Below are 144,179 nucleotides of genomic sequence, written 5' to 3' on the forward strand. Positions count from 1 at the left end.
AAGTAATTCAGATTTAATTTGAAGCTTCCTTTCTGTGGTAAAATGGCTGCTGTCATTTCTCTACCAGTTTTTTACCAGCCACCTTATGTAATGTAATCAATTAAAATGTTATCAGTTTAGTGGATTTTTTTTTTTTTTTTTTTGGTGATCTAGAGACATAGTTAAGCATCTCTTGTAAATGGAAAAATTGTCAGTGAGGTTAGTAAAACTGCTGAGAAAAAAAGTTAAGAGTCCTGCTGAAGTAATTTGGGACAGAAGATCACGAGAAATCTCAAGTATATCTGAAAAACAGTAGGAAGAAGTTGAAGGTCTCTCTTCCAGGGCTACTAAACTCTTGAATATCTTGAAGTATTTCTGACCTTGAGATGAGTACTATACTTATTACTACCTCATTATATTCTATCTTCCACACAAAAAAATACATCTGCTGACATAAAATGTATCAAAGGTATTTCCTAGTGACACTTCAGTGGGAGTTTTATTTGCACAAATTAGATGAATTTTGTGTAGTTTAAAAAAAAAATTTCTCTAGTATTTGATGTTGTTCCCTAGTCTGGAGCTAGTTAGAGATCATAATTTTGCTGTCCATCCATTGATATATTTAATATTTCTAATGTTATTTACTGTGTTCAGGTACCAGGTGAGGTCCCTGGGTTTCTCTGGTGCCTGACACAGTCAATCCCAGCCAGCTTCAACAGCACCACCTCAGGATGTTGCCAACAGCCATGGGTGAACACCTCAGGGAGAGCATGGAGATTCCCTAGCTGAAACAGGGCAGGGTGTAAGGAGTAAGGGGCAGTGGAGAGATGGCTGTCAGGGTCTGGCCCCAGCCCCGTCTGCCAATCTCTTACACTGCTAGGAGGAAGGAGATGGAGACATATCAGGAATAGAGGGGTGAGATTGGGCCTAGAAATATGGCAGATGAGGAAATATGTTTTAATGTTGTATTTTTTTTTTCATTACCCAAAACTGTGTTAATTGGCAGTAAGTTATTTTTTCCCAGGTTCAGCATGGGAAATGGATAAGTGATCTCCCTGTCTTTACCATGGCCTACACAAGCTTTTCCACCTTATTTTCTCCTTTCCTATCAAGGAGGAAGGAAATTAAGAGCAACAGAATGGATGCCTAGCCCTAGCCAAAGTCAACACACCAACCCTCCTTTTGAGGCATATGCAGAAAGCAAATAATCTATTTTCAAGGCCAAGTAGATAGTGCTCTTATATGTTTGGTGGTCCAGCCACATAGTCACTCTGATAGTCTTTCATTTTACTTGGTCTTTCTTCTACTGGGCGGTCCAAAACTGGATTCAATTTCTGGATGTGTTCTTTTAAGTGTCTGTTGTTATCACAGCAAGACATACATTTATTTTAACATATTACTTCTTACTGTGAAATAAAACATCATTTTTGCAAAAGATTTTGCATCTGAATATTCATTGTCACAAAAGAAATGGAGGTAGAGAAAACTCAAAATAGCACTTGCAGTTGGATAGCCAGACAAAAAGGGAGTGAAGTCATGAAAAAAGAAGTTAATTATGAAGGTCACAAATGACTACTGAAATTAACTGTTATCACAGAATCACACAATTGTGGGGATTGGAAGAAACCTTCTGGTGATCAGTGAGTTTGACCTCATATAAAAGAAGGTTCATTACAAGGTTGCACACAAAAGTGTTCGGTTGAGTCTTGAATATTTCCAGAGAATGAGATTCCACACTCTGTTCCAGTGTTCTGTCTGCCTTACAGTAAAGAATTTCTTCCTCATACTTTAATGGAAGTTCATCTGTTTCAGTTTTTGACCATTATCCCTTGTCCTTTCATTAGAGAACACTGAAGAGTGCCTGGCACCATTCATTTGACTCCCATACTTTAGATATTTATAAACAGTTATGAGATCCCCTCACAATCTTCTTCCTTGTATGTATAATAGTAGCATAGTGGAACTTTGTAACTTCACATTTGTCCTTAGCTTTTAATGAGACTTAGGCTATTAAATTAGCTTTCAAGAAGCCATTCAAAGTGAATACAACAATTGAAGAGCTATAGATCTAAGCAATATCTCTAGCAGCTTTTGAATTACCAAACTAAATTTAACCATTAAAAAAATAGGCAATAATTTAGTTTCAGCCATTGGATCTTCCCATGCACATATCTGGCTAAGCTTGAAGTGAAAACAGTGAAAAACAAACAAACAAACAAACAAACAAACAAACAAACAAAAAAACCACAAAACTTTGGATTTTTTTTTCTTCTTTCTGTAGGCAAACAGAGTACCATAGTACCTAGAAGCTGCAGGAGAAACAAGTTCATAAAATTTTTTTGTGTAACGCTGTCAGCATATCATTTCAGATGTTTACAGTCCTTAATTTAAGGACACTGATTAGCTGACACAATAAAATTCCTGGTACTTTCAAGAAAAATAAGTGATGTTTAGACAAAACAAAACAAAACCAAAGAAAATAAAACAAACAAAAAAAAAGCAATGTATTTATATTTTTTGGGGGGGGAGTGGGGGAGAGGGGGGGGAACAAATTGAAATTTTATATCCCATAGCAAAAGAACCCAAACAGATCAGCTGTCAGAAAATTTTAAAGGAAACAATAAACCTTTTCAAAGGGATTTCTTAGCTGCTTGTACTACTTGTACATATCTATAGCGGACCAGTAGATCAGTTTCCCCGTGCACTTTTCATATTTATTTTTAATCAAAAGTTAGATAAGGAAGAGCAGAAGAGGGGAATTTTGATCTTAGTGAACTGCTATCTAGTAGTAGGTGCATAATCTAATTCCCTACAGGAGGAAGAAACCTCTCTTAGAATGAAAAGTTTCCCCTTTTTGTAAGAAGTGGATAATTCCTGCAAATATTTTTTCAATGTTTTCATACTTGAAACAGTTTATTAAAAATAGATTGGAAAAAACTGGAGATTGTTAATCATTAAAGAATGATTACTTGCTGAAACTTAAAAGCATTAAAAATACTTCTCTTGATTCTGCTATTTTACTGTCATCTCTCCCTAGCTTATGTCATATACTTCAGCTTTTGTGCAAAGATACTTGAGATCTGTTTTCCAAAACTTTTGTCTCATTCAACAGAATGTAATCTTCTCAATTAAAATAAATAAATGAATAAATAAATAAATAAATCCATGTTTATTTTAACAAAACTGCACAAAAGATTAAAAGTTATACTGCCTCTTTGACAGGAAGGAATGCATATATATGTATGTATACGGGGATGCCCACCTGACATCTGTGCGTGATATATGTTGCCAGCAAAAGTCCCTTAATCTTTGCCTATACAGCACTGATAATGTCACTGTGCAGCATCGGCTTAACATTTGGAATTAGGATTATAGAAGAAATTTTAGTTATTGTTTGAATTTGCAGTAAATCTATATTCTTCATTAGAAAAATGAATGTCTATTTGAAAGGGCTTGACTAATTGCTCAAGGCTGTTTAAGGTGTTGGTTGATTTTATTCCTGTATTCCTAGTATGTATCTTCCATGTTTTTGCAAGTTTGGTACAAGGCAGATTTCTAATAACTTCCTCTTCCTTTCAAGAGAAAATAAATTAAAAAAAAAAAAAAAAAAAAATTCCTTTTTTTTTTTTTTTTTAATGCACTGTTAAGTACTTTAATAACTTTCCTCTAACTTCTATTTTTTTTTTTTACATTGACTTTTATTAAAAGCAAACAAAAAATGTCTATGTAGCACTTTTTTATGTTTGTCTTTATTGTTTTAGATTTTGATTCTTTCTTTCTTGTTTCTTTCTCTAAGGTTAAAAAGAGTCTTTCACAACTGAGTAAGATTTTCTTAGTAACTGGCAGTATTATGATACAGATTTTGAAAATGAATTTAGCAAAATTAATTAAATTCAAAAATCTGGGCTTTACTTTCAGAAATTCAGTGAAATCCATTCAAATAACTTGGAAGAACCAAAAGGTCATGCTGCTGTCAGGGGACTGTCTTTGTAGAGGACTCAGATCTTCTGCATTACTTTCTTTACTGTGACTTTGTATTTTCCTCATCGGCTTGCAGCTTAAAGTTTGAATAATTGTTTGTGAACTCTTTGTGCAAGAAGTAAACCTTCTGTTTCTAAACCATGTACACATGCACAACATGATCTTTTTTTTTTCCTTTTCTTTTTACTATACTGAACAGGCATTTTCACTGAGCTGTTTAGATCATGCAGATATAAACTGCAAGTTGTCATATTCAACCAAGCAGCTGTTTTGGAAAAGAAGACACAAGCACTGATACTAATGTAATGTATCTTGTAATAATCTTCTGCATTTCTCTATTTTCTAATTTTTATTTGGTGTACTGTATAAAAGTATACTTGTTACACAGCATTATTTAATGTGTCTTTTCAAATGCAAAGGATAAGAAGACAAATATTTTTACAATACTACAACTGGAAAGCTTAAAATTGATGAGAAACTCTCACATCTGTAGGGAGAAGGAGGGTGTAGGGGCAGTAGAGAGTGAGAATATCTTACTTCAGTTTCATCTTGGAGAGGTCCAATGTTTAGTGAAAGAAAGGAAAGTGGAGATTTGTGAAAGGAGGCACAGAGACTGGAAGAGTACCACTCACTTTAGAGAAAGTAGACTTGGGTTAATGGCCAAAGAAAGGGAAAAAATAAAAAGCCCTTTGTAGTGGCCTACCCTTTGTAGTAGCCATTCTACACCTTTGTAGTGGTCAGAAGACACTGATGTGGCAGACATTAACTTGGAATTTGAGGGTACAGAGAAGAATTCAAAGTGGAGTGAAGAGTGGAGAATTTAAATTGTTCTATTTCCTTTCTACTTAATGCATGCTCCAGTCAGTTCCACTACCTCTCTTTGGGATGGCTGGTATAACTCAGAAAATTGCTTTACCTTCTGCAAAGCAAAACAGTAGGATTAATGTTAAGAAAGCATTTTTAGGAAGCTATACTATAGCCATTCAGGGTTGGTAACTTGCTCTCTCAGAGAGAGACAAAAATGAAGGTGAAGAAGAATTAAATATTGGACTGAATGACGAAAAGCCTAGCAGACCGAGAGTCAAAGCAGGAAAACAATTTTCCAATATATTACTTCACCTGTCTGGTAACTTTCTGGTAAACTGTGTTTTGTAACATATTTTTCCTCTTTTTTTGGCTTTTTTGTTTTTTGTTTTGTTTTGTTTTGTTTTGCTTTGGATCAATGTACAGCAGTTCTGTTGTGACTAGATATTTCTAGGGTAAAACAGAAAGAGTGAGAGAAGGTGCCAGTAAGAGTGCAAATATTTTTACTTTTGGCTAGAGGTAGAGAGATTCTGCTTTATTAAATATATGAAAAATTAGCATCAATTTTTATTTTCTTTAAGTTCTAGAATATGTTTCCCAAGGGATTTTAAACACCCTAGAGTGTGCTGATAGTTTGGAAAAGAAAATGAATACTGCCAGCAGTCTTTCCAGCTTGAAGACAATTTTAAGAAGTATTGCTGTCCTAACAGAAAACTTACTATTTCTTCAGAGAGAGAAATGATGAATTTCGGTAAGTTATGTTCCACTCGTATAATTCTACCTTTCATCAAAATAATGAAAGTTTTGATTGTGAGATAAGTAAAATATTCTTTTGATCTTCTATAACAATGTAACAAGGTTTAAATATCACTTTTCTCTTATAACACATGATCATTAATGCCACTTTAATATTAAAGCCTTATTCTCATGTGAATGGTAGCCTAACATGATACTATACAAACCCATGCAATCAACAACTAATGGCTGGTGGTGTATGCTGGTGCCTAAGTCTCCTTAGCATTCTGAAATTACAAAACTAGGTTGACAAATAGGTACTAACTGACTATCTTATCTCAGTTATTGTAATGGCATTAAAGCTTTTCTTAACTAAACTCTCAGTCCACAAAGGTATTCTGAGATAAATATTAAGAATAGTTAATGGTTCTAACGCAAACTCATTCATCATCTAAGTGAGAGAAAGCCATCTTTTCTTCCAGTCATTCAATCAGTTTGAAATTTAACCTCACAAGTAAAATAGAATAACATTTTTCATGGGCTAAGAATATATGATTGGTGTGAAATTTTAGTTTCAAGGAGCCAATAAACTGAAGGCCTTCTAGATTTTATGCTGCCATAAAAAATACAAATAAAAAAATGAGTTTTTATAGATCATGTAAATTGTAAAATGAATTTAATTTTTTAAGGAACAGTTCTTTAAATTAGTATAAGACTTAGGAGTCTGTAGGAGCCTAGTTGCCAGTGTGTTTGTTTCTTTTGGTTGATTCGCTTTTTAAGCTAAATTACTCCGAAGATTTAGCGTGCACTCACCCTTTGTAAGACACAAAAAAACCCACCTCATTTAGAAGAGATGTTACAAACGTCATAACACCAAGAAATATTTGGACAGCATCTCTCATGGCATAATACAAAGTATGTACTCACTATGAATAGCAGTTAGTCATCTCCCTCTCCCCTTCTTTTTTTGATGCACAGAATAGCATTTTATCCTCCATATTCAGTATTAATTGCCTTTTGCATAATATGCATCTCCCCTGTTACTGTAGGGTTTTATTTGTTTATTATAACCTGACATGCAGATCATGCAGATTCCCACTTCGCACACCAAAATCTGCTGACATTGAAAGAGATGTTTATTGCATGCACTGAATGCAATATTTTTCCGCATGATATTTCATAGTGTGTTTATGTGCAGATATAGAGCTATTTTATTTTATGCATATACATTTGTTTTTAATGTATCATGAAATAGAACCTTTGTAAGAGTTTGCACATTACTGTGATTTCTTCTATAAAGTGCCAAAATTATATGCATCACAAAATGTGATGTATGTATTTGTATCAAAATGACTTTAAAAATTACTTGAAAGGAGATTTCAAACCTCCTCTGAGCAGGAAAAATAATATATAGAGATATGACTATATATCTTTTCTTTGATTAAAATAAGTGTATCTTTATTCAGATAATTTATTTTAACTTAACTTAAACTGTTATTCAACTAAAAGATTTACTCCAGTCAAAAATGTTACTTTTGGGTTGTGGAAAAGCTGCATTTTTATCTCAAGATGTGAGTGCATCTCAGGATGCATTATAATGTCTTTGGCTTCAGTTCCTTACTGCATCCTGGTTTGGCTGTTTTGAAACTGGAAATTAGTTACTACTGTGTACAAAATGACCCTGTCTAAGGTTTGATTTCCACACTCCTTCAATTAACTGCTAAGAAAAGGATTATACAAAAATATAATAAAATAATTAAAATTTTAAAGGCTTGGATCACGTCCAGAGGTGGGCCACAAAGATGAGCAGAGGGCTGGAACACCTCTGCTACAGAAAAGGAAGAGGAGGCTGGGCTTGTCCATTTTGGGAAAAAGAAGGTTCCAAGGAGACCTCATGGCAAAATTCCAGTACTTAAAAGGAGCATATATACAAGAGGGGGACTGATATTTTCATGATTTAACAGTGACAGGACAAGGGGGAATAGTTTTAAACTAAAAGAGGGGAGATTTAGGTTAGATGTTTGTAGGAATTTTTTTACTCAATGATGAGACAATGGAACAGGCTGCCCTGAGAAATCGCGAATGTTCCATCCCTGGAGGTGTTCAAGGCCAGATTCGTAGGGACTCTGGGAAACCTGTTCCAGTGGCTGGCAGGAGGATTGGAAGTAGGTGATCTTTAAGGTCCCCTCCAACCAAAGACTTTTGTGATTCTATGATACATACTATGAAAAAAAAAAAAAAAAGTATTCTCCTGGTCACTTTTACATAGGTACACTTCCTACACCATTCTTAAGAAGGAAAAAAAAAACCAAACACAACAACAACAACAATAAAAACATTCACTACTTAACAAGAAAAGAAGAATTAAAATATCTATGTCTTTTTTTCTGTGGACAGTACTGTTGTAGCAAATACTTTGCTGTATTATTTTACATTTGTCACCTTATTCTGAAATGGAAGAAGAGGCTTTGGGGTATATGTAACCTAGCCCTAACCTACTGTATATGCCTACAGGTACCCTAGTTAGTTGACAAGTTGTTCTGGGCTCTGAGAATAGAATCAGAGCATTATTCTTACAGAAAATGTCACAATTATACCACTTTGGCCAAAAGAATTTTGTAATTTATTTTTTTCCATGTGGAATCTCTCAAAATTGTGATTCTCATGAAAAAGCAACAGCCACTAAAATTGGAAGGATGGTGCTATTGTCCTGATTGATTCTTTCACTCACACACACATATATTTTAAAAAAAAGCCTGCATTCTTTTGTAATTATTGATTTTCTTATGCAGTGCTTAAGAGGGAATGAATTACGTGCGCACTCCTTATTAGACTCAAAATGGTCTGCTTTTTAAATTTGGTATAGAAATTTCCTGAATTTGGTTAACATGTGAATGCCTGATCCCCTCATATTTTAACAAATACACCTAATGTAATACACTTTCCTTCTCTATCAGACCTTGTTCTTACCTCTTTTTCACAAGCAAACACAAAACAGAGGAATTTCTGAAGCTGAAACTGCGTAGTGGTTCAGAAGAAATGTGATAATCCACAGAATAAAACTGTTCATACTCAAGATGAGCAGATAATGAAACAGTGAAATAGTCTCCTTTATTTTTTTAGTTGTCTTCATTGACAATGAATATTAAAGGCTGACTTCTAGCTTGAAAGTAACACTAAATGCAAATTTCAGAGTTTTCAAATAAGGCCTACATCAGTACTGCTTGAAATCATTTAATGTTTTTAGGTATATTACCATTATAATTAAGTAGTGTTTAATGTCCTTTTTATCAAACTGTATTAAAGGTTTCTTTTAAAAATCTTCCAAGGAAAATAATGGCTTTTATTGTAAAAAAAAATATCACCTTAGAGATGTATAGTAAATCAAATAATAAAATAAAGCAGATCTTGATTTGGCTTTTCACTTACATGTATATTCTCAGTATATCAGTAAGAAAGTCACTGGGTACATGACCTAAATGTAATATTTCTGTCATATGACAGAGATTAGCCTACAAGGATAACTCTGTAGCAATACCTGTCATCTTTTAATAAAACACAATGTTCTTGCATTTCTTGTTTTTTATTTTCTCAGAATCTGAGGGGACATATTTAACTTACAGCTAGAAAGTCAAAGACACTGATTCTAAAGGAACAAAAACTTCAGGATGTGACTCTAATTTAAGAGCATTTCTTTTAGATATTCTGGTTGTTTTAAGGAGATTAATTTCTGTCCCTTATATCTGCAGAGACTGAAAGTGAGAGAGAGGGATTTAAAAAAAAAAAATGCTTCTGAAATAATGTGTGCTGTTATGAAATAACATAATAGTACTTCGGCAGTATGATGTGAAAATTAGACTAACAAGGCTTATTGCCTCCTCTGAAAAACCTGACTTTCTCTTATGACCCAGAAAGAATGTTATTTTGAGAAAATCAGATGTCTCTAATAAAGATAAGAGTTGTGTTGGATTTCTTTTTGCTTTACTGATGACCAATAGCAGGTTTGTCTAATCTTAATTTTACAGTCACTTCTGTTCTATAGGCTAGAATGTTTTGGAGGAGTATTTTGGCCAGTGTTTCCTGCCTTATGTTTCTTTACTCAGTGAAAAGTTCACTGCTGCTCTCTGCAGGCACTGTTTCCATTGCTATCTGAATCTGGAGTAAAGAATTATTTACTGCAAATCCTAAAACTATCCCTACAGCTCCAAATGAAATAAAAATTTCAAAACATGCTTATAAAGTATTATGCTCTTTAATACCCTTGGTAGAAAGCGTATAGTTCTGGTAAATCTTTATATTACTATTATTGTGAATATCCATTTGCTTTGTAATAACATCAGCAAAACATTTCTTGCAGTTCTTGGGAAAACCAATGAATAAAATCAAAGTGGTGCCATTTACTGAAATTATTTCATATTTTTAACAGCAATTGAAGCATTATTTCTCATTATGTTTCTGTGAATGGTTTTCTTTTCTTAATTCCCATAAATTTAGAAAATATTTTGTGGAAGATAAGTAGGGATTTGTAGATCTGTGTGCTGGTAACAAAAATGTTTTTGGTTAAAAGCTATGCTTAATCAATCAGGAGGAATAAATAAAATATCATATATTTTTTCTGGTCAAATTTAACTAGTATTGCCTGAGTTCCAGTGGGGGAAAAAAAAAAAAAAGTCATTTGAGAAGGTGAATGATTAATTATGCAGAAGAAACGCAAGGAAACTGTAAGCTTTGCATGAACAATTTGTAAATTGAAGGTGAAATTTATTCATTCTGTAATTAATTTCTCCACTGTAGTGATGAAGTGATAAGTGATTGGCCAACATTCACAAAAGAAGTTGATGATAAAGATGCAACAGAGGTGATTATCTTTAGAATTTGCCCTGTACAGTTCTTTACCTCTGTTAGACTAAACAACCTTAACAACTTACAAGATATTGTATAATACCTATAGTAGGATTTTTCTGTTATTATCAGCTTCTTCCTACTCACGTATTTTTTCTGAGGCAAAGACATTAACAGTGAGAGTGATGTTTCATGTACCATCTCTTAGCCGTCACAGTTTAGTGTTTTTTTTGTTTTTTTTTTTTCTGACTCATGTAAGTTCATCAACTTTTGAAAAAATCAGGACAGTTCTTTTCTCACAGTGAAAACTAGGAAACTGTCACTGCATTCTCTCTGAGAGCCCTGTACTTTCCACTCAGCTGTCCAGTGACCTACATCTGAAAAAAATTTCCACCATTTTTTCTTTATCTAGAAGCAAAAAACTATTTAATAACTAACTACTTAAAAAATATACAATGAATGATATTCTGCTCTTCAGGGTTCTGTTCTTTTGTCCACATATCTTAATTACTAATTCAGCGTATGCCATTTGTGACAAAATTAATATTAAAAACTATTTTCTTGCTCCTAAAAAACTGTGCTAATAGTCTCCCGTAGGCCTTCATTATACCTTATAACTTCATGTTATGCTGCACAGTAGCATAATTAAAAAATGTCAGAACTTGGAACTCTCGAATCCCTGCTTTCTTGGGGATGAGAATGGAGCACAATAAATGACCTAATGAGAGAGTGTACCCAAGCCTCTTGGCTGCTGTCCAGTTTGCAGATAAGCTGTAAAAGGCTGTTGGCTGTTTTGGGTCTTCCTTATTTAGGTTATTTTTATTTATTTATTTATTTTATGTTGCTGTCCTGAGGCTGAAATTTTATGGTCTTTTAGAAAGATGTATGCAAAATTCATTTCATGCTATGATGTGACATTTTCGAAAAAAAGGAGAAAGCATTAAATGACTGAAGTGTGAATAACTATTTGCAGGTTTATATTAGTATTCTTGCTCTATTGTGATGAAATTATGAAGGGTCAGAGCTAGAAGGTAAATTCACTGCCCATAACTTTAAGGTCACTTCTTGAGTCCTGTATAAATACCTCATTAAAAAGGAAAATATTTCTAGAAATGTACTTGTATTTTATTCAGTATATTCCAGCTTGTGCATCAGTGTATTTTTCAAAAGCTAAGAAATAACATTCTAGTGAAAAATATGTATATAAAGTCCAGAAAATCCTGAATTTTGACATCTACTTTTCAAATGATATCAAAGTAACGATTCCTAAGCTTCAAGTAATAATGAAAACAGTTCACATATGTTGTTTTCAAAATATGTAACAAAACAAAAAATAACACTTTCAGCTTTACTTATGCCTGAAAATGTACAATTTATTTATTAAAAAAAAAAAAAAAAAGCAAGCATGGAGTTGCACATAAATAAATGTAAGTTATCACATAATTGTCTTAAAGCATTTCTTGAATGTTAAACTGTGTTTAACTTATTCTATTTGTGATATTTTTCCCTCATATCATTCTAACTAAACTGTGAAAACCAGCAAGGAACAGAATATGCGTTGTTTTTTTCCCACTCTGTTTAAGTACAACCAAACATAAACAATTAAAAAGAAAATAAAAAAAAGAAAAAATATCTACTCATTGGATTTCATAGGCAGTGTTCTGTGCCAACATTTGTTCAACCATTTTTATTTTGGCATCAGATGCTCTGCTGTCACCTAAGCAAAATCTCCTTTCCTTTTCTGTTGAGTCTGCCAACAAGGTTGCTACTCTAATTAGTACCAAAACTGACTTTTATATGTGCATATTTATGATATGAATACTTATCCATTGGGCAGCTGTCCAATACAATAACACGATTTTACGTAAACCGCTAATTGGACATTAGGTGGTGATGATTTCTCATCTTAAATAAAAACTAAATTTTAGTGTAAGTTATTTGCATGGTCCTGATATCTGTTATTTATTCATTTTTTTTCCTGATGATGCCCTCTTCTAAAATTAGACTTGTCCATAGCTATTGCATGATATTGAATTGTGATTTAGTATTCTGTTATTTTGAAGTTATCTTTTGATAATTAACATGTTTCTTTTTTCAGAAAGCCTAATGATGAAAGTACTGTGTGCAGTGTAGATGCTGATCTTTCAGCTGGACTTAGTATAAGACAGATACAGTTGAAAATGAGACATTCTTTCAGTGACACTCCAGTAGGATTCTTCTCTCAATTACTAGAAAGATCAACTTCAAGGTTTGAGAAGGGACAACTGTGTCAATCTAAATCTGGATGTGAACATTTGTTAACTTCAGGTAATTTGCCCCTGGAGTAAGACTGAGCACACATCAGTACTTTGAAGTCTTTTCTGCTGGGTGACGACAGTCACTCTTCTTCCTGCAGTCAGGAGTTGTGTGTCTCTTTGGCATCCCACTCAAACTCTATGAGCAAGAACTCTAACCTATGGTGTTATCTCATACCCAAATCTCTATAAGTCTCCTGACTGATCTGGCTCTGGACTTGCATTTGTAATAGAGGAGCTGGTGATCTGACTAAGTTTCACAGGGTGGGGGTAGAGAGAATGTGTAAAACAGATGAATTTAAAGGTTAGAAAACAAACAGTTCTGTTCTGTAGATATTGATGATGATGGTTTTGCAAACTCTAATGAGTGTTCTGTCCTTGATATTTTTTCCCTTTTTCTCAGAAAAAAATATTTCTATTCCTATGGCAAAGTTGTTTGTTCACCCTGGGGAAGTTTTAAACATGCTACCACAAAAAACAAAGAATGCTGTATGCAATAGAGGCTACATAGTTACAGCACAACTGCAGAGTTTCAGTGAATTATCTGGCGATACTTTTTTTCTTAAGTGTGATCTTTCTATTTTATGGTGGCCTGTTGTTGAGCTTTTGTCATAGTAAATCATACAAATGAGAGATTTAGTTTTGTGATTGTGGACTTAATGGTAAACTTCACTGTTAACCTGAGTCACACCTGTTTTTACTTCACTGCCTTGTTTTCTTTACAAAAAGAATAATAAAACTGCCTTTGAAAAATCTAGTATAAATTCTGCTGTTTGTCACAGGTCTTTTAACATCCTTCTCTATGTAACTTCTTTTGTTTTAGAATGTGACTTTTGAATCCCTCCCATTTTCTTTTTCTTATTTCAAATTCCAAATGCATTAATAAAACTGAATATTAGACTTGTTTTCTCAGTACTTTCACTCCTTCCAAGTGTTCTGACTTTAAGATATTTATAGTTTTTAGTGCTTTAGTTATTCCTTTTTTGTTCTTCAAATCTTGCTTTAGAAAACATAAATAGATAGTACCTAGTGCAAGCATAACCTAGATATGATAATTTAACTGATTAATACATGTGTCGAAGGTGAAGAGAAGGACAGTCTTGGCAGTCTGATGCAGTTGGTAAGTCTTTTCCTCATACTGTCATGGCCTAACCTAAATGGCAGAGGGCAGAGTATTTAATATCTCCTGGTGCTTCAGTTTCTCTAAAACCACTGGGGACAGCAATGGCCTTAAGGATATTCTCGTAAGGAGAAATTCATCATTACCTGTGAAAAGGTCATATCTCCTGACAGTCCAAGCAGAAAGGAAAAAAAAAAATTGTAGTCTTTTAGACTAGGAGGAAGTGGTTGTATTGTCATAGTGCACTAACCTAGGCAATAGAAAATTCTTATTCACATTTCTATCATGGAGTAATTTTACAGTATTTTTTTTTTTTTTTTTTTTTCACCAGCTGTATGTCTTCTTTCCATGCAGACTATTTGATTATGTTTGAGGTCTCACACATTGGAGTACTAGCTTTCTGAAGTCCCTGTCAAAATGCAAGCAACTTGAAAACTTCTAATGTTAAAGTTAGGAAATGTTGAAAATATTGTCCATCTGGGAAAGCATTATATTAAGCCATAGTAGACTAAAGAAGGAACATTTGGTGAGATGTAGACTGGAGGACTGCTCCAAGAATTCCTATCAGGAATAGCTACAAGATCAGATCAAGAAATAATATACAGTATGATGGAATGTTAGAGTTTAATGGAGCCAAAGGTACAAAACTAGGCTTTGTCTTTCAGGAAAGAAAGAAAAATACCTTATGTAGTGTATTTATATTAGTATGTTTGGTTTTGCTGTACTTACAATTAAAAGATAAGAAATCACTTGTTTCTGACACTTTCTGCTCTCAGATGGATGCTTTAAGCACAGATAAAAAATTTTTTTGCAATAATTATGTGTCCCATTCTAAAAAACTCTTACAGAGAATCTTGACTGCTTCTGCATTCTGAACATCACATTTCTAAGCTAGAATCTGCTTTTGCTTTAAAGGAATAAAAAGTGTGATTTCAAAATGCTGATTCCAATCCTTTTGCTTGGAGACTTCTGCTACTGATAATAAAATAACATATGTGCACCTACTACTGTCATATTGTTCTAAACTGAATTAACCTCAAGATTTTTGTTTCTGTTATAGATAGAAATATAGTCTGAACTGTTTGCATCTTGAGCCCACATAGATCTTGTAGCCATCATCCTGGAATTTGTTTTTACTGTTGTTTTTGATAGGACATGATAGGAAATGTTGCATGTGTGTTGTTAGAAAATTTCCCTCTCTCCAACAATTAAGTTTATCCCTGTGCGATTATAGATATCAACATGAAAATGCTTAGACTTGCAGCATAAGAACTGATACCTGAATCAGTTGCTAATAAGAAAAAAATATTTATCAACTGCAGTCACTTCATAGCTTGATATTCTCAGTCAGAACAGGAATTCTCACCTAGTTCCTACTCTGAGCCCTACTGAGGACAAGAGTTTCAAAATAAAGGCTGAGTGCAGGCACAAGGCTGGAGTGCTGATTACACTGTATAGGTGAGAAATAAAGAGGAATGAAAAAGACCTGCTGGTTGCAACTGGATTCAGGAATTGCAATTCATTTACAACCTGTTAGGGAAGAACTGGGGATGGAGGAGTGGAAATAATTGTTTTGTTTTGTTCTGGCTCCACGTGGCTTGTGCCTTCTTACTGTCGCTCTCTGCTCATTGGACAAAATCATTCTTGCAAGTGTATCACTTTGTGTGCTGAAAGTTTGACTCATATCAGGGATAAAAAAGAAAAAAATAGGCCCTTTCTTGATCTCTCAACTCTTCTGCTATCATAACTTCAAGGTGTACTTCTTGATAAGAAGAAGTAGAGCTATTCATAATCTGTTAAGGCTGAAAAGAGACTTAATGTCCATCTTTCTAATTGCATATTAACACTTCAGTGAATAAGGGTTTAAAAAGTTCTGAATTCTAATACGATGAAGACGTTATAAACATGTTGGAATGTAGCATTTCATGTTGCTATTCTTTTGATTGGTTGATTTGTTCTGATTTTTTCTGAGTAGGGCTGTGATTTATTTTCTGGTTTTTGTTTTCAAGAAGTCTACAATTTTAATTTTTGGTATTATTTAGATTGAACACTTTATTTGATTTAGTTCTGGGCAAAAATATGACTTCTTTTGAAGTCTGAGCAATTGATCTAAAACTGTTTAGCTGTTCTTAAAATGTCAGCATCACATTTGCCAAATGCAAAATTGACACATTTAATCTTTGTTCTTCCCAGTATATTTTCAAGTAAGTATATCATTGTGTGCATTTGTTCATTTTCTTGCATTTGCATATGTATGTACATTGTTATTTAAAGGATTGTACTAAACCTCTTGATTTACCTGTGATGAGAGATACATAAATAACCATTGGTATATTATAGTAAAATTAGAATCGTGCAGATAAATCAAACGTCTGAATAAATCCTATGTATAAAAATTTATTTACCTGTGAACATAGAGGAAAATGTTGATGTTAGAAAGGAACAAAACAACAGGCCATTGTGGTTGTTTGTATCTTTTCTAGTGCAATTGTCACTAGATAGAAACTAAGAAAAGGAAAGAACCAGGGAGACCAAATGTATTTCATGTTACTGTTTTAGAGGACACCTTTCATAGAAAAATTGTGTTTACACAGTGTCATATCTACAAGTAAATTTCATCAATGTTAAAGTACTAACAGGAAAATAAACAACTGTCTGACATGAAAAAGGGGAAAGTCAAATAGTAATTCTAGTGTAGTATATATATTCTCTTTATTTTCATGGTATTATCCAGAAATAATAAATTATGTACAAATCAGATGACATCTATTCTATGAAAGAAAGGAAGAAAGGAAGAAAGGAAGGAAGAAAGGAAGAAAGGAAGAAAGGAAGAAAGGAAGAAAGGAAGAAAGGAAGAAAGGAAGAAAGGAAGAAAGGAAGAAAGAAAGAAAGAAAGAAAGAAAGAAAGAAAGAAAGAAAGAAAGAAAGAAAGAAAGAAAGAAAGAAAGAAAATCTGCTTAGCTGTATTAATAAAGTATTATTTCCAGAAAAACTTTATTCCTGCTCATGCTACTACAAATACAGGGGATTTGAAGAATGCTACCATGATCCATTGTGCTTTACCTCTATGGATGTTTCAGGGTTTTTTTTATAATCATTGGAGGAATCACAGACAAGTTTGTATATGATGCGTCTGTTTTATTGACATTCTTTGTAGTTTCAGCTTGTGTGTGTATAGTCTTTTATAGTTATGATTCTTTTATATCATGTTTATGGATGTTTTCTAGGTAACTAACTTTTTTGTTTTACCAAACTAATATTTACTTCAGAACATTTGAACATTCTGATACAGGACTAGATCACTTATTAATAGTACGAAACAGTTTTGGAAGGTACTAGAAAGTATTCAACCTGGAATAACTAGTGAATGAAGAAACAGATAGTTCATTATTTTTATGGAAGGACCACAATGGTCCTTCAATTAGTAAGCTTATGGCTTACAATAACTGCAAGAAATATGTGTTTGAGTCAAAATAAGATGCTAGAAACTCATAGAACTCTAAAAACATTATTATTTTTTCTGTTATGGTAGATCAAAAGAGATTTATAATCAAAGTCAGGGCACTTCCTGGTACAAACATTGCCAAAGGGCTACCTGGAGAATCAGAAGAAGTAGTGCTATTGTCAGAGCAGGAGTTCCAGCTGATATGAACATTACCAAGTGAAAGAGATTGCTGATGTTGCTTTTGAGAGTGACGTTTTGGACTAGTTTTATTTTTATTTTTTTATCTCTATTTTTTGCTTAGTGCACATACTCTGAACCTGTTTGCTCTTGCTTCTTTCATGAACAGCCTTTTGTTCCTAGTACTATCTGTGTTTTCCTCCACAGCATTCTGGCTGCTTGACTTGGGACCCTCTGTTACTTTATTGCTACTCGCTCCTCTGTTTATCTCTATTGATTCTCTGTTTTTTTTCTTTGCCACTTTTTTTTTTTTTTTTTTTTTTTTTTTTTTTTTTTTTTTTTTATGTTCTGTTGTCCATCTTTTCATGTCTTCTATTTTGGAAACAATCTGTGTTGGATTTGTTGTTGCCATACTTATGTCTGCATGGTACTTATATGGTAAATTTACAGTCACTTAATAAACATCAAAATGTTCAAATATGGATGCACTCATAGTCACTGTAAAAAATAATACTAAGATTTCATATTCAAGCTTGCAGAAATTAGGAAATGCTAGACTCATTTGCTTATCCTGCCTCATGATATTTTGTTGCATGATTGTGTCAATGCCACATAATTAGCAATATTTTCTTAATTAAAAACAATGCCGCTTTAAAATTATTTTGTGTCTGGTTTCTGGCCTTGTTTGTATCTTGCTTTTGTATAACTTTCTCAAGCATTTCTGAAAGGCTATGATGCTGACCCCTTTTTCACAAAATAGAATTTAAGGCATGAGGAGAGACCATGATCAAAAGTACAAGCTGATAGTACAGCAAGTGCAAGACAAAAATCTGACTTTCACAATGTTTTGCTCTTATAAGAGCATGCGTTGTGGTTGTGAATCAGACTCATCTTTTTATTGAGAAAGTTAGGAATAAATGAACATAACAGGAAAGTATCTATGAAAGAAATTTGTCTTAAGTAAGTGACAGGATTGGATATGATCTAGTTCAAAGGGAAACATTTTCACTTGAAAACTTCTATTTTTTTCAATCATGCAGCTTCATTTGCAACACATTTTCTGTCTTCTGCAACCAAAAAGATAATTTTTTTCTAGACAACTGTTGCCTATCCATAGCTTATCCAAAGGCTATTCCATCTTGTGCAACAAGGAGAGGTGCTTTAGGGACTGTATGAAGGGAGATGGAAAGGAGTTAGGACAAGTGTGTCTTTTCATGTACACACTATAATAATCTTTTTTTGGCTACACACAGATAAACAATTCTAGAATTTATTAATTTCAAAGTATTTGATTTTTACGCATTTATTTTTATGTGCAATTTTACAGAGATTAATAATCAGTCAAACATGGAATATTAACAAGGAGAAATCGGATCACCATGTTCCACCCAGCTCACTGTTAGGTTGGTGTCTTTAAAAAATACACTCTGATCTCTCTTTCCTGAAGAAACTACTATGCTCTTTTACTCTGCATGGACCAGCACTGGCTGGAGAGAATGCTAATATTCTTGATAAATATTTCCTGACGTGATACTTAGGAAAATGTGGTCTAATTCCAGTTTTTATCTTTCTCTTTTTTCTTACACCTCATGATCTTTCTACAAATTCAGCTTTTGACTTCAGGGATATCAGCCACATTTGTAACCAGAAATGAAAAGCAAGGAAAGAATCTTCATTGCTGACTGAGTAGGTATCATGGTAAGCTCATAATTTTCAGAGGATGAAGCTGCCCACTTTGAAGATGGAGTTGGCATAAAGCAATTTCTCAGTCCATGGTACAGTCTGAATCCTTCTGTCTGACTTTGTTTGTTTTGTTTTGTTTTTTAATTTCCTTTTCTTCTTCCCCCTTTCCTAGTTACTTTGTTCAGTCTGCATGAATTTATGTCTTTATCCTTGGTCTTCCACTGCTTTTTCCTTGTTGGTTCTTTATCAGAATATGTCCCTTTTTTACTTGCTGACCAATACGAACACATCCAAGAGCCTCCACTCCTTCTGCTCCTACCACTCTTCCTTTATCTTAATGCTACTTGACCTAATCTGTCCCCGTTGGTAAGCTTCTCTGACTCAAAGGCCAGCTGTACCCTGTGGAGTTTCACATTCTGCCTTCAAAGCATGAAGGTTATTTTACTTCTGTGAGAAAATTTGAGCAATATAATTTTTCCTCATTCTCTGAAATCTCAGTACCATTTTGGCTGAAATGTTTTTAAATGATTTCTGCCTGAGGTGGATAGTCAATGCAGAAAATTTAATCCTAAATAATTTGTTTGGTAAATTTATAAGCGTCTATAAAAAGACTCTTTTAATGGGAAGTATTAGGCAGTGTTATAAATAGACTATGATGTCACGTTACTTTAAACTTACTGTCATGCAGGAATAAGGATATGGATGAGTAAATGTTTTGCCTTCGATATCCATATGCTATCAGTATTTAAAAACAAAACAACAACAAAAACAAACAAACAAAAAAAAAAACACTGACTTTTAAATAGTTGATCATACCAAGAGGAATAGGAGTTAATGAAATGCTTGGTTTTTTGAGAACTGAACAGTAAATCCCAAGTTTAGCCCAGTATAAGGGTGCAAGTGTGACTTGTGGAAACTATGCCTGGATAAATTCATATATCTCTTTGTACATTTTAGTGTTACAAAATGTTAACAGAAATGTACCAACATACATGATGGAGAGTAAGTCCACACTGGGTGACTCTAGAGGTCTTGTTCCTGAATAATTCTATTAGAAGTTTTTGTTTATTTTACTTCAGAATTTGGTGCAGTGCTCAGTGTGCATTTGTATACACAAGAGTGAAGTAAATTCTTGTACACATACACCAACTTTCCTTTATTTCTCACTTCATATTTACAACTTAAATAACAGAAGGAAAAAAATGTTAAAAGGAACTAAAGCTTTTAACTTAATTTTCAACACTCAATATTTTGTTAATTTTCCAAAAAGCAGTCCAGCTTTAAAAAACTACTTCCTAGCCATGTACATTAATCTCCACATCTTTATGTCTCCTTTAACTATAATTTATCTGTAGTGCCAAATTGAAAGTGCAACTGCTATTCTAAGAGTCTTCAGCTTTATACTGCATGGATCAAGCCTGACCAAATCTGATAATTTTAGGAGGCAGAAATGCAGCTCGTAGACACAGAAAATATGGTTCCTTGGACTTTAGCTTCAGATCACGGTGAGACGTTTTGCCCAAAAGAATGGAGTTTTATGTTCCTACTTTTTCACATATAAATGGGTCAGTTTGGAAGACAGTGCAGATGTCTCAATATTGTCAGTTCCACATGGATCATTCGGATCTGTGAATGTCTTTTTTTCATAGTGTAATGTCAAATGCTGGCAGAGATAAAAAAGCTCAACTTAGATTCTACACTAACCTCCTTTCCTGTGAAAGAACTGAATGAAGTTCTTTGGAAAGCAGGCTCAGACGGACATATGGTGATACTAACTTTCTTCTTGAGAGCGTAATGGGAAAGGGAGAAAGAAAGCAAAAAGAAATTTCTTTACAATTACATCGAGTGTATTTCTGTGCCCAAGTATAGCCAAAGCAAATGAATATCACTGTATTTCTTTGAAAGAATAGAAATCTATCATGGAAGAAAATAATGTTTTCCTAACATTTTGCTGCTTTACTTCTGTCTGTGGTGGTGATGTGTTATGCGGTATTGGTTTGTACTACTTATATACTCATTTGCTTTCTATGAAACAGCTGCGTTCAGGTGCTGGGCCATTTCTGATACCAGTTGGTTACATTAGGAGGTGATACTCAGCTAGATAAAGATCTTTTTTGTTGCTGTTGTTGTAGTCTTTGGGTTTATTGTTGTTTTTTGTTTGTTTGTTTGTTTTGTTTTTGTTTTTTTTGTTTGTTTTTGTTTTGTTTTGTTTTGTTTGGACATCTGAAAACAGGCAAATAAACAAGCAGCCTAATAAGAACCTGTTATCTTCACTCACAAATACATTTTTAAGCTGCTGTTTAAGATACTTTGTCTTTTTTTCTCATTTTTAGATGGCTTTTTTTTACAACCAGAGAAAGTCCTTTATGGCACTTTCTGGATAGAGCAATACTGACATCCATTGGTTTAATCTTATGTGACTATTTTTTAAAATCTAACTAATGTACATGGAACTCTCTACAGTGTCACAAGTGAAAGGATTGGACTTGATTATATGATCTGAGGAGGACTGTGCTGAGTCCAGTTTACTATACTAGAAACAGGTCACCAGCTCAGATTTGCTTAGTGGAAAGGAGCACATCTGCAAAATAGGAGTCCAAATACAGACACTGAAACAAAATAGGCATCACAAGTATCAACTGGGGAAAAAATGAGAATGGAGGATTCATAGAGATGTTGACATTTTTTCTCAGATGACCTCTGGAAATGGGAAAATACCTAATATCACATGAACCTTGTCTTGTTTTATAGCAATCATAAAACTGTTGAAGCAGGAGGGAAAAAAAAAAAAAAGAAAAAAAAAGAAAAAAAAAAAAGCTTCTAATCTAACAGACAGCACAGTTCAGTGAAGAAAATAACCTTTGTGGTGGTATCTGAGCCCTCTGATGGCGTAATTTAATTTGGCACCATGCTAATTTCTATACATAAATATATATTTTATAAACATTACTGAAAGATCACCTGAGGTATAGACAGGCGGCTATTCTTAATCAAAAAAAAGCATGCCACAAAAAGTGATGGTGTTCTCCGCATTGTCGCGATGAGCTAAGTAGATGAGGCTGATTACCTTAGACTTCAAAAACAGAGAACCATTCTGTCAGCGAAGGGAGGGCGACAGACTCTAACAAAAAAGCTCTCCGCTCGCTGTACCCTCCCACTGCATTCAGTTGCAAATCGCTGTGTGCTCGGCACAGCCTGCGCTCCCTGTCCCCAGCCTTCCCGCTAAGTGCTGCGGCTCCGGCAGCAGCGCCTGGCTCTGCGCGCTGCCTTCCTCCGGGAAGAGCGAGCCGCGGTGCTTGTGTGCCCGTGTGTGTGTGCCAGTGAGTGCGTGGGGGTGAGTGAGTGCTCTGTTCGCCCTCTTTTTTTTTTTTTTTTTTTTTTTAATCAGGAGCTCTGAATGAAAGCCAGTCAGAGGGAGAGCTCCCCCTCAGCTTCGGTTCTCTGCTGTCCAGAGTTAAGTGATGCTGGGAGAAAAAGCCTGAGTTAGATCCAAGTGGGATCAGTCTTAGAAAATAAGAGCAGAAAACAAGCAAGAAAAGGACTCTAATAGCCCATTCTTCAGTTTTTCTTGGGGTGGAAGCTACTTCACTTTCTCAGAAGCAGAAGAAAAGGTAGGAGTATTTATTATTTGCACTTCTTTAAGATCCTTGTAGTTGTTATTATCACTGTCATTAGAGCATGAGCATCGTGGTATTTAATGCAGTGCATCAAATTGTTCTACTGTATGCAACTTTTTACATTTCATAAATATGCCTCGGGAGTAATCAGATGAGGGATAGGAAATAGATGCTGTGCATTCTCTCCTCAAAGTAAACCAATATCATATGTATTCAAGATTGGTCTACTAAGCTTTTCATAAATTTTCTTTTTTTCTACCAGTAAACAGGCTGTCTTTTGAGCAGCAGTTTCAATCTGTATTCAGTTCTCGCAAATTCAATGGGAACAGCAACAATACTATTTGAATTGAAAAAGGCACAGTGTTTCACAGTGTAACTGTTATGGGCATAGCATGAAGCATGTATGTGCCCACACTTTCTCTATGCCAGTGCAAGTCTGTTACAGCTTTCACTGCTATTGATTTTGCCCTGAATTGAATTTCAGAATAACTGTATGCACTTAGAGGAAATGTTTTTTAACAAAGGAAATCCCTGCGGAGAGGGAAGGAAGGTGGATACAGGCAATATTTCAGAGATAGGCACAGGGATACATATACACAAATGAGAAAAATATTGTTAAATTTGAAATTTCAGTAGGGGGGGGGAAGAGAAAAGAGGGAGAAAAAATTTAGTCTGTGCCTGTGTGAGCATTTATTGTCATTGCTGCAATAAAATCCATATTTGATGTGGTGTTAAATTAATGCAGCACAGAACAAGTCTAAATCCATGTTCCCAACTACTAACTATTGGTGGCATTGTCAGCTGCATGAGAAATTTGCCATAGACTCATACTGCACATGATACTAGTTGCAGCCATAAAAATCGAACAGTCCTTCAGCTTAAGAGAAGGCATCTGCACGTGCAATCAGTGACAAACAGCAACCAGCATTTTAAAACTGACCTATCATCTCTGTTGCTTCCACACAAATGGAGTTGTTTCCTATAATCTTCATCTTTCATTTCAGTAAAAGCCTCTGCACTAACCCAACTGTACATCCATTGCTTTTAAGGTTTTTTTTTTTTTTTTTTTTTTTTTATATTATACAACTTGTTGTTCATGTATGTGTGTTTGCATAAATCAGTGTGTGAGTTTGTGCATGGTGTGACTAATGGGTTTGTGAAGAATTGTATCTTTTTTTTTAAATTATTTTTTATTTTTACTTTTTCCTGAGGTAGTAGTCTTTGCATTTACATATCAATGTTACTGGAGCGGGAAAGGAGGGATGAGAGACTGGACTGTACTCCTAAATATCTAAATCCTTTTTAAGCATGCCACATATGAATATAACGAATCTGGTACAAGCATTTATTGAGATTTTCCCATTACTCAAACTTTTATATTAATTGGATACTTTGTGAATGGAATGCTTGTCTGTGCTTTTTTCAAGGAGGCGAAGAAAGAAACAATGAACTTAGGGAACTGGATAATGCAAATAGAGAAGATAAGCCATTATTCCCAGAGTTGAAAAACAGTTTTTTAGAGTCAGTATATGGGCTTGCATCAGGAAATGAGTGCGTACATTATAAACTGATAATATACTTTTTGCCTGAAGGGGCTCTTTTCAAATTTCTATATACTTTGTTAAACAATAATATGAATGAAAAGGTTATGTCTGTAGCCGTTTCTGCTAATTCTAGTATAGCTTTATGTCCATGTTTTCTTTGTGTGCTGCCAAGATGATTTGATATTCTTCAGTAGGAACTTTGTAATGTCTGAGGAGTGTTGAATATATTACAGATATTTAAACAAGAAAGCAGCTGAGAATTTTTTGTTTCTTTAGGTGGCATTGGACAAGATCTTGATTGCTCACATCGCCAAGAGTTTGTGTTTATAATTTTGTAAAAGTTATAAACATCTACAACAGTTTGCTATAAAACAACAAAATCTAGCTTTGAGGATGATATGTAGGAACTTATAGACTCTGTAATGGTCTTCTTGGTTTTGCATTAGAGCAAACGAATGCAGATCTATTAAAACTTCCTATTTGCATGTTCTCAGTAGACAAAGGATCTGCAAAGAAACTGATGAAATAGTGAAATATGCTCACAATAACCACTGTGGTTATTGTTCTGTTCTCAGATGTGGTTGAAAAATGCATAAAAATATTGTTACATGTCAAAGCAAATAAGCTCATCATTAATCGAACGTAAATAGATATTCATAATTTACACACATATACATGCACACCAGTGTACAAATTCAGTTAAGTTATATCATTTCTACTTTTTTTCTTATTAGATAGCTCATTGTAAAAGGCAGAAAAGATTAATCTGAGAATAATAACTACCACTGTTTCTGAGACAATCATTTCCTACTCTCAGCATGATTTCCCAAGGAAACAAATGACTGAGACAGAGCCTGTCTCATCTAGGTAGTTCTCTGCAGATAACTTAGTTTCTATGCCTGTTAACCACGTTCACAGGTGAAAATTCACTATCCTCGAAGCAGAGTAATTTTATATCTTATCTCACCACTAGGTTGCAGCACTTGTGCAAAGGGTCAAATTTAGACAGAAATATTTTTGAAGTGTAGAAATAGGGTGAAGTTTCTGACTATTATCATAGTATTTTTAATCAGTTCATTATTACAAACCTAATTTGTAAACATCAACACATATTAATAGAACTTTGTAATATATTCTTTCTTGTGCACTTGAAAAATCTGCAGTTAATTATTTGGTATTACATAATAGAATTGGAAAGGAAAGACTGAGTATTTGGACAAGCTATTAGGCAGAATATGACAGTCTAAGAAACAACTTGTGATTTCTTTGTGATCCACATAAATACATATTCTCTATTACTGTTGTCTTTATTATGGGATATTTAATTACATACTAGTTGGTATAATGAGAGAAATATTGAAATTCAGGAGCAAAACTTCTTTTCCTATAAACAATTGAAGCATTCCAAAGTAAAACATTACCGAGTGATTTTACTGCACATAAACACACTATAGAACATCTTAAATTGCTCTGAATATCATGCAGCTATCAGTGAAAACTTATTCAAGGTATAGTTCACTGATAACTTGGTTGGCCACTCTTTATGGCACTCACACTGCAGACCCTTCACTTTCAAATCTAATGTGGACACTTGCTTTTTGACAGCGTGCTTTCTTTTAATGTCCAACTTCTGGAGAAATGTAAATGCAAGATACAATCAAGAAATAATAGCATTCTGAACTCTGTCTTGGACTATATATTCCCCAGATCTCTCTCAGTCCTGAATAAACTCCTCTGTTGACTGTTGTTTGATTTGCCTTCCCTGGATGGCAAATCCTATGTACTGAGCCCTGAGCATGGTGGCTTGCCTAACATGTTTTTGTCTATGAGTTAGAACCTCTACTATAGAGCAATGGTAAATTTCATCTCTGGAGAGCTGAGTGTGTTGCACTCATCAGGATATATTACAACACAGAGAAAATATCAGAAAAAAATCAGCCAGACCCAGGCCTTGTTTTGTCTTGTTTTGTTTTGTTTTGTTTTGTTTTCCTTCTTAACTCTGTTTTTAGTTGGTGGCAAGCCAAAACACCACCGAACCAAAGAGCTATTGAGCTTATGTATTCTTTTTCCTGGCTTATTGGTTAAGATTTTAGTGGAGGATTTGCCAAAAATCTGCCATCTGAGGCTTTTAATGCATTTCTTTGTACATGCAGTCTTTCTGATTGTTAAACATCAGAACTGGTTACATCAAGTATGTGTGTGTGTATAAGGAATAACAGAATATCTTTGTTTAGTACAGGGATTTCATTCTAGGAAGCAGAATACTGTAAAAATTCTCTCAAATTATATCAGCTTTTTATTACTTCACTTTCACTGTAACCTCGTACTTTAATTTCTTGCCTCTGTTAAAATACATGAAGTAAAATTTAATCACTTTGTTGATAAAGAAAGCTATGCAGCAGAGGATCTGAAGCTGTACCAGTATCTCAGAGGTGTTCTCCAGCTTTCACTGTCTCAAGGCATCTGATGTGGAATATAAATTCAAGTTGGAAATGTGCAGTACTACATCTGTACTCACAGGCTGCAATAAGGACGTGCAGACTTAGGAAGTTAAGTAGACACAATGAAGAGAAGATGGCAGGTGCTCTTTCTAATGCTATTCCAATATACATATCATTCTCAACAAAATGCTTTTCTATTTTGAACTTTATTATGGCAACTTTGTAAGAGTAACTCAAAATGAACTTTAAGTCATGTTTCAAACATTAAGAAATCATGTAAAGCAGATAGCTTGTGTATGTGTGAAAATAGATATTTCCAGAATTCTGTTGCTCAAAAGCTAAAACTATGGTCTTTTGCTTTTCAAGAGCAAAAAAAATCATCTGAAATATTTTCTCATGTAGAGTTACATATAATTTGATATATATTTCTACACATATGTGTTGTTTCATAGTTTTATTGCTGATATCCCATCATCTGCCACATTACAGATTGGTTTTATTGTATTTATTCTATTTCAGTGCTTTGCATGAAAGCATAAAGAGCATGACATACCATCACTTAGCCTGATCAGATCATGATCCTTAAAAATGAATGCAATCCTCATGAAATCTGCAGTGCTACAATACCAGATTTTATGACATAAAGAATAGATATCAAAGTAATTTACTGCACTAAGAGCAAAGCTCAAAATCAACAAGACTAGTATTCATCCCCTGCCACCCATATTAACATAAAATATAAATATATATAACTGAGCTGCTATTTTGTGCTTGTCAACCACACTATAGTAGTTCATATGATATTTACATCTGCTTAGTGAGTGAAAATGTTATTAGTTGTTGCACTATCCTACTACTAAGCACAAATAGATGTATGCCTTTGTTGTGGAAAACTTAAATATTGTGCATTCTGTCATTGGTCTGTATACGTAAAAATAGTGTAGAGGTTATTTTTACTTCTTCTGGAACAGAGAGAGTTTTGTATCTAGATTTTCTTGAATATGCTTCATATCGTAAACATAAAACAAAGTAACTGGACAAAAACTTAGGGTTTTTTTACATGAGGATGAGAGAAAATTAGAAATGAAAATCATTTGTAATTATCTGATGACAACAGTCAAGCTAGGAAGAGAAAGCTTTTCTTCTTTCTAAGGTTTCTAAGAAAAATCATTTTTCAAATCTGTTTTTCTATCTCTATCTATCTATCTATCTATCTATCTATCTATAATCTATCTTTTTTCTTACAAATAGTTGCATGCTCTTTTCCTGATGCCTTTTCTGTGGTGGGAGGAACTGTAGCCATAAATTTATGTAATGCACAAAACCTAGGACTCAATCAACTCTAGTAGCATTGCTGTGCATGGTTCGCATCCTTGCCTTTGACCTTTCTCCTGCATTCTCTAGGGCCAAGAGTTCTGTAATCTTGCTAAGATCTGTACTAGTACTGCTAATAAAGATGAAGTCTCCTGAATAGGGATCTCGACTCTCTTTTGAAAGCAGCTGTGATCAAGGGGAGGGAGATTACTTTATCCACCACGGCCTTGAGATTTTCCTGGATCTATCTACCTGGTTTAATGAGCACAGTATTTTTTCTTGTTATGCTTATCTTTCTTGTGATGTCCTTTAAAAATACTGTCTATCACTAGGCCTTAAAATGCTATCTGATGTAGTTGAGATAGACATATGAGCTTCAATTTTGAATTGGGACTGTAGTATGTTTTCAAGGTGAAAATCTCCCATCTTTCTTTACTCTCTCAATTTTTCTTTTTTCTTTCTTGGGCAGAGATAAGAGGGACATACACCACTTTTGGTCTTGGATGAAATCTGTAGATAGTGTTACAACAATTAATTTGAAATTTATAAAAATGTCTTCTTTCAATCCTCAAGTTATTTTCTGTCTTTTTGTATATATATACACATGGACTTATGTTTTCATTTGTTACTGGACAAATATCTGAGCCTGAAAGCAGCTGTTAAAGTGTGAATCTACAATTATTTTATTTGGGTCACTCCCTGTGTAACAGTACATAAGATAATTCCTTGAAGAACTATAGATCCATTTATAAATGTGTCATCAGTAAATCAGTTAAAAGTAGACTTAGATCCCATGAATTTCAGTACAGTACAAAAATCCTAAGTACTCCCCCCACTGAAGTTATATGTGTGCTAATGAACTGAATAAGATTTAGATCGTAATGTATTTCTTACATTGAGGCTACTCAGAAGATGACCTGACTTTTCAGTAGGAAACTGTCAGTTGTTAGAAATAACTGCAAAACAAAACCGAAGACAAATAGAACAAAAAATACAGGCAAACTAACAAAAGCCAGCAGAGTGTGTTCAAGCAAGCAAACAAACAAAAAACACTAATATTAAAAATACACCTCATCTACTACAGGTCATATCAGTATATATGTCTGTTACATGTCAGTAGAGTTGTACATTACTTTTTCTTTTACGTTACAATCTTGATCCTGCAAAGTATGCTGTGTAGAGCATTGTTCTCATAAGTTTCACCTAAAAAAAACAAACATTCATTACCCATCTTTTAGCCATCTAATAACAAATCACAGTTAAATATATAGCTTTAACCAAAACAAAACAATGTTATATTAACATCATAGAAACTATGTAATCACCTCCATAGAACATAGGGAGTTTCAGTACAGATTGGCAGCATTCAGCCTCTTAGTCTTACATCAAAATAGTCTTTTATTAAATGGTAAATTCTAGTCTAGACCTATAGCCCTCTGTGAATTACCAACAATTTCCCAGTAATTTTGAAGCTGTATGAAACATTTTGCTCCCTTTTAATTATTACTACACAAAAGATAGTTCAAGATCTGCTTAAGCATATAATAACTAAGTTCCCCAAATATGCTACTGCTACTCCCTTCCCAAGAGCAAGTTTTAATAGTATTTCTGTCTCCTTCCTTTTCCCCTTGGGAAATTTACCACAGTCTTTTGGCAGAAAAATGTATTGTCCATAAAAAATAAGGCAGTAGTGTGATCTTTTTCCTTTATTGAATGAAAGTTTTCTGACATTAGCATGCTGAGACGTGCTCTTCCCCTTGAGTAGGAGTGTGGTGCTCGTGGTCAAGATATCACTGAAGCTGACACCTTGATTAAAACAGGTGATTTGAGCCCCAGGCTTATCAAGTACATTTGGTTCTCTCCATGACTTAATACTAGGGCACATTTTATTGACACTTTGTGATTAAGAACTTGCAAGCTTATGTGCTCTTACTAGTTCCTTTTTTTTTCTCCTGGTAGTTACATCTGTGGATGGCAGATGTGCAGATAGATGGATTTTCCCCTGTAACATTACCTGTTTAAATGATACACTTGTTTTTTTTTTCTCTTGTTTGCAATTTAATTCTTTTAGTTTTCTCTTCTTAAATGATCTTCAATGAAGTACTCTGATTTCACTTATTTGAGAAAAAACATTCTTATGGTGTAATTGTGTTTACTTTTAAATTTATTTATAATATTTAAACATTTTGATGGAATAACAGTTAGACTGATGAGGAAAAAAACTTACCTCTTTTCTAAAATAGTTTCAAAAATTTAAGTGTTTGTGTGATGTATTTTTACAAGACGTAAAATGAAGACAAAATCACATCCCTCTTCTTCTTCTTACCATCTTCATCAAGGAATCTGAACCCACAATAAAACATGTGCTATTTGTGAATACACTCTATTTGAGGTTTGGTTTCCCCTAGCTTTCTGTTTGAGATTAGAATGATGAGAATTAGAAAAGAATGATGAACTAAGACATAGCTATTATAGCAATAATATCATCATAGTTTTGATGAGCATAACTCTTCAAGTTAATTCAGGAATCTATAATGTGAATGAGAATGGTCACTGGGCTTGAACAATTCTAAACTGAATACCTAAAACTTTGTGACAAAGAAGAAGTCAGTTATTTAAGTTCTGAAATGAAAAGATGTCTAAAAAGTTCCAGTATAATTTCAATTTGTTACATTGAGAGGTTTAAATTTTATTTTCTATGCCTGTGTTTTAGAACAGAAATTTCACACACCACCAACAAATGAGTTTGTAAGGTTTTCAGTTTTAATAAGACCTACTTAGCTGGTATTAAACACAAATGGTAAAGCTCAAAGTAGTTCACCCTACTACATCATAGGATCAAAATTAAAAAAAAAAAAGGGGGGGGGGGGGGGAGGTGGGGGAGTTGGGTTGACACAGCAGCCACTTCTTGCTAAACTGGGGGTTGTGTATAATCAGGAGTGGAAATGCTCACCTTCTACTTCCTGCATGTCTGCAGCCACCAAGATCTAAGCAGCAAGTACCTGCGCTTGTACATAAAGTCTGAGATGTTTTATCACTTGGACATCTGTAAAAGTCTGATCTAATGGGATAATGGCAGGCTAGGTGGATCAGTCACACAGCTAGTATTTAGATAGTTACAGCTCAGTCTCTAGAAAAGCAGTCTTGCCTTACAGAAGTACATGACAATGGTATCTTAGTTATGTGACTGATTCCTTGTTACTCTGCCCTTTGGAGACCATTTCTAGCTCTAGCATGTTAAAATCCTATTTTTGCCCTCCATTGAAGAACACCCAAGCAAAATTTTGCTATTCAGCACTATAAATTAATGTGAGGACTAGTTCAGAAGCCTTTTTATTATCATTACAGTAGATTAAAACTTGATAACTGCACAATAACATAAAAAATGTAGTGTCATAATAGAGTGATGACTGCAAGAGAAAAATATAGATTTGTTAGAATTATATTCCATTTAAGAAAACAGAATAAAACAGAATTCATCTCAATGATTTTAATGTGTAGTAAAGCACTGGCTTCTCCAGAGTAGTCCAGCAGTGGTTTAAAACATATGAGCTAAAGTGAAATGAAACGTGGAAACAAAGTTTGATATTAGCTTAATGTGTTTCTGTACAATTAGAAATACTTGCAACAAGAGTCAAGATAATACTGACATGAAAATAATTCCTTTATAGTTTTAACATTGCTCAGGGTCTTTTCTCATTGAAGGAAACAATTATAATGGCAAGCAGAAATTTGCCACTGAATTAGTAATTCTGTGATTTGAGATGCTTGGTTTTCTCCTGGGTGAAGAAGTTATTTAACAGTTTTTATTTGTTTGTTTTCTAAACAAAAGTAGAATGTATTGCATAAAATAATTGCCAGTGAATTAACCATGGTTTAAAATATTTCCTTCTACACAAACCTTTGTTTTTTGTTTGTTTGTACAGGACCTCTTCCTATCACATAAATACTATTCTTTCTGAAGAATGGAGATTTTTCTTGTGCCTGTTTAGTTTCTATTCATACATTTAAATGTAAAGTGTCCTCATTTCCCTGTCTGAAAAAAGGAACTATATCATTCTGAATGTTCATTCTTTGTGTTTTGCAACAAGTAGGAAACTTAAGCTCTAGTAAAACAATCTTTTTTCTCAATATTCATTAATCCTGTGGTAAGTCTATACATTTCAGCAGTTTGCCGATGTAAAGAGAATAATGTTCATAACTTACTATTGAAACCCAAACGTTGTCTTTTCCTGTGCTACCGCTTGAAAAGTTTTTTTTCCTTTTTTTTTTTTTTTTTTTTTTTTTTTTTTTTTTTTTCCGATGGAGAACCTTAGAAATGCTGATATTATTAATCTTTTGGTGCCATCTTGTGGCAAGATGATAATTATAAGAAAACTCTAACCTGAAGTTCCTAAGTTTACCAGCAAAATAAAATATTGGATGAATTTTCATAGCAAATGCATCAAATCAACTTATGCAATGGAAATGATTATTTTTGATTGTTTCTTTTTTTTTATCTTTTCAACTGCATTAGTACAAATATTGATTTTAGAAGTCTCACAGAAAATGACTACAATTGCCACATAGAAATAGATTTTTAGTCCTTAATGCATTAGAATTCTGTAGAATACTTAAGTGCTTAACTAGTTCAAGGCAATTTCCAATAGATTTGTATTGTATTAGTTCATTAGATCTCTGTAGAATACTTAACTAGCTCAAGGCAATATTCACTTTAGCATCCAGTAATGTTGAGAAAAATCCAGGTCCATGCTAGCATTCTTGATTTTATTTTTCAGCCTGGTCTTTGGAAAATTCATAGCAGCCTGTGTGCATTAAAAGCAGTAAAACACAGAAATATTTAGGTTGTTTTTTTTGTTTGTTTGTTTGTTTTGTTTGTTTTTTGTTTTTTTGTCTTTGTTTTTCCTTGTGTTATTACTAGGGCTTGGCAAGATCAGTATTTGAGAGTTTGAACCAAATGAATACAGTATTATACCTGCTTTTCTGAAGGTAATGATGTAGATGTCTGCAATCAGTACAAATTAAATTCTCACTCAATCTCATAAGGAATTTTCTGTATGGTAGTCTGTATTTGCTTACTTATTTACCTCTGAGTTCCAGTCATGCTGAAAGTATCTAGATGCAAAAACCTTTTTCAGTTACTGGAAAGAAAATCAAGATGTCAGTGCTGCTTTCACTTAAGCCAGGGATCCTCATTCTTTCAGAAGAAAGGATGATTTTTTACTTTTTATTTTCTTATGCTTTGTTCCCTTGATAGGCAATTATCACAACCTGGTCCACATTATGTCCACAAATATCTTGTGGACTTTGAGGACCAATTGCAGATCATAACATTGTGAGTTACTATAACACCCCTTTTTCCACTTGAGGGGTCTGAAAGCATATAAAAATTAAAAGTTTTCATATTGCAGGAATAGAAAACAGATCTTGAAATTTTGAATGTCAGTCCTGTGCCATTACAAACAAACAAACAAACAAAACAAACAAAAAATAAAAACTTACAAGTACTTACAAGTACTTTTTTTTTTTTTCTTATTCTTCTGCCTTTCATAATAGCATTTAGATATCCAAATTGATCTCAGCTGAAGGAGGATATCTTATCAAAATGAAAACACTTTCCATGTTCTGAAAACTCTGAAATTGAAGTAGTATTTCAATTAGATATTGTTGTATTGGAAGATGGAATATTTTCTGTACACATGGGCAGCGCACACTGTGGATGCTTCATGAACTTACACAGAAAATAAAAGTATGATAAAGATGCTAATACAACGTGGTTTTGGTTTTTTTTTGTTTTTTTTTTTGTTTTTTTTTTGTTGTTGTTGTTGTTTGTTTTGTTTTGTTTTCAGCAGTGGTTTGGTATATATTAAAATCCAAGTCATTACACTGTCTTTTTTAATAGGCAGTCACTAGCTAATGTACAGTTGAACACTGCACAGCAAGTGAGTGTAATAAATCAGTCAATGGTTGAAAGGGGTTTTTGGATGGTTAGAGTTCCCGCAATTTTTAGGTTTACCTAGCTTAGCTAGAGATAATACTCTGTTGTCTGTCAGCTACAAGGCAGAGGAGAATCACGACATTAATTCAATAAAATGCAAGATTTCAAAAGATTTCTGTATGTATGTGAGGCTGTGTTCATTCAAATTTCTTCTCACTCCAGTAAAATTGTTCCGACTTGATTGTTTAACTGTCTCTTTTTGTATCTTTTGTTTCTTTGCATGATGTGCTTCCCATACAAGAATAAAATGGTAGAGGAATTAATGAAAGAACTGTAACATTTTGTTCCAGTGCATTCACTTGGAATGAATTTCCTTCAGAAATAAAAGAGAAACCTAAGTCAGAGGCATATTTTTTAAAATAAAAACATTATTAATATTGATAAAAATATTTTATAAGCATGTTATAATATTATGACATATAGAGTATGGCAATAATAATTATGTTGAAATCCAAAGTATTATTTGCACATCTTTTTGTTTTGTAAGAATGAGATTTTAAAAAGCTTTCTAGGATGTTTCTTATAAAAAAATTCATGTTCTAAATATCTTATTCTGGATGAGTCATTTTCATTAGTGCATTGTGGTGCTGTAATTTTTTTTCTGCAGTTGTATTTAATGTCAGTGAAGTTCAGATGTATTGTGTCATAAAAAACATTAAAGAGTGAAAATGTAGGATTATATATACCTCTAATTTTTATACTCTAATATGTTTATCTAAAAACTGAAGCTGAGATAGGACACCATGATAAACTTGACATGAGTTTAAGAGAATAGATTTGAAAGAGGAATGTAAAACAAATGTAAAGGATAAAAATGTTATGGATGGTTAGTGAGGTGTTTTGTAAAGATAAAATGATAGAAACTACCAATATCTCCACCAAAGTTAGAGAGCAAAAAGGAAACTGTCAGAGTGATTATTTCTGCTTGTGGTTTTATAGAGGTAAAAAGAGAACAGAAGTTGTTAATGGTTTTGTGACTGTACTCAGGAACTCCACGTAATCTACCTAGTACAATCTCAGAATCTGTTTTTGGAATAAGTGAAATTACTAGAATTTGTTCATCACTATTGCCAAATCTCTAGCATGTCCCCTCTGTAAACTGTACCTGTTGAATTGTAGATTTTTATCTTTCAGTCTCAGGGTGCTTCATTTAGTTAGAATTTTAGGGAGGTAAGTAAATACATTATTTATGCTGAAAACTGTTAGATCCTGGGTATAAAGGGAGACTGAAAAGCGACTGCCATAGAACTTGTCTAGATGATCAAAAGGAAAAAATGTTTTTTAAAACTGTTTCTGAGGTTAGTCTGTCAGATAAGATTGATTGCTGATCTGTGGAACTTGTATATTTAGTGTGTTCTTCTTCTGACTGTCAAAATTATTTATGTCTAGTGTGACTACCAGCTAGTCCAAGCAATGTGCTGTGGCACTGAAGGAAGAAAATTCATTCTGCTGTACAACTGCAGTAATATATAACTGACAAGTTTCAGGGCCTGACTGCCTAGAGAAATTCTAAGCAAGATAAAAAGGTCACAAAAGCACAGGATCACAACAACTGCAAGTGCTGTTCTTACATACAAGACAGAGGTGTGCCATCTTTTCAGACACCTGCAGTAATAGTGCAACTGAGTTTGTTGCTATGACTTTGCCTTTCAGAGATTACAGTAGTCAGGGAAGAGAAGGAAGTGCTATTTTAATTAAACTCGAGTACTAATACTGATTTATTTTTTATTTTATTTTATTTTATTTTTTTGGGGGGTATGTATTTTTGTCATCAGATTAAATGATTTTTCCTTGCCAAAGTGAATTTACCTGTTTTGTCACAAAGGTGAACAGAGAAGCTGAGCACCTCTACTGTGAGGAAAGTCTGAGAGCTAGAACTGTTTGTTCTGGAGAAGAAGAGGCCTAGAGGGATCTCATCAATGCCTATGAACACTTGAAGGAAGGGTGTGAAGAAGGCAGAGCCAGGTTTTTCTCAATTGTGTCCACTGCCAAGAAAAGAAGCAACGGGAACAAACTTGAACAGAGGAAATTACCTTTGAACACTCTGAAGCATTTTTGTGCTGTGAGAGGGACAGAGCTGCTCAGAAATTAAATAGGGAGACTGTGGTGGTCTCCTCCTTGGAGCCACCTGGACATGGCCCTAGTCAGACTGCTCAGGGTGTTCCTGCTTGAGCAGGAGCTGGACCAGAGGGACCCAGATGTCCCTTGCAGCCTTAGCTATTCTGTGATTCTGATATGTACACTGTCTGCAAACAAAGTACTTACTTGCTTCACTACCTTTTACAGTGTAGATGCAATCTAAACTGTGTTTGAGGTATGAACAGATAGCACTAAGACAAAAAACTATGTATTAACTGGACTGATGTAATGAAGTTCATGTGCTTCAGAAATAAAACTTTGTTTTCCTGAAACAAATTTACTTCTATGTCCTTTGATGCAGAGCAAACTATGAAACACATGTAGATAGCTGTCACTTGAGTACTGTAAGAATAATTCAGGAAAGGAAAGACAAAATAAATTGTATTTACATAAAATGAGAGCAAAAACCTGACTAAAAAACTATGTAAGTCCCTGATTTAACAATAATTCACAAATAGACTCAAAATATCCTGTGCAGGAAAGAAAATTTTCAGAGAAAATCGCGTATCTAGAGCTCTTGCTTTCCAACAGCATTCAGTCAAGTTCTCTTCAAGATAAGGAAAAAAATAAAACAAATCTCAGTAGATATTCAAGTAGTCTTAGATATTTTCTTGGTGCTCAAATAGTTTGTAACAGCTGATTAACATGGGAAAGATACGGTAACAATGGCCAGTTATGGTGCTTTCTGCTGGTCACTTCACATTCTTGTCTCTTTGCAGTTTTTATGCTTGGAAAAGACCACACCAGAATCTTTTGTGCTCCTCATTAAAATAGAAAACTTGAGGATAAATAGGTGCTAATTTACACTGCCTCTCTCTGTGGATTTTGCTTTTTTGTTGTTGTTGTTATTTGGTTGCTTTGTTTTTTGGTGGGTTTTTTGGTGTTTTTTTTTTGTTTGTTTGTTTTTGTTTTTGTTTTTTTGTTTTTTTGTTTTTTTGGTATTTTCTCTGAAAGGCATTTTGGTTAACAGCAACTGTCAGGTGCTCTTGGTGATTAGACCATGCTTGAAACTTTAAGCACTTGTTCACATATAAAAGCCACGTGTCTGAGGAGCAAGAAGATGCAGGGCTCAGCAGCACTGCAGAAGCTTCTTGTCAGCAAATTTCTGGCGCTTTTTCCCTAATTAGCTGGGGAAAAGAGCTTGACAGTGGGTCTATAGGGAGGACCAAAAGCCACCTCCTTCAATGCATTATCTCTTGGAGGATGTACTAAACTGTAGAAGTTTGAGGGCCATGCTGTACTTTTACACTAATATGACTTAATGCATGGGAGACCCCAGTGTTCTGCATATGACTGGAGGCTGTGCTTTATTCCCATTGTAGTTGGCAGGGTTTGGTCATACATACAAATGCAAGCATACTTAAATTGCTTTTAACACTGTGAAGAGTTGTACAGATTCATGCGCTTTGGCCAACTTAGTTCTTAAGGAAAGCTACGCTTCATTCTCAGACCTTAATTTTCTTGCAGAAAATAAAAATAAAATGGTTCCGTATTTCTGATATTTATTGTGTTAACCATCACCCTCATCTCTCTGTGTCGTAATCTTTGCTTAGCTGTGCTGTTATTAGTGGCATTAGTCAAATGGTGTAGGTTCAAGACTTCTAATTTTTTCAGACATTTTATTAGTTTTCACCTAGATTTTAAGAAAAGGGCAATTTTCATTCCTTACATAATTCTTGGTTTGCAGTATGTGGAGTTTTTATCATAACCTTTTAATGATCTCCAATATGTATTTGTCAGGATTTGATTTAATTGATTTAAAGACCAAGGTGAGCCTCAATAATGAAGTGCATAGGACAGTAGGAATGAATGAATTATATATAAAATATGTGTGACCAAAACTTCTCCTGCAAGAGAAGAACAAAATAAGAACACATGCAGAGCTGATCATTCTTATTAACTGCAAAATGCACTTCTGCTTCAGAGTGCACCAAACAAAAATCCAAAGCAACACATAGAATTATATACTAAATATATTATCAAAATACTATCTCACTAAAAGGACTACATTGTTGTAAGTCAAACACTGTCAAATACCTTAGAATTATTAAATCTTCTCTGTTAGAGAGATACAAAACAATAAGGGAAATCAAGCTTTCATTTCTGTGCTTTTACTTTTACACATTTTACCCTTAAAATTTTTGTATCTGTTGTGTTTTGCTTTTTTGTGTTTCTGTTCATGAATTTTCCAAAATTATAAGCTTGTATCAAACTGTTGCTCTGTTGTCTTCCAAACTTGACCACTAGTATTCTTTCTGTGCAGATGCTTGTATCCTGATGTTCATTTTGTATATCGCATTTTCTGTTTAGTACATCTAATGTTATTTGCTTCTCAGTTTATTTTTCCTGACAACCACAGATGTTTGACTTTAATCTGTATGCTGTACTATTATACTTAGGATGTTCTTGCAAATAGGCAACTTTGTGTGTGTGTTTCTCCATTCTCTTCCTGGATTTTATGTTATGTGTTGTGACTTTTATACACTTTGCAAATATGAAATGCTACCAAGTGTTCACGCTGTAAAGCTGTAGTTCCTGGATAATTTTCAATATATAATAGATATTATTTAAGAACATGTAATTAATGATATAAAAGTAATCACTTACCAGCTATTAATAGGTAGGTATTGTTTTCTGTTTTGTATTTTTTTCTATTTATTTTTCTGCTCTCTCCTTGTTGCAGAAGAGAGAGGGCCTTATGGTTACTGAAGATCACTCTACTTAATCTGAAGTGTCATTAACTCCTAGAAGTTTTCTGAGTTTGCACATGGTCAGGAACTGCACAAATAATATTTACTGAAATGTAAAAGAAGTCATAATCCCATAACTGATTTTTTTTTTTTTAAACTGATCATCAGCATTTGTTCTAGAAACAGAGCACTGCTATTATGATTGTAATTAAAATCAAGTTTTCCTTTACTTTTTAGAGCCATCAAACAAAATATTATATATACATATATATAATACAAATGATGTAAAATGAGTAATGTGTCAAGTGTTATGGCTAATGTGCAAAGTAATATTTATACTATAATAGATGTAGAGAGTGGAATTCTTTCTCACTTTCATCTTGGGAATTTATCCTATTAATTGAGCTGCTTTAGATATAATCATTTGGATCCTTTCTTTGTAAAGCCACTCTGGTGAGACTCACCTATGCTCAAAATCCTTCCATCTGCCTTGAAAGCCTATGCTATGGGATTTACTTGTGAAATTGTTGAGTAAAAGTGCATATAGGGGAAGAGGGGAAATAGGAAGCCTGAACTCCTAACTGGGAGCTGGAAAATGTATCCCAAGGTGCAAAACATGTAAAAATAATAATAAAATAAATGCAGAAGAATGAGAAAAAAAAGTCAAAAAAGCTCTTTCAAGTCTAATGAATAAATAATTTATGAATTCATCAAAATGTGGATTTTACATTTTTACATTTTGTCTCTAACTTAAAAATTATTTCTTTCTTCTGTTTCTCTCCCAGTCACTTTAGGAATGTACTATTTTATATGTGATGATAAATGACATATCACATTAGAGCTAAGTGTAATTTGAAATGGCCGAAAGATCTAAAAGAATCAAACATCATATTGGAGACAGGTCATCCTTAATAGAAATGTGATTATAGCTCTCATAGTATTTTTCCTCTTTCGGACTGCATCTCTTCTGCATACTTGGAATCATTTCACCTTCCTTTCCTTGAAGACACAGTGGGTGTACAAGTATTAACCACTGTGTGTTCAGAGCCTTGGGCTTTGTTTCCCAGTGATGCTGAATGGTACTTCTGAAAATCCAGTATTCTGAAGTGATAGCTCTAAAAAAGAAGATATAGAATGAGCTACTACTAAACAAAATATGAGTAGGCATTTAGTGTTTCAAATTATGCTTAATCCCTAGAGGGCTGGGGAAGCCAACTACAAATATTATTTATTTTTTATTTTATGTTAAATCTAGGTTAACAGGACTCTTTTTTTTTTTTTTTTCCCCAAATTAAGATCTGTGTAATCAGCATTGTCTCAGACAATTACATTCTCATACTCTGTTCATAGTCATTGTGTGGAAGCAAAAAATTAGAAAATAAATGTTATATATAAAGGCTTTTTTTAAAATTTTTTCCTGTGTAAATAAAATGAAGTTCAGGGTTGGTCTTCTGGGTATAACTCTTACAAGATTATGGATGGATAGAGGTGGAAAGGGAGTTTAATCTCCAAGACAGTCTTAGGAGATGGATTGTACTATGTAAATGTGTGCTAGTTCTGTCTGTAGATGTAATTATCATTAAAGTTACAAAAAATTCATTCACTGGGCTTTTTTTTCCCTCCCAGCTACAAATCATCTAAACCATTACGTCTTGTCATGTTCAGTAGAAATGGATAACAGATTATCCTCTGTCTCTTTGCATAAGTCTTTCATGTACTTAAAAGTTGTAACTTTATCTCCCTTCTCACAGGATTTTCTATTAGAACCTAATGGCATCAGCTTGTTCAGTTGTACCACAGTGGTCACGGCAGTTTCACATTGGCATCTACACACCTGTATTGAGGTGCAGTGTTCACAAATGGATTTACTATCTAATCTGAGCTCTTCCCGTTGTTGCCCAAGTGGTAAAGATATATTTCATTCTTCTAATAGGTAGTAATCCTTTTTGTATGTCTGTTTCTTTTTAGGATCCAGATTATACCTTTAGATCATATTCAGTGATCTAATCTTCATATTCAGTGATCTGTTTGCCTCACTAGCATTAAGAGGGTTGGCATTTAACAATTTTTCTCTGTCCACAAGGCGTGATAATTATTCAATTATAGAAAGAATTTAGAGTGGAATTGGAGTGGAAAATAAGTTTTCCAATAACAGACTCTAATTATTCTGAAACTGCTTCAGACAATTCTTGTTCTAATAGCAAATTCATTAGGCACAACACTTTAAAAAGCTATAATTTGCAGTGGCCAGTATGTGGCCCTTGAGCCTTGCATGGTTCCCACACTGAGGTGGTTTTGTTTTATCAACACAAATGTGCTGACGGATGGTTGCTGAGCTTTCTGAATGTCTTGCCAGTAAATGAAGAGTCCTGCAGCCCAATGTAATTGACTTGAACACCCTATCCAGTGTCACTCCCTTTCCTCCAAGCGGAGTTCACTTCACTTGCTACCTAGGAGCTGTTTCTGAAGCTTGTGGTTCTTGTTTTCAAATACAGTCTGTTACACGGCTGACAGGACTACAAAAGCTGGCCATTTTCATCTGAGTTCCCCAACTTATTTATCCTGACTTCTTGTTTAATGTTAAGATCACACAGTCTTATTGCCAACATTAATTAGCTACTTGCTCTAAATTTACCTTTGCAGACAACACTGCTGAAAAAAAGACATTGTACTTTCCAACTTCCTACGTTCTATCTGAAAAAGCTCCACTTCTCCGTTGATCGTGGAACCAACACTTTTAATCATCTTCTCTTGCTAATGTTTTTAGATAATTATTTCAACCTATATGTGTCTGACTTCTCATTTTGTTCTTTGACTATTTCCATATTATCTCTTCCTTTGCCTGCTCTTCTTTTATACTCATATTTAGCAATATGATATATTTTATATTTATGAAATACTTGCTTCCTTATGTTTTGAATGAAAAGATAGTGGCCTAGCCACTATCTGTTCTTAACTGATTATCATGTCCTACTTTTGGACAAGAAAAGCTTTCATTAGTGGTGTATTGTCTCTTTCAAGAGCCATCTCCTCTTCTGTTCCTTCTGTTCTTTCCTGCTTATAATATTATCATAATCTTCCAGGCCTACGGGATAGTTCACCAGTTCTCTATTGTGCTTATCGAATGATTTTCAACTTATTAAAAAAAGAAAAAACCTTCAGAATTTTCTGGGTTTGTTCACTGTGTCTTTTGTATTACTGTATAAATGTATCTATCAAAGAAGATAGATAGCCAGTGCAGCATTTTCTTCACCCTTCTTGGCTTACATTCACCTATTCCTTTTACTTTGGAGGATAACCTGGAATGGTTTCCAGAAACTGACTCTTTATACCTAAATTACATGTTTCTGTTAGCATCCCCTCATTTCATCTTATTTTAAAATCCTTATTACTATGTTAGTAACTCAATTTTCCTTCCTTGTTTCCCCTCAGGTCTCATAAGAAAGAACTCAACTTCACCTAAGAGTTCAATGAAAAAAGTTTCTGAAGTGGGGAAGCCAAAACAGTCTGGGTGATATCAGTCATTAATGTATTTCTAGAACATTATGTTTCTGATGTTTCATTTCTAATGAGAGAGTTCTCTTAAATGTAATGAATAACAGCAATTTGCTAACAAAAGGAGAGAAAGAGGTCATTACAGATGTTGGTGCTGTGGATGATAATTTATTTACATCCCTTCACTTTGATGAGGACTGAACATTATAGACCTGAAGAGAGGTTTTGGGGGGAAGACTGTTTCTGTATTAACTCTGCAGCAGATTGTGGAACTGGAGCTGGGAAAAATTTGAGTAATAGAGGCTTTCAAGAGGCTGCTGCCCATTTGTAAATCATGAGAAGGGCCCACATGCAGTGGGTGGAAATGACAGTAGTAGTGCTGCTGTTGCTGTCCGTCTGCTGTGTGACTTGTTGCTCTTGATATGTCAGGTACTGTTTGATGTCCTACCTCACAGTTGCCAATGCAAGACTTTCAACAGTATCAAAGTGAATTTCATCATTTCCACTTTCATCATTTTTTAAACATCTGTCCATGTCTTCTAGAGGTGATGTGGTTTTTATTTTCCCCATTATGGCATTCTTAAAGAGTTATGCTGTGTAATGTGGTAAACCTACATCAAATGTTAACATAAATTCATAGGCACAGGAAAAATTTACACTTGATTTCTTCTATCTCCAGTCATATAACAATTATTAGAGAAGATACATGTATTTTACTTTATAGTGTATAAAGAAGAGGGAGGAATTCATTGCTTGACATTTTATCCAAAGCTTTGCTGATGTGTAAGTATATATAAAATAACATTGTGGTTCTATGCTTCCTATCACTTTGAGAAAAATTTTCATAGATTCTTTAAATATGCTCATGTATACTTCAAATATACATCACGTTGTGCTCTGAGTGACATCAATGAATATCTTCAACAAGTACACTTCAGTCACTAAAATAGCTGGCTTTTTGTTGCTGAAGCAGAGAACGGATCTGTGACATACCTGTAGTAACATAATGCTAGATTCTTATGCTAGTCTGCCTTTCTCAAATAAGTTTTTGGAAGACCAGGAATAAAATGAAAATGTTAAGGGAAGAAGAGAAAACTGTCAATATACCAATGAAAATCCATGTTCAAATTGTGGAACACAACAAATAATGCACTGTGAATGGCATTGGATGAAAAACTGGTGCTAAAGAGAATTGAAGGAGTAATTAAAAAGTTAATATCTTTTGTCATTTTTGCCAATGCTGCCATTTAATTTAACTGACTTTTAAGGCTTGTTAGGAATCATTTTTTTGTTCCGTTTGGAACCACTGTTTTTCACACCTTTGTGAATGGTTATAAACTAGCACTCCTTGTACTTTTGTCTGAAGTTGTAAGTTTCTTAAAACTGCTTGTTTTAACATAAAGCAACCTGCAAATAGGAAGATTTAAAAGTTCAGCATTTGCTTCTCCATGTTGATGCACTGAGTCCATGCATTGTTCTCAGTAGGTGTGAAAAATATTTCCCGAAGCAAAATGACAGAGATTCATCCTTCCAGAAGTGAGAAGCTAGACTCAGTTATGTAAATATGTCAAAACAAAACTTTAGCTACTAATTAAGTTACAGTATGCCTTGGAAAATAGATTTTCTTCCTCAGTTGTGGTTTTGGTCACAGAAAGTCAGCATGTCTTATATTGACACTTCTCCTCAGAATTTCTATTTTTGCAAAATTTATCTGGGTACATCATATCTGTATGTGTACTTTTTTATGTGTATCTTTGTAGATAATTTTTTCCCAGACAGCTTATATATGACAGCATTAGTAGAAAATGTGGGAGCCAGATTTTCCTGGTAACCCTGCAACCCAGAAATCTTAAGGACTGTCTATGACAAACAGTTCTATGTACTTTTACAATTTTAAAACCTCTGTTTTTTGAAGGAATCTGTAGGTAAAAATGGGCTGATCTGGTTCTTATTTGCTAGTCCAAATATGGATATTTTACATTAAGTGTTTTTGCTGTGAAATTTTGCAGCACATTATACATTGTTGCTCTGTATGTAACATATGTAAACATATGTATCACATATGTTTATTTATGTTTCAAATATATATTTGACACATAAATAGATGTAAATTTCCATTAGATTATTTGCTAAAATCGAGCAATGAACTGATTCTTTCTTTGAGAAATTTCAAGGACTCTGCCTTTAAGTAGGCAAATTCTTGATATCCTATGAATACAGCTTTGTCTAAGGGAGTTTTCTCAGGGAACTAGGAATAATTTATGTAACTATTTATACACTAATGCAGAAAGGACAGGATGGAATTCTGCTTATCGCTGAGAAAATACTTTGTTTCAGTATACTATTGACTTTTGAAATTAGATAATTATTTTTCTGCACTCTCCTTGTGGTTACCTATTCAAAATCTTCACATAAAAATTTCAGTTGCTGTTGCAGTGTTTTGGTAAGTTTACAAAAGAATATTCTGTAGAGAAAAATATGTACATGTTGCTTGAGACACCAGCACGTGTACAAAAATTGCATTGAAATGTGGTATATAATACAGCAGAAATTAGAATTAAGACCTGTAAACACATTTTAAAACTTTCTGTAGAAGAAACTACTTCATGGTTAGTAAGCTCCAAATATCAATGCATCATTAATAATGGATTATTTATTTCCAATTAGAAAAGAGACCATTCTTTAAAAGTTGAATTTAAATTAATAGTTGTACAATTCTGATGAGGCAGTACCTAATTATAAGCAGACAAAAAAGCCATAGACTGGATAGTAATTTACAAACATAAAGAATTCCAATAATTTTATGCCTCATAGTTCTTTGTACAGTTATTTTTCAATCAAACTGAATATTAAAAAGAAAAAAATAAAATAAAATAAAATCAAACCAGAAACCCACACAGCGTTTTTTGCACAGAAGTGTAAGGCTTGATTTCTAATTTATAATTCAAATATGAACATTCAATTTACAAATATAATAGTCGCTTATTCATCTTAGATTCAAAGTACCTAAAAACAAATAAATAAAACAAAGCAAAGAGACAACTAAAAAATTTTAAAACTATTGCATAAATAATGAGACATTTTACTCCCACATAAAACCACAGATAAGGTATATTGATTTAAACCAGCACAATTTACTGGGCCAAAGTTAATCATACATCAGAATCTGACAGAAAACAAACAAACAAAAAAAGCCTTTATATATTTAACTGTTAAAATATATATATGTTAAAACTATTCTTTGTTTAACAAAAGAAGAAATTAGATAAACCTATGTCATATGAATCCATTTTTGCTAAACTGTGATAATTGTAGTGCAGCATCCTTAAATTGTCTTGCAGTCTGTTTGAGTTTATTACCTGAATTTACAGTAATACCCAGCATTCACCTTTTGTTTTCTGGTTAACACAAGTGTAGCTAGATCTTGATTTGAGCAAAATAGCAATGCTCTTTTGGATAAGGCGTGGACAGGGATAGACATTACATAGTAGTGGCTTTTACAGCTTACATTTCTATTTTGAAGTAGAGAGAGTTGTCAGGGAACAGATATTCTGGATGTGATACAAGAGCCACTGGTCATTACTGATAGGATAGTTCATACTGTGTTCATTAATGTCCAATAATCATGTAAAAGGGACTATAGCGATACAGGAAAAATAAAACCACAAATGAAACACAGCTGATCAAGTTGATCAGCGGAGATTCAGATCAGCAGATCTGAAGTAGTTTTACTTGAAAGGGAATATTGAATAGAATTATTAATCAAATATATATGCCAAGCAGAATTCTATCACATGCCACCCACAGAAAATTTCTAAGATAGAAGGAAAGGAAGAAAATAGGCAAAGATAAAAAGCAATTGTCTGTAATTATTTAGGAACTATGGATCACTGTAATCATTAAGAACTAAGAATAACATAAAAAAATAAAAGGTCAAGCCAGAAAATAAAAAAGATAAAAAAAGAAAAAGAAAAAGAAAAAGGGCTGGAAGAGCTGGAGAATTAAAGCTGCAATTTGATATTTTAATAAATTTTAGTATCATACTAGTTTCTTCTATCTGTTTCTGAGTGAACGGCATAAAAAATTCTCTAGCTTATTCTAGTTTCAATAAATTTGCTGATAGCACTGTAGTTGTTGTATATGACATGCCAATTGCTAATTAACACTCTTTACTTCAAGTGTTCCAGATTTGAAGTCTGGTTGGACAAAAAAGCCAGTAAAAACAACAGGATAACTTCTGCAGCCACAGTAATCCTTCCCTAAGTCTCACTCTCCAGACACCATTTTATGATGTATCAAATGCTCACAGTAAGAGTAGAAAATCCCTTTCATTGTTTCAATTGTCAGTAATAAAAAAATTGGATGTGAAATTTATTAAATTATCTGAAATAACATTATATCTTCATTCTTTTGACTACAGAATAGTGCAAAAGAAAGTTTAATTTACTGTGCAGTTGGTACTGTCATTTAGTAAAAAACAACAAAAAACAACTGCAACTTAAAAAGCAGTACACAGTAAAAAGAATATTCTGTTAGCTACTGTCAAAGAGTTTAATAGTGTGTTGCTTCAGAGCTATCATTGCTGCAGGTCTCCAGTGACCACTAGAAAGAGGAGAAATAAATAAAAATAAAAATAAAAATAAATAAAAAAAGAAAACAAAAAAAAAAGGAAAGGAAGGTCCATTTTTTCAGAAGGATTATTACCACTCTATTCTAGTGTCCACTTGTTTGGAGTGCTTCACTTTTCAAATTCCTAATTAAAGCAAACATAGCCTGAAATTCATGGCCATTGGAATTATCAGTGATGGATACATGGCAAATTAGATATTGCAAGCCTCAAATTATATTGGATAATGGTGATGAAAACACCATATTATTTTGGGTTTTAGAGTTTTTTTTTTGTTTTTTTTTTTTCCTTTTTACATCATTCTAGAGAAACTAATTGGTGTTACAAGCAGAAAGAAGGAGCAGTGAGATGTTGCCAGAACACAAATTAGAAACTATAATACAATATTTGCCTGGCTTTGATTTTTCTTCCTCTGAGGCCTTCTTGAATAGAATGACTACTAGGTGACTGTCACTCCCTTTTAATTTTTTTTTTTTCTCTGTGTTTCATCACATATTAAAAAGTCTACACAATTGAATAATTTCACTGTGAAGATCCTAAGACCTGGTGATCAGCATAGTCTCCTGGAGATGAATGGCCTCAGTTAACATCTCTGCCTGATTAGCTGCCATCTGTATTAAATTTGTGAATGATTTTGGAGTTAATGAAGTCACACTTTGGAGAGAAAATATGCTGGGGGAAAAAAAAAGATCCCTTTAAACAAATGCTCCTTTCTTTCATTAACAGTTTTTTATGATCATATTTGAGAATGTATAACACCTGGTATGCTCAATGCTTTGATATGTGATAAAGTGGGGAAAATATCACAAGTAAAGCTTTTTTTTTTTTTCTCCTTTTTTTTTTTTTAAAACATAGTCTTGCTCAAGCTGATACATTTGAAATTGAATTTCAAAGCCTCAGATCCAGTAGACTTTTCTTAATGTCTGTCTTTTTTCCTTCTTCAAGGCAGCCTGTGCAGACTACCAGAAAACATCTCAGATCATTGCCAAAGTGTGGAAAATCATTTACTTTCCTTTCATAGGTCTCTTAAGAACAAACAAAATGCCAGGCTTTGTTTAATCCAGTCACTGAAATACTGGCTTTCACTTGCACTGGAAGACCTTTACTTCCCAAGCTAAAGCATAAATATGCACACATACAAATATGAGATGAGCATTCCTTTTAAAGTTTACCATAATTCAGAGCTACCCTCTTGATTATTTCCTTTCTCTACTCTGGAATATCTTCATGCTGTATTGCATTATGTTGTTGCTTCCTTACTTGCTGCTAAGCAAGGACTGGGAGCTGGCGAGGAGAAAAGGAAATTAAGGGTGTTGATCCTCTACAGCTCTTCTTTATCTCACTCTCCACTTTGCCCTGTTTGCCAGTAAGGGCACTGTTTAGCTGTGCATTCTCCATTGACAACTGATCTTGCACTTATCACAAGTGGCTTCCTGAAAATGTCTCAGATCTCACATGTTTTGAAGATATGTGCTGCTTATGCTTACCCATAGAATTTTGCTCAATATTTCATTTGATGCATAGGTTTCTTTATTTGGCACAGTAAAATTGACATCCTTCCTATGTACAGGTAACCAAAAACTGTTTAAACAATTTCAGTTTTGAGTAGCTTCTTTAGAGAGAATGAGGTCTCTCTTGTATGTCAATTTATCAGTTTCTTAAACATTGTATGATTCATTACCATATTAATTATCAATCTTTACTATTCATGCTTCAATATGTCACCACCTTCTGCTTTTCATCCGTAATCTTACAGATTTTAATGACAGCCAGTATCGAGTGTTATTTTATACACATTTGAAAGTGATATATGGACACTTTCTGTTGTGTGTATACTTTCTCTCATAATAGCATAGATACCTTTTCTAAAACATTGTTAGACTTGCTATAGATAATTGACGTTGTGCTTGTTATTCCATTATCTATTTGCTCATCAAACCATACTCACTTACATCAATGCTCTATTAAGTTATGCAACTACAGTAATTCAAGTGTATTTATAGATCTTTGGAACATAGCTTTATCCTACAGAGGGGTACTTAGTAGTTTTGTCTGCAGACACAACCCCTCACTGAGCAGCTGAATGATTTCACTTGGCTATATTCATTACAATTCACAAACTTGATGATCTCATCAAACAGATTTGAAACATGGTCCATAAGTGTAGGATAAAAAACAGAAGCCTCACCAAAGAGAATAAATGAAAGACTATTCAGTAGAATCAAAGAATTGTAGGATTGTTTGGTTTGGAAGGGACCCTTAAAAGTCATCTAGTCCAGCTCTCCTGCAATGAACAGAGACATGTACAGCTTCATCAGGTCCAGCCTGAGCTTGAATGTCTCCAAGTATGGGTTATCCACCACCTCTCTGGGCAATCTGTGCCAGTGCCTTACTACATTTATTGTAAAAAACCTTTTCGTTATATACAGTCTAATTCTCCTCCTTTAGTTTGAAACTGTTCCTTCTTGTGTTGTTACAAGAGATCCTTTTAAAGAGTCTGTCCTCTTCTTTCTCTGTAACCCCCTTTAGATACTGAAATGCTGCTAACAGGTCTCCCCAGAGCCTTCTCTTCTCCAGCAGTAGATGAAAAGCTCCAGCACTCTTAGCCCGTCCTCACAGGGGAGCAGTTCCATCCCTCAGGTCACTTTTATGGCCTTCCTCTGGACACTCCTCAACGCACCCTTATCTTGCCTGTATTAAGGACTCCACATTTGGATGCAGTTCTCCAGGTGAGCTGTCACCAGCACAGAGCAGAGGGGCAGGATCACCTTCCTCAACCTGCTGATCACACTTCTTTTAATGCAGCCCAGACTGGCTTTCTGGGCTGCGAGGGCATACTGCTGGCTTTTGTCCAGCTTGACATCTGCTAGTACCTGCAAGTCTTTTTCAGAAGGGCTGTGCTCTATCCTTACCTCTCCAAGCTTGTATTGACAGTGGGGGTGACTATGACCCAGATGCAAGTTCTTGCGCTTGGATTTGTTGAACCTTATGAGGTTCACTAGAGTATTGTACTTTGAAACTTCAAAAGATACAATCTGCCTTAATGTCCATCACATACTTTCTCTGTAGTCTTGGGTGATCACTTAGTATGTCTTCACCTGAGTTTCTTGGTCATACAGACTACAGCAGAAGACTAGAATAACCATGTTACATTATCTACTGTAGAGTAATAGAAAAGAAAAAAAAAACCAAAAAATCATATTCCTACTCTACATCTTGGATGATGCAATAATGAATGCTATAAGATCTGTTAGAATTGCTGTAGCTGTAATAATCCAAGGATTTACAGATGAGGTATATGGTTTTTGGATGAAGACAATGTATTTCATGAGCTTTGCTAGATGTATTTGGAAAAATATTACATTCTTTCAAGGAATAGATAAATTTTTAGATCGTAAAGAGAAAAAAATGGGCTCAAAAACTAAACACAAGTTGAGGAAAAAAAGACAGTTAAGTAGTTTATATCCTGTGGATATACAAAGACTAGAAGGAAAGAAGAAGTTATGTTGTGGTGAAAGCTCATGTAGAACTCATCAATCTAATTTTCTACAGGAGTGTTCTTTCTGGGAAGACTCCTTCATATTCTTCGTATTACTGAGATAGATACTGCAAGTATTCTTCAGTAGGTTGATTTTTTTTTTTTTTTTTTTCCCCATGAAAGAGTAATTTCAAGCATTTGTTTTGTAAAGCACTGTTCTACATGTATGATTACATCAGGACTGGAAAAGTGTTTTCCATTCTGGCTTTTGCTACAAATTCAGTAACTCTTCAGTAAATTCATTATCTCTGGAATACATTATCATTTTCTCTGGTGCTATAGTGAACATCCAAAAATATAACCATCAAATGACAAAAACGACATAAACAACCAGCAGATCAGCACCTCTGTATTATCAGCAACCATGAAAGGCATGTAAAAAAAAACCCACAAACTGTACTATGCAAAAATGTTCATCAGATTTCCTCCAAGAACATTTCCAAAAACCACAACTATATCTCTTTTTTTGCAATGCTGCTGATCCAACTGAATGTGCTGTGTTGGCCTAACAAACATTTATGGTCTTGAAGACTGAGGAGGTAAAAGAGGTTGTATAACACATCTGTAGATATCGCAAAAGACTTGAATTCAAGACAGTCTTGACACAAATGTGGTACCCTGTGTCAGAATATGCGTAATTTTGTTTACCTGATCAGCATCTACCTATATATTTCCATGTAGCAGTGTCAGTGGATGCGTAAGGGGTATTTACTGACTGGGAAGAGTCGTCTGAGTGTTTCAAAGTAGATGGAGGCATTCTTATGAAAAGTTTTCCTCATCAGTGAAGTTTCTAATTGACCCACACCATTCCGCAGTTTGTCATGTCCAATTCTGGTGCCTTGTTGTGAGAGTGATGTGCCACTTAGGAGTAGGTATCTACTTTTAAAATCAGTCACATTCTTAAGAGATGGACAAAAAATGGGTCATTTTTATTATGTGAACTAGAGATGTTCAGTTTATGCTGGTGCCAAACCAATTTTGAAAAGATTTTGGTTCAACCTGTTGTATTTAATTTAAAGAAAGGACTATTTGGAGCAAAAAGTAGAATGTGATCTTAGGTTGCATAGCCAATAACATCACATTGCAAAGCCAATATAAAATTATTCTATTGCCTCCATGGAACACCTGACAGTACAGTGCTTCATCTTGTTGATGTTATACAAGTGTATGTTGTATTATTTCAAGATTATACAAGATGTTGTATTATTTCAAGACAGTAGATGATATAATGTTGGGCATAGGTTATTATAAAATATATGCATATGAGATTTATTCTTAATGGTGGTTTCTCACCATAGAATAACACAATAAAATTTCCAAACTAATTATAAATTCTGACTCACTGATGATGATTAAATTATGATAATTTTATCAAACCAGAGGAAATTAGTATCATAAAAGATAATACCAATACCTACTTTCTTTTTCACAATTTCATTCCAGTCCCAAAATCTGTCAACTCACCATGTAATTTTTAATTTTCTGTTTAAACAGAAAAAAAAAAAGCTAGTGTAGAACTCTTTAATGTATTAAAAGAATTAATTGAACACAAGATGAAAGTGGCTTACGTTTTCAAATTTTCAAATGCATTGCAATTATATCTTCTTGCCATTCAAGAAATATTCTGTAATGCCATGTATCATTTCTGAGATTTGTGAATATTAAGCTGTATTTTTCAATACTAATGCTTCTATTCTAATAAATTCAAGATATACATAGATATGACTGAACTAGCTTCCTTGCTGTTATTCTTTCTTAAATTTCTGATGTGAGTTTCCATGAGAAATGGTTGTTCCCATTTTTTCCTGTCTGCTAAGAGAGAATGTAATCCTCCTGCTATCATCTAATTAGGAGGAATGGGACTAACCATGCTGCAGGCACAGGCAATAACACAAGTTTGAGGAGCCACTGTGTAGACATCAATGAACACTTTATTAAATTATACAGTTTTCTAAGCAGGCACGATCTCTCAGTGCCCCAATTCTTTATGCTTTAGTGAACTGCCTGTGCTCTCTGAAGCTGTAAGGTTTCAGCCTGAGCTGAAGATATAAACTCCTGATGAGATTATGGTGAGTTTTTAGATATTTGGCACGCTTCTGTGCTTATTCTATTTCTCTAATAAAGCTGATAGTTTGCCGGCAGGTGAAAGCACTGGACAGCAAAGACTAGGAAATTTAAAATTCCACCTGCCCTGAAGGAAAAGCATGTCTTTTTTGTAACCATTTAGCATTATTCATTATAATTCACTTTATTCAGGAAAACCCTTCAGGATAGAGGGAAAGAATATTAAGTCCCCAGGTCTAGATATTTGGTGGTCTCTCAGTTTTGGCTCTTAAACACATCCAGACAGAAATTTCTGATCTTTTTATTAAATTAAAAATAAAATAAAATAAAATAAAATAAAAATCATAGTCTATGAAAGATGGACTGAGTAGAATAAGAAACTGTGATATTTACAAATTCTATTTATTATACTCTTCAGTGCTTGCTCTTGTATCCAGATTATGGTGATATATTCTCCTCTACTATACCAGCACTCCCTTGTCCGTTTTCCCTATCATGCGTGTTAAATATCAGAAAAATGATTTTTTATTAAGTAAACAAGGCAAGATAGAAAGTACAATCGAATACTAAAACCTGTAACTGCTTTCTGTTTACTTTTTTTTTTTTTTTTTTTTTTTTTTTTGATAGATGAAGTAGAGGTCTGCCTTTATAAAAGGAGTCTGCAAAGATACCTTATGGAAGGTAGCATGGCCATTGCTAAACATAATGGGGATAAGCATTTAGGAAGTATGTAGGATGAAGTCAGGAAAGAGTAGGAAAGAGATAAAAATTCACTTTCAAGCTAGGAGAATATAGCAGACAGTTAGTAGTATGAATGCAACTTCAAAATGCTATGGATGGAGTCACAGAAGACCAGCTTAGACCTTACCTAAACAGGAGGGAACTATGCAACGAATACTGTGTCATTTTATGTGGAACTGTGTGTTACACTGGCTGGAAAATAGGACAATCGAAGTTGTTTTCAACAGAAGAGTTTTGATATGAAATTGAATAAATGGAAAAGAATATGACTGAGCTGATCTAAAAATTATGTATTCATATTTAGGAAAATAGGGTGGGCACTGGTGACTGAAGGAAGACATAATGAGAAATAATGATATGGAAAAGTATGGGATGGAACTCTACAGGACAGAGCTAAAAAAGGACCTTGGTAAATGCTCTGCTCACACTAGCTGTATGTAACCCATTCCTGAAAGCAGCCCACTTAGCTTGCTTGTTTCAAGCTTCAGTCCCACCTCATTTCAGCTGCTGATTATCCTTGGGTTTCTCAATTAGCCTAATCATTGTAACTGAAATAAATTGCTTATACTATCTGTGATGGACAACTAGAGTAATCTCTTATTTTCAGCATAGTCATACCACTTCATACCACTTTCTCCAACTTCTTTTTTTTTTTTTTTTTATCTTGAGTGTTTGAGTGTTAGACAAATAGATGCAGTTATCCTCTCCTTTACTTTTTTTTTTTCTTCTTTTTTTCTTTTTTTTTTTCCCCTAAACACTTTGTTGCATGCTCATTTCTAATCATTTGCATATGAGCATTTTAATCATTTGCATACTGGGCATTCTAAACGAGTCTCAGTGGAGAGAAAGGATGATTTAATACTTTAAAATAGTAATTTTTTTCATATATTTTCATTTTCTCTATGTGAATTTTCTTTCATTATTTAGAAGATGCGTGATAAAACAATCCACAGTACTGAGACTGTTCAGATCTATTATACTTCTATGCCTCAATTATATTCTCCAGATCTGTGTATATTCATTTTTTTTCCTATGTTATGCAATTTATTATGACTATTCTATTATTATTAATATTATTATTATTATTATTATTATATTTTAAAAATAATATCCAGCACCTTTCATAGAATCTCTTTAGATTTAGAGATTTTTTTTTTTTCTATAATCATCATGAAAGTTATAAGTAAGCTCTCTAATTTTCATCCAAATTATGCAGAAAAGCACCAGACAGTTAGCAAGAGCTGTGTAAGTTCCCTCAGTCTCTATAATCAGATATGATAGAGGCATGTAGAAATGAGAACAGGATGCAACAAGAAATGAAATGCTGTGGGCACCTGACAGAAATGATAGATTTAACTTTTGCATGCACACAAGTCACTTACGATTTTTGTCACTGCTGCATAAAAAAACTTCCCCACCAAATAAGAACAAAAGCAAACATGCCAATATTAAATTTTGATTTATCATAATGGTATGCTATTCTTGAAGTCTTGTTGTGGAAACAAAATGATGATGTCATATATAGAGAGAGGTGACTTACTGTTAGATGTCAAAGTATGACACAAAAGCCTCATTAATAAACAGTCAGAATTGTTATGCGAGAATATTTTGCAAAATCTGCCTTTTCTCTGCTTGTTATTTCAACATCCCACTGTGTTTTAATACTGAGGATTTCTGTCTTCTCCAAGGACAGGAAGAATTGCAGAGAATTGTCAGCATACAGCAACCATATACTGACCTAAGAGTGGATGGCAGAATCTTTAGCTTTCTGCTTCAAAATCAGTACAGGTACAGGGGCTGAAAGTAATGCCTCCTATTTTATTATGTTTGCCCATAACGTCAGAGGCAGATGCTGGTGATATGGCAGCAGAAGTTGAACTTTCCCACCAGTATTCCATTACATTTATTGCCATGTGACAGATGGCAGCAAAAGGGCAGTCTGACAGAACGGTGTCTGATGTGGAAGTATGTATGAAGCAAATGTGCATCACTTGAATTCCTCCATATGGAAAAAGTGATACTCCTTGATGTCATCAACACTTGCTGAGCATTTATGAAGACCAAACAGTGGATTATTGAAGAGCATTATGAAGAGCACAGTGGGGTGAGTGTGGTGCATTTCAACAGCAGCAACAGCCACAGTGGGTCACCTCTGCTGGTGCAAATTTGTGCAAGCAGAGGATGAAGTCTCTTGTTCAACACTAGTAAAAATGTATAATGGTGATGACTACATCAAAAACTAATGCTTTGTAGCTGAGAATGTACTCTCTCAAATAATGTTATTGTGCTTTTTGTGTCTGTTGTAGTTTTCATGGAAATAAATAGAGGCATTAGTTTCAGAGTGACCCATATATATGTAAATATGATTAAAAATCAGACATAAGTTTTGAGTCTATGAAATCATTCATGCCTATTATATTGATTAACTTTTATAGGAAAAGGTATAGTGCTCAGTATTTCCTTTTCATTTCTTTCCTTTTTTTCTGTCATTCTCCCTGTGAACTGTGAAAATAACATAAGAATCTTACATTTCAGTGAAATAACTTCAAGATATTAGAAAATAGGATTACTATAACTAATTAAATTACGCAATTCCAGAAAAGTTAGTTGTCTTTTTTTGTTTAGCATCAGACTATAAATACTCAAATTCAAAATCCTAACTGGATCAAGTATTGCAGGACTTCATAAAGACGATTAAGTTCTGAAGGTCAAAGGTACAGCTGACTATTTTGCAAATACATGTTATAATTTATAATTTAATAACTGCATGGTGGTCACTGCACTGTTTAAATGTTCTGCTGAAGGCTACAAAATGTGCAGCTTATTGACAATTTACCAATTATCTCCTTAGTTCAGAACTAGGCAATTATATTGTGAACAGCTTTAGACTACTTCATTGGGATATAATAGATAAAGCAAAGAACATAAATATATAATAAAAGGAATAATGAGTTTGGAATCCATTAAGAATCGATCATTTGAAATAACTTATTTGTTTGCTTCAAGTATACTCTTAAAAAACCTTTATAAAATATCGTCTTCTTCTTCCCTTAAAGGATAGATTATACTTGTAAGTTACACCTACAGAGATAAATACCTTTTTGTATTTTTAAAAGTCTCTTGCACGGGTATGTTTTTCAAGTACTTGCTTCTACAGCATTAGAACTTTCCTTCCCATTTTAATAAAGACATGGCAAAAATTGTTAGAACAAAAGTATGCTCTTCCAAAGCTGACCAAGAAATGGGGCTTTTTCTTCATATTTTAAAGGTCTGTAGCTTGTACTAGTAGCTCTGTAATAGTGGCTGAAATAAGAATAAAGAACGCAGGAAATATAGAGGAAAATATGAAATGTTTCTCACTGTGAATATATATAGGAACAGCTCTATTGATGTCACCTCTACAGAAGAAGAAAAAACAAAACCAAAGTATGTTCCACCTTGTTCCACTGTAATAAAATTAAAAATTTTTCTCATAAAATTCCAGTGTAGTTTAACCTAATTTGTTGCAATGCATCTTCAGTTTCAAAAGTGCTTTCCTTTTATAAAAAGACAGAAAAAAAATAAATGTCTAAAACACAAGATTAGAGATGCTGACTAGATTGTGGCTCCCAACTGAAACAGAAATGCAGAAAACAGAAAGGGCAGTGCAGAAATATCTTCAGGCCAGATATTGAAATGTTTCAGAATGTTTCTGTTAATACACTGATTGAAGGTATTAATGTTCCATTTTATGTGTCTATTAAATCTCATGAGTTCAAGTGAAATGAAATATGTTTTTTGCATCATTAGATCATTAGGTTTTCATGACTGAGTAAAGAAAACATAGTGTTTTTCAAATTTTGAGAAAGTTAGACCTGAATACAGTGTGATTAATCTGTGGAAAGTAAGAACTGACTAACCATTTTTAAATTGTTAGCTGAAAGCTAAACGTGAAATGATTAATAGCTTTGCCAGTGACTGATTCATCTTTCACAATGAATATTCTTAAAATAATAATAATAATAATTAAAAATAAACTCCAAACAGAAAGCTGTATAAACAGGAGCAAGGTAGAGCACCATTTTTCTCCGTATATGTTTAATATAATTTAGTGGCACATTGCACAGACATATAAATTCTTTCTATATATTTGGTATTTTTAAAAAGATTTAAATTTTGCAGTCTTTTTATTTTTCTTTGTTTGATTTCTACTGTGGGAGAAATGGAGAAGTCATCCTTTGGAAGAAGAAAAAAACATATGAGGAGAAAGACTGGTTAAATAATTTGATTTAAAATAATTTAATGCTTTTTAAAACTATTGCATTACTGTAAAAGATTAGTTGAAGCCAGAAAAACTTATTGCTGTGTTCTTAGACAGTTTTTTAAGTTACAAATTTCACTATAATTTAGGCATTTTAAAAAGGAAATTTGCAGGGAAATTCAAAAAAGATGATACAGTTATCTTCCTGTATTGACTGCTCTAGTTCTGGCAATATAACACATAAATCAAACAGGTAATGTATGATAGATTTGGGACTTCTGTCTGTTTTCTGTACTTGCATATTAAAGTATTTAATTCACTTTAACAATTGCTTTATTTTTCCAGTGCTTTTTATTTAATGACTTTTTGCCTATTCATTGCTCTTTGAAAAATATGAGGGTTATTGTTTGTTAGGTTATTTTTAAAGATAACTTATTGCTTTCGTGTAGGTGACTGTCAAACATTTAGGGCAGGATGCTGAACTCCAACAAGAGTCTCAAAGGAAGGAAAAAGCCTTACTGGTACATACATCCATTAAACAGCCATGCTTGCCAAGTCCGTGTACATTAGCTACTTCTGAAACTTTAACAAATTTCATCTGAGCTTTCATTCTGCTGACCTAATTTAACAAGAAGGAAATTCAATAACAGCCCCTAATATTGAAACATTATTTCCCAAGAGGAATTTAACAACACTTCTACATCAAATAATAATGTGTGAATAGTGGATTATATATAAGGATGGCAATAAGAAGAGGAAAAAAGAACAAGAAAAAAAGAAAAAAAGAAAAAAAAAAAACACCTCAAAAGGGAAGTACTATATCTCTTTTTCAAAAAACAAAACAAAACAACAACAAAAAAACCCACAAAAAAAAAAAAAAAAAAACCCACAAAATAGCTTTCCAATTTTTACAGAAACTAATAAAATCCTGAAAAGCTAATTTCAAGTTTGAAATTCCTATCGTCTTTGAGAAAAAACTTTTATAGGTTTCTGAGAACAAATCATAGTTTCTCGCTCATTATGCCTTTACTTCAACGAAATGTAAATATGAGTTGTGATAAATAATTTCCAAGGTAAAGGACCAGTTCAGTTTGTACGTGTTAATGGCTTTAAACTGGAAGAGGGAAGATTTAGACTAGATATCAGAAATAATTTATTTACTATGAGTGTGCTGAGACACTGGAACCAGTTGCCTAGAGAGGTTGTGGATGCCCCCTCCCTGGAAGCATTCAAGGCCAGGCTGGATGGGGTTTTGAACAACCTGGTCTAGAGGGAGGTGTCCTTGCCTATAGCAGGGGGGTTGGAACTAGATGATCTTAAAGGTTCCTTCCAACCCAAATCATTCTATGATTTTATGATTCTGTGATTATGATACAATTTGACATATGTTATTAGTGACATACTTTAGACTCCTTGTTTTGAATAATGTTCAAACTCACAAGTAAAGTAATTTTTTTCAAAGTTTTATGAGAAAAGAAGAAGAGGTAAGCGATAGGATACATAATCTGTTGTTTATTTAGACAAAAATGATTGCTTGATAGTTAATGGGGACAACCTTGGGGCTGAAGCCCTTGAAAATGGTGGCTGTGACAAGTTACAGAGTCTTCTTGGAGGAGAGGTGAAAATGTTCTCCACAGATAACGTAACTCTTAAGATAAAAGATGTTTCCTTAACTGAATTTGTTCAGTCAATAGTTCACTACACAAGCATACATTATTTTACCCATTAGAAACCATTACCTTTCATAAGCTTTTCACTTTAAATCCCTGACAAACTGCTGTAAACTTTTTAATAAAATCATCACAGACTTACTGGAAATATATTGCATACCACATTAGTATCAAAACCAAACACCAAAAGAATGTCTGTAATTTTTACATTGTTCCAGTTTGAAAAATAAAATATTTAAGGTGATAACTGGCTAGAGTATAGTGCTATTAAAATGAGAGAACACATGGGACAGCTGTGCAATATTACTGATTTATCAGAAATCAGAAAAGAGTATTAAAAAACAACCCAGAGTTTTTTCCATTTGACTTTTGCTGCCAAAATTGGAGGAGTATACAGGGTACCGTAAATCCAGTCCATAAGTTTGATTTCCTGTGGATGTGTTAAAAAAAATAATAATAAAAAAATGATTAAAAGCTTATTAAAATTTGCAGAAAATATATCCTATTAAGAAAGCAAACTATAATTTTTATGAGGTCCCAAAGGAAGTAATCATCAAATGATCTCACTAGCAAGAAGTACTATTCTTTAAAAGCCATTATTGAAGAAGAGAAGCTGATGAAACTTATCTTGCTAAAATGATATATCATGGCACTGTTAGAAGAAGGAAAACCTTAAGCACAACAAAGGAAAAAAAAAGTGGAGACAAAGCAAAGATGATTTAGGAGATTGTCTTTCCTCTGCTGTAACACTTCCCTGGATAAGATTTATATCACTATTTTGCAAAATTATTAAAATTATTCAGAATACTTCCAGAACAGGCCTTAATTTTTGAAATATTTCCTACATTTTAAGGGGAAGTTTGAACCTCTCTATGTATTTTAAGATCACCTCAAGAACTTGTTATACTTAAAAGCTTGCTTCTTGTCATGTTGTATTATTTCTGATGCATACAATGTTCTCTTTTGCCATTTAAAACACCCTAGAGAACTGTAGTTTTACCATTTCCTCATTTCTGGAACTACTTTTTGTTAACTTTTCAGTCCTCTTGATAGCAAGATTAATAAAACACCAGAATTCTTGTAAATCAAATCAGGTGGAAAACTTCTGAAGTAAAGGCTGCAGTATTTAATGTGTATGTTCCAATAGTAATAATACTCCAGTCTATACAAAAAATATTCTTAAAAGTATCTAAATTGTAAGGTTTTAATGGGGAAATTTATCATCTGAGTACACAATTGTTCTTTCTGAGGAAGAAGCATGTTTGCAATATTCCCCTCTTGCAAGACAGCCTTCACCTTCCTAACCAAGTAACTTTCCATGGCACAGTTTTTTTGATCTCTAGGGTAGCATGGGATATTGGACACTAGCGAGTAAATATATTCCAACTTACATTGTCTCTCCTCTGCTTTCAGGATCTGGTTACTATGTGCAGTCCAGAGATGAGTTGCTGTAAGGGGCTTGGCTACATCGGGAACTAGAAACATAGAAAGCAAGTCAGGAAAAACAAAACTGTAAACTCCATTGCTGATCAGCTCAAACAGTATCAGTGGTGGATAATTATGACAATACAGCAAGTTCTTTTACTTCTACTGCTCTGGATGTGGCTGCTGCATCCCTGCCACACAGAAATGCTGTTCAGAAGGACTCCTGATCTCAGACCTAAAAGCCCTGTGGGACGTGCATCAGGGAGTGACGGAAAAGCACTTCACCGCCAGAAGCGAGGCTGGATGTGGAACCAGTTTTTCCTTTTAGAGGAATACACAGGATCTGACTATCAGTATGTAGGCAAGGTAGGTTTCCCACTAATATTTCTGCATTATTGTCCATTTTCCTCATTGTCCTGGTTTCCTCATCAATTCCGACTCAGCTGAAACCAGGACACTCATCTTTCTACAGAGCTTTGTTTTCTATGTTTTAAACTCATGCTTAAGAAGCAGGTTTCTAGGTAATATATATATTGCCATTGATTGTACTGTCAGATTTGCTAAAAGTAATATAGCTATACTCAGAAATATTTCGATGAACGAAATGAAGACATTTTTTACTAGCTGGTATTCCTTAGCATGTCATTCCTATCAGCAGCCCACTCAGTTTCTCTTTATTAATCTTTTATAATTAATTATAAAATCATTTTTCAAATATTTATCTGAATATTTCATCTTTTGTACAAAATGACACATTCGTTTTCTGTGCATATGCTCGAAGAATGCAAACTATTTAAAGAAAAAATATGTCTTTAGTTCTCCTTGTGATAAATTGCACTGAGTAATGTCCATTAAAAAATATGTGAAAGGAATGAGGTGGCTAAGAAGTGAAGTACATCAGAAGTCTGATGAAATTTTTGTACAGCTTGTTTTGCCATGTAATTTATCAAAAAAATAAGTAAGATGTAATGCCAAATAATATTCCAACAGGTACAAGAAAGTAATGAAATAATTCAGAATGGCAATTTGCTTGAAAGTGGAAGTTAGTAGAAGTCATGGGTACCAGTTAGCAACATTGGCAGATGATAAAAACAGAAATTTATTTATCTATAATCCAGATTTTCATATCAACATGGTATTTCACTTGTAAAATACTGCAGAGAAATGTTGCCTTGTTGAAAATGACAGAATCACAGAATAGCCAAGATTGCAATAGAGCTTTGGAGATCATCTAGTCCAACTCTCCTACTCAAAGCAGGGCTTTGCTCTGGGTTGTGTCCACTCAGATTTTGGATGTCTGTAAAGATGGAGACTCCGCAATCCCTCTCTACAACCTTGTGTGTTACCACACACAAGGTAAAAAAGCTTTTCTTATATGTAGAGAGAATTTCCTGTATTTCAGTTTGTGTTCACTGCCTCTTTTCTGATCGCTGGGCACCAATGAAAAGTGTCTGGCTCTTCATCCTCACTTCCTCTCATCAGGTAACATTTATACATTAGTAAGGTCTCTGTTTATCCTCCCCCTCTCTGGGGTGAATAGTCTAAATTCTCTGAGCCAATCCTCACATAAAAGATGCTACAGGCTGTCAATCATCAAAGTGGCCCTTCACTGGGCTCTCTTCAGTAGCTTCATTTCTCATTTACTAGAGAACTAAACCTGACACTCCAGATGTATCTCACTGATGCTGAATAGACGGGAAGGTTCACCTCAGACAACCTACTGGCAACACTTTTCTTCATGCAAGCTAGAGTGCTGTTTTCCTTCTCTGCTGTAAGGGCACACTGCTGGCTCATGGTCACCTTGCTGTCCTCAAGGACCACTGTATCCATATCTGCAAAACTAATTTTGAATGAGTTGGTCCTCAGTACATAGCAGTGCATGGAGTTATTCCTCCCCAGGATCATGACTTCACATTTCTCTTCAATGAATATTGTAAAGACCATGAGAGATTTATTTTATTTTTTTTTCCCAGACTATTAAAATCCCTCTGAATGGTAGCAGATCCATCTGGTTTATCAATCACTCATTATATTTTGTCAGCTGTGAACTTGCTGAGGGTGCACTCTGTCTCATCAATTAGGTTGTATATTCAGTACATTTCTGGATGTTTCTTTTTATCTGATTTTCTCCAAAGCCAAAGTGATTTGGATAGATGGGTTACATAAAATGCCACCTTTCTATTTATGTTTTTACAATATGATGGTATTTGGAAATTTTGGGAGCACAAGTTAGAAGTAAATTATTTGTGTCCAATGACTAGAAGAGAATGTTTATCATTAACAGGTTTTAGTCAAAAATAAGTGCTAAATATTTTAAAATAAACTACCATTTAAAGAAAAAAAAAAAGAGAATAGCAGTTAGATGGCAAATCCATCAGTGAAAGGATCAGTATGAACTGAAAAGTGAGATTACCAGATTCATCTGGATTTGTGAATTTACATCTGCTTGCTTTCTGAGCTCATAGATGCTATATTTTTTTCCTAAATTTCTCATACTGTATCAATATATCTGTCAAGGGAGATTGAAAACTGTTGAATATCACATTACTCTTGAAACCACTGGCTAAAATTCAGAATAAAATTTGTGTATTCATTTATTTACTTGTTAAGTCAACATGAAAAGGTTTACCCAGAATAATGTTACGGAAATGGGGTTTACTGAATGAATGGAATGCGTAATCCAATAACTATGGAAGAGTCCCTTAACTCATCCTTGCCTCTGAAACAGCATAGTCTAGCCAGGAAAGTCAGCAGAACTGACTGATTCAGCACATCCACTGGTTGCTTCAGGTCAGTATTTATTATTTTAGGAAATGAAGATGGTGTGATAACTTAATGTTAGCTGGCTGCCCTATGTAGACCAAGACTTTCTCTCATTCCCCCTCCTCATCAGAAGAGAAGAAAATATGATGAAAAAACTCTTGTGTCAAGGTAAGGACAGGAACATCAATTACTGCTGTTGAGACCAAACTTAAGGAAAAGTAATTTAACTTAATTTATTGCCTATTATTAACAGACTAGGGCAGTAAAAACTATAATCAAACAAAAAGCATTGTGTACTGCTCCCCACAGTCCCAGTGGGCTGCAGCTCTGGCCAGGGATGCTCCTGCAAGGATATCCATGGGCTGTGCCTCCTCCAGGCCTCATCCACTGTTGCCCCACAGTCTCTTCCTTGGCTGCACAGGGAGATCTCCTCTGCGCAGTGCCTGTGGGCTGTGGAGGAACAGCTTGCTCCTCTATGGGTCTGCCCTGGGCTGCAGAGAGCTGCTGTTCTGCGCCTTTTCTCTCTTATGCTGACCTGGGTGCCTGCAGAGTTCTTTCTCACTCTTGTTTTGCACAACTGCTGAGCAGCATTTTTTACATTTTCTTAATTGTTATATAAGAGACAACACCAGTGATAAGGTCATGGTGGTTCCCTTTATGAGCTCGCTGGAAGTAGCTCTTATCTGAAATAGGGGCAGTCGTCACTTCTCACAGAGGTCACCCCTGCAGCATTCCTTTCTACCAAAGACTTGAAGCGTGAAACCAATACCGATAGTCTTTATATAGTACATAGCATCCTGAGGGTAAAAATCAAAAATATTGAATAATACTAGGTAAATTTTATGTATGTAGAACCTTAAATAGTAGTTACAATGATAGGTTATAGTAAAGGTAGAAGCCATAAAAGATCAGTGTGGGAAAGGAGACTATATATTTATTTCACAATTTACCAATCTATACTGGAAGACAATTCTGAGAAAGGACACTTAAAATTTCAGAGAAGCAACATGGGGATATCCAAAATAAACCTTAAGCCTCATATCAGAAAAGCCATTTCACTGGGATTTGGATTTGGATTTATGATTAATACCATCTTTCTATTATTATTATTTTTTTTTCTGTGCAGAAAGTTTACGTATGCTCTATTATTCTTTCTTAATATATTGAAAGCTTAATCACAGTTTTTATTTCTTTTTGTTTGTATATAGTTTCAAGGCCCATATATTATTTTTTCAAAGTTATAAGGAATTACTCATTTTCAATTTTGTTCTGAAAAAGAGCATATATTTTGAGTTTGAGTTTAACTAGAGAAAATTATTTAACATTTTTCCTTTAAATACTGACAGTTGTTCTCTTAATGAAACACCACTGTGTACTAACAATGTCTTAATCCACCATTTTTCACAAATAAATTAATCCACATTTAAGTATATTTTTCTTTTTACTATTTATTTTGATCTTCCCTTCTGTTTCAATCCTTCAGATATTTCCCCCTGTGCTTGATGAGATAGATACCATCTTTTCAGTAATTTTCATCGTAGTAGTTTTAGTGTATACAGGATCAATCAGCACTTCAACGCTTTGAGAGAGTTAAGTTCTTAGATGCACTGCAGTGTTTTTCAGTGTTTTAAAAGATAATTTATCAGATGTTGAACAGTATGAAGTGAAACATGACTGAAAGGGTTCGTTATCAAGACAGGTTAAAAAATAAGATCTCATTGAAGTGTTGCTGTTGTAGTGGAAAGATGAAGACCTTCCAAATCTTTAAAAAAGCAATAGTATTTTTGATTCCTGGATGACTTTTTAAAAAGACTTTTGTTGCCACTGAAAAGTACTATTTCGAATTGAATATGCCCACATGGAGGCATAATGTGTGAAGATCTGATTGAACTGAAAATGCCTTCCTCTTCAGGTGTAGGGAATCAACTCTATGGCACTAAAGTTCTTAAAAGGATAAATTTTCAGCTAGAGCAGATTCTTGTGACAGAGATTAATAAAGAATAGTAAGGAGAAAAGATATTCTGCTCAATGAATAAATGAATTGTGATCATGTATATTTGGAATTCTACTGCCAGAGTGAAATAAGACGATTTATCCTTTGTAAGGCTCGATGTGGGACTTGGACTGTGACTCTACTGGATGCAAAAAGCAGGTTGCACCTACAAAACCTTATCTCATGGAAGATAGTGCATTATTGTGGAACTGACCCTTGAGGGACATCAACATTGAGAAATTTTGCTTCTCAGAAAGACTAAACACATAGACTGTGAAGATTATTTAAAGTACCAAGTTATGGTGGGAAAATGAGAGCTTGCTCTGGGGGATACATGTTTGGATTTCTACACAAACTGACAAGTGAGGTATTAGAGGAGATAGAACTTGGGTCTGAAGGAAAGAAAGTAAGGGCAGGGGAAGATAAATACGGGAATAGAAAAATGAAAACAAAATCTTACAAAAATGTAAAGGTAGGCTAACTAATCACTGTTCATTCAAGCACTAGCTTATCAGAGACTATCTAATTTGACAGAACTGAAAGGCAGAGGATATTCTGTATTTTTATTACTGTATGTACTAAGAAAAGGGAAGAAAATTGCTCAAAGAATGACAGTGCCTGTGTAGGTGCTGCTAGGGATGAACTGTTCTCTAAACTGTTGTCTACACCTTCTTTACCATCTGATATTGTTAAAAGAGGGGAAGCACCATGGTTTGTATCTGCATCAAATCTTCATTGGCAATGAAGTCTTTGGCAGTTGTCAGTTCTAGGCTCACATCATATACACACAGATCACAGGTTCATAGAATGGCCTGGGTTGAAAAGAACTATAATGATCATCTAGTTCCAATCCCCTGTTATGTGAAGTGTTGCCAACCACCAGACCAGGCTGCCCAGAGCCACATCCAGCCTGGCCTTGAATGCCTCCAGGGATGGGGCATCCACAACCTCTCTGGGCAACCTGTTTCGGTGTGTCACCACCCTTTGTATAAAAAACTTCCTCCTAATATCTAACCTAAACCTCCCCTGTCTCATTTTAAAACCATTCTCCTTGGTCCTATCACTATCCATCCTCGTAAACAGTCGTTCTCCCTCTGTCAACGGTTTACGGGCTGGTTCGGCCCAATTCCGTGACTAGCGGGGCGGAGGGATTTTGCAAAATCTGCGCCTCTGGAAAAGGGAAACAGGGGACCCCAAATAATTTAAAACAGCAGCAACGATCTGAGGAGAAACAAACTAATTTACTAAATATAGTATCGGAATGCATGATAACACATCATAATACAATTTCATTAAAATTGAAGCTAATAAATCAAATATAATGAGAGAGAGAATGTCCGAAAGGTAGATAGGCCTCACCATAATGCTGAGGTGAGATGCGCAGTCTGGTTGAGTAGCAGGGAGACGAAGAAGAGGAGACGAAGAAGAGCGCATAAAGAACTTATCAGGTGACCTTGCCAGGAGTTATATCTCCTCTCTTACCGCAGAGTCCCCCGGGGAATGTAGTTCTTCTCTTCCAGACAGGTACCCAAACTGGAGCATTAACACCTTAACTCTCAGTGCACTACATGATGTTATGATGTGGAATAACAATAACCAAAAATCATAAAACCATGACACCCTCCTGTTTACACGTTCCTTTCAAATATTGACCATAATGAGGTCTCCCCAGAGCCTTCTCTTTTCCAAGCTAAACAAGCTCAGTTTTCTCAATCTTTCTTCATAGGAGAGGTGCTCCAGCCCTCTGATCATCTTTGTGGCCTGTCTCTGGACCCATACCAAGATCTCCACATCCTTCTTGTGCTGGGGCACCCACACCTGGACACAGAACTCCAGACAAGGCCTCACAAGTGCTGAGTAAAGTAGGACAATCACCTCCCTCTCCCTGCTGGCCACCCCTTTTTTAATGCAGCCCAGAACACAGTTGGCCTTCCGGGCTGCAAGCACACACTGCTGGCTCATGTCCAGCTTCTCGTATTCTAGGATCCCCAAGTCCTTCTCCACAGGGTTGCTCTCCAGGAGTTCTTCTCCCAGTTTGTATAAATACCTGGGATTGTCCCGGCCCAAGTGCATCACCCTGCACTTGGCCATGTTGAATATCATTAGGTTTTCATGGCTCCACTTCTCCAGCTTGTTCCAGGTCTCTTTGGATTGCTTCCCTTCCCTCCACTGTATTGACTGCACCACTCAGCTTGGTGTCATCTTCAAACTTACTGAGGGTGATAGCTTATTGGCAGTGTTACATAGCAACCACTGTACCTACAGCACTCCAAAAGTACTGAAGTAAGGTAAAATGCATGAAAAAAAATACTATAAGACACTAAATTTCTTATATGCATCTATGTCTTAGGTACATATAGATAATAGCTTGAAAATACTATTCTTGGCACAGGATGTTTTTCATTTACATGGTTACAATTTTATATGTAGTTTGTCAGAAGTCTGTTTTTGTTTCCCCTTGGCCTCTATGGGGCGATAAATATTATTAGATTAGACACTGTTAATGATCTTTAATTGAAAGTGAAAGCAAGGAATTGTAATTGTTCCTAAAAACCGGAAGTGGTATTTTTGGGTACAGCTGGAGTATTTGCCTGGTTATCGTCATTGCTTTAAGATTTTTTTTGTTTGTTTTATTGATCCCTTAAGGAAAAAAATATTAAAATTGCCATTTCTTCCAGGTTGTACAAAGCAGAGGGAGCATGAAATATTAAATTCTGCTGAACAGAGTTATTAATTAGTTGAAAAGCAAATGAACTTTCTAGTTCTTTCTCTCCAAAGTGACTCTTAGCAAGCATTTAGAAATTTCCCATGGCAATCATGTATTTCACCTGCTACTAGTATGTTTAACTTCCGAGGCAGCACACTGAACTGTGCTTCCTATATGCTTTCCTATGTCAAAGGTTCTTACTGCTTATGAATTCAAAGGAAGTAAGTTTTGGTACAAAGGATAACTATGATGGGTTGACCTTGGTCATCTATCAGGAGCCCATTCAGTTGCTTTGTCACTGCCCTCAACAGGACAGGGAGAGGATATTAGATGAAAAATTTTGCGGGTCAAGATGAAGACTGCAAGAACACTTACAAGGTACCTTCACAGGCAAAACATACTAGTTTTGCTCTCTTACCTAGGCTCTTCCTGAGGTGTCCACCCATAGCTGATGGGCCCGGCCATGCCCTACGATGGAGCTGCTGAAGTCAGCATTGTCTGGCACGGGGCAGCTTCAGCCTCACCTCACACCACAGCCCCATAATCCCCTGGAGTGTGTCTGGCACCCACACCCCATGCAGTAGCGTATTTAGCTCTTATGTCTTGAAAAAGTTTTGTATTTCCTTTTCAAGAGATCTCAGTATTATAGAATCATATAGTAAGCAAGCTAAATTTAATCTGTTATGAGTACCTGACAAACAACACTTTCATAACTGTTGGGCAGGAAGGATGGGTTTCTCCATGAGTTTGTGCATCATTCTGACTGGTTTCATATGCAGTTTCATATGCTTTCTTCATCCATAAATCTATTTCAAATCTTCTCAGAAATGAATGTATAAATGAGTAGAGAACAATATCTGCATATTGCTTTTTCTGTGCATCAGCTGGAAGCTAGATCATAGAATCATAGAATCATAGAATCATATGGTTTTCCATGCTACAGGGTATGATGATAAATGCAAGCCAGGAAAGTATGAAGACTGCTCTTAAAATAATGCCTCCTTTTTCATTATGTTGGTCAGCGACATCAGAGAAATGTTGGTACTATGGCAATACAGGTTGAACCTTCCCACCAATACTTTGTTACATTATGTTGCTGTGTGACAGAAGGCAGAAGAGGAGTAGTCTGAAAGAATGGTATCTGACATAGAAGTCCCTGTGAAGCAAAGGAACATCACTGAATTTCTTGGTGCAGAATAAATGGCACTCATTGACATTCTTCAATGCTTGTTTAACATTTATGGAGACCAAGCAGTGGATGTGGGCACAGTGAGACAGTGGGTGGTGTGTTTCAGCAATAGCAACAGTGACAGTAGGTCACCTCTACTAAGTGCAGATTTGCAGGAATGTGGCATGCAGGCTCTTGTTTAGCACTGGTGAAAATGCGTGGTTTATGGTGGTAACTGTGTTGAAAAATAGTTTTTTTTTGTAACTGAGAATTTGCTTTGTGAAAGAAAGTTATTGTACTCTTTGTAGCTGTTTTTCTTTCTATGGAAATAAATAGGAGGCGTTATTTTCAGAGCAACCTGTGTGAATGTTTTTGTGGAGAGGAGGGGGGAGGAGAGGAGAAGAGAGCAGAGGAGAGGAGAATTGATGGAAGGAGAGGGGAGAAGGGGTGAAGAGGGAAGAGAAAAAAAGAACAGTTTAGTTGGAAGGGACCTTCAAAGATTGTGTTGTCAAATTGCAATAATAATAATAGAAAATCAGAACCTGACAACTCAAACTGTGACACATACAACTGTGACAACTCTGACAGATACAAAGTGTCAGAAAGATTTCTTTTGTGATTGTGTATGGTTTTGATCAATACTCTGTAACGTACATATAAGACAGACTTCCTTTTCCAAGTGCAGAATTTGTCTTCCAAATGCAGAAGAGATAGCAGTTATAGAATGAATAATCCATTGAGTAAAGGATTGATTCTGGTGTTAGTTTGATGGTGAGTGATGATGAGGCTGAGAGGTCAGTATGATCCCAATCACTGAAGTATGTTTCCTGCTACTGCCTTTCTCAGTCTCTGAGTTTTAACATTTGATTTGCTTTTTCCTAATACTCCCAGTATCAGTGATCTGCCACTGTGAATCTAATTTCTAAAAAAGACAATTCAACTCTGTGTAAACACGAAGTACAATACTGTTGATAAATTGTCAGGAAGAATTACAAAGGGGATAGTTATGGACATCCTTCCAGTGGATATAAAATCATGAAAAAGATACATTTTGCTGTCATTGTAGGTAAGAGTTATAGCTCTCTTGGGTTGTGTCCAAACTCGGAGGTTGTATGAGGTTATGTATTGCATTCAAAATAGCATAATGCTTCAAAATAGTATAAGAAACAGGAAAATAATTTGGTCTGAGCTCTCCAGTTCCTTTAACTTCAATTTCTCTTTCAATTTTAAAATGGTATCTGGTTGTCAAAGAAAGATATTCCAAAAAGGAAAGACTGGAATAATTTATATTCAAAGCCATAGCTCAATAAAACTAGAGTCCACTTCATCAGATTGCATTCATTCAATCAAGGATTTAAAAAAAAACATCATAGAAAAAAGAGTTTAGAAATGTTTGACCTACACATTGTTTGAAACAATAAATGTATAAAAAGCCAATAGTTTCTACATCAATTCAAAGGCTAATGCTTTAGGGGCTTTTTTGTCTCTTTTTTCTTTAAATCAAATGCAGATGACCTTTTAAATATCTTATATAAACAGATAGCAAGGAAGAGCCAGGGGTAATACTGAGGGAAAATCGGTGGCTTGCAACAAAATACCCATGAGGGGAAAACTTCTAGGAAGTTAAAAGTTGATGTTTACCCTTTTAAAATGCCTTCCTGCTGGAAGCATTGCCTTATATTTGTGAGTGTTTTCCTCTTTGAAGATAATTAAAAATAAGCTCAAAAATGACTATAATGGCAGGTTATATCAAACCCTCCAGTGCTTTCTGTTTTATAGTTGTACAGTCAATGTATCTGAAGCCCCTAGTGAACAGAGCAGCATTTGTTCTCAGAAGTAAACAACCAACATTTTCCAACACATCATTCATTTTCCTGATACTTCCTCAAACTAAATTATTTCTGTTTCCTGAAACCTTTCATAGCTATTTTTTTAGAGGATGTTAAAGGAGGACTGGGCCACTAAGGAGGAAAAAAAAAAAATTGCACTCTATTTTGACAATATTTTAGTCTATAGCAGTCTCAGTGCTCAATTGCAACTCTGTCAATGTCTTCTGTTAACTTCTAACTGTAGAGATGTTTTTTTGCCTTCACATCGTCTCTATATCTTTCATGTTTTCTTTCATGCATCAATGACTTCAGTACAATTGTGCTATCTGTATTTAGCATTACTGCTTAATAGGCAGTACAGACTCACACTGAATTAATTTTTCTTGTGCCACTTTTATTCGGATAAAGAGGTAGATACTGTCTCTACTTCTTGCGTTTTATTATTTCAATCCTGCATTTTTTTGGAACATGACTACCTATATATCTCAAAGCATTGGTAGGAAGACATGAATATAATACATTCCCCCTTGATGTAAAGTTTGGGATACTTCATTGCTAATACTTTGCTGGAGCATGGTTGTCCTTTCTTAAAATTTCTCAACAAATGACACTAATTAAGACAACAAAACTGGAAATAGAGTTTGGACATTTTGGTTTGAAATATTGTAGGATAAAACTGTAGTTGCAAAAATTCAAAACAAGAACAAAAACATTTATTTACAGAAAAACATGGAAGCATGGAAGATTGATATTCTGATTATTTGGTAAAGTGGGGACATGACAGAGTAGAGATGGTCATGCGGAATATTTTATGATTTTCTCATCCAAAAAATAGGCAGGGAAAGAAGCAAACTCTCCTCCCACTTAGTTTAGAAATTGTCATGTGTTCCTAATTCTTTCTAAAAAGTTATAATAGATTTTGTAATTACCAGTATATGTTACAGTGATTAGAGGAATAAATTATATTAGACATATAGAGACATGAAGTAGTAATTAAGATTTCTTCCTTCTATTGTAAGTACTCCATCTTTTAAGAACTTTTGCATATTCTTTTCCAAGGTATGGCATTTGATGTAAAATACATACAAATTAAAATTTAACATTTTGCAGTTCCATCCTAAATGGGACATTTAGGAAGTAAACAATATTATTTATAATATAATAGTTATACCTAGGAAAGTATCATGATTATAAATGTTCTTTTTGAGCATTAAATGATAAAAATGATCTATATATTTCAAATTTTGACAGCAAGGAAAATGACTACTTAAATTGTGTAAGAGGTGAAGTAAACAGAATAAATGAGAGAAATCCTAATAGTTTTTTATAATGTAAAGAACAGGAATTTAAAGAAATGTCTTTTCAGGAAAGTAGAAAGGATGGTTTGCCAAAAATTTAGGTAAGCTTATAATGAAGAGACAATTGTGAAATGCTAAATTTATATGACAAATACATGAATTGCAGATGTGACTAAAACTGATACAAACAATGGGCTGCGCAGAGAGGTTGTGGATGGTGTTCAAGGCCAGATTGGATGGGGCCCTGGGCAGCCTGGTCTAGTACTGAATGCAGAAGTTAGTGGCCCTGCACGTGGCAGGGTGTTGGAGATTCAGTATCCTTGAGGTCCCTTCCAGCCCTGGGCATTCTGTGATTCTGTGATTCTGTGAAATAGCATATAAGTACGTTTATGAGAGGACAGAGTCAGGAGAGGTAAAAGACATTTGTAAGCTGATAGAGGTTTTTTTACTTGTAAAATCTTTCAGAACTGACCACTCTCTTTATTCTTTAAAAATATCTTTTGCTTGTAAGAACTAATGTTCAGGAGTGTTGCTACATTTTCATACAGTGATGCAACTGAAGATGCTCCACAAAGGATTTCTCAGAGGATTTAGAAATACCTTAGCTGTTAACAAAATGTCTTAGGTCATTCAGAAAGAACAGCTAGCCTGCTCATAAATAACGAAGCTAGAAAATAAAGAAACTGACTGCTTAATTATCTCTTTAGTTAGGTCAGGTTATGTGGCAGACCATTCTCCATGTGTCAGAAGTAGCACATTTGAAAGAAAAAGCCAAATAACATAAATGTAAAGACCACTGAGCAGTGTGTGGCTGGAAAGAACTGCATGGGGTTACACTAAGTTTATTATTTAAGAATAATGGTGCAGCTTTGAATAATGCATTCACTAGGAAGTAATAATGATATACTATAGAAAATATAGTCACTGACAGAGCAAGGAATACTATTTGTATTACTTACTACATGTAAGACTGTGTACCATAAAAGAGAATTATGAAGTTTTCTAGGAATGGTGTAGAAATCTTTGTACTGCAAAGAGAAAAAAGAAGGAACTTGCCCTAATGTATAGGGCAAGAACTGAACCTTCATGAAATGGTGTAATCCCGGAATAGAGAAGAGAATGAAAAATCTCTCTATGACTATATAAATAAAACAAAAATATCTGAAGTTTTTGGTATAAATAACAATTATACCAAAGCAATTATTAAAAAACAATAATTAAAAAAATCCCATGACATAACTTATGTAATATGTTTTATAGGAAATTAGGAAACAGAAGATTAGGTAAAAAGTACTACTAATATTCTACAAATACCAGCAAATGTCATATGGAAATCTTGACCTGGCCTATTAATCAGTTACCAGAGTTGGAAATAATAGTACATGCAACAAATTACTGAAACAGCAAATGACCAGGATAAGTAATTATTATGAAGTATACAGTTTTTTTAACAGTATAATATCCAGTATCTATGGTTGGCAAATACAGTTCACTGGACTGTAGATGTTGTTGATAAGATAACATAAGACAAAATAAGATAAGATAGGATGAGATATTCTGTATTAAGGTTGCCAAAATTATATCCAGACCTGTATTTTGCATCTTTCAATCTGATGCTGCTTTCATAGGGCAGTTTTGATTTAAATTTCAGTTAGGAATACCTGCCTAATCTTAATACAAACATGATTAAATTAAGTTAAATGTATTTATGCAACTGTAATGTAGTTGTGTAGTGTTTTAAATAGTGCATTTACTTAGTAATAGTTGTACAGTCATGATTTTTCTTAAGAGTGTTATTCTCTAGAACAATTTATTTTATAACTCAATGAAAGAAATAACTTAAATCTGATGGGCAAATAGAAATGTGAGTTACATTTAAGGGTTTATGCAAATTTAATGCCTCCTCCCACAGATCTACCTGCAATACCTTGAGTATTCTTGAAATGTTACAAAATATCAGTACATCTCTTCTGGACCAGACATTCTTAAAGGACCACCTTCACCGACCACTTGGGGTTATGAAAGGAAATCAGTAAGGACTGTTCCAAGATACCTTTGTTTCTTTTTGTTTGAAATACTGTATTAAATGTAGCATCAGTTCAGCTTCGCCAGTAACTTCTTGAGGCCAAAAGAAAAATTGAAAATATAACCATGCTCTCACCCCTCCACACCTTTCCTCAGGATTAAGTTCACCATAATGTTATATTATCATGGAAATAATTTTTTAAAATTATTAAAATATTCCTTTAGTAATAAAATGTCAATTTAGTTCTTAATTCTGCTATATACACCTCCCATCTAAGCTGACATTTACCACTTTTGTGGTAGACTCTGTTATTTACTTCTCTATGGTATATTTGTTTCTGCCTCAAGTATACATCTTTGGGAGGCACATATAGTGTAGAATATTCATGAGGAGAAAATGCAGACACATTAAACATAGCAGTTCTTCATTGCTCTTGCTAATCTACATTTTATAGTGATTAAAGCTGGAAACAAGAAGAATTGTCTTTAATGTGTTTTTATGGGGCTTTCAGAAGTAGGAAAAAGGAACTAAGCATCATTATTTTCAATTGTGTTGCACATTTGTTTCAAAGAAAACAAATACAATGTTTTTTTTTATGTATAGTGCAAATTGCCCATTAAGATGTATCTGTGCAAATTGTGCTCTGAGATATATAAAAACTAGTAACTAATCCTTCAACAGGGATGTGTACAAAATATTAAAAATTTTAATTTGTATATTAGCACCTTAAAATATTAATTATTAACAATAAAAATCTTGGCCAGCAAGAAACAATTATAAGCTTTCCTTACAGAAATAACAATGCTTTTTAACTCCTTTGGATAATGACTCAAATTAATATAAACTCATACAATCTAGAAATGCACTGCACATTAATGCTTTTCATTTCTACCTTTTGCTGCTCCTCAGGAAGCAAAATAATTTCTTTCCTCATCTTGTGCTACTTGTTATGCTTGTATTTTACTTTGCTCTTGCTTATGAACTCATAAAATACTTGAACTCATAAAATTTTTCTTTTTGAAATTTGCCATTTTTCCTTTTCACTTCTTTGTTAAATAACATAAACAGGACTTAAAAACTGGCAATATGACAGAGTGAGAAAATTAAATGTGTGACATGTCTCATTAAAACTCAGTTTAAAATCTTTCTTAACTTAAAAGAGTTGCTTTAAATGTTACCTTAAGGATAAATTGAAATAAGTTTGTTCAAAGCTAATGTAGTTAAATCTGGAAACCAAGAGACTGTGCAAAGAACATAAGAGTGAGGGTAAGGATGGAGGTCTTTTTTAATGTCAGCTAACATTAAACAACTGCATCATTTAATACCTCAGTTCATGGAGCTTAAAATAAATATCCCCATTTGGGGAATTCTATGCCTATTATTCTCTGCAGATCAAATCTGCCCACTGTCAGAATATTTTTAGTGAGACTATTATTATTATTTTAGGAAGAACCGAGTAATATTATAATCTGTGCTGTAGAAAACTTAGAGCGAAATTGTGAATGATTCCAAAGGTGTATTTTGGCATCATATGGCTAATATGAGTCCTTAGAAAAGAGTTAGTAGCCCTGGAATTGGTCCATAATGAAGGGAAATCCAGATCTTGTTTGAATAAAATCTGAAAGATTGATTAATTTTGGAGCACACTGAGATCTCATTGTTATTGCAATACATGGATTAAATGGAAATGTTGGCAAATATTTTGCAGACTAAAGTAAAAAAAACAAAAACAAAAACAAAAACAAAAACAAAAACAACAACAAAAAACATATTCTAGATTATATAAAATAATAATAAAAAAAGACATTATTCTGAAGTGGGAGAGTAAAATTATGTTTAGCAAGGTAATAACAGAGTAGTTTTGTCATTTCATGAAGACTTCAAAAAAGTGTAAATTGTATTAGAAAGTGTCCTATACATTATAGTACATTAAAACCACATAGAAAAATGTCCTGAATTGTATTAACAACTACAAAATTCAATGTAAAGATTATTTGATTGTTTATTAATACAGTCACATTCCAGTCTCTAGTTATCTAAATACCAGTCACTGAAAATTTATAGAGATTTCTGAATTTCAAATACAAATTTGTGGTAGAGATTTTAGTCTTTATCTGGCATTGTCATAAATCATTACATGTTCCATAAGTATTCTATATGGTAAAATGTTTCTATCTTGATCTCTGTATTTTCACAGTAGTAGCTCCGGACTTTTGGAATGAAAATAGGGGTAAGGCTTTGTATGCTGTTAAAAAATAACTCACAAAATTTATATTCAATTCAGAGATTTCAGACTTGGCTAGCAATCACAGGGGGAAAGAAAAAATCAGTCTTATAATTGGCAAGTTTGATCTGAATCACTGGAAGACAATTAACATAGAATTCCCACACTATAATTTTCAAGTCATTTTTAGAGGAGAATTACTATGTTGTTTATCTCACATCTTCTGAGGGATCATTTACAAATATGAAAAGATATTGAGTTAAATTTGATTCTGGCAACTTTTCATCAACCAGTTGTATTTATGACTGCATACCTTAAAGAACCTTAAAGAACAAGGCAATGTATCTGAATTAGATGCTTTTATTGTAATTGAGGGGGGGAAAAAAAAATCTCTCTGTGTTGGACTGATACCTCAATTTCTTCTTAAAGTTGTAGTGGAAATGCTAAGTCACAGCCTGAACCAATGATTGAGCACCTGGTGGGAAGGCAGGGCCAACTCAGGGAAGCTCAGGTACAAGCAATGTGCCTTAGTAACCAGAATGGGTAGAGCCAGGATCCACACCTTCCCAGAACTCATTTAAAGGTTGGCCGTTGAGGAAAGCGTATCTCACTGGAGATCCCTGCTTACTTGAGGCATTTTAAAAGTGTGCTGCTCTTTTACTTTGTGTCTGTATCTGGATTTGGGCTGGGCCCTATTTGCAGTAGCTTAAGTCTTTGCTACCTTGCAATTATTCTTGTGCTTTCCACTACATTGTATCACAACTGAAGTATTCACAGAACACTCTTAATTTCTCCTGCCCGCATTTATCTTCTATTTAACAACACCTTTTTTCATTTTTAAAAATCTTTCTCAGTTTAAAAGCCCATTCCAACAGCTTAAATAGATGATTAAATATGCAAAACTGTGTCTTATATTACTTGCAGTTACTTTATGACAAAATAGGGCTGTATAAATTTAAACTAGCAGGTGAAATGTACATACTGCTAGCACCTGAAATGGGAAGTTTTTTTCTGTGGAGAAACAGTTCGAAAACTTGTTTCAGTGAATTTCTTAAGTAGCAGATAAGAAAACAAAACCACTGCTTCACAGCTGATCATTTTATGCAATAAAATTGCTGAATGAAACATATCTCTCATTTCTCAGCTTGGCTGATATGAATCAGAGATGCTCATTTTCCAAAATATCTATAGGAAACATTTTATACTAAAAGTTGTGAAACAAAAGTTTTTGGGTTTTTTTTTTTTTTTTTTTTTTTTTTTTCTTTAATACTATAGTAGACTGACAAAACTTTTCTGCCTCTCTGATTGAGACACTACTTGTGATTTTCAGACCTGGATAAAGTTTGGTGTTCAAGGCTGCTAAGTATACAGGCTATCTGTAGCCATCTTGAATCATCTAACAATGTCTAGATTGATAGAACTGAAAAACTAAAGACAAATATGGTGAAAGGTATTCTCTTTCCTTACTTATATTAGAGTATGTGTTTTTACTTATTAATTATTTCTGGAATCTTTTGCTCATAAGATCTTCTGAAAGGTCATTCTGAACTTGAAGTTGCTTTGCAACATCTGTGGATGGTTATGTATGTATTAAAAAATTGAAAACTTCTTATTTTGTCAAAGTGAAATGATTAACAATTTTTACAAAAATGTAAAGTGTTATAGCTTTAAGTGTTCTAATAGGTCTTCTTATAAATATGCTGTTCAAAAAGCACAACTATTTCTTGTATATATAGGTCTTGAAGTTCAACAATCTTTCCAGAAATAAATAAAAATTTATTTTAAAAAAATGTATACATTTTGAATTATCAGGGGAGAACAGATTAATGATTTTTTTTTTTTTTTTTTTTTAAGTGACGCATAAAGAACATTTTTCACTTTCAAATTGGTTTAGTAAGAAATTTTTATGCACACATAGCAACAGGAGAAGTAAGGAAAAAGATCATCAGTGTTGATGTTACCTTGAATACTTACCAAATAAGTACGTTATATGATCTTTACATCCTTAATTGGATATTTTTTTCAAAAGCTTCATGTATTGTGGATTTTTGTCTGTCCTCTGATTTAGTTCTCTTCAGTATGCTGTTTCTGTACTCCTGGTGCCAGACAACATCCCCAGGCACAAGAACACAGTTCTCAGGGTTGATCAATTACTAAACAAGTCCCTGGAATGTTTTGCTAAAGATCACTCTCCCCAAAAAGTTCTATGGAAGGTCTGTGAGTCACTTTTGACTAATACTATTTTTTGGGACAGTTTACATGAGAGCAGAGTTAGAGAATTTGACAGAAATGATGTTGCCCAACACTGCTAGATGGCTTCTGAATTTTCAGAGAACAGGCACTGTAGCCTCAATCTATTATCATATGACCATTTAGTTTGAATTTATAAGAATTTATAATGCCAGACCTAGCTTTGTGAGGCATATGAGAAAACTATTATTCTTCATTTTCATTTATAAAAAAATAATTTTGCCCCAGTAGTTCATACTCAAGGAGACCCTCATTTTTTTTTATTTCTTGTGCAGATATTTGAGGAATAACATCCCCCTATAACTGTCCATCATCACTCTGCCATGAAAATACTTTATCTGGTGGTTATGGGCCTCCAGTAACCTCCTAGTAGTAAAACATTTTTGAAGATAAAGTGGTATCCCAGGAAGCCCTTAAGAAGAAAGAACTTAGTAGACTTTTGGGTTAAACTAAAAGACTTCACAAAATGGATCACCAACTGCAAAGTACTATCCAGTCCATGAAAAGAATTTATCTTAAAAGGGTAAAAGGTCATAACATGCTGTCTGAGGAAAGGATGAAGAATTAAAGTTTATAAGAAAAAATTAATTTCCCAGAAGGGGAGTGAGAGTGTCTTGAAAACTACTCTTTGAAGTTTGTGAGAAAAATGGGGGGGGTGGGGGGGGGGGGGGGAGAGAGAGGGGAAGAATAATAGGATTTACCTGCAAAAGATTTCTTCTACATCCATTTTCCTACTCACCATGTTTAGTAGAGGCTTCTATTTCATTCTTGTGGAATGAAATGAAGAAAGTAAAAATAAGTTTATTTTGTAAAGTAAATAGGTGTTAGATATATTGATGTTTGCAATATTCAATATGCCATTGTTTGATTAATATTTACTGTGTTTCTAAAAGTTTATCTCAAAATTGAAAGAAAGTAGGAGAAACTTTGTATAGAACACCAAAGTAGTTAAATATCAACTGTAGCTTTCTAAATTTCTTCCATAAATGCTTTGATTCAAGATCCTGCATGAACGCTTTCTGTTCCACATATTGTAACTGTTCAGCAATCATTCAGTGTTTGAAAATGTTTCATAGCAGGAAAGTTTGCTGTTTCACTGGATCTTATTCCACTATTCCACTATGGTTGGTTTCAGCACAAAGAGCAAGAAAAGTCACATTCAAAAATCGAATAGTTTGAAATGATACTCCTGGAAATGACTTAAAACAAATGCTATGGAAAACAGTAGAAAGGTGCCAGAGAAGAAGAGAAAAAAATCCATGGCTTCTTTTCAAGGGAGATATTTATGTTGTGTGATGTTTTCTGTAACCTGAAATATGAGCTTGAATTCACAAAAATCTTTCAGATGACTATATATGATCTTGGTGTAATTTCAGTCGATTTTTATAATGTGTGTTCAGTTAACTACATTTAGAAATGAAATGGTTCTGTCAAAAAATCTTGGAACATTCTGATATTTTTAGAGTCTTATTTTTAAAAACAGTCACTTGCACTCTAATTTCTTGTACTGAAATAATACAGATAAGAAAGTTTTATATATTTTATTGCATACACGTATTTGAAGTACTACATAAGAACTAATGAATGGTCTTTAGGTTTACAATATAAAAATCACTAAAGAGTTGTCATTTATATTTACATCACCTGCAACTCCCTGAATCTCTTCAAACTGATCATGTTTATCATTTCTGTATGGAAGTACAAGTTTATAAACATAGTTAATGTACACAGGTAGCTTGTTTATATGCTACGAAATGTGTTTTTACTGCTGCATGCATAAATTCAAAAGTATTCAAAATGACCTTTAAAATTACTTGAGACAACTTCTTGACATAACTCTTCCACTGAATCTAAAAATAAAATATGCATTTCATAGTGATAATAGATCTGAATTCCAGATTCCCTCAGTTAGATAAGAAATCAATGATATAGGTGCAGGAAGGTGATGGAAGAAATTGTGATAATTGTATCCAAAGATATAATTAGCCAACTACAGTACTGTACTAAATACTGTACTAAAAAAAAAAAAAAGAAATGCAATAGAAAAGGGTTTTTTCAATACAGATGTACTGAAATAAGTCTGTCCTGAAGATTGCTAATAGATGAATTATATTACTTATATATTACATAGTATTGATTTAACACCTATTATCTGAATCCCTAATAAATTTGTAAATTTCCTTGAGGCTATTTACATTTGTTGATGGAATTAAAAGGATAATAACTTCAAATGAAATAGTCTGGTTTAGAACAAATATAAATAATATGATATATAAAATCTAAAATTAGTCTGACATGGAGAGAGTTGTTCTGTTTTCCTTAATTGTCATGTACCCTGCCATGTTCTTTATCTGCTTAGTGAATTTACAACTAGCACAGCAAGTTGTGAATTTTTAATGGGATCTCTTCAAGGAAGGAAAAGGTCAGTATTAACATAAAAAACTTCTTTAAGAATTGTGGTGCAAAGGTTTCTTAGCAGAAAACAGGTGTTGCTGCAAAATTGAAATCTGCCATCACAGTAAAGTTAAAAGATTCTTAGAGCTATATTAAGAATCAAATGCTTCAGTATAACATCATGACTTCTAGTTAGAAGTGATTGAAAATGACTGTTTTCTTGTTTGATGGATTCAAAATAATTTTATTTATTATAATAACAGTAAGTAAAAAATGTTTTCATTACTTCTAAATAAAATTATCTATTTTTGTTTGTTTTTCTCTTCAGCTTCATTCTGACCAAGATAAAGGAGATGGATCCCTCAAATACATTCTGTCAGGAGATGGGGCTGGTACTCTTTTTATAATTGATGAGAAAACAGGTGACATTCATGCTACTCGGAGAATTGACAGGGAGGAGAAAGCCTTTTACACCCTGCGTGCCCAAGCTATTAACAGAAGAACTCTGAGACCAGTGGAACCTGAATCTGAGTTTGTCATCAAAATCCATGACATCAATGACAATGAACCAACATTTCCAGAAGAAATTTATACTGCTAGTGTTCCTGAAATGTCAGTAGTAGGTGAGTGCTTTATACTGCAACAGAAATGCCTGTTCTAATTATGTTATTCAAGAAATATTTCCCCCATCTTCTGAAAATTCAGTTATATCTGGAGTTCTTTATGGAATAAGTATTGTTCAGTTTGGTTTGCTCATACAAATACTAGAATTTCATCCAGAAAGAGGTGTTGTGATTTCTACTAAGAATGTTTAAAACATTAACTTAAAGTCATTTGGAATATAAATAGAAACAGTAAATAAATAGAAAGTAAATAATGGTGATCACTTTCCTCTTTAAGAATTATTAGAATAAGATCAATAAATTAATTTTTTGAATGCTTAATGAACTTTTCTTTCATTTTACTGGAAGTGCCCGGTGATAATAAGCACTATGTGGAGAGCTGTGTGTCTTTCACTCTTCCTGTGGCCAAGGAAAGTTATTTGTTTGCTCATGTACTGTTGATGCACTACCTGTAGGTAGACTGCCTGCTCTTCATTCTCTTCTTTGCATTCAGTTTCAGGCAAGAACTTTACATTAATGAAATCCTTGTCATTCCTTGATATTATGTGCCTAGACTCTTCCAAGGGTTTTTTCCATCATGACTTCACATCTCAGTAATGCTGAATTGTGAAAAACCAAACTCAGTTTGCTATGCATGATCAAGTGTTAAGGGTAAGATAAACACTATTCTCCGTTCATGTCAGAATTTTATCAAAATTAATGACATGAACCTAACAGAATGGATTTTTATTCACAACTACAAAGTTCTGGCCTGTATCATGCCAGGTAGTCAGAATCAAACTATGCAGTATTTTGGAATGCAGGATTTGATTTAGTGCAGAACTATCTTTAGGCTGTATTTTGAGAGTTTTCAAAATATTCTCTTTAAAAAAAAATTCACTCATTCATTATACTACTGTAGATAAAATGTTAATTTCTAAATATCCAGAAAATGTCCACAGTAGCTTCAGTACTTTTTATCTATTATTAATGTTTTAATTATTGCCACTGCATTCACCACTTGATCAAATAGTGCATTTAGATGCTTAATACATACAGGTGTTAGAGTTTTTCTACTTTGGTTAATGTTTAAAGATTAAGAAAATAATTAATGAAAGATAATAGCAAAGCTCTACAGCAATGCATGAAAGTGTAATACAAATGTTCTATTCTTAAGAAAATATTTCTCTTGTCTTGTGAGTTGTGATTGAAACATTAAAAAGTCATCATTCAGCAATAAGGTTTTTGTATTCACAAATGGAAGGCAGGGAAAGCAAATGTATTAGATTTTTGTGTATAGTATCTAAATCACTTAAAGTACCTAAAGGAGACATATAAGAAAGCTGAAAGGGGCTCTATCAGGACAAGAACTAATGGCTTTGAACCAAAAAGAGGGTAGATTTAGATTAGACATTTACTCGGGGGGGTGGAACAAGTTGTCTAGAGAAGCTGTGGGATCTCAGTCCCTGGACGTGTTTTAGGCTGGGCTGGATGGGGCTTTGAGCATCCTGGTTCTGTGATTCTGTGATTGTATATTGGTCTGCACTGAAATTCCGTCTGATGCAGAACTGAAAAGGATTATTTATTTATTTTTCTAAAATAGAAATAAAATGTAATACCAATTTTTACTGGTTTTTCTGATTGGATTTCTAGAATCGTGCCTTTTTAAAAATGTCGATACCTTTAGGGAAAGCATATTTAAAGAACAATGATGAATATTCTGGAGACACATGTCAAGATTTCAGTTGGATTAAACAAAAATCTTAGAGCTTCCACTTTCTTTATCATGTTGACTGTTACGGAAGGAAGTTAAAGACTTAGAGGTAAAAGAAATGTAGAGATAAATTGCAATCTAGGATTGCCTTGTTCATCTTTCTTTTACTGATCATTAATCATAGTAAAGGCAGGGATAAATGAGCTAACTTCAGGATCTCACATTTAGGTCAATAGTCTTGAAGACATTTTGTTCTGAAATTTTTCTGCAGATTTCCAGATATATTCCTTTCTTTTACTTTTTTTTTCCCACTTTCTTACACTGAAATTCTTTTGTTTTTTTTACTACCATCTTCTTCATTCTCTGTATCTTCTTGATCAAGACGTCTTCTCAGAACAGTACACCATATCTTTTATTTGATGTTACTTCTCTGTTCATCTATTATACCTAGATAAAATTTAATCATTATTTATCTTTATTCATTCTATATCTTCTGTGCTAAACAAAATTTTCTGAATCTTTTTCCCAGAAGCACTTTGAATTTCTAGCTGTCATGCTCCCCAGCAGCAGTTTTCTTCCACTTATGCATTACCAATAACAATATGCACTTCAGTGTAATCTCCCACTGGGTTTACATGTGATCTTCAGGTTTGGTCTCCCACAGTTAGCTTGTCATCCCTAACTGTGGCTATCTTTTTGTCTTCAGACAGCATTTTGAGTTACTTTTGCTTGGGTTTCTCCCCAGGATCTTTGTTCACTCCCTCATTAGTGCTGCTTCAACAACTTCCAGAGCTTAATCCTTTTCTTCTGCCGTAGCATTTATCTCATTACACCAGCTTCTTTTTTTCTATTAACAACGTTTTTCTTTACTCTTCTTTTCGTAGTTCTCTCACCAAATCTTTTGTATTTCATGACTTGCAATTTTATAATGTTAATATCAGATTATGAAAAATGTGGTCATATTACATATTTAGATATTTTACAAACTATCTTAAAAGAACCATTTTAGAACTACAAGCATCCCCTGACATCTTTGTTTCCAGCTTATTATTTTCCAAGTTATGGTATGACCATGTAAGCAAAGTTTGCTGACATAGACTTCTCTGAATATGCAGCCCTTTCCACTTCTGTTATTATGCTGTATTAAATACTTTGTTACACGGGAGAACAGATCTTGTTATTTCCTCTTTTCTGCTAGAAAGAAGTTTTTTTTTAATTCAACGTGTTTCTTGAATGAATCATTTACTACTGAGAGCAGTTTTAGTTAAATACTTCATAACTCACTTGAGTGTAGGAAATAAGTTACAAATTCAACTCTACAATAGATATCTGTTGTTTATATTCCCCTCCTTACTCCCAGTTAATTATCTTCAGTGATTCTTCTCTAATACTTCTATATCATAAATACACGGTGAGGCTGAAGTCATTAATACTTGTATGTCATCTGGAGATGTTCACAAAGAAACCATTTAAAAGGGCAAAGTGTATTAATTACTGCTATAGTATCAGACCTTAGGGAAAATCAAACAGTATAATTAAAATTATTTTAAAATATGCCTTCTGACAATTGCAATAGCCTGACAAATGGCAGTTTGTTTCTGGGTCTAGCATGCATCCATGTAATTTTAGTTTATTGTATAATGAAACTTACAAGAATATGAGAAGGAAGTTACATAAATCAAAGTCTTATTCATTCCTGAATAATGCTATAGTCACGTTCTTCATAATGTTACAGCTGTGTCCCTTATGTTCTCCTGTAGAGTTCAGATTAGTCTTTGGATCCTGAAGATCCTCGCATAAAAGGCAGAGAGCAAGACTTGGGCTAAATGGCAAGGACTAAGGCACATCACAAACCATCATGAATTATCAAAATCACTGCCTTGGGATTTCTGGTCCAAACTTCAAACTGGTGCATATAATATACTACTAATATTGAGTTATCAGTTGTCTTCAGTGACTTCAGTGAATGAATATAAAGTAGAAGAATTTTAATTTTTGTTTGGATAATGACGTTAGTCTGCACTTGCATATTAAAAGTATTTGCCAATTTCCTGAGAGCTGTGTACAGAAAAAGGAAATGACATCACACTGAAGAAGATTTGTCTGTATTCTTTTAGTTTTCTTTTTCTATTGTTTTATTATTTTAACTCCTTGTAGAACTTAGGTTACTGAACATTATCTGTTCTTATCTTTCTTTTACACAACACTACTTTGATATTTCAGAGCAAGTAATGTTTAGGAGCTAGCATGCATAATAACACAGCAGTTTGCTGCATGCTAGGATGGTCTAAACAGTGCATTTCAGATTCAATGAAATATTCCATATTCAACCACAAGGCCTCTGTATCTTTTAACAGAAATATCTTTAACAGATTTTAGATAGAGATTGGTGTGGCCTATATGAGACATTTGTGAATCAGAAATTGGCCAAGTTTTTAAGGCAGCTCTCCCAACAGTATTTTAGTTAACAAATGTCCTAATTTTCAGTTTCCACCCTATTCTGGATGCTTACTAAAACAGTCATTAGTTCTTTGGAAAGTATTCAGAGCTTCCTTTTTTTTTTTTTTTTTTCATTATATTTGTGCAGCTTTTTAATTTTTTTAATTTTGTGTTTGAGGCTCTGTTCTGTTAAATCAATCATTCATTCAATTTTAAATCAATAATAATGTAGCTAGGAATTTGCCTGTTATTGACTTCTTTATGAGATGCAAGTACTTTTAGGGCCTTGCTGAAATAAGCATTTCTCTTCTAACACAGTTGAAACCTAAACCTTTCTGAAAATTCATCACTGACTAAACAGTTAGGCACATAATGATATCAGTGGTACTGGCAAAATTGTTCACATGATTGAACAACTGATTTATCAAAAGTAGATCTGTCATAAACTTGTAAATTCTCAAAGAAACAGAGGAAGCTTAGCTTTTATTTCTATTTGCTTTCGTATGTGTGTTAGAATAAATATGTAATGTAGCCCTAACTATGAGAGGAAATAAATAGTTCTGTGCTGTTTGAATTTACAGATGCTTCATTTCACAATATTGGGCAGTATTTAGTTGAAGGGATAGAACTGAGCTAAACAAGACCTTATGATAGTATTTCTTCTGCTAATATCTATATTTCCACTAAGAGGACAGGTAGAACTGATGACTAGTTTTTTCCAACTTTCGATGACCTATTTACACATCTTTTTCTGTCTGTGCTTAACATTTTACTAATGTAAAATGACACTGACATCAAAAGCAAAACAAGAGAAAACATAAATTGTTCTGGGGAATGAAAAGCAGAGATCTATTGCAAGAAAAATGAACATGTCCTCTAATAAGAGACAGTGTATGTATGAAAGTGTAAGTATGAATGAATGATAGCAAGGTAGGGATAAGAATTCAACCACTGCTACCATTTACCTTTATTAATTGCATCTTAATTACACTTGTGGGATTATGGAAGTTTAGATCTAATTTATATGGAATAGAACAGAAAAGTGTGAGTCTGAAGTTGATTGTAAGATGATAAACATATTTGAAAAATCCAGCATTAGATGAGAATTTATTTGGGGTCTACTCAAATGGAAATTAAAGTTCCTGGATCTCTATTTAGTACCATGTGAAACTAAGTTGACTTTTGATGTTTAAGGTACCTCCGTCGTGCAAGTCACAGCTACAGATGCTGATGACCCTTCATATGGTAACAGTGCCAGAATCATTTACAGCATACTTCAGGGACAGCCGTATTTCTCTGTGGAACCAGAAACAGGTAAGTAATCTTGCTCTTTCATTTTGAAGATCACCCTAAGAAAAACTTAAAAGCTAACTGAAATGAAATAATATATTTTGCTGTTTTCATCATAACTTGTTGTGAGTTTTTACGTTTATAATAAGAACTATTATTACTGTTAATGCTATGAAATGTAAGTAATGTTACAGTGGTACAATTGGAATAGCTACAACAGTTTGAGGATCTAAGTGATAAAGGCAAGAAGAAGGATTTCTGTACTGAAAAATGTTGCTTGGATTTCTCTTATGGTTCTTGTTAGTCCAATAACGTGTTATTTCTATCCACTAACCTTGTCTTGTGAAAGTATCTTGAATCATCTTTGGCTTGAGATGTAACTTGAAAGGGAGCTGTGATGCAGAATGAAGGGGGATTTTTTTTTTTATCAGATTGCACTGAAGACTATAAAGCTTATGAACATAAATTTGTACTTTAAAGCAAGAAATGAGTATTTTAGAAATACATTTTACAGACTAATACAAAAAAAGATGCAGTAGATTGCTGCATATTGAAAATAAAAGGATGATTAACAATTTTTGTTTGGTCTTTATTTAAGGCATCATCCGGACTGCTTTACCAAATATGAACAGAGAGAACAGGGAGCAGTACCAAGTGGTTATCCAGGCAAAGGACATGGGAGGACAGATGGGTGGATTATCAGGGACCACCACTGTGAACATCACTTTGACTGATGTCAATGACAATCCACCTCGATTTCCCCAGAGTAAGCTGCATTTAATTGTTGTCCTGCACTATAAGAGCTTCAAACTAAAGAGTTAAGCAATGACCATCTGGTTTAATTTAGAGTAAATCTAGATTACAGGGCACACATGAACAACAACAAAAAGGCTTATATACTGATTTATTCACTATTATTAAAGCAGAATATTAAATGTTACAGCACTTGTTTGTTAGGAAAACATTTACATGATCAGCTATAGCAATGGCAGGCCTAGGATACCTTCCAGTTCTATGGGAGAGGGTGAGAGGTGAATTCATAAGAGCATTAGAGCAGTGTTGTTCTTTCCCCATAGCTATTGCTTAATTCCTAGAGATTCCCCTACCAGAAAATAAAACATGTAGTTATTGCAGATATACAGAAATGTTTGAATTGTATTATCTGCTTAAATATTTAATCATGGAGAACCTGAAAAAGGAATTACTGGAAGGAAATCAAGCAGATTTGTACTTCTCTAGTTATATTGCTTCACAATCTGATAGACTTCTGAAAGTGAAGTAAATGACATTTAACTTATTTTTTGATTACTTATGTTGACCAAAGCATTTTATACTGATTTTTAACTTTTGATAGTATAGCTATCAAGGCATTTTATCCTCAAATTAAAGTATGAAACCATTATTAGTCTCTACATACGTGACAATTTTATCTAACTAGAAATTCATTAAAGTTTATGTATTTAAAATGTATTTGAAACATTTTGCATGTACTGAAATCATAATAGTTGCAAAATGGTTTGGTTATAAACGATTTGGGTTATCCTCAACAGTTTTTCTTCTGTGTAACTCCACTAAATCCAGTAGTTACTGACGATCATCCTCCAGGCTCAAAATAAGTGACATTGGTTCTAACAATTCTGACTTTATAATGTTCTTTATGGCTCAAATTGAGTACATGCTTTTGTTCAATTTAGCACTGTAACTAAAGCATATATGTATTTAGCTGTTTATCAGCATGAGACTTAAAATACACTCAAATGAGAATATCGCAAGCAACTGAATATTTACAGTTTGTGCATAACTGAAGAAGCCCTATTCTGGACAGAATTTATTGTTAATTTGTCTTTTTATGTCCTTCAGTATCCCCACAATGTTTTTAAGTATTAAATATGCAGTTAAGCCTTCCCTGTTCTCTTCTCTCTTCTTCCTTCCTTGTTGTCTTTCTCTTTTGTGGTTTTTTGTTTGTTTGTTTGTTTGTTTGTTTGTTTGTTTGTTTGTTTCTTAAGTATTGTGTGAAATTAATACCTAGAGCAGTGGAATCAACTTTCTAGACTGTGTTTACATGTCTTATGTGGTAGTCCACCACCATACTCATTGGACTCAGATGAGGACCTGGTGTAGCATCCCAGGAATATATGTGCACTTTTCTATTGTCAGTATGAATCAGAAGGGACCTTTTGTTTGAATTAATTTTAATTCTTGGTGGGCTTTCATTTTACTTTGTTTTTCTCTCTGCCAATAGCCATGTTAACTACAAATGTTTCACTAGAAATGAAATTTAAAATATTTATAAAGGTTAATGTAATTTCACTGGTTATAGCAAAGTTAAAAGTTAATGGTTACTTTTTTTTTAAGAATCTTTATTTTAATCTCTAAATAGAATTCAGTGAGACTGAGAAGTGATGCCTGTTCAGTTCTGTCCTACTAATAACAGACTCCTGTTAGATTCATAAGATGATTGTATTCTTCTGAAATTTATCAATTATTAAAAATTTTCATATGTTTTCATAGGACTCAGAAGCATATAAGGATGAATTAAATTTCTCCCCCAAACAAACTCATGGGAATTATGAAAAACTATGAAAACTATGAAAAAAGCATTGATTCCTCTTTGCCCTAATGTAGAGACTGGGGCCTCTTCAGATTATTTTTCCCCTCTTAAAAATTCCCTTAAAACTGTATTTATATCAGTGACTGTTCCTCTAAGTGACTGTTCTTCTGCAATCACATGCTGAAATTTAACACAGAATCTTTCCTCTGGACCCACTCCAACAGCTCCACAACTTTCCTGTGCTGGAGGCCCTGGATTTGGACACAGTACTCCAGACAGGGTCATACAAGGACAGTAGAGAGGATCAGTCACCTCCCTCTTCTTGCTGACCAACCTTCTTTTGATGTAGCCCAGAAAATTCTTGGCCTTCTGGGCTGTAAGCACACACTACTGGTTCATCCACCAGGACTCACAATCCTTCTCTGTAGGATTGCACTCAAGGAGTTCTTCTCCCAATGTACACATATCTGGGATTGCCCTGATTCAGTCACAACACCTTTCACATGGCCTCGGTAAACTTCATTAGTTTCACGTGGGTTCCATTTTCAATTCTGCCCAGGTCCCTTTGGATGGCATCCCTTTCTTTGGTTGTGTCAACTGCACTGCTCAACTTGGTCTTGTTAGCAAACTTGATGAGAATGCACTCTATCCTCACTGTGTTGTTGATAGAGATTTTAAAAAACACTTGTTCCAAAATTGACCCTTGGGGGCCTCTACTTGTGACATGGAACCATTGACAACAATGCTACTGCTCCATCATAGAAGACTGTGAGATTGGTCAGGTGTTATCTGCCCTTGGTGAATCTTGCATGTGCTATAATATCTCTTCCAGGAGAATCCACTCTATGGTCTTCTCAGGCACAGATGTGAGGTTTACCTCTAGTTCCCCAGGTTTTCCTTCGTCCTTTTCAGTCACTGAGGATTTCACCTGGCAGCCTCAACTTTTCAAATAAGATGGAAAGTGTTTTGACAACTAGATCAGCCCTCACACTCTGGACAGCTGCTCAAAAAGTTCATCAATCTGAACATGCTTGCACCCATGACATCCTGCTCTTCCTTCATGCCTGACTCTGGAATGTCCCACAGCTGAAGGTCTGGGTGGGTCTTTTGCTCCTCTGAGGGTGACACATCAGCAGGGAAAGGCCTCTCAGTCTGGGTTTCTGTCTCAGCCAGCCCATTGTGGCAGGTGGTCACCCTGTTTGTGTCAATGGAGTACTGCACTCTAGTGTTCCCAGATCAGACGAAAGCAGCACCTTTTGCCCTTCCTCCTCTGCCTTCACAAATATGTTATCAAAGTTCTGAACAGAAAGGCAATTGAAGACAGTTTTTGGATCATTGTTTCAACTGTCATACTTTCAACTGTTTTCCAGAAGTGAAGATACTGTGTACACTGACACAAATATGTAGATAATCTTTCACCTTGCTTCCACTCTCTTTGGCATATGGAGAAGCTTTTTTCTTCTCCATCTCAGGATTCTTTTAATCTTGACCAACATCTGCAAGAATATCACTCCCTGGAATAAATGCAAACAATATATAACTCTTACTGGGGAAGAAGAACAATGAAACAAAAGGGATTTACAGTAGAGTTCTGAAAGACTAATCTAGTTTGTGCAGTTATGTTCTGATACAGTGACTAAAGCTACACTACCTCTCATGCTTAATGTCCTAAATGATTTCTAGTCATCAGTGACAAAAATAATAAAAGATAATATTTTTTACTATGGTGCAGATTTCTATTAATGTATAGTTTCAACATAAAATTGTCTTTCAGATGATAGATTTCTGGTTATTTTCTGTTTCCACTGTTATTTGTACTTAGCACTTTATAGATAAATTAACAATTTGGGTATTACAGTGGAAGTCAACATAGTGTCCACAATGCACTGATTGGGGATGTAGTTTTAAGCACACAAAAAACAAACAACTCAAAAGAATAGCTGACACATGATAAGGCTAATTATAACATATAAAATATTTGCAAAAAGAGCAGTCTTTCACTTTAATCTCACACAAGACTGAATAAACACTAAATGAAAGCAGAGGCTATTTTTTTTTCTTTTTTTTAACATTAACAGATTACACAGAGATTAAACACTAATGTAGTAAAGTACACAGATTTAGGTTTTAGATAAAGGTAATGAATATGTCAGAGCAAATGCAAGATAAATCACTTGACTGAAATACCAAAAATCAACTGCACAGAAATTAATTCATATAAATAGAATATGGAGTGTTTATGGTCAGAAAATATTAACTCTAGTGCTGTATACCACTTTCATATCAAAAGCTGCTGAAAATTGTAAGAAATTCAATTTTAGCCTTTTCTATTTAAGATTTAGTAAATAAAGTATATGTGAATGTGTTTGAGGCTTTTTTTTTTTTAGATTTTATTTCTTTTTTCATGTTGGCAACTACAAAATAATGGCAAAGAAAAGAAGTAATTCTGCAGAATAAGAGAAATTCGTAAACTTTTGAATTAAAAAGTGTGTTTTTGTTTTTTTAGTCAGTCTACTCAAAAACAGAAACAGTACCTTTGTCACTCTGTAGCTGCCTTGCAACATACTCTATTAAAAGAAATTGAAAATCCTCACTTCTGTTTTCCTGAGGATATGTTGGGATTGCATTGCCACTGCAGTTCCCCATGATTCTTTCTGATCACATATAATTATTAAATTCCTTTATTGATTTACTTACTTATATGCATGCTGCTTCTTCAGTCCACCTACTTGTGGATTTTCATAACTATTCCCCCTATTTATTTAATACTTTATCTGATTGTCTAATTTTGAAAGCCAAAACTTCAATTTGTTCCTCATACTTTGCTGGAGAAGTCAGGGAAGTTTTGGTCTTTCTATTGCTTTCATGATAGTATAGATATAACATTAATGTATATTCATGTATTTAATGTATAGATTCACATTAAATACTATGCAAATTAAATTATGCAAATTTAAAAAATATATATGATTGATCATTTTCTGGAAAATAAAAATAGAAAATAGAAGGCCTTCTCAACTCTATTTTTCTAGGATTTTTTTTTTCTCTGATTTTGTTTTTCTGCAGTTTTCATTTTTCTACCTGAAATTCTCCCCTACATAACTTTTTTCCTCAAATGCATTACGAAGGAAAATCTCTAGAACAAAAGATAAACAAAATTCTGCACATAATGTTACTTAATGCATGTGTAATGGCTTATGGCGCTCCTGAGTGGCTCTTTGTCTCTTTGACAGGTACCATCCACCTCCGCATTCCTGAGTCTTCTCCAGTTGGGACAGCTATTGGCAGCGTCAAAGCCACAGATGCAGACACTGGAAAAAATGCAGAAGTAGAGTACAGAATTATAGATGGTGATGGGACAGATATGTTTGACATTGTAACGCAGAGGGACACACAGGAAGGCATCATTACTGTGCGGAAGGTGCTTATTAAAAAGTTTTACTAAATGGCTTTGGTGTCAATGTTATGGAACAGGTGATCTCTAAAAAAGTGCTTAGATCATGTTATGGTGATTCTAATGCTTAATATTTGCAAATATTTCCCCACTGGTGACTGAATGGTACTATTTCCCTTTAAGATGAACTAGAAATAACACATGGAAGCAATAGCAGTGAGACACAGAGATGCAATAATGAAGCATTTTTGCCAGCTAAGTATGCAAAAAAATTGGCCATTGACAACGTTAGTACTAATTATTTCTGTGATTTCAAATGTATTTACCTAATATTCATGCAAGCTATTCTCTTCAGCAATCAATGCAGCTAAATCACTACTGAATAACATAGGCTTTCCTTCTTTGAGTATGTCATCCACTCAATTTCAATTTAGGAGACTAATATATACCGAGAAATATGATTACAGTTGTGGAAACTACCAAAAGCTATATTGTTTTATTCCTGTTTCCAGCAGGTCAGCTGGTATACACAGGTAGAGCATAATGGTAGTACACTTGTTTTAAAGCTAGCTTTAGTTCTATTTTCTGTCACTAAGCACTTTCATAAGTGTAAGATCTCAGAGATAGAAATGTCATTCTCCTGGTCCTCAACAATTTTTCCTCCAGTGCCCCAGTCCTCTTCTTCAGGATTTTGAGCATTTCTAAAGAATCTATGCAGTATTTCTAACACAAAATAACACCTTACACATTACGTAACAAACAAAACACTCTATACAACAGCATCCCTCTCCTAATCTCTTACTAATTATAACAAAGGTAAAGATACATTCCTTTTTGTAACCTATGTTATTTTGTGTTCTTTCATTGAAATTTATCAGGGAAGGTTTGAAAATACCAAGCTAGGGACCAGATACTTTTCCTTTTCCTAGAAGTCTGCGAAGACTTGGGCTGTTTGTTTCTTGAGGTTTCCTACACAGACTTCTATTATATTAATCTTAGCCAAAGTTTTGAAAAACATAGACTAACAACTGGATCAAGTGTGAGAAATTGATGTTATAAGGTATCAGCTCCAAAAATGTCACCAATGAATTATAATGAATAAATTCTGCTCGTTTTGACATTAGCAACCTGACATGTTCAGAAATTTCCAGGATGCTTTCTTGTATTGATAAGTAGCTTATCCTTCAGAGAGCACAGACAACTGTATTAACAAGCAAAAAAAAAAAAAAAAAAAAGTTCAGACTGTTCTATTTTGAAAGTATTTATTATTTATGCACTTTATGATTTCAGTTTTCACTGGTAAGTAGCTACAAAAAAAAATTGGTGTTTCTCTACCAAGTCCCTCAGTTACTATATATCAGTGAAAGAGAAAGATAAAATAACTGCTTAACTTCATTGTTGCTGTGTCACAATTTGATATATTTGGATGAACATGGCTTCTTTTACTCTAGGCTTGAAGGCAGCATCCCTTAACAGCAGCGTGCTGCACTTTATAGACAATACCAGTAGTCACATTTTTAGCTTATATAACAACACTATGATGCACTTCCTACATACATTCTTAGATATTCTTTCTTCTGCTCTGACTACTTCTAAAAGAAAGTTGAAGCAGTGTCTAAAATTCTTTGTCTGGACTGTGTCCTTCTGTCCAGGCTGTCTTTCTAGCATCTTGCATGAACAATAATTTGTATTTAAAGGTGACAAAGAGAAAAGAAACATAGCTTCTACCACCCATTTTTGATGAAGGAAAATGAGTTTGTAATCTCCATGAGACCTATAGGGAATTAAGGAAGTATCTTTTATTAGCTAATACTTTTCATCTATGAGAGTTGGAAACATTTGAAGGAACAGATGATCGTTATTTTTTTTTTTCTTGTATCCACAATTGTTTCTAGCCTTAAATCTTTTATTTCCATTTTAAAAAGGAACTGCTGATAAAAATGTTAAATCTATTTTGTGGGGGAAAAAAAAAAAAAAAAAAAAAAAAAGATGTTTCATGAAATTCAGTGATGAGGAACAAAATTAAGCACTTACTATACATAAAGATCTTTGAATCCCTGTCCTTAAAATAAATAAATAAATAAATAAATAAATCTACCACTGATTTTGAAAGCCAAGTATTTGTTTGACAATTAAAATACAGAATTTTGAGGTGTGTATATTTTGTGAATAGTATCACTATTATGCACCTTGTTCTGCAATATCAGAATTTTAAATCAGTATTTTAACACTTTTAAATGCTTATAACATTATTTCATATTCCTATGCTTGTGAAAGAACTGCAAAATTCACTAAATGACTAGTAAATTTGTGCTGAAAAATCTTTCTGCAATTGGTGTTATTTCAAGTATTATTTAATTACAGAAACTCCCCTTAAAATTTCTGAAAATTCTGAAAAACTGAGAATTTCTTAGTAGGGAAAGTGGGTTTTACTCTGGAAAATGTGAACTGTACTAGGATTCTACCAACTTAGAACAAGATCTGTGAAGGCTTCAGTCCTTGCTTATATATATATATATATAGGTCAACATTTGTTCATATGTAATGTAATTTACTAGTTTATCATCATCTTCATTTTTAGCCATTGGATTATGAGACAAGAAGGCTTTATACCTTGAAAGTAGAAGCTGAGAATATCCATGTGGATCCACGCTTCTATTACCTTGGGCCTTTCAAAGATACAACTATTGTGAAAATTTCTGTAGAGGATGTAGATGAGCCTCCTGTCTTCAGCAGATCTTCTTACCTTTTTGAGGTTCATGAAGATATTGAGTTGGGAACAATAATAGGAACGGTAATGGCACGAGATCCTGATTCAGCTTCAAGCCCTATAAGGTAATCTCTGATTCTCTGTAAAGAAATAAATTTGGTAAAGAAAATATTAAGAGACATAGTAGAAGGCGCTAATGTTCTTTCTCATATTTACTAGTGTGCCAACCAGGCAGAGTTGAAAATGATGCTATCTATCTCTAAGCCTCAGACACTTCAGAGAACAGGCATTCACTACTTACACACAAGACCAAGAATAAATGCTTCTTAGTACTTCCTATCTCAGAAAACTTAAAATTATACACTGATTTCAAGTGGGCTCTTCAGGACTGCTTGCTTCAGAATATGAAAAATTGCAAAACTAGTGTATGGGTGAGGGATTTAACTTCTTTTGCCATTTAGTCCTGGAAAATATGCAGTGCCAGGCTCTGGTTCATGCTATTCAGGCTACTAATATGATTGCTACATAGAATAGAATTATCCTGGTGTTTACTCAAATTCCCTACGAAATTAGACACTCAAAGATTAATCTTCAAAATATCTCTTCTATGGATATTGTTTGATGCTATTTGCTAGATCACATCTAGCTGGATATAGTTAACTGTATTTTGTTTAGTTAGTTAGTTAGTTTACTTATTGTCGCTACAATTCATAAGTCTTAAGAAACAGATAAGACAAATCTGTCCAAGTTGGATATGTCTTGCCTGAAATGCCTAACAAAGTACAAAAACTATATTTGGCCAAAAAAACACATTATTTACTAACTTTGAAGTAAATTGTCACATGCAGCTGAATGAGGCCCAGGTGAAAAAAAAAAACTGTATTAGGAATTGAAATTGAATCTAATTTTCTCCTATGGTGATTTAAGTGCATAGAAAAGATAGCAGATGAAAGCACCAAGCCTCTAAAATTGTAGAATATATAAATAACTTAGCATTGCATCTTTATCCACTCTAATTTCATGAGACAACTGACAATTTTAGCAGTTATGTTTCATAATTGTGAGTGGAAAAGGAACAAACTTGGCACTTTTATTCATTTTGTTGCTGACACTACTCGATGAACTGAAGAACTGTATTTCCTCCATCAGTATTACTTAAAAGAATAGCAATTTTAAAAGTGTTTTATATAATTTTTCTGTGTTCTGTGTTGATGTCTTTGTCATTCCCCTTAAGAAAATAACTTAGAAGAGGCAGGTTGCCAAAATGAAAATAATGAAGGGGGAAAAAAAGCAAAAAAAAATGAAGGGGATTGTTTAGATTTAGTTTACTACCAAAAAAAAATAAAATAAAATAAAATAAAACTGAGATCATGGTACACAACTTTTTTTTTTTTTTTTTTTTTTTTTTTTTTTTTTAAACCTTACTTTTAGTGCTACACAGTTCAAGACAGGAACTTTAAAACAATTCACACTGCATAGCTCAAATTCTTCTCTTCAGTATTTGCTTTGTCTCTCAACTTCAATTAGGTATCTAGAGTAAGCTTTTACAAGATTTTACCTCTTCCAAGACCAATATTAAATACAAAGTAATATGTATTCACCCCTAACATGAATAGCTGACATTTAAACCAAAATATTTTTGAAGCTGTCATATTATTTTGACATTAAGGCAATTTGTATATTTAAATGCTAATGTTTAATAAAAAAAAATCGCAGCTTCACTTTCTAAAATTAATTCAGGCTTTAACTTTCTTTTTAACTACTTCTTTTCAAATGCTAGTTTCTGCTAATTGAAATTCTAAATAAGTTCAAGTTCCCATTTATTGTTTGCAGCTTCCTCTTTCAGTATTTTTTTTTTTTTTTCTCTGTTCAATGAATTGAGGGTTTTTTGAAACTAATAATTCCAGTAGAATTTGCAGGCCATCTGAAGTGGGTAAAACTATATACTTATCTAATATGACAGATATCAAAAATGAAACAGCATAGAATTTTATAATCAGACAATATGACATAGATTTTGGAAAACAGTAAACTGATTATTACCTCTTGGGAAAAAAAATAAAAAATAAAAAAATAAAAAGATATACTGTCAAAATAAGTTATTTGCTCCATGGATGAAGGAAATGAGGTTTTTTGTTGTTGTTTGTTTGTTTGTTTGTTTGTTTTTCTCATATAAACAGAATAGTCTTAAGTATAATTTCTCTGAAAAATATAAGATTTTGTTAAATTCCAACTTATAGAAAACGGGGTGAGGAAAAAAATTACTTGAGCAAGTTTTTCCTGCAGTTTCAGAAGATTTTTGACTGTTCTAGTTTTCTTTAATTTTGTTCTTGTTTTTTTTTTTTTTATTCATTTTGGTGTTGGATTTTTTTTTTTTTTTGGCTTAATTGTTTTTACATATTTATTTTGTTGAAAGTGGTGAAATGTAGAAATGAAATTCACTAAACTTACAGACATTTTCATATTGCAGCATTTTTCCATTTCACTCAATCCAGTTAAATATTATATGTAAAAACTGGCACACTTAATGAAATGTTTAGGTCAGTCATAAAAGCTAATAAAAACATAAATGACTATTTTTACACATTGCACAATAAATCGACCCAATACTGCCAGAATTATACAAATGATCTTTATCTTATAAAATCTTACATTTTACTCCACATCAAAGGTTTAATCTTAACTTTGAAGGCAGTGTTGAATATTAGAAAAAAAATGAAGTAAAGAACAGTTTGCTGATCATAGTTTGACATATCTGCCATTTTGTGATAGAAGGATTTTTTTCTGAATATGTATAGCAACCATGAAAGATGCTTTAACATTCATAAAAGTGAAATTTCTGCATATGATCTAATTTTTATAGCTGTTTTTTTTTCTTTTTTTTTTTTTTAATTCCATCTCTGTTAATTTAACATATCCTAAAGCACAGAAATGGAGTTTATAAGAGTACTTTTGAAAAGCTCAGAAATTAGCTATCAGTCTCAGTTTGAAGGAACTGAACATCAAAGAGAATTTTCCTTTCAAGATTAAAACAATTCTTTAACTCTTATATTAAAATTTTGACTTAATTTTTTGGTGATCCTTATATATGCCTATGAATGTTCTGATGAATATTACACTGCTATATCATACTTATGACTTATGAAATCTTTCAATTTTTATTCTTCATTCTAGAGAGCTCATGAGGATTTTTACAAATTTGCATGTAGAATTTTAGATATAATCACTACATTAACTACCAATGATCAGGAGGAGAAAAGGAAGGAAGCACTTCATTTACAGAAACTGAATATTTGTGTTACAAAAAGCAATCTTTTAATATAATGTATAGAACCCAAAAGCTGTACTGACTTGTGAAACAAATGCTTTCTTCCATTTTTTTATCAATTAACATTTTTTTCTTTCTTCCAATATAGGTTTTCTCTAGATCGTCATACAGATCTTGACAGGATATTCAATATTCATTCTGGAAATGGATCCATCTATACTTCTAAGCCACTGGACCGTGAGATATCACAATGGCACAATCTCAGTGTTATAGCAGCTGAGATCAGTAAGCTTGTTTGGTATTTTTCACTCCATTCCCTAGCCTGCAAAGTTACATATATATTGTTTTCTTCTTTTCCTCAGGGGGAAAAAAATCTTTTACCTACATCTACAATTCTTGGAATCAATACATCTTAAAAGTTAGCTTGCACTTGATCACTAAGCTATAATATTTCTTGGACTATTCAAATTATAGCCTTGTAGATATTTTCATGTTGAAAGTACAAAGAAGAAAGATGAGGTCCTGCTACACAGTTGAGATTAAACCTAATACTCCTGCAAGAAAATTTTCTAAGTGACAAAAGTTGGAACTTTGAAATAGCTCGAGTGGATCTTATGCTTTCAAAGTCACTGAATTTTTAGAGTTAACTCTAAATCACTACAAAAAGCAGAAATTGCTGATCAGCAGTGAAGTTGGCAGGAAGTTGGCAGAAGTTGGCAGGAACTACAATGCAAAGAATTCAGTGGAACACCATGTCCACTCATTTAACCACTCTTAGCCTTCCTAGTCCTATTTCGGTAGTCAGGACCCCAGGTGTCTCCTACCATGGGCTGGTTATACCAAGCACATCCTGTAGCTATACATTTTTCTGTGAATGCATATTCCTAAACTTGCTCTATTTCACAGCCCTGCCCACTGTTGTAACAGTAATACTCAGAAGTACTTATATATCAACAAAACTTATAATTTTATGCCTCTATCATAACATTAAACTTACTTCCTTGTCAGGATAGTTTGAGAGAATTTACATTGTAGACCTACATAGAGTAGCTAAACTTCTCCAAAGGGATACACTAGTTTTGGAGAAAGTATGGAAGGAGGAAATTAGTTTAAAAATGTTAACTCTGAAACATGATGCAGTCAGAGAGCAACTATAAGAACAGAACATATTTGGAAAGTTAGTACAAAAAATGCAAAAGGATGTGAAATCAGTATCCAAAACCTGCCATTTTAAACATTTCAGCATATTAAAGGACCAACATCACACTCTCCAACAAAAATGTTGTAAGTTACATGTGAAGTTAACATCAGCTTTTCCTAAATGTTTCATGTTTTATTTGTTGCATCTTAAAAGGAAAATAAAACCAAAACTAACAAAAAAATCCCAAGTAATTTTGAATAATTTCTACTGTTATTTATCTATTCCATTAAAGTAGCAAAATCATACAGTTTTTAAGCTATTGGATATCCAGCACAATTCCAAGTAGTAGCTGCATTTTTAACCTAAGGCATTATTTCAGATTCTTTGTAGGCCAGCTCGATCTGCAAGGGAGCACATTCTAAATGATACTAAGGTTAGAACATTTGAGGAGATGGGTTAAAACCAACAACAGTAACTGCTTCTAAGGTCTGAAAAATTATATTTGTATTTTTTAAGGCAATTTAAACATAAAAACTTTAATTGTTTCTCATTTTTATTGATATACTTTGACTTTTTTGAATTTTCTCCCTGCTTACTAAGGCATAGGAGAGCTTTAATAATATGTCTGTTTTATGTTAAACCAATTGCAAATCATTTTATAATTCAAAACCTTATATCAGAAAGATACATTTGAATCCACAAAATAAATTTGTCATGATAGCAATGGACATACTTTCTATGTGCTATATTTACATTGAACGTAAGCAATGGCAGCCACTAATTTCATGTAAATGTCTTAATTGCTCACTAGATTCAAATATATATATATATATATATATATACACACTTTTTTTTTTTTTTTTTAATCGAAGTCATCCTCTTACTTTTTCACCAATTTCAAGCCTAATCTTAAATATCTCTTGTTCATTAAATTTGGAAAATAGAATACTTTTAGTAGTAAGTTAAATTCATTCTTCTTTTTCTCTTGTCAGACAACCCCAAAGATACTACCCGTGTTCCTGTCTATGTAAGAATTTTGGATGTTAATGACAATGCCCCACAGTTTGCTGTATTCTATGATACTTTTGTTTGTGAAAATGCAAGAGCCGGACAGGTATGACTTTGATAAAACACTTCCTACTGTCTAAATTGGCTATGGTACTCAATTGTTGATTATTCTTGCCTGTTATTTGGGAGAAAACATGTCCAAACCATCTTTCAAATGTTGAAAATGAACATAGCAAGTATCATACTATGTGAGTCTTAGAGTGAAATATCAATTTATTTCAACATCAACAGCGTGTGAATTAGCACTTTTCTCAGCCTAACGCTGTAGTATTTTTGCCTATTTAGATCAGCTCAAGAAATATGGATGTAATTAGCTTTGCTGTTACCTTCTCAGAGAAAGCAAAATGTTATACTTAATTACTGAAAAAAAGTTTTATCGATCTTTTCAGTAACTCACAAGTGGCAAACCTCACATTTAATTCCATGCTGAAGGTGATTACACACACATGCATCTGTCACACTTTACTTTTCTTTTCCAATTGTAATATTTCATTATTACAATTGCAATATTTCAGATTATTCCAGCAAAAGTTTTTGAAAGTAAAGCACAAAATACATATTTTTTTTAAAATGGCAATATACCATGTTGATTTGCTTCTTACAGACTACAGAAGGCATACTTGAATTTAAGTAGAAGGACTGCAGTGCTTAATATCTAGTTCCTAATAGGCAGCTGCTTATTAGAACCACTAAGAACTGTTTGCCTATTACAGCGCAGCATGTCCCAGAGCACAGTCAGGCAGCAATAAATGCTCTAAAATGGTCACAGAAGAACTTCAGTGCAAGCATTTCAGATGGGAGAAGAGTTAGCTTCTCTTAACTGTTTCAGTTCTACAGGTATTAGTTTGCATCACAAGTTTTATATTCAGGCTGCCATTCTTTTTTTCTAAAGCAACAGTAGTCAGAAAGCACAAAAGAGAACTTATATTTCATGGTTATAACATATTAAATACTTTAAAATATTGAGCAATATTTGCTACTAGTAGAATTATAAGATAATTAGAGCTGTATAAGTGGAAATCTTAGGCAAAATATCTAGAATTTCTGATAGTTTTATTGTCTCCTATGATTGTTGTATTGTCGCCTGTGTACGCTAATATAAGATTTTAATTAATTCAAATTTACGATATAGAATTAAAATTAAAAATGTAGAATACTGATTTTTCTCCCAGCACCAGCACCTCTGGCTGAAAAAACAAACCAACCAACCAAACAAACAAACAAACAAAAAAACAAACAAAAAAACCAGCAATGCATTAATGCACAAATTAATCACAAATCTCTTCACATTCAGAAATGGCCATCAGTTAAAAAAGAAAATAAGAAAGCACTATAAGTACTTATGACTAATAAATAAGAAGCTAAATGTATGTACAAAACTATACATATTTATTCAAATTATAAAGTTCAGAAGGGTCTCCCTTGTTAGAATGAAGTGCCAATATTAGATATACTACATTATGATAACCAATATTATATTTATTATATAATTATACTAGTTAAATAATCACTTAAAGCAGTCTGATTTTTAAATGAGTCTTTAAATAAAATCAATTCACAGGAAGAGAAATGAACAATACAATTCAGGATAACAAGAATAATCTATTTGAATGTAATTATATTCTCGCTTACAGGTAGATCAGTAATGAGTCATTATTTTAGAATTCATTCTGTCCTGAGGGATTGAATTAAATTAATCCATACTAAGTATGGCTTGGATCCTCCCACTTTTTCTTTTCTGTTCAATTTTCTCCTTTTTTTTTTTTTTCCTTTTTGACTGTTCACCATGCTCTGTTATTCTGGTCACTTTTATAAATGTATAAACATATGCATCTGTGGGATTCTAAATTTATGTGAAATGGAATATTACTGAGTAACAAACATATAGTCAGTGCAAGTCATACTGCCTTGCAGTAACAGATCTGGATAGCCACAGGAACACAGCAATGCTCTGGTCTTTTTAAAGACCATGCCCTTTCTCTGAAGGACTTCCTTCCTGAGCTAGACACAGCAGAGAGGTAAACTGCATGTTTCCTTGTAGCTTTCAAAGCCTTAGTCAGAAATAATTAGGAAAGTTGTGTTTTTATCTGTTAAGGTCTCCACGTATGCAATCTTCCTGTTATAAACCTTCGTTTTACCAAATCTATACATACTTACTATCTTTTCACTTGCCGCAGCATTATATAAAATCAGTCTATCTCATTGTGAATTCTCTTTCAAAGATACTTTAAAATATGTATGATTTTTTTTCTTGTTTTTCCCTAAATCATAAGTCCTCATAGATTATATAAACAAACTCGATTTCTTTCACCACTTCTTCTTTTATATTGCTTCTCATCAACTCATTTGACTCATATATATATATATAAAAACAAACAAACAAACAAACAAAACCCTCTTCGTTTCATCAGGAATATTTTTCTGATGATAATATTGCTTAAAAAATGTGCATTGCTATATGCACCTGAGCTCTTCTGGATTGGCCGTGCCTTCCCATCAGGTGCTCAATCACTGGTTCAGGCTGTGATTTAGCATTTCTGCTGCACATGGCTTTTGATATCTTTATATTTCCAACAATTGCATTACATTTTATATATTCCAGTGTTTATAGCGGTGTCAGAATTTTCTTCTTGAAACATTTTATTCAATAATTCTCAAAGCTTTACTCTGACTTACTACAGTAAAATAAAACTTTTGTAATGGAATTCAATATAGAGTTTTCAAACAGGTTTTTTTTTGTTTGTTTAATAACACATTTTTATGATTGTTTATTTATTTTTGCATAGAGTTTAAAAACAAATGCCTACTTTAAGTTAAATATATATATATCATTTACATTTGCAGAAGACTTAAAAAACACAAAGGTGAGTAGTTTTGGAATAAACAACCAATGCAGCAACCACCTTTCTACTATTTTATCATTTTTTTAGTGGCTAGCAACATTCTTTGACTTGTTTTGTTTCCTTATATTTCTGTCTGATTTCAACTGGAGAAACTGTCTCATCTTCCCAGCAGTTATTACTGCTTCTTGCCACTGAGAAGCAACTTAGTGTGAGATTAATGGAGGTATCCCATAGTTAACTAATATGAGAAAATAATGTTGTATGAAATCATATAAATTGTAGGATTAATACAGTTATTAACAACATCAGAAAATATATGCAAAAATGTGATAAAATGTTTCCACCTTCTGTTCATTTGTTTTGCTAACCCGAAGTCACACTCTCTCTCCCCACTTCCTATCCCACTGGAGTTAAATTGATCAAAAAAGCACCAAATGTAATATTTGTCTTTTGATACACTGCTTGGAGGAATTAATAAAAACCAGTCTTGCCCCTCATCACATCTCAAAAACAAATAAATTTCTGTAAATATTCTATTCATATTGAACATATTATGTCATGCAAGAACCCCTTTGGATTAGTAATGACATTGTGTCAGCACAATTCCCAAAGCAACTCCTCTAGGTGTAAAAACTATGAAGAACAATTTTATTAAAATTCAGTGGGGGGAGGGGGGGAAAAAAAAAAAAAAAAAAAAAAAAAAAAAAAAAACGAAAAACATAGCCAGATTTCTATTCTTTGAAATTCCATTGATAGTATTTAAACTTCCTGATTCAAATAGCTATTTCCTGGTAGGCTTTCATTTTATTTCTGGAAGTCTGTTAAATCAATTTCTCATGAAAAGGCATAGGGATAGTAGAACTTGGTCATATCTTTTTTTTTTTTTCTCCAGTGTCCCATGAATTCAGCAGGATTGGTAATTAGGTATGAGTGCTTGGATAGATGTTTATTCATTTATTTAACATTATTTAAAAAAAAAAAAAATGATACAAAATGGTACAGACAAATTTAAGAGAATGAGAATTGAAAGCATTAATGTTTCAGTTTCATTCAGCTTCTCTAGGAAATAACAAGAATGTACATTACAAGTAGCAGATATGCTGTAATACAAAATATCTATATTTAAAATGTAACACTGAACAGTAGGTGACCTGTAAGGCTGAGTTTACTGCCCACCACTTCAATTCTACTCAAATGTAGATTTATACTTAGAAGACACTGAGAAAGGAAAAGGCTACTAGGAGACTAATATACATCATGATTACAGATAAAGAGGTTTACCCAATGAGAAATGTTGTCTTGTTCTTCAAGTGGATTTGCTTACATTTAACAGACTCTAAATAGTTACCCTGCAATCAATAACTGCCCAGAGGTTTCTGAGTCAGGCAAATAAGAGTATACTAAAGGCTATACGAGTCCTTGAAGTTTCAAGAATGAGTCTATTTTAAGTAAAATACAAATAGTATTCCAGGTGGCTGCCTAGCAACTGTGCAAAAGGGAAAGCTAGTGCAACACAGCTCTCACGGTTAATTACACTCATAATTAATTCCATCAGGTCTGTGCCCGTAAACAGTTGGATAATAATCAGATGAAAATTGTTGATTCATTGGATTTACCTGCAGAACACAGTGGTAGTGTGTGCTTAAAGTGTTTAGATTTGTGAAAATGATTAAAAATTTGTGTGAACAAAGGCACATTTTCATAAGATGTGCCCTTGTTCATATAGTGCCCCAAGATAGCTGAAACTGAAATACTGAAGCAACAATCAAAATAAATACATCCTAAAAAGCTGTAAAAGAACACTTACTGGAAGAACCACTGTCACACTGTAGTTGCTTGGACTAGGTAAGAAAGTAAGATATGACTCCAGCCCAAACCTTCGTTAGACAAGACTTGGAGAATAGAAGGAACTAATGGCTAATATGAAAAAAAACTGTAAACAGTGGCTGTTCTACAGTGGGATTATCAGTGTCTCTTCTTCTTTGTTTTGACAAGAACCTGTAAACTTATGGACATTGAAGGAAACAAGTATAAAAGAGCTATTTTGACAACAAAAAACAGTGATGTACCTGAGAAGCATACTTAAACCTACCCTCAAATAGAAGTTGTGACAACTCTTTTTGCTCAAGTCAACAGAAAGCAAGCTAAATATCCTTTTTGGACATGGAATCTTATCTGCCATCCAAGTCTCTGATGGTGCTGTTATTGTCTTCAAGAGATATGGAATAGGCAAGCAAAAAAATCATCTAACAACCTATATCACTGACTGTGGTCTACATCTGTATTTTGAGTGCTTCCTGGCAATATATCAGGAACCTGCTGGACAGGTTTTACTGTTATGTTGTAGCCATGTATTGTCTGAATACACTTCAGAACACAGTCCTTGAAAGACCACATAAGAATGAGCAGTGCTTCAAAAAGCTGACAGAAAGATGCTGCTTCCTTCAACGACCTCATGTACTGATGTAAATTAACTGTATCCACACTGTTAAAAAGCATATGCTCCTTTTGATGAGGTGGAACTCAGGTGCACTACAGATAGTGCAAGGAGAACTTTCCAGGCTGACATGTGAGATGATGAGTGCTTGCTTTATGAATATGTGCCTGTATTTGAAAAGGAGCTATTAATGGACTTCCTGTGTAAAATTTCAGTAATATCTTCACTTGCAAGAATTTCTGTAAATATACTAAAATAGAATAAAAATATATATTTCTGGTTCCAATTGAGAAAAAAAAAAGCAAAACAAATGATGCTTATCTTCGTGGGTTTTGGGTTTTTTTGTTTTTTGTTTTTTGTTTTTTTTTTTTTTGTTTTGTTTTTTGTTTTTTGTTTTTTTTTTTTTTTTTGCAATTGAATTAAGAGATGTTGTAAATAACAATGTATCTATGCACATAATCTCATTAAGATTGTCCCTAAAACTTTGCCTTTTAAAGATACACACCAGCATCTAGTGGGAAAAATGCATAATATTTAGTCAGTCGAGTATTTGTTAGTATTTTTTAATTATGCAAAAAATTTCAAGTCTGAAGGATGTTTGCAACTTAAAAAAAAAAAAAAAAACTATTAAGAACCTACAGGCAGATTTTTTTAAAAGTCCTAGTGTAAGTAAATTATCTAAATGACAAACAGAATGAGTATTTGAATAGAGAAGTTCCCAGAGAACTTCAATTACTACAAGAAATTATAGACAGGTAGAAGATATTTTCCTGCTGTCTACTGTTCTGTTAGAGTTCTGCACATTGATTGGCATTGTCATAGCAGATTAAAAATCTCTGAAAAATTTTAGGCAATAAAAAATTTACATACTCATTCTAAATTACAGTTATGGGTGATCAGATGAGAATTATCTGATTTTTGTCAGTTTAACACCTACAACAGACCACTTTCATGGTATTCACTTGTGAAGTAAAATTGGCTCGTTTTTTTCTTGACTTAAAAAAATACTGCTAAGTTTTTGAAAATCTCTAAAGGTCTTTTTCTAGTTACTTATACAATCATTATATAATTAAAAGCTTCATCCCTTAAAGGAAAATATTATGCTACACTTCTTTTTTCTATTCTGCTTTCCTAGCAAGTTATTGTAGGTTTGTGTGATAAAATAAATTTAGAGAAAGAGAAAACTCTGGATGAGAAAGCTTGCAAGATGATGCATTAAACAAATCCAGTCCCTACCTATTGAAGAAATTTGTTGCTGTATTCGGGATGTACAAGAGAGAAGTTGGGAGTTAATCATGCATTTGTAAAGGCAAGCAGGAGAACAGTGCAATTGTTGATGTTAAAAATGATCAGTCCTGACAAAACCTGTGATATGAAGAGAAATGGCTGTATTTGGAAGAATGGGAAGTGGAAAAACATTGTTTAACAAGTATGCCACAGGGAAGAAATAATGTCAAAAATTAGAAGTTATTGCATGCTTGGAAAAACACTGCAATTTAAAATGATGGATTAGATATGAAGAATAAAAAAGATCTAGGTTAAAGATTTCTTGTAGTTTAACACAGAAGGTAGCTAAGCACCACATAGTCATTCTCTTGCTCTGCTCCCCCCCTTCCCAGTGGGATGAGGAAGAAAATTTAAAAAAAGAAAAAGAAAGAAAGAAAGTAGAATTTGTGGATTGAGATAAAAACTATTTACTCGGACAGACAAAGGAAGAGGAAAAAAAGTATAACAGTTAAGATAATTATATATATATATATGTATATGTATATATATATACACACACACACAAGACAAGTGATGCATAAGCAATTGTTCTCCACCTTCCGAATGATGCTCAGCCAGTCCACAAGGAGCTGAAAAACTGAAACATCGTTGCCTCTGTGTAGTACTGCTCAACAACATCATGAAATATCAGTGTACTATCAACATTGTTTTTCCCCCAAAGCCAAAACATAGCATCACATCAGATACTATGAAGAAAAAATCAACTCAGTTCAAGCTGAAACCTGGACAAGAGTAAATTATTTTTGGCATGTTTAATTGAACATATACACCCTCCAAAAATGTTAATCATAAGTATAAGAAACACAATCAATGAAGATGTAAAAAAATGTATTTTATTTCCAAAGTGGCATCTTGTCAGCCTTACATCTAGAAATTTCAGTGGATAAAAAAGGCATAAGTTCATTTACTTGACAAATAAGCAAATGTTAATGAAACCCTTGCTGTTACTTACAAACAAAGGTATTACACATATCTTTTTGCAGGAATTGCAGGAAGCATTCCATCCAAGTACCAAACAGATATGAAATATCTGTGACACTGGATTCAACCTAAGGTGCTGAATCTGTACAGTATCTTATGATGTGTCTTACAAGTAGAAATATAATCTGGTATTTAGTAGAAAAATAATCTAACATGAATTTTTTAATTATGAAAATCTTTTTAAATATTTTACTTTAATAAGAGAGAGGAAAATTTTGCTTTAGAAAGAAATGTTCTTCTTTTGAAATATTATTTGAAACTTTAACTTCCCTATTAGAAGAATTCATTTGATGAAATAATGTTTTCATCCCCAAAGCAAAAAATCTCCTCTGAATTCTTCTCATAGGTGTTGATTTTAGTTTTGTCACTTATATACTTACAAAAATATATAAACATATATTGAAAAAAGAAAAGAAGGAGAATTAAGTTGACATTTTGCATGTGTGTATGTAACACCATAGAAAATATATATGGATGCTCTTGTTAGAAAGCTTACTATTTGTTTAAAATTTGTTCAGTTGATATGTCCTACAGTTTAAGTATTAAATCAATATGCATATAGTTTGAATAAGAAGTTTCTTAACTCTTCTAGTCTTAAGACATTCAAACATAAAAACCTGGATGCATTTTGTTTTACTTTGTTTTTGTTGTTTGCTTTTTTTTTTTTTTTCCTCTTGCAGCTTATCCAGACCATAAGTGCAGTAGACAAAGATGACCCTCTTGGGGGACAAAAATTTTTCTTCAGTTTAGCAGCTGTTAACCCTAATTTCACTGTTCAAGACAATGAAGGTAAAATTCATTCCTGATTCATGGAAGTTTGATCTTTACTACCTGGCATACATTCCTGCAATATTTTGAATTTACTTCTATTTTCTATCAACAAATAGAGAAGTCCTTAAAGCTGCTGTTAACAGGAAGATTAATTTTATTTGAATGTTTGTGGTTTGGGACTTCTATATTTTCATCCGTGTAGGGAAGGCAAAACTTAGGAAAAAAATAGGATAAAATAAATTATAAAGAAAATCAGTGAATGTTGGTTAGGAGTGGGTAGCCAAATAAAGGGAGGAGAGGACAGAAGAAAGCTAAAAAACGGCTTCACCTTCCAAGTTCAGATGTTTCACTTTAGCTATCTTTCTTTCACATTTATGTCACCTGATTTTCTGTTTTGCTTCTTTCTGATGATTAATGAAAATTAAGGCTGGTAACACATGGCCACTTTGGCTTTGCTTTGATCCTTGATCAGTCCAGCTTTAATCAGGAGATGTATACAACACATCCATTTCAGCCTTCATCATCAGTTCAATAGGGAGCTCTTTAGATTAGAGAAGATATCATAAGGGGAGATATCATAATACCTTCAAATATGTTTAAGTTTTTTGACTTGGCAGCAGGAATAATCCTCTATCAGTGATGAAGATTACAGGAAGTAACAGGCTGCAAACACCATAAGGAAGATTTGGTTGAAATAAATTATATCAGTAGATAAAGTGAATAATTGAATTTGAATGTTTAGGTACCTTATAGATTTCTCAGTAGCAGAGAAAGGTATTTAAAAATACATCAGACACATTGTTTTTGATGTTCAGTGAAAACAAATAACATAGATATGCAAAACAAATCAAAGGATCCAGTAAAAGAAAACTTTGTGTTTCAGTTCATGGAGGCCATGAAGAAAAAAGTCATTTAATTTTTCAAACAAATATTATGTCCTAATGACCATGCAGAGGCATTGACCTTGGTATTTCTCTTCTACATGAAATTATTTTCTTTATTTTGTATTAATTATTTTAATTCATCTTGAATTTGGTTCACAAGACATTTACCATTTACCTCAAGAAATTCATTTTTGTGATGATAATGAAATTTTCTTTCTAATGGATTAAATCTGTATTTTCTTCCTTTCAGACTTATAAGTTAGCAATTCTAGTGTTGGGTCACAGTTTTATAAGATAGCTTTAACAATAGAAGTAACAGTCTTTTACTCTTACTCAGACCACCTTCATTCCTTTTCTGGCTGTTTAGTAAATAGATTTGATGCTGAAGTGTACTGCATACATATTATTTTTATGGGCCACAAGTATAATTTAGTAAATTCACTTCTCAAAACTGTCTTTTTTTTCCAACAAAGGTACATAATTCATTGTTTTACAGTATGTTGAAAGTCTTTTGATGTGGAAAATCTCATCCTGTATTTACTGATAGCATTCCCCTGAGTGCTGTCACAGAAGATCCATAGGAGGAATCTTTCAGAACAGAGTGCTTGTTGAACAGCGTGAAGTGGAAGGTTATTTTTTCTCAGTTGGCCACTTCATTTCAGGGCTTTAGCCATGGAATGGAACTGTGTCGTGCACTGCATGCATTAATCCATAAAACATTTTAAGCTTTCAGAAATCCTCTTTTCAAATTGTACTCAGAGGTGTTGCAAAGGCACAGAGGAGCAGGCCAGCTGTATGTAAAAAATTATAAATAGCTTTCTGATTAAATGGGAATGTCATTAGAAAAGTCAGATGTGACTATGAAATGAGGACTAGCCCATTTCAAAATACTAACAGTGACATAAAATATTATACTTTGCATGTATTTTATGTGATACATTCTCTATTTTCCTATGCAAAATAACGTTATATTTTAATCTATCTAGATAACACTGCCAGAATTTTAACAAGAAGAAATGGCTTTAGTCGACATGAAATAAGTACATACCTCTTACCGGTGGTGATATCAGACAATGACTATCCAATCCAGAGCAGCACTGGCACACTTACCATCCGTGTTTGTGCCTGTGACAGCCGAGGGAACATGCAGTCCTGCAACGCGGAGGCCCTTCTCCTCCCTGCTGGCCTCAGTACAGGGGCACTGATTGCCATTCTCCTCTGCATCATCATCCTGCTGGGTAAGAAAAATGTCTCTTTCCCTTTTGAGCAAATGCTTCAGGCCTAACACACTTTACAAAATCATGCAGATTGGCAGAATAAATGATCATGGGGTTTACTTCTTTTGCAAGAGACACTCAATGCAAAATTAGAAGAAATAAAGGTAAAAACTGCCTGGCAATTGGACATAGTAAAAATGAAATCAAGTTTCAGATTGTTAAATGCATTTTTATAATTTTCTTGTCTTTAAGAAAGATGATCAGGCAGAAGGAATAATGTAATCAAAAATCACTTTCATGTCTTTCATTTTAATTTTTTTGAGATAGAGAATCTTTTGTTTAAATAAATGCTTTAAGTCATTGTGCAGTATGTATTTCACATAGAATTAGCCAGTAAATAATATTTTTACCATATTAAATCAGTTTATCCAAAGGTTTCTGTGCTGTAATTAAAAAAATTGTAAATTTTTTAAAGTTTCCATTTTGTGTTTCTCAGAATATCACTTAATGATCTGTAGTTCAGATGGAAAACAATTTGAACATGCACCATACTAAAAAATGGGAAAAGATCTTCAAAATAAACCTGGCTATTTTAAAACTCATCGAAGTTATCAGTGGAGCACATAGACAAAGCTCATGGTTCTCTGCAAAAAATAGCACATTTTGATACAGTCTCTACTGTGATATAGACAGCAATGTTGATCCATTTATCAGGTAGAAATGAACTGGCAAAATGTAGCTGAAATAAAGCTGTTGTATCTGATGGAATAGCTACTGAAAATTGTTCTATCCTTACCCATTCTTTCCTCTCCCTTAAAGTTATAGTGGTGCTGTTTGCTGCTCTGAAGAGGCAACGAAAGAAAGAGCCTTTGATCCTGTCTAAAGAGGACATCAGAGACAACATTGTGAGTTATAATGATGAAGGCGGTGGAGAGGAAGATACCCAAGCCTTTGATATTGGCACACTGAGGAATCCTGCAGCTATCGAAGATAAGAAGCTTCGACGAGACATTATCCCTGAAACGTTATTTGTACCACGGAGGACTCCTTCAGCACCAGATAACACAGATGTCCGAGATTTCATTAACCAAAGGTTAAAAGAGCATGATACTGATCCTTCTGCACCACCGTATGACTCACTTGCAACCTATGCCTATGAAGGAAATGATTCAATAGCTGAATCTTTGAGCTCCTTAGAGTCGGGTACTACTGAAGGAGACCAAAACTATGATTACCTCCGAGAATGGGGCCCTCGGTTTAATAAGCTTGCTGAAATGTATGGTGGAGGAGAAAGTGACAAAGACACTTCTTAACCTATAGTAGGCTACATTTTTTGTTCCTTTGAGCGGAAGTAATTTTACAGACACCTTCTGCACTCAACAGTATTTACCATTCAGGAAAATTTTCCTGCCACTCAGCACAATGATTTCCTTTAGAATTTGTTTTCAATTTGTCCATTTATGTCATTCATTCTTTCTAGTAGAATGCCACTTGGAACACGTACAGTATTTTATTTAATCACCTTCCAAGAGCCAAAGCTATGGAAAATCAGTGTTGTCCATTTTAGTAATTAAAATTAAAAAGTACCTTACCTTCAGAAATTTGAAGGGTGATAATCCCTTAAGCAACCTCATGTACAAGCCGCTTCTGTTAGGTTCATGTCCTACCCTTGCAAGTGCAGCTTTTAAGAAGGCAAAGAAGAAGAAATCCAGTATGTTCTGTTTTGTACATTAAAACTGAAACAAAATGTACACGTGGTGTTAATAAGTGTAATATGCAGCTGGTTTAAAAAAAGTTTGTGCAACTTCATTTCATCAAATTCTATCTGCCGATGTTTTATATTTATATTTTTGTATTTATTTTTAAGAAATAAACCAGTTTTTACAACTATTTTGATGCTTGTTTGCCTTTTCTGGCCATCAGTTCCTGTCTTGAAGAAAGCATGATATTTCTCCACTGGTAGCACAGCCAAGTGTCACTGATTCTATGCTGCTATCTGCTGCATGCATATATTGCAGCCAGAAGTGCATAAACTCACGGGGAGAGGATCAAATCACTGATTTATTTGCTTGCTCAAAAGTGTTACTTTCTACAGTTGTCATGTTTAAGAAAAGTTCTATTTTTTAACTAAGTTAATGATATCTTATGTAGAAAGATGAAGTGCTATTTTGTCTTGAATTACATAATTCTAAAAATGTTGATAAAATTAACCCATCAGAGGAAAGAATTCATTTTGAAAACTTGGATTATTTATTCTAATTCTCCATTCTGGATCATGATTACATCGTTAGAGGTGATCTGTAATTGCAGTGAAGAAAGTGTAGAAAGATGTTAAAGCAGCGATTTTTAAGCACCAACCTTTTCCTATGGCAAATCACTTGATGACAAAACACTGCATTCTATTGCAACTATCTGAGGGTAAAGTAATCTCCTTTAGAGCTGCCAGGCTGAAGACTGACAAAATGTCAGTAAAACTAGCACAAACTTCCACCCAATCTTCTCAGTTTTCTGATGGCTTGGAAAAGTCTAGTAAAAAGAAAATGAAGCTACTAGCCAGCCATAACAGAAATCACACTCTAGCTATCATATAAAGTAGGCATTCCAAGATGTTTTAAGATATCTTTTCTTCCCACAGTCTTTAGATTACACAAACCTATTCAACAAAGAAGCATTCTGGGAACTATAAACATTTCTGAGATTAGGTAATTTCAGAGGGAGAGCAGGATGTCGTGGAGTCTACATTTACTTATTTATTGTGAAAGAAATACATCTGAAGGACAATCTCTCCTTTTCTATCTCCCTTAACTTCTTACTGGCATAAAATCAACAAATATTGAAAATACATTAGTTCTTTGTAAAGTGCATTGCTGCATTCTTATTATACCAGATATTTCTTTTCCTAAATTGAGAGATTAAACGCAGTGAAGTTGAAAGCTGAATACAGTGCTATTATGCAAGCTAGTTTTGTGCAATGAAGAATGAATTTTTATTGACTTGATATCAAATTTAATTATTTGATCCACTGAGAAACTTTGAAAATTATGGATTTCTCTTCATTTCAATCAAAAATGTCTTCATTTTGATATTCTTTTTAAAAAGAATTCTTAGAATATTAAGAAATATCTTAGATATTTAGATATTATAAAGTTCTTTTGGAAGCGTGACATGCCATGCAAAGAGTTGAATTTTTAATGACTATTTAGTGAAATTGGTCTTATTTTTCCTCCATTCCTAACCTTCATTTGTCCTTTAGCAGCATGTATTAGTAAAAAATAAACAAAATTCATTGATTCAGTATGTTTATAGCCAAAAGACTCTTCCAATACTGTTTTCTCTCTGCAACAGTGTTGAGTTCAGATCAATGCCACCTAACATAATTAACTGAGTACATACCAGGACAAGATAAAATAGGCTATAATACAGCTGTTTGTCATCTTTTGCTAAAAATAGATTTTGGATAAATAAATGCAGTCTACACTGTTACATGCAACTCAGTAAAAATCTCTGGGGGGAAAAAAAAAAACCACCTACATACAGCTCTCTTAAATATATCAGCAAATATTAAAGAAGATTCTATTATTTTTGTTTGTGTTACAATAATTATTTCTGAATATTAAGTTTTTGTCTGTCATTGTCCTTAAGGAGGTTATTTTATAACTGTTTAGCAGAATTTGAAACCATATTTCAGACGGAGCCTGTGAATGGCTCACAGGACAGATCTAACAAATGTTTAAAAATTCAGAAACATTGAAAATATTAAGGCCACTGGCTCCCAAGAAAGCAGTTGGTTCTTAGAGTCTATTCAAACAAATATTAATTAATTAATTAAAATAGAAATATTGGAAAGGAGGTATGTACAAGATCTTCTATTAATAAACTGATATGAGAATAATAACAACAAAAATCATATTTTGTAGGGCCTTCAGGGAAAGTGTTGATGGTAAGAACTGTCAAAAATTAAATGAATACTGAGTAAATCATCCCAAACAAACAACACGTAAATCAACAAAATCCTCACACTGCACATAATCAGATAACTGTATTCAACAGCTGCCACCCCCTGGAAGTTCAGATGTTTTTAATTGCTCACTGTCACTAGGTGTAGCATTTCCAAAACTGGTATTTACATAGCATGTAAAAATATTATTCACAGTCCTGGAAAAAATGTTTTGTAATGGATAAAATTATTTATCAATAATATCACTATCTGTCAGGAGTCTACTCTTCATTCCTCCCAATCATTGTCCAGAGTGACACCATTGCCCAAGAATCAAATTTTCCAACAATAATTTTTGAATATATCTGTATACTGCCTATTACACAAAGTTACAAGAAAAATAATTGTATGCTACATTATTATCGTTCAAGCCTCTTCTAAGTTGTTTTTATTCGAGTAACTACATAAATATCTGTTAAGGGCTATATATCTTCTAACTGTGCTAGACACAATTAGTGGAGACTGACAAATCAACCATTGCCCCACGTACTTTTCAGCCTAGTTTGCCTTTATTGTAACAGAAATCAAACTATTTGAGTGGTCCTCTGTATTTATCCAACACTGGGAAGGAAAGTCAACTAAGTATTTTCTCTTGCCCTATTACTAACTTCTATGAAGAAAAATCTATGAACATATTTAGAAAGCTTGTTAGCAACATACATGCAATAATAGTGTATCAACAAAAGAGTTTAGGCTTCATTGCTTTTCTCCAAATCAGGAAATTACTGATGTGATTACAAAAGTTACTAAGAGCTTTCCATAACTTTATTATTTTATCAGAATCTGTTCACAGCAAGATGAATTAAACAATTTCAAGTACCAGGTGAACCTAATGATGTTCAACACAGCAAAGCGCAAGGTTTTGCACTTGGGCCGGAGTAATCCCAGGCATCTATAAAGACTGGAAGGAGCAGTCCTTGAAAGAATCTCTGTGAAGGACCTGGGGTTCTTGATGGATGAAAAGCTTAAAAGGAGCCAGCAGTGTGCTCTTGCAGCTCAGAAAGCAAACATTATCCTGGGATCCATCAAAAGAGGGGTGGCCAGCAGGGACAGGGAGTTGATTGTCTCCCTCTACTCTGCTCTTGTGAGGCCCCGTCTGGAATACTGTTTCCAGGTCTGGAGCCCCCAGTACAAGAAAGACAGAGAGCTGTTGGAGAGGGTCCAGAGGAGGACCACAAAGATGTTCCCTCCAGAAGAGGGGACTGCAGCACCTCCCCTATGAAGACAGGCTGAGGGAGCTGGGCTTGTTCAGCCTGGAGAAAAGAAGGCTACAGGGTGACCTGATTGCAGCCTTTCAGTACCTAAAGGGAGCCTACAAAAAGGAGGGGAATCAACTCTTTGAAAGGGTAGATAACTGCAGGACAAGGGAAAATGGTTTTAAGTTGAGGGAGGAGAGATTTAGATTGGATGTCAGGGGGAAGTTCTTTACAGAGAGAATGGTGGAGCAGGCTGCCCAGGGAGGTTGTGGATGCCCCGTCCCTAGAGGTGTTCAAGGCCAGATTAGATGGAGCTCTGGGCAGCCTGGTCTAGTATTAAATGGGGAGGTTGGTGGCCCTGCATGTGGCAGATTCATGATCCTTGATTTCCTTTCCAACCCTGTCCATTCTGTGATTCTGTGATTCTGTATTCATAACGTTATCTATTGTGTTCAATGTATTATGTAAATAATAAACATAAGGAGATAAAAGTAAATAAAAGAAGATATGTGAATATGATCTTTTTCCCCTCAAAAATGCTGTGGACTTCTCTATAATCTCTGCAGTTTTATAGTGAAACATTCATTCTCTCCTCCAGTATGTTTGAATTGGCTGAACAATCAGTTTCAACTTAATTGAAGATGTAAAAAATAGCAACAACATCATAATCTTTGTTTGCAATAAAGCAGATAGGATCCTTTTTTCTTCTTCTTCCTCTTATGTTTTCTCTTTTTTACAGTAAACCTTTGTTGCATTCTAAAGGAATATTATAGAATCTTAGAATCATTAAGGTTGTAAAAGACCAATAAGATAATCTATCTACCTCATCAAGGCAGGAAATCACAATGACAGCTTTTAAAGTAATGCTTTTTCTCGAACGCAGATTTCTCTTTAAAACAAAACAAAACAAAACAAAACAAAACATATATATATATTTTTTTTTAATAAAGAGGAAAAAAAGCTTAACTGTGATTATAATTAAGATTAAGACCAGTAAATAAAAAGATAGTCCTATGAACCACAAGGACATATTGCAACCATGCCTGGACAATAATTGAGTATATAAAATCAATTTAGACTGATGTGAAGTGATGCAGTGATTATTATTACAAGGTGAAATCTTCTAAAAGCCAATTATATGAAAACCTTAGCTCAGTATTAAGTAAATACAGAAAATCAAATATTAAGAATTATACAGAAAGAATAAAAAATATATATTGATATGCTATCGTCTGGTATTTATTGATTGTCACATTGAAAATCATCTTGCTCAGATGACATAGGTTAAGCCTAGAAAAGGAAAAGAGGTTGAGAGATGACCAAAGGCAGATGTTCTGGTTTTTTTTTTTTCTTGTTTGTTTTGTTTTGTCTAGGTTTTGTGAGGAATTATGAAGCAGGCTAGGATTATTCACCTGACATCATAGATAAGTCTATGAAAACATGAATGATGAAATAGGAAGAATCTACTGTTCAATGTGCTTTTTACTAAAAGAAACAGGAGTCATTCCCTCTGCCCCCAAAATCATGGGGTAATTTTACAAAAAATTGCTTTAACAACAGCATCTAGAAGAAAAGTAAATGGCACTGATAGAAATTTTTTTTCCAACATGTTAAACTCAGTTAAACACACTTTGCCTTTTATCATAAGTTGGTTCAGAGTATGAATTTATTCTAAGAAAATTTATCTTTTATATTTCAAAGACTGCTAACAGTTGCTAGGTTTAATATTTATATATTTCAGTTTTGTATTTAAATTGCCACTTAATTTCTTTCTTTAGATGAAAGTCCATCAGACATATTGAAGAATATTATATTAAATTTATCTGCCATAAATAGCAGTTTATTTAGCAACAGAAATGGGTGAAACTTGCTGATGAAAACTGTATTATTGGAAGGAAACTTGTCTGAAAGTACTGTTTTGCTTGCTACTCTTTATTGATGCATTCAAGGCAGAATAGGAAACAGACAAAGAAACAAACAAACAATTATTTTGAATGTCGATATTGTGTATATGGCAACTGTATGTATGTCTGTCCATAATAAATATATGTATACATGTACACAAAATATAGGCATGACATGGAAAACATGTTTCATTCATATTAACAAGAACCAATTTTGGAAATGTCACAGTAACCTTTCTAAATGACACTTCCAGCAGAGAAACTTTAGACAGCTTCCATGCATAATTTTGCCAAAAATGCATAAACCTTTCTTTGTCATCATCTCAAAACAGTGACCTGAAAAGTCTTGACATAAATGAGGCTGAGAGTAAAGGAAGTGAAAATAAATAGATTTTTTTTTTTTTTTTAAAGCATGAAGGTTGTCTTCTGGCCTCTAGTTACAGTATCTGGGAAAAAAAAAAAAAAATGCATAAAAGAACTCCATTGTTGCTAAGGGTTGAATCTCTCTGGCCTTATTCCATAACAATTCACCATCAAGAGACACAGAGAGAAAGAAAGAGGAAGAAACCTATTCCTTTACTGCAAATTTCCCAATACACAAATTATTTCCATATCTCCTATATTGTCACTTACATTAGATCATGTTGCTCTATTTTCCTCAATTATACTTTGGATAAGCTTGCTTTGGGAATGATTCAAGGCTCCTACATAATGACTTTTTTGGCAGAGATTTACCTATTTTTATATGGAAACTGGTAGATTGGATTACACATGTTCTAACAAAAACTATTCTTACCAGACAAGTAGTATTCTACCTCTACTATGGAGTCTAAAAAGAAATTAAAATAAGTATTGGTAATCTTTATTCATATAGTTTGGAATTACTGAGTTCCTAATTTGTGAAAAATCATTCCTGATACATAAAACCATCAATCCTTAAGACTGACAATTTAGAGTTACGTATTTCAACATTTTCTGGCTTTAAGAGTTCATTCTTAGCTTCATATTTGTAAACTGGAGATTTAAAATGAAAACTAGTAACTACAACAACATAAACAAAAAATCCACAGCCTTGGGGATTTTTCTGATTAAACTCTTTGTGAGCCACTCTCCTTCTATAGTGATGAGCACCATAGGAATGACTGGAAAAAACATAATACTTGATAGCCTGTTGTAAGCAAAATAGAACAAATGAAATGATGTTTATTGGTCAAGGATATTAGTTCCTTATAAAGTGCATTCTGGCTATTCTTCACATTCAGTGAAGCAGAAACCTTAAAAAAACAAACAAACAAACAAACAAAAAACATATGACTGTGCATTTAAAAACTAAATGCACATAGAAGGAAGAAATAAGAACAAACAACCTCAATAATGGCATTTTTTGCAACCTTTGTACTAAAGTATTTTTGGAGTGCAACGACAACTATTACCTGCTAAAAGTCATCAATTTTTTTCTTTTGAAATGCAACTCTTTCCATACTGCACTGTGTAATAAATAATGCCATGGGTACAATTTTTCAAATTGCTTTTTTTCTGAGACTCATTCATAGCTTAAGCATTCATAAAAAATTTGAATTATTTTCAAATTTGGTTAAGTCTAGATTGCTTCATTGTTTCCTGTCTAACAGAAAAGACTCTACTAGTCCTAAAAAACAGAAGCTTCTACCAAACTGCCCAATGAAACTTCAGAATGCTTCTATGATATGTATCAGGGATATAATAATAGCAATTTAAAGCTTTTCAAAAAAATCAAAAAGAAAACTTGTGGGAGTCAATGCTATAACACATTGTGATGCCTTAGTCAAATGCTATTATATTCAGCCAAGACTTTTTTTTTAAAAAAAAGGTTTTTATAAATGTAAACAAAATATTTACAAGGAATTTCTGACCATTAGCTCTAAACATTCCTAAATTACTGACTAGGAAATATTAAATCAAAGCACCTCTGTTCTTATTTTCTCTCTCACTAGACAGAGGTTTGCAGCTAAGATAGAACAGTGACATAATTGAAGACATGAGATATTAAGTTTCTGCACAGAAAGAACGTAACTGCTGAAATGATAAAGACTAAGAAGTCAAAAATATTTTGTTTTGTTTTTATTTTTTTATAACCTTCCCATAATACATTCATTTCTGCTGTATCAAGCTCTTCCTAGACAAAGTTAATGATCAGGGGCCTCTTTTGAAGGACAGTAAAGCACAGGTACAGTTATCATGCTGTGGTGGATTGACCTTGACCATCTGTTAGACACCCACCCAGCTGTTCACTCATCCACTACTACAAGACAGGAGGCAAAATGAGTAGTTTTAGAAGCCGAGAGGTTGAGATAAAACAAGATTGCTTATCAATTACTACGATGGACAAAACAGACTTAAATTGCATAAAGTAAATTAGACTTCCTGATAATTAAAATTTGCTAGGTAATGAGAAATAAAAGACAAAAAGTAAAACATCTATCTCTCACCATATATGTTTTTCCCCAGGCCAAGCTTCACTCCTCCATTCCCTACTCCCTTCCAGAAGCACACAGGCTGGGGAATGGGGCTGGTGTCTGACCCCAGCATTTCCTCCCTGATAGTCCTTTCTCCTCACAGTGTGCCCTCTCTTCTCACAGAGGCCACCCCTGCTGTCTCTCTTACCAGAACTTGAACATCTTCATCCAGCGCTCCTCTCTCATGTCAGATGTGGACATATATCTTCATTTTCGTTTTAGTTTTAGTTTTAGTTCAATTCTGGATAGTTTATTGGCTTTTCCAAGTGCAGTTGACCTGTCCTATCATAAAGAGTCACTTTCCTGAATTTTCTCCCATCTGGGCACAGAACTTTAAGCCCTTGCCCCTGTCATTTAGTGTTTCCTTTGTTTTAAGATAACGGAGTCCTGACGGAGAAAGAAAAAGGAAAGGTTATCACAAAAGGCAGTTTGAATAGAAGATTCATATCTAGTGTTATGTAGCAAGATGTTGAATGGGAGACTGTCTTTTTTATTTTTTAGTGTCAATTAAGTTATTCTCATTGATCTAAGTAGGGCAAAATATTTTTCTCTCAAGGCTTAACACACTTTATTTTCTTCTGGAAAATATCTCCAGAGTTCCCATTGACATGTCAGATTCATGAACAAAAGAGGTTACTAGTAAGAATCTACAACCACTGAATATTGTGTCCACAGATAATACTGTGTCCACTTAGATATGATTAGCCATCCATTGATTACAGGTTTAAACTCAGAACGGTCTCTTTATCCAATGCTTTGTACAGATGGAAAATATAGGTGGAACACAAGAGGAGAGAAGAAAAATCCAAATGCTAGGGGTATTAGACTCTTTGTAGTTTGTACTTAGTGACCAGTACAACTAAAGGACAAATAACTCCTAAGAGAGAACAAGAACAGAGGGAAGCTGGATGTCCTCTTTACAAAGAGGGATCTTTGTAAACTTGTATATTTTGAAATCTCTTATTGCCCAACTAAGTTGCAAAGCAGAAGAGAGAGATAAAATGGAATTGTAGGAATATGCACCTCAAAATTCACTATAGTCTCTTTTGGAGGCCTAGGACTCAGTCTCAGATGGGATAATTGTTATGTGACAGAATTGAAATACACCCTGGGATTAGTTAGTAAAACTATGAATGTTTGCTTGTTTTGATTTGATTCACAGGCGTGTCTTGACTCATACTATAAAGCTTCCCTTTACTCACCTTGACTATCAGAATAATATCAAATTTCTAAAGTGAAACTACTTGGATAAAAGTGGTTTAGCCTTCTACATTTGGTTAAGGATATAACATTATTCTTGCAGATATAAAACAAGCTTGTAAACTGAAAGAGTGTATTTCAGTTAATAGACCAAACAACCCTCAGAGTTTCTGCTTTCAAGATTAGATTCTGTATAGCTCCAATACTATAAAGCTCATTGATTGTTCTTCATTACTAAAAATGCTAGCGCTTTCATCATCAAGAAAAGCATGTGTTACAAAACATAAGTATGCCTTAATACAATTAACTGGAATGACAGTAGGCTTTGTTGAAAACACCAAGAACAGATTTGAGTGTACCTATAAAAAGCTGTAATTGGAAAAGAAGAGAAAATCTTTCTCAAAGTTTGTTAAGAAGGAAAAAATAATCATCTATGAAGCTAACAAGAATATTCACAGTTTGGATAGCAAATCTTCAGCTTTGTAGTTATTTATCGCTTTTCTCCTTTTCAATGAAGACTAAACATTTCTGTGATTACATCCATTAATTTAATTAATATAACTAAAAGCAATATTAATCAACATTTGTACGCATATACTGCCTGTGTAAACACACTGAAAATAACTCCTTCCAGTCAGTGTCAGCTATTTATAAAATTCTAAGCCATTTAATGCACAAATAATCTTACATAACCTATTAAGGGGAAAGCAATTCATTTTTAAAAGGAAAATGCCAGACAGGAGAGGGGAGCACTCCAGTTTTTGCCTAGCATCTAAACAGTATAAAATGGATGAACATCAATTCATACTGCAACTGGATAAATTCAATCTTATTTATAAAACAACAGAAGCTGAACAATAAGTTCCACTGATTCTTGAGCTGTGTAAGTATAGACAAATTATTAAAATAATAGAACAATAGAATATTACCGCATTACTTTTGAAAATTATTAAAATAATAGAACAATAGAATATTACCGCATTACTTTTGAAAATGGCAGACTTTTTTTCTATCATCAGTTAGGTATTTTTTCCCATTGGCAGCAGATATACTTCAAACAGTTGAGAAGTTCAGTTTAGTTTTGACAAGCACAGAAGTCAGATGATGACATTCACAACCTACTTCAAAGTTTTTAGGCTCTAGAATCTCTTGGTACCTTGATATTCTGTTTTGATGTTAAATAAAATAAAGCCCTAAGTCTGGCAATGGAATTTGATTTACTGTAAGGTAATGTTCATATAATTTCAACAGCATCCAATCTGAATTAATCAAAATCAACTACTTCATCGTATCTGAGTTTCCCATCACTTTCACAAATAGAGTGCACCATTCAGAACAGAGAGAAAACAGGCAAAGACAAAACATATAAATAAATAAGAATTTTCTATTATAATATACTGCATTTGAGAAACAAGTATGTGCAAGATAAAAATCTACTTGTTTATTCATTTTAAAAGTCTACCAGTCCCTCATTTGTTCCTCAGTGAAGAACTGTTACAGAGCTAAAAAAATGTAAAACACAAGACTACATATTTCTTAATTTTCTTAAGTATAGCTGGTCATAAACTAATCTGTGTTCTGGACATGAAGATAATTAATTTCGAAAAGACTTTGCAGTAGATTCTACTACTATATTCTGGTGTCATTCCAAAGGGAAGTTTCATTAACTTACTTTCTGTGTCAGATGGATAGGGAAGAGCAGGAAAGAAATAGGAAAACCAAAAAAAAAAAAAAAAAAAAAAAAAGACAGTGAATCAGTGAATCAATGAATCAGTTCAATGTCTGACCTGATTCATAAAAGCAACCAGAAGAAATACAGCTTGTTTTCACTTTAAATTAGTCTCCAAAATCTATGTAAGATTGACAACTACCTGTATCTTTGTCTGGAATTTCTATGACTGAAGATCTCCCATTATTCTAACTGATACTGTTATTTTTCAGTGAAAATATTACAATTAGTATTTCATAATTTCTTTGAAAATCAGACCTATACAATATAACACATTGCATTAAGTGATTTCAATATACTTGGTTACAGATTGATGTTATCTTATCCAGAAGGATGGCAAAAATTATACAAACATGGTCTATTTTGTGATCTCCTTTGTTAAATGCTTTTCCTAAAAGATACACATTTTGAAAATAACACCAGGGCCCTAAGGGGAGATTCAAGCATATCTGTCTGCAGAATATTCTATACACCAAAAAAGTTCTGACTTTCAGCCCTGTATTTCTAATGCCTATGGAAGACAATCTCTTCTGCTGAATATGCAAAGATCAGCATGTATCAGTCATATTTTCTTGAGTATATTCAAATAAAAAGATGAGATGCTAAATTTAAAAGCTAACAATGGTGACCTAATGCTTTCTTGTTAATTCTTGAAGAAAAAAAGTTATCTTGACATCAGCAAACTGCAGTTTATTTTTACAACATGTAAAACTGGAAGTTAAATGTTAAGTACTATGACATTGCCAAGATCTCAAACTAAACTCTTGCCTCCTATCTTAACTGCACAAAATGAGCAAAAGAAATTTTAAAAACTATGCAGGAATCCAATAAAGGACTTCAGAAAAAAACAAGCATAGGTCATGACATTTCCAGTGTACTGGAATATCAATTTTCTCTTGTTGAAGTACAGCTAGTTCAAATTTCAGCATATCATTAGAAGTTTTAATTTTACAGAGATGAAGTTGCTCATTAAACATTTCATATAGATTTTTGACTGCACAAGCTATGTTATTATATGACTAAGAGAGGCATATGAAATAGCACAGGGACTTTGAACTAGAACACCACATTTTTTTTCCAGACAAAATCATTTTAAAAACATTAACCATCTTGAACAGTGGGTGGGCGAACTTGCTGTCCTTGTCTCATCCATGAACACTTTTTTCATTGTGGTTTCTTCCACTCCAGAAGTGGTGGAAGTGGCTGTTCATCAGGGTGAAACCACAACGCTAATCACAACTTTTTATTTAAGTACTGTTTTCAGGTGTGGAAAAGAGCAAGTTACATCATGACAGAAAATGTTTATTAGTTTAGCTTATTCAGAGACACTTGTACTTTTTCATATCTTAGTGGGTTCTTGCTTTGGAATAACAGATCACGACATAATGAAACACTTCTTGATTTTTTGTTTATCTTTGATGGGACAACTCATTAAACCAAGCAAGGAAGTAAAATCACAGTGTAGTGTAATGATATATTTGGAAATTAAGATACTTTTTAGATAGGCTTCAAATCCTTGTCTTTTGTTTTGTGGTTCTGTCCTCCTCCCTCCCAAACAAGATTATTATTACTATTTTATTTTATTTTATTTTATTTTATTTTATTTTATTTTATTTTATTTTATTTTATTTATTTTATTTTTTACAATTGGACTATGATGTTTTCAGCAGTCATATTAAGCAACAGTACTACCAAACTGCTTTCAACTTAATATTTTGGGCTCAATCATGTAATGATAGCATTAATTCCTTCCACATAAATTATTAGATTGCTGGAATCATAGTTTTTTTCAACTGTATTATTATTATAAGTCTTTTACGTAAAGGATACACAAATATACTAGATGTTCCATAGTGGCGTTATAAATGTAATTTGTAAAGTACTAAGAAGAATTAGAAAAAGGACAAAATTAACGTCTCTCTCTTGCAATAGTGTAACACAAGACTCCATAAGAGTTTGAAGACCATGCAGCAAATTGCACAGCATGCAGGCTCTTGTTCATTGCTGGGGAAAAAAAAAAAAAAAAAAAAGAAAAAAAAAAAAAAAGGATAAGTAATAGTGTTGACTATGTTGCAAAATAATATTTTGTAGCAGAGATATTGCTCTATCAAACACTGTTACTGTGCTTTTTGTATCTATTGTTGTTTCCATGAAAACAAATAGGAAACATACTTTTGTAGTGATCTATAGACTGCACAGTATATACAGACGGCACACTGACAACTTGGGATTCTCTTCAGCATCTCTTCTGGATGAACTCTCAGAAATGTTTTTGCTCATTTTCATCTGGCAATGGAATCCTATTCAGGACTTAGACATTCCTGGTCAGTTAAGCCTTCTGGTGCCTAAGCCCATGGCTATTCTAGCATTTTTCCACAGAAAAGCACACTTATGATTAAAAGATGTGTTTTGTTTTTCAAATACTATGATATAAAAATACAGTGGTGTTGAAAGCTTTCCCAAAACACATTTCCTCCAAAGGTCCTTCATTCTTCACTAAGGCAGTCATAGTCTAGAAAAAATGACATATAATTTTCTAAGGAAGCTATATCAATGGTTGCAGAAGGCATATTTTTCAGGCTGAAAAAAAAAAAAAAAAAAAAAAAAAAAGTAATTTTGTACAGAGTATTATCTAGGAAAAAGTGCTTTCTAAAACATGGCAATTGAACACCTGATTTAGCCAACTGAACTTCCGGCATCATAACATCTATAGCAGTGAAAGCAGATCTCATTTTCCGATTTAGTTATTTTGGATTTTAACAGAACAAAATGAAATACTGATATGCTCTCATGCTCCTTACAGGTAAACATTAGAGATTTTTTCTTTAAATATCTTCTTTTTCTTTCTTTTTTTTTTTTTTTTTTTTTTTCTCCTCTGTGTGTGTGTGTTTAAAAAAAAGCAGGCAGGAGTTTCCCTTGAAAAGCACAAATCCTTATTTCTGGTAAACCTTTTGAAAAGGTGTTGCACAGCTTATTTCTGTGGATGTTACGCCCTATCAACTTCTTATTTTCATGCTAGTTCGTTATCTCAGGCATTTGTTCAGTGTTTGCTCTGCTTCTCCTTTTTACTGGCAGCGTGTGAGAGTTTGCATTATAAAGTGAATGGCATCATTTTGTGAGGGAGACCTTATCTATTAAAGTCAAGTCAAGAAAGACCTGAATTCTGACTTTCTTGAACACCCGCTGCTATGCAACCTGTTCTACAAAGCTTGACTATCTGTACTGTTTTGCTTTTATTCTGATCATTTACTAGATTTGGCTAAGAACTGAACAGATGTGATTAAATGCAGGAGGCATTTACTAACATTCAGTGCTGGCCTAGAGGAAAAATGGCATGTGTAGCTTAATACAAACTGTTAGTTCTGAACTTATTTTTGCCAAACCACAATACTCCTGTGCAAGGCTTCAATTTACTTGTGATTAAACATAATGCCACCCAAACAGATGGACAAGGAATGTAGGTGACCAGAGGTCATGCATGCACATCTGTCATTGAGTGGGGTTTGAGTTTTTTTGTTTCCTGTTTTTAGGGGCCTTTGGAGAAACATTTCCAGTCATGAATTTGAAAATTGGCTCATTGCTATTTATGCATAACATGTATGTTCTAAGACAGTAAATTATAGAAAGTTTTTGTTTTTTTTTTTAATTACAAACAAAACAAATATGTTTGAAAAAAATTCCACTTCAGTTAAATAAAACTTAAGACTAGTTTAAGACTGAAAAAGCCCCATCTTTCCTGACTCTTGTTTTTTGCTAGGTAAAGCATTAGTAATTAGTCTTGATACAGACACCATGTGTGAGTATGAAACTTATTTACTTCAGCAATTAAAAAGAATTTAGGAAAAACTCCATTCCAGTAGCTTATTCCTTACACTCCTATATGTTATCACTTCCCAACAGAGTATGAGAAGGATCAAACATTAAAATATGTATTTTTTCAAACTTAGAAAGAAGAGGTAAATTTTAACAACTATTATAATAACATAAAAAATTATGACCAAAATACAAAAAAGAAATAAACCATTTAAATAGTGCTAACAATAAGCAGGTACTTGCATAGAAATACATTAACTTCACATGAATAATAGAAGCATGTTTCATTGAAACAAAGCAAAAATCTGCTTAAGAGGTGTTACATGTTAAATAGATTTGATTAAATTGTGCTACGAGGTTGTACTCTGGTTGGAATTGCTGCTGGTCTTTACATCTTCATTTCATTTCTTTTCTTCTAAGCTTTCAATTCTTTGTTGTAGAGTGCCTATCTGAACAAAAATCTTATGTGGTGTTCAGAAGTTTACATGAATACATCCTTTCTGCATTTCAGAATTATGAGACTAAAACTCAACACTCCAAAATAAATATGGCCATATCAGTGCAGTGCTGAGGTCAAGATAATCCACCTTGCCTTTTGTACTAACTACAGCCATCAGGATCCTTAACAGTGCTGTCTCCCTCTGTCTGGCTCCAGTGGCAGTAAGTATTCCTGAAAGACAGATCAATAGGGAAATGGACACAAACTATCCTGAATTCTTCTGTACCAGAAGATGCATCCATTTATTCTTTGATTTCAATAAGTGAACTCCAAGTTGTCTTTAAATTGTTCAAGTTGCAGGTGTTAATCCCATCTCTGTAACCTTTTTTTTTTTTTCACACCACACTGTTTTCAAAGTGTAAGCAACATATCAGCAGAGAGAGACAGAACTGTACTTACCTCTTTAAGGCCAGAAACAATGAATGCCATTTAAGCATTTTGCATACGTTGCAGTAAGTACAGTACTAACTTGCAGAGCTCCCCAGTACCTTCTAGGATCAGGTCTCAAAATTGCCTTACTACATTTTCAGTTGACAATGACATTGTATTTAAGGCTTCTAAAGATAGTTCTGATCAGTCATGTCCTATGAGATTTCTCAGCTTGTTTTACATTGCTTCTGCTGTTAACTTTCTCTGCTATCTTGCACACTTAAGAAAATTGCATAGGTTGTAATCTGACCGTGTATTTGAGAAGCTTCTTTAAAATTGACCAAATGGCAACTTAAGAACCTTAAAAATGGCCCTGGGAAATAAGAAATAAAATACTAATAGCTGTTTTAAACTTCATGATAATATGCCAAATGAAGGCCATACAGATTAATATCATTAATGCTTGATTGACTGCTGCTACTGCCTAATCTTTAGATAGCTACTTTTTCCACTTTCTCATCATATGCAGTCATCTCTGACAATAAAATTACATACAATTTGGATTTTGTTAACTGCATCTTTACATCAGAATTAGATAAACATTAGATAGCAAACATAATTGTTTTTTGCACTAGACTGAAATGAGCAAATGACTTTTGATGAAGACAATAGTTTTCATACATACTTGTTTGAAAGTAGAGCTGAATCCATAAACCACTGGGCCCAAGGTGATTGTGCTCCTTGAGTTGAATATGTGGATCCATATCCTATGAAAAGTATACTTTAAAACACTTGACCATGACCTGTTCCTACCTAAGATTCCCCAAGATCTAGAAACCTACTTAAATATACTCATTTTGAATATGTTAGGTTTCTATTTCTCTTTCTCCTTCACTACAGCTTCATCCAACAAAACACTCTTGCTTTTTGTCAGATAGAGATGGAAAACAGAACTAGGGAAAACCATACAGTGAATTTTCTTTTTTTTCTTTTTTTTTTTTTTATTTTTTTTAATTTTTTTTAACAAATAAGGAAAGAAAGAAAGAAAAACATAGGCACTATGTTTCATTGTGATGCAATATCAGTGCACAGCTGGAGATGAACATGCTTTTGATGTTAGATGAGTCCAAATGAACTTGTGGAGACATTAACCTTTTAGGAGAAAGTTAGTGATAATGAAAATAGGAGAGATGTCACTTTAAATGTCTTTACTTGTTACCTAGATAGAAAAGCAAAGTACTGAAGCATTTGGTGTGTGGATTTGTCTAATGCAGTCAGATGCTGCGTTTACAAAAGCTTTTTAAACTGACTGGAAGGACAAAAGAAACCTGAAACATAACATGAGCACATATTCATTTATATAAGGAACTGAAATTATTTTCTAGAAAACAGACGTGTCTTAACATGAGCCAGCAGTGCGCTCTGGCAGCCCGGAAAGCAAATGGGATCCTGGGCTCCATCAGGAGAGGGGTGGTCAGCAGGGATAGGGAGGTGATTGTCCCTCTCTACTCTGCTCTTGTGAGGCCCCATCTGGAGTACTGTGTTCAGGTGTGGAGCCCTCAGTACAAAAAAGACATGGAGATTTTGGAAAGGGTCCAGAGGAGGGCCACGAAGATGATCAGGGGGCTGGAGCACCTCCCCTATGAGGACAGGCTGAGGGAGTTGGGTTTGTTCAGCCTGGAGAAGAGAAGGTTGCGGGGCGACCTCATTGCAGCCTTTCAATATCTGAAGGGAACTTACTCCCAGGAGGGGAGTAAACTCTTCATAAGGGCTGATAATAGCAGGACACGGGGAAATGGTTTTAAGTTAAAAGAGGGAAGATTTAGGTTGGATGTTAGGGGGAAGTTTTTTACTAGGAGGGTGGTTAGGTCCTGGAACAGGCTGCCCAGGGATGTTGTGGATGCCCCGTCCTTGGAGGTGTTCAAGACCAGGTTGGACGAGGCTCTGGGCAACCTGATCTAGTAAAGGTGTATGTTCGGTGGCCCTGCTAGGCAGGGGGGTTGGAACTACATGATCCTTGAGGTCCCCTCCAACCCAGGTCATTCTGTGATTCTGTGATTCTGTGATTCTGTGACGTGGTTAAACACATATGTCAACACATACGTGGTTAAACACATACACGTCATCTCACACAAGATGAGCCAAACTACATCACAGTTGACACTAAAAATAGAGGTTTAATTCCTACAAGGTTCTTCCATGTGTCTCATACATTTCTGCATCATTCTGTCACCTACTTCATGACAACTAGCACTTGTTAGACTGTCTGTGAAATAATTTACTAAAAGACGAACTAATTCATCTCAGAAACTCTGCAGAAAACTATTCTTCCTTCCTTCCTTCCTTCCTTCCTTCCTTCCTTCCTTCCTTCCTTCCTTCCTTCCTTCCTTCCTTCCTTCCTTCCTTCCTTCCTTCCTTCCTTCCCTCCTTCCCTCCTTCCCTCCTTCCCTCCTTCCCTCCTTCCTTCCTTCCCTCCTTCCCTCCTTCCCTCCTTCCTTCCGCTTTCAGTTGTATTTGCTAAAAAAAAAAAAAAAAAAAAAAAAAGATCAGTGGATCATTATAGTTATTGCAATGGGAGCAACAGAAGCACGTTTTCTTCTGTTGGAGGAAATCTTTGGCAGCAGCAAGTTTGCCTCTGAGACCAGTTGTTAAGATTGCTCAGATGAATTTGAGATACAACCTTGTCATTTAGCATAAGACATAATGCCTAGTACGTGTTTGAGATGTGCAAAATACACATTTGAAATATTTGTAATAGTTAGAATGCAACTTCCTTGCAGGAGAAGCTGGCTTCTCAAGAAGAATTTTAAAATGAATTATGAATTTGTAATATGTTTTTCATCACTTACTGTACAATGTTTTGGTTGGTTTTTTTTCCAAATGTACATAAAGGACAAAAATTTGCAAAAAAAGTTTAAGAATGGAGAAAACAGACAAATTGTAATGACTGAACAGAAGAAGGCAGCCATGGTAAAATGTTTTGAATGAGACCAAATTCCACCAAGAAGAGGTAAGAAAAGTTTCTGGAGCATGAGTGCATCTGCATCAAGTCTCGTAAAGCTAGTCATTATCTGTTATAAGTCTGACAGGGACAACTCTCATTCTGATATGTAGAAAATTAGAATATAAGATCCATATACAAATTTTTAAATTATTTTGTAATAGTCAGTTATACTTAATTTATAAACTATGTTTTTAAATGAAGTTTAAAGGTAATTTTTAAATTATATATCTATAATACGTATTTATCTTCTGTGCCTGTGTATAAGCATGTGTAAAATTAATCCTATATTCTCCCATATAAAACATTTATGTCTTCTATGTTGATGGCACAATTTCTTTAGAGGCTTTTTTTTTTTTTTTTTTTTTTTTTTTTTTTTTTTTTTTCTGGGCTAATACCCGGAATAATTCTTCTCCACTGACTGCAGTGGATCAGAGCAGTCCTTTCTTTGTCACAAAGATCCAAGAACAGCCATGAGATGATAACAAGACCAAGAACATTCAGCTTTTTTGCATAATTCCAGTAGTTTGAAATAGCAGCATCTAAATATTTTCTTGATGCATTCATCTCAGTATGTACAATGTATCTAATTAGAACAGCCAAAAGAGCATTGAATTTTCATCTGATTGATACATATTAGTTCAGGGAGAAATAATTTTAATTTTCTTTTTAAATACATGCAATCTTTTTAGTAATTTGAGACTCCAGTTTAGTTTTCAAATCTTTAATTGCTTGAAGCTGAATATGCCAAAGTGTATCAAGCTGTTGTTTGAAATGGTATCTGAAGACCTAGGATGTGATTTGCTGTTTCTTCCTTAGAGTATACCAGGATTAATTCCTCTGAATCTCATAAACAACAGCAGTATAAAACTATTGGAAGAGAAGCCATTTCCTTTGAATTCTTTCTACATTTTTTGTCATTTGTGAACTGGTTCCTGAACTTTTTTCATCCAGATTTCCAGATTTTTCTATCACCATAAAAACATTTCCTAGAATATTAGAGAGAGAGGGGGGGGGGGGGGGGGGGAAGGAAAAGTTTTATTTTACAGTCAGTGGCCTTCTGATCTCCATTGACTGATAATTCATTGCAATTCTTCACAATAGAAATTCTTCACTATGATGATGATGGGGCACTGGAAGAAGTTGCCCTAAGAAGTTATGGATGCTCCATCCCTGGAAACTGGGGTCATGTTGGATGGGGCTTTGAGCAACCTGATCTTCTGAAAGATGTACCTACTCATGGCAAAGCAGATGGACTAGATGGTCTTTAAAGATTCTTCCAGCCCAAACCATTCTATGATTCTATCATTCCATGAATACATGAAAATCATAGTAGCATGTCCAATTTTTTTTGTTCTATTTAGGGCAAGTAAGCTAAAATCAAGCCCCAGATTAACCCATCTTCAGTTTTCTTAGTTAATGAAATTAAAATTATAGCAAATTTATTCAAATACAAGTGTCTGTGACTACACATATACACAAAAATTATATTTTAAAACTGAAACACATGGATACAAAGCTAACAAGGGATTAGATCACATAAATTCTATCCCATGAAGATCACATCACAAAATATTTTGACAATACCTGTACTAAATAAAACTGACCCATTAGTAAGTTGAAACGGACTCAGTTTTCAATCTGGCAAAAACCTAGGAAATACCACATACTTGGTGTTATAATTATGAATGATGATTAACTGAAGCAATGAGACAAGCAAGCCAAATAGCAAAACACTGTGAAAATTAGAGTTTTCATGCGTATTATTTCAAGCAGCTGTCAGTTTTGGCATAGTTGAGTTCCATATGCTTTGGGTGATTTAACATATATGGAGGAAAAGACTGTTATAACAAAATATTAAAAAGTGCTAAATGGATTACACAGCTAGTGAAAAACTTCTGCTGTCAGCCATCAATTCTCACTGAGCAAATGCAGCCCTTCTCAAATATCTCAAATATACTTTTTGCAAAAGAACAGTAGTTTGAGTGGTGAAACTAACGCATAATTAATGACAGAAGTAGCTTGATGATCAATGTACGTTTTGCATTAAAAACAAAACACTTTTTCATTCATGATGATAAATATGACAGTCCTAATACAAATGGAAGAGTTCTCCAGAGGCATTTGCTTTAAAGTTAAGGTCATTATTTCTCTTCTCTTCCTGCCTCCATTACATGCTCCTTACACTGGCGACAAGAGAAGGGGCAACCTCCAAGGATTGATTAGTCTGCCACATGCTCAAAGGGTGGCTCCAGATGACATTATACACACTATAGGAATACAGACATCTTAAAGCAGTTCTGCACCAGTTCTGTCACAGTAAGATAAATGTAACACTATTGCCCCTAGGGCTTGTATGTAGTTCATAGCACCTGAATGATTAATATTAGCTGATTATCTAGCATAAAGCACTCTAAGTAAAATGTGAGAAAGTAGGCTAAGCTTGTATCTTACTTAGGATCATTCCAGCATCTCTTTAAAATTAGATACATTCATTATCTTCCAGGACAATTTCTGTAACTATTCATTCATAGAATGGATACTATTCTTTCTCTGTCAAAGCTATATTTCAAACAGTTAGTACGTGTCAGGACATTAGTATATGTGAGTGGGAAGATTAGAATCTCTTTAGTATTATTACCAAATTAATATTTTAGATCAAACATTCCCTGACTGTATCTCCCATGTAGCTAACAATGATCTGTAAGCTATTTCCAACTATTTTTTTCTTTTCTCTTCAGCCTGTAGAAGTATAGAATGTGAAGTAAGAACATAATATTACCTTTTCTTCCTCTGTATGGGACAGACTTCTAAATTTCTCTTCACCTCCATATCTCTTCCAAAATGTTACAGGGAAAAGAATGTTTGGATTCATTGTCCATGTGTAAAATCACCTAAAATTGTATGTCTAATAGCTCTTGGAGATACATAGCATCTATAAAAGTTATTTTAGGTGTGCAATATCTGAATAGTCAAAATCTCCCCAGCAATCATTTTTTACTGAAAAGGGTATCCAAGGGAAATGTTATCACTTTAACAAAGTTATGAGTACTCTTTGTCATATAAGTCAGCCTTGGAGGTCGATGCAGAGTAGGAAACTATGGCACATTACAATTGCCTAAAACCAACAAAATTTATATCCAGTGAGACTGCCTATTTCTACTAGCCTATTTGCATATTCAATTTCTCTGTTGTCTTTCATGTTCCCATTTATTATTAGACTATTACCTTTCATATAATTCTTTACACTTTATGTAATCAGAATATCATTTCCATGACGTCTGAAAACCTTTTATATATTGCATGTCAATATACTTTTAATTTAATTTAATGTAGTTAAATATACTAAAATGCTTTATTATTTCTGAAAAGATTTTAAGACAGTCTAAGGAAGGATATATATTATACAGTTTTCTTATACAGAGACATTACTTGTAATAGTTCTCTGATTAAACTTGCATATCCTTGGCATCCCCAATGAATATTAGGGTACTGTTATAAACATATAAATATGCTATCAACAGTTAATCTATAAATTAAATTATGTGGGATAATATAGGTAAGGAACTCTAATCAGATTCTGAGAATCTGAGTACTTAATGAAGTTAATTAGTATTGACCTATTTACAGTCACATGGTAGCTACTTCAGATGATGGCTTCAGATTACTGAAGATACTTTACTTCTCAAGCTCTTATAACCTACTACACGAGGAGTAATTCAGTTATATTTAACAGCACAGTTTGAATCTTTCATAGAACTACTCTCACTATTCAGCGCAAGCTACCTTTTTATTACAGTATTGTGATTTCCCTTGTAATGTATCTATATTTTAAAATTATACTTTTGAAGAATACTGATAAAAGAAACTATGTAATATCTTTGCTAAAGATTGCTACTCACTAGATTTCAATATTGATACTTGGTTTGCACTGTCTTGGAGGAAATATGACACACATTACTCAAGAGAAACTATTTAAACTCAGGTTAATTCATTACTGTAATCTACAAAAGGTGAATTCAAATTGGATTATTTGTTGATGGACTGAAAAATAACACAAAAGTAAGGGTACTATGTAAATAATGGTGAAAGTCGCAACATAATAGTTGTTATGATTTCTATTTTTCTTCTTTCTTATGAAGAGCTTTTTATTTTAGTACTGAAGATAAACAAATTAATCAAATAAAATAGTACATTGTAATGACATATTTTAAGAAACGGTGAAACCAGTTAGCTTCTAATTAACAGGGAAAAAAAATAAAAAAATAAAAAAAGAGAGACAAATCTGTAGAAAAAGGGAGGAAAAAAAAAAAGAAAAAGAATACCAGCAGACTAACATTCACATGCATAGAGTTGCTTAGGATTTACCTTTTCATTTTAGGGCATTCAAAATTCTGACTAAGTGGAATTAGGAAATGTAGAAAGAAAAATGCAGAATACTTTTAACATTGAACTTTTTAAATTTACAGTCATCTCTGGAACTCATTTGCTAGTACTTAAGATACCTTATGAACTTACAATTTTGTCTTAATACTTTTAAATATAGTTTTATAATCATAATACATTTGATGCACACTCTCTCTCTCACACACACACAACCTTAATTTTTAATATTACCATAGAAATTGTAGCTCAATGTTTACAAAATGATCCCATCTGCCAATCAGCACAGTTCAGTATGTACTGAAAATTGGTGAGCAAATAATTGCAAAGAAACAGTTATGCAGGATTTAACCTCTCATACTTTGAAAACTTTGCAGAAAAAAAAAAAAAAAAAAGCTTAACTATGGAGGAGTTGAGTTTACAGGACAATTTAGGTTAGTAAAAGTAGATTTATTCACAAGTGAATTGTACGCTTGAAGAATCAGAGACTTAGTTCTTAGTAATAAAAATAAATACGTACACATATTTTGAGGATTCCACACATCAGATAATTGATTTTTTTTTCCTTAACTTCATGAAATAAGGATTCTTTTATAGTGTAGGTCTAAGTACATGGCTCTACATGAAAATGTGAATAACAGAACTGATATATTATTCAAGGCCCTAAGAATGCATTAATCAGCATTCCTTTTACTTGCTATTGCTGGCTGTAGACTCATTTTGCAAGGGAACTGTGCACATAAACACGTATATAAACACACACACACACATAGACACTGAAGCAAGGCTGTTGTATGTGAATTCCTTGCTAGAAGCTTACAAAACAGCTGTTCAGTTTCTGCTACATTTTCAGAATATAGATTATTTTGAAAGATATTGTTTCTACAGCTTTCATGAAAAGGAATACCCAGGCAGATTTTTTTTTTTTTTTTTTTAATCTATTAATTCTCCAATTCACAGAAAAAAAAAAAAAAAAAAAAAAAAAAAAGAAAAGAAAAAAGAAAGAAAAGAAAAGAAAATTCAGTGAATTCAAAGAAGCTCTATAGTGTGAAGAAATAAGTCCACCAAAAACTATTTTCAGTAGTTCTACCACGAAGAAAGATCCTGTCTTAATTTCCAAATCAAAAAGAAAAAAGATTTATGTACAAAGTAGAAAGTAGAAATTAATGAAATGTAGAGATTTGTAAAGTTAGCTCAGTATTGACAGAGATGTACAAAGTCATAAAATCACAATTTGGTGGAAAAGGGTTACATCTTCTCATAAGATATTTTTTTCTCATTCTCCTTATTTTTAACATACAGCTGTTTGTATCTGCTCAAAGATGATGAGTATTAATGTGAGTTCCAGTCATAGAATCATAGAATCATAGAATCATAGAATCATAGAATGACTTGGGTTGGAAGTGATCTTAGAGAACATCTTGTTCTAATTCCCCTTGTCGTGGGAAGGACACCTTCCACTAGAGCAGGCTCAAAGCCCCATCCAGACTGGCCTTGAATATCAGGGAGGAGGCACCCACAACCTCCCTAGGCAGTTTTCCAGTGCCTCACCACCCTTACAGACAAGAAGAATTAATGCAAAAAGCTCAGATTAATTATGCAGCCTGGCAATTAAAAAAAAAAAAAAAATCATTAAATAGGTATGCAAGTACTCTCACTGATTAACTAATCTAGATCCAAAGTATATTTACTTAAGCACAGCATGCATTTTTATAAAGGTTTATGTTGAATTGTAGGAATTCTTTCATACTATTCCTCAGGTTACATAAAAGTGTATGTCTGCTGTATTTATTGACCAATATATTATTTTTTATTGTAGCATTACATAAATGTATGGTGTATACAAAAGATACTAGGGTTGTATATTAAAATGACATCTTTATATAGTTTTATTAATATTAAAATAGTTTAATGGTCATTGCTATATTAATAAGATATATACATCATCATCCTAGCAGTTACAGTAATACTAGTAAGATATATACAACACCTCTGTAATGGTTACTGCATTTTAATAAGATACATAGGATAAGATGGTGGAGTACTAAATATTTGCTTGACTACAGAACAAGCTGTTACAATGATCACTATAAGAAACAGTGGAGAGATGTCAGTGATTACTTCATGTAATACAGAACAGCAATATAGCAACCTTGTGGATGGTGAGTATTTCCGCTGCAAGATAGTTTAGGCTATTAATCTTAAAGGAATTTCCTTTAAAATTATTATTTATTAATAATAATAATAATAATAATAATAATTTTTATTTTATATTATTTTTATTATTACTCATAATAAAAATAAATACTGTAAAATTTTATCCAGTCTCAAATGCAATACTAATTTCTAAGTACAGACTCTGATAGATTCAGAGGAAAAAAAGGACCAAGCATTTGAAAACAAGATCCATGGAAAATGAAGAATGAGAAAAAAAAATCACTAGAAAAAAATCCAATGAACAATGCAAGTTATTCAGTGAGCAATCTAAAATTAGACAGTAGAAAAACATTTTGACGTATATAAAGTGTATATATATGAAGTGTATATAGAGTTTAAGAATATTCAGCCTCTGGCTTTCCAAGAATGCAGACTAAGTCATTCTTTACTAAGGTGTTATCTGTATTGTGGCAGCATTTAAAAGTTTTTCTCAGAGCTACTTCCTCAACAGTGGAACTCAAGTGGAATAACTATGGAGAGAAGAAAATAAAAAGCGTAGACTTAACAGTATGTGATAAATATTATTTGGAACTAAGGCTTTTCATGAAGATCACAGCTGAGTTTTGAAAATTTTTACATTAGATTTATTTATCCAAATGGTTTAAATAACAAAGTCCAGAAACATGCAAAATGAAAAAATGTGGCAGAAAGGACAAGAAAAGTTTCACATAGATTTAATTTCAGTGTGCTGTTTTTCAGGACGAAAGGCAAATAAATATGCATACATTAGTAGATTTTTTGTGGAGAGCAAGATACCCCTCTGGAATATAGCACAGAAATTTGATATTGCCTCTTCAACCTTGGTACAGGAATCCAAAGATTATCTGAAAGATAATAGTAGGCCTTTAGTATTTTTTATTTGACAGATCATATCTTGAAAATGTCTGAAAATAAGTGACATGATCCTCAGTTCTTAAAATACTTTTTTTTTTTTTTTCTTCTCTCTCTCTTTTTGTTTGGTTCACAGACCCCGAATTTTTGCAAATTGAGACCGTCTTGTTTCCTTAAGTCTACATGCCTAAGTACTGCCTGCAGCACTCCTACCCTTCATGAAAAGAATTCCTTTTGCAGCACTACTTGGTAAAAATTGGTAATAGAGTGTCAAACGGTATGAAGTCTCCCTGTTGACTTTATCTTTTCTGAACAGGTGGGTAGCAATCTGTTTCTTGTGTCTCTACAGGCTAAACAGGTGAGTATCTGGTGAATACGTAGTTATAAACTTTCTCCTTCAAAAGCACTCAGTTATACAGATAGCACATCCTACATGCTTTCCTTTGTAACATTTCCTATCTAAAGGAAAGAACAGAAGTAAAAATAATCATGGCTTGCATCCTGCATCTGTGTTGGTCAAACCTGAAGAGTAAGCCAACTGTAGAATGAACATAACAGAAGAATATGGGATTTTTATAAGTGAACAGATTATCTCATGATGAAGACTGAAAGGAAGTTACATCCTATTTGTAAGCTCTTGATCTTGCTCTGCTCTGGTCACTACCGAAAGAAAGAATCATATATTTGAGTGACAAAACGATGAATGGTGATGGTTTGGCAGTAGAGGTTGAACCTTCCTACCAGTATTCCATTACATATTGTTGCTGTGTGACAGATGGCAGCAGAGGGACAGTCTGTATGTGTGAATTGTATATGAAGCAAAGGTGTGTCACTAAATTCCTCCATGTGGAAAAAAATCTTATCTTACTCACTGATATTCATCAGCGCTTGGTGAATTTTTAGAGAGATCAAAAAGCACCTTCTGACATCCATCTGTTCAGGGCAATGAAAAATGGATTGAGTGGACAACATTTTCCTATCAATGATGCCATCATAGCAACTGTGAAACAATGGGTCACCTCCACTGGTATAGATTTTTTTGAGCCCGGCATCAAGCTCTTGTTCATTGCTGGTGTAAATGTGTAGCTAATGGTGGTAATCATGATGAATAATAGTGTTCTGCAACTGAGAATTTTCTATCAATAATTCTATTATGTTTTTTCTTGCTGTTGTAGTTTTCATGGAAATAAATAGGAGGTATTACTTTTGGAGCAACCTACAGTTCTCTTCCTCATTTTGCAGAAATCTCCTTTCTCTGATTTGTTTCCAATATCTTCTACTTTTATCAAAGTATCCTTCCTCATATCATTATGGTTTTCCTTCCTCATATCATTATGGTTTCATGTGCAAGGTACTGTAGGAAATCACCAGACATCCTGTGTCAAAATACAGAATGACCACAAATCAGCAGAGAATTGCAGCTTAAGCAAGCATGTGATTTATTCAGTGTGGTTATCTTGCACTGGCCTTGAAAAATGCTAAAGTTGAACACTTGCATATCTGGCCAATGCACCAGACAGACTATAGATGTGCAGTTTAACATCTTGCTTGAGACTAGGGACTATGGGGGCTGAATGATGCTTGGAGTGAGACAGGGCCCTCATAGCCTCATGTTTTTCCAGTAAAAATGTTGTTTCAGTAAGGATGGGAGAGCAACCCTACCACTGTTCCAAACATTGGACTGAGCACCTCCCCATCAATCCCTCCCAGTCCTCAGTTAACACAATAAATCTTGTTAAGATGCCTATCAGCACACATGATTCAGTCCCAACTCATTAAGACACCTTCTAATGCTTTGTTGAGAGGAGATACTCCATCAGCTAGGGCTTATTATGGACAGATCTGACCCATCCTTCTCACCTATTCAGCAGGAATGCCTCTCACAGCAAGATATCACACCTCTGCTACTCTGTGGATGATACTTGAGTGATTTATTGATTAATTAACTGGCTAGCCTTGAGATAATAGTACTAACACAGCTAGTTCACTTATCAAGAGGCAATTCTATATCTGTCATCTGTCTCCTGAAAAAATCATTTATTTTTGGTTGTACAAACCTGCTACAGTGAAAGTCCTGGGGAGCTCTGTCACGCAGGCATTTGTGAATCTGTTTCAGAGAAATTCCTCGAGAGGGCTCTGAAAAGAAAATGACTATAATAACCGGCTATGCACTACCCTTTAGACATCAGCCCTTGACCAAGTCCAGGACTTGGACTGAAGCAAACTGCACTTAGACTACTCTGAGAAGGAGTTTAGAAAACAAGAGGTTCCCTCCTGAACCTTGTATCTCACTGGTAGTTTTCCCTAGTGAGCTATCGGTCAGACTTATACCCTTAATGCAACAGATACTCAAAGGCCGAGCATAGTTCTTGAGTCCATATAAGGATCCATCTCTTCTATTAGTCTTCCAGGTTTCTAAAACATATTAAGTTAATTCTAAGATTTTCAAGTCTTTGGGGTGTTGCATTGTAAATTCTGAATGGGTTCAAAACCTATGAATGGGAAGTTAAACATAGAGGGGAGACATAGTGATCTCACCAGTCTTGTTGCTTTAGAAAGCCAGCAAAAATTGATTTGCTGTGCTAATTAGAAGCTGTTCTAAACAGAACTTAGAAAAAACTGTTGAAGTTTAATTATCAGTCTCTATGTTAAAAATATCCAGTTTCTGGATCCAAGTTGTTCTGCTTATTTTTCAGAGAAACTGAACCCATAAAACTAACATATCCCATAATGACTTATACCTTCACTAAACTTCTACTTCCTAAACTGCATAATTCAACCTCATAAAATCTCTTAAGCTGGAACAACTTGAGAAGGAGATTTCATCCAATTTTCACAACTCCTGATGATAGGAATTCATCTCCTAAGCAAGGAATAACAGGAAAAATCTCAAGTGTTCTTCCTACTCCAGTCCTTTAGGAATAAAACTCAGAGCACATCAATTCATAGATTTCAATCCATTTCGACATGTGTATTTATCCCACTTTCAGAGCTATTCTTCAAAGTAAAATGAAGTTTAATTTTAGCAAGGTCTCTATAATGCTGTTTCCAGTGCAGTGGAAAAAATACAGCGGACTGTATTTTCAGTCCTAATAATCAGAGGGGGGTTCCTTTATAGAATCTCTTTTTTCAAGCTTTCCAGAGGGAGATATTAAGAAAAGAAAGGAAAAAAAAAAAAAATCCTCTGACAAATAGAAGTAGAAATACCAAAGACATGTTCCACCACCTACTAAATGTTCAGATCAGGTAAAGAAGTAATTTTGTGAATCAGGTTATTACTGTAATCAAAACAAATGCATTCATGATTTCCTCTGTTGCCTCAGAACTAGCTCTACATCATTTATGCTCTATATTTGGCTGAAAGTGTCATTGCTCCTCCAAACCTCTTTTAAATATTTTGGGAAAAGAACAAGTGATGGAAATCCTATTGTTCACCCAGTTACAACAAACTACTGACTACATGTAATGATTTCCCAAATGCTTTAATTTCCTTGAGCAGGACAATTAAAAAAACTGAAATAAAGATTTTAGAATTCACATCTATGGAGAAATGCATTATTGAAATTAAAAACAGTGTTACTGAAAAAAAAGATATTTATATAAATAGTTTCAAGTAATGAGCACCATTACAGAGAAGAATGTAAAGTCACAACAAAAACATGAAGTAATCTGAATTAATGGAGCTGGACTGAAGTAGAATTCAGACCTATCATATTCAAGTCCAGACATAAATATTCTGCACAATAAAAAGCACTCCTGCATCCTGTTTAGATGCAAGATCAAGTCGTTAAATACTAAATAGCAATATGGTATTTTAAAATGTAAACAATGATAGGAAAACAAATAAATAGGAAATAATGTACCAAAATCAGGCTTGGAATACACCTTGAATTAATAGTGTAAATTGATTGTGAATGATATATTTTTTTAAAAAAAGTAAACATCTTCAATAAACTGTCCAGAAGGATAGTTTGCATCCTACGGTACTTTTTTTATAGACTAGTTTTAGGGAGCCAGGTTATAGAATCAAATAACTAAAGAGCTTTCAGATTATAGTCAGAGCTACAAGAGGACAGATCAAAAGAAATAGAAAGAAAAGCAAGCAACTTTTCACACTCCTACAAAACTTCTTGACAGTTGCTAAATTGAAGAAACTGATTATAAAGCAATCATGAACATGACTGCAACATTAGTATCCTGAAAATTTTTTCCAAATCACCACTTGAGATTCTAAAATTACTCTAACTTCTCAAGGAAGATTACTTAAAATAATTTTTGAAAGAACAATTTTAACAGTTTAGCAAAGGCCAAAGAACTTAAAGCTCAAAAACAAATGAAAAGTGATTTTTTAAAATTTCAAAATATTTTTTCATAACAGAATTCTATTTTCAAAACTATGATGACATGTATCATCCTGTCTATCCTTCATTCTAATTCTGAGCACAGTTTTTCTAAATACAGAATAGTTTTATTCTTTATCAATATGAATTCTATCTAAATATTTTCTTAAAGTTTACTCTGAAATATGAATAATAAATACCACTTTGATTAAAATACATACATTGAGCACTTCACAAATGACCGCTGAGGGTTGCACGAAACCACCATACAACCTCATGTAAGTGCAGATGGCCAGGGATAGTAGCCAGAAGGGGATGGAGTTTCATGCTTGCTCAACCTTATAAATATGTAG

General features: G+C 33.8%; 1 protein-coding gene across 2 annotated transcripts; it reads left to right on the forward strand.

The window, feature by feature from the left end:
- The first annotated feature begins 22,453 nt into the window (after positions 1-22,453).
- On the forward strand, positions 22,454-113,677 carry CDH10 (cadherin 10). Of its 2 annotated transcripts, none has more exons than XM_031589243.2 (12): positions 22,454-22,671; positions 60,592-60,969; positions 81,584-81,878; positions 87,205-87,324; positions 87,899-88,066; positions 93,085-93,272; positions 95,827-96,080; positions 99,372-99,508; positions 101,357-101,478; positions 109,661-109,769; positions 111,622-111,873; positions 112,672-113,677. In XM_031589243.2, exons 2-12 carry the CDS (start codon positions 60,739-60,741, stop codon positions 113,163-113,165), a joined length of 2,370 nt encoding a protein of 789 aa, XP_031445103.1. In that variant the 5' UTR covers positions 22,454-22,671; positions 60,592-60,738; the 3' UTR covers positions 113,166-113,677. The 2 variants fall into 2 exon arrangements, with proteins under 2 accessions (XP_031445103.1, XP_089993189.1); XM_090137063.1 differs by lacking the exon at positions 22,454-22,671 and adding an exon at positions 49,519-49,654.
- The last annotated feature ends 30,502 nt before the right edge of the window (positions 113,678-144,179 follow it).

The sequence above is a fragment of the Phasianus colchicus genome, chromosome 3 (genome assembly GCF_987193195.1).
Source record: "Phasianus colchicus chromosome 3, bPhaCol1.hap1.1, whole genome shotgun sequence".
Lineage (NCBI taxonomy): Eukaryota > Metazoa > Chordata > Aves > Galliformes > Phasianidae > Phasianus > Phasianus colchicus.

Coding starts and splice junctions, on each gene's coding strand:
- CDH10 (XM_031589243.2), top strand. CDS start 60,739: ATGACAATACAGCAAGTTCTTTTACTTCTACTGCTCTGGATGTGGCTG. Junction 87,325..87,898: donor CTCTGTGGAACCAGAAACAG/GTAAGTAATCTT, acceptor TCTTTATTTAAG/GCATCATCCGGACTGCTTTA. Junction 101,479..109,660: donor AAAATGCAAGAGCCGGACAG/GTATGACTTTGA, acceptor TTCCTCTTGCAG/CTTATCCAGACCATAAGTGC.